Raw genomic sequence first — 144,179 nt, 5'->3', positions numbered from 1 at the left:
CCTCCATAGCTCAGTTTCTCCAGGTATAGTGATTGGTTGGCCTCTATGCACCCAGAGCAAGCGGCATCTTCAGGGTATGGATTCATCCATCCCTTCAACAAACACCTCTTGAGCACCTCCTCTCCGAGAGCCATGCTAGGTGCAGGTTGCTGTGATTTCTGGGGACATCCCCACCCGCTGATGTCTGAGACTGCGCCAGTCAGAACCACCTGCCTTCCTAGAAAGCTCAGATCTGAACGTTCAAGCTTCCCCAAGAAAGACAATACTTTAACGTTGTTCATTGCTTCTCAATCCTAGTTACACAATAAAGTCTCCTAGGGGACTTTTTAAAAACCACCAATGTCTGGGTCCCACTCCAAGCCAATTAAATTAGACTGTGTGGGAGAGGGGACCCCAGACACTGTTTTTTGTTTTATTTTTTTTTTATTTTGTTTTTAAGTCTCCAGATGATCTAATACGTTGCTAGGTAAGAACTACTGACTTCTCAGTGTTTCTAAAGGACCTAAAGGAGAAGAAGAGCAACAAGAATTACGTAAGGAAATGCCTCCCAATGTGAACACGCACTGGACTCTGGAGCAGTAGAGCAGGGTGGACCAGGAAGAAATCCTGAAGGCAAATATCTTCATCCTTGCAACTGCCCTCAACTTGTCCCGACCCTTCCCTTATACCAAACATGGTGCTTAGGACGTTTTCATCCCACACACTTTTCCTTTGGCTGAGCCCCATTTCCTCATTGTGTCAACACACCCTAAGGTTTACTGAGCACTTACTGAATATCAGGCACTAGGCAAAGTTCTGCTCTCATAGAATTTACATTCTAACTGGGGGAAATGACAGTAAAACAATTAATTTAGCATCCATTCCGTACCTCTGGTTCTCATCTCTTTTCTTCTTTGCTGGCATCTTCCAGGTCTTAGTACTACTCTGATCAGATGTCAACAGCTCTCATATTGCATTCTTTTCTCTGCCATTATGCACATGTATCCTGTGAGATTTTTTAAAGGAATATTTATAATCATACTCCACAAATCTATGTCTGAGATAACTAACTGCCATTCCACTCTTAGAAAATTAAAATACTTTGGTTTCAAAATGTTTCTGTCTCCGGTTAAACGTGGAATGAGAGCAGGATCTTAAGTCGGGAGACCCAAATTCAAATTCTGACTCAGCTTTACTAGCTGTGTGACCTTAGACCAGTTACTTAACCTCCTTTGGTCTCAATGTTTTCATTTGTGCGGTGAGGATAATAATACAAAAATCAAAGTTTTAAATGAGAAATATACAATCAATAAGGATCTGCACAGAGCACTCCTGTCAGGCCAGCGGCCAAGAGTGAACTAGCCCTTGGACTAAGACTGCCCTCCCCTAGCCCTTCCACCTCTGTCATCAAAGGTGAAGGCAGATCTCCAGAAACCCCCTCCTCCACCATCAAACACACACTCTCACCACCACTGTCTTGATATTGATATCTATCTAATCTTTTTCATTTACCCCCACTTATATCAGCCACCACAAAACCTTCCAGATCCCCTCTCATTTCTCACACTCTACTCCCCTCCGAGCTCTCTACACATCCTATTCTGCCAACTCCTCCCTCTCTTCTACCAGTTCTGAAACCCACCCACTGTGCCTTCTGAAATTCATGACGATTATTTGCAAAACCCCTTGTATTAGTTATCAATAGATTTGCTTCATAGCAAATAACTCAAAACTTAGTGGCCTATTAAAAAAAACAATCATTTATTACATATTGTAGTTTTGGCAGAGAGAACATTAGGTCATGGCTTGGCTAGACAGTTTTAGCTTGGAGTCTCTCATGAGGCTGCAGTCAGATGTTGGCCGGGGCTCCAGTCATCTGAAGGTTTGATTGGGGAGGAAAGATCTTCCTCGGTAGTTCACTCACATGCTGGCAAGTTGGTGCTAGTTTTAGCGGCGAGGCCTCTTTTCCTCTCCACGAGGATCTCTCCACAGAGCTGCTTGAGTGTCCTCATGGCCTGGACCTGAGAGAGGAAGGCAGAAGCTCAGTGCCTTTTCTGACTCTGCCTCAGAAATTACATGTCATCACTTCTGCAGTATTTTCTTGGTCACAAAGGTCAACCTGATTCAGTAAGGGAGAGGACTAAGAAAAGGCTTAAAAACCAGGAGATGAGGATCACTGGGTGCCATCTTGCTAGCTGACTGTCACATCCCTATTTTCACAGACCATTCTCTGAATATTCCTTCTTTTTGCTCTCATCAAAACCTGACGTTCGGGGCCAGCCTGGTGGTGCAGCAGTTAAGTGCACATGTTCCACTTTGGTGGCCTGGGGTTCACCAGTTCAGATCCCAGGTGCAGACATGGCACCACGTGGCAGGCCATGCTGTGGTAGGCATGCCACATATAAAGTAGTGAAAGATGGGCATGGATGTTAGCTCAGGGCCATTCTTCCTCAGAAAAAAGAGGAGGATTGGCAGATGTTAGCTCATGGCTAATCTTCCTTGGGAAAAAAAAAAAACCTGACTTTCCCCTCAGAACACTCCATCAGCCTCCCAACAGGAAATTGCTATAGCCCTCAGATCTTTGAGTGTGGAGATGTCATCCTTGCTCCTCAATGCTTTCAGACACTTCTCCTTCCCTCTTCCCTAGAAATGCCAGCTTGAATCTCACATCATCATATATCACACAGTAGTGATGCCTCTGCCATCCACCCCACCCCACCCTCATGTCTCTAGATTCTAGTTCCTGGCTCATAATTGTACTCTCAAAATGCTACTACTGTCTTAATTCCTGGAGCTATGGACACAAGTAGATCATCATGCCCATACTCTAGCCTCACAAATCCTTGAACTTCTCTTTGCTTCTCCATTGATCATGCCAACCATGCGATCACAGCCTCTAATTCCATAGTCACGGCCCTAGACTGTGCCATTTGCAATAAATGCATCCCTTCTTAATGTTAGTTTCGTGCATTCCACCCTCTGACCATCATCTCCAATCTTTCCAGCTCTCTTCATCTACTATCCTATCCCCAATCATTTTTCAAACTCACTAGGACCTCCAATCCATTCCACTGTCCATCTCCCCTTACTGTTATCATCCCCCTCCTTATGGAGCTTCAATCCCATGACCAATCTTTATAATTGCTTTGACCCTTTTGCCTCTGTTCAGATTTACGATACTTACTTGGAAGACTAAATCTTGGTTAAAATCCAACTCTCAGCCTATGCCAAACCTCCACCGCATAACTGAATGTGACTGGAGGAAAACATAGTCATGCTGAACGGTCTCACTTTAAATGTACAAACAGATCCTCAAACATGCTCTTAATGCTACCAGGATGTCACAACTTAATTTCCAAAGACCATTAGTTTTCTGTCCTCCTGGACAACCATTCACACTTTCACTCTTCTCACATGTCTCAAACTTCCTTCCTATCTTCACTATCCTACATCATTGAGAAAATTAAAGCAATAAGAAGAGAACTCCTACCACCATATTTACCACCTACCAGGTCTGTGTCCACAGACTCTGTCTCCACACCTGTTACTATCTATGATCCTACCCAAAGCCAAACCTTCCTCTTAGGCACTAAATCCCATCCCCTATAGCCTAGTCAAAGACACCATTCCAGCAAGCTCTACCGGACCACTTCCATTCAAATATAAATAACACACTGCTGTTACTCCCATCTTTAAAAAACACTTAGAAAAAAGAATAATTTCTCTGGATTCCACTTACATCATGGGCTATTATCTCATTTTTTCCCTCCCTTTTGAACAAAAACTCCTCCAGAAAGTTATCCACAGCTGCTATCTGTATTTCCTTTCCTACCATTCTCCATTAAAACCAATTTAGTCAGATTTTTGCCTCAATGTTCCATGCAGACCACCCTTAACAATGTGAACAACATCCACCATGTTGCCCAAACCAGCAGCCCAGGCCTTCCTTTGCTTGCCCTACCAACAGCATTTGGCATAGGTGATCACTCCCTCCTTCTTGATACACTTTCTTCACTGGGCTTCCAGGACACCACGTTCTCCTGTTTCCCTCCTAATGCACTGGCTGCTCCTTCTTAACCTCCTTTATGGTCCTTCCTCTTCTCCTAGATTCTTTAATGTTGCAGTGTCCCAGGGCTCAGTCCTTGGTCCTGTTCTCTTCTCTAACTACACTGATTCCTTTGGTGATCGCAGCAGCAATATCCTGCTGACCTCCAAATATGTATCTCCAACTCAGACCACACTCACAAGCTCCAGATTTGTACGTCCTTGGATATAAAGTAAACATCTTAAATAAAACATGCCCAAATCTGAATTCCTGATCTTACTGCCAAAACCTGCTTCACCCTCAGTTGTCTTATCTCAGTTGATGGCAACTCCACCTTCCCATTCAGCAGTTGAAAACTCTGAAGTCCTAATTGACTCATCTCTTTCTTTCACAGCCCACATCCAATCCAACCACAAATCCTGCTGGCTGTGCTTTCAAAATACATTCAGAATCTGAATGCTTTGCACCACATTCTCTGCTGCCACCTGATTGAAGCCATCATCTCCCACCTGGCTACTGCAATAGCCTCTTAGCAATTCTCCACTTCCAACCTTGTCCCTTTACAAGTTACTCGCAACATGGCAGCCACAGTGAACTCTTTTAAAACACTCTTAATCACTCTTCTACTCAAAGTCCCTGGTTGTCTCCCCAGTGGCTGAGAGCAAAAGACAATGGCTCACAAGACCTTAGAGGACTGACAACACCATCTGCTCACCTCTCCGACCTCATCTCCAACTACTCTCCTCCTTGATCACTCCACTCCAGGCACACTGGTCCCTTCTTCTTTTTAGAACATGGGCCAGACAAGCTCCCACCTGCGCACCTACACTTTTGCTGTTCCTTCTATGTGGATGTTATTTCCAGCTTGGTTAACTCCTTCACCTTTTTCATGTCTTTACTCAAATGCCACCATATCATGGAGGCCTACCTTCGCCACCTTATTTATTACTGCAACAACACACTACAACACAACTGCATGCACACACACAAACACACACACACGTCCTGCCAATCCCTATTTACCCTATTCTAGTTCTTTCTATTTTCTATGTCATTTGTCATATTAAAGTTTTGACCATTTATTTATTCCTTTATTGTCTATTCACTCTCTTTCCCTTCTCCCTACCTTTCCCTCCTACCATTCAAAACGAAAGCTCTTTGAGAGCAGAGATCTTTGTAATGTTCACTGATCTAACCAAAACCTAGAACTTCATGTGACCTATTCAATAAACAATGTCCTCCGGGATTCACAACACAGAGATTTTAGGTATAGGTTCTATAGCTAATTGGTAGAGGAGCGGAAACTTGAACTCAGACATTATGAATACAAGCTCAGCAACCCTCCACTGTGTTGCTATTCTTTCCAGTGAGAACAACCCTTTCTCATACTGTTGAAATACCAACATTATTTGTTAAATTTTGACAACTTAATAAGAATAAAATATATTATTTTAATTCAGTGGTTGATTATTAAGACAGATAAACATTTTCATGCTTCTTTGCTGAATTAACTGAATTGACAGTATATTTTGCACCTCCAAAACTTCTGCTTATGGCTAAGAATGATTGCTTTCTTAGATTTCTTTACTCTCTCTTTACTAGCATTACCAACACTAGCAGATGATTTTCTTTTATAGCTCATTTTACACTAAGAAACTAAGTTTTTATCATTTTAGGAGAGTCCGTGTGCATGCTAATGAGTATAGAACAACAGAGCCAAGTTGAAATTCAGAGGCTGTGCTGGACACCTCTCTCCTTCTGTGAGTCATTCCAGCACATCAGTATTGCAAAGCCTGCAACCCAAATTCACTCCTCAGCAAAACTGCAAATTGTTCCATGTTAAGTTACTTGAAAATAGTCAAAAGCACAAATGTTTAAGCCTCAAAACCCAATAATGTACTGTAATTGGACTCAATCATTACAACAGACACCCTGAAGTAGGGAGGTAGGACACAGATGAAGAAGAAAAAAGAATGGAAATCCAAAAAGCTAGGAGCTCAGTATTTAGAGTTAGAAATGTTTCTGCTTTAGGAAATCCTCTTCTCTTCCAGGTGTGGCAGTAGGAAGGAAACTGTCAAAGTAAAAATTTCTTAATGTTACAACTATGACCCTTATAAAGTGTGTCAAAATTTACATAACTCATTAATGAGGGAACCAGCAGGATGATGAAGCTGGTTCAAAGAGCATTTAGAGAACTGAGTAGATATAGAAACTGAAGGAAGAATGTTGGAGTACTGGTTGATATTCTACAAAGCAATAAAGCCCTACCCTTAGGGGTCATATTTTCTACTAGACAGAAGCCACTTGCATCTCTACCAGGCAAAACTCTGCACATTAACATGAAACTTCACTGAACATGGGCCCTGATAAATAGCAAACAATATACGAAACAAAAGGATATTCCCCCAAAAGAATTAAGCAATTCTTGGGTGGACCTGTTAGACAATGTTGCAATATGACACTGAAAGACGCATAGCCATCCCTTTGCCTTATTTACAATTTTTTGATAATTTTTCTTAAAGAACTGAAGTAGGAGGACCTTATCTTAGAGGGCTGCCTTTGGACGAGCACTCTATTCCACTACATTAGAAACATGTCTGGACTGTTTCGAGAGAGAAACCACTCCCTGTTCCAAACTCTAAAAAGATCCCTTCAGACCATAGTCTATTTTGGGTAATAGAGTATTTTGTTTGAATAATGCATTTCTTTAATAAACAAAAACCTAATTAATTAATTAATGATTGAATGAATCCCATAATTCAGTTGGACCTGTCAATTTTCTGTATTCAAAGAATTCATCAACTCCATTTTAGAAATGGAAAGCACCTTAGTGAGGAGTCTTGGAGTAAAATGATGTCCAGAAAGATTAAGCTATTTGCCCAAGGTCACACTGTGACTCTGAGCTCACAGGGACTTAAAGCAAAAAAACATATGGAGCTCTAACAGCTGTAGAAATTCCAGCTTCCGGTGCCAGCCCAGTGGCGCAGCAGGTAAGTTCGTACATTCCACTTTGGCAGCCCAGAGTTTGTCGGTTCGGATCCTGGGTGAGGACATGGCACCGCTTGGCATGCCATGCGGTGGTAGGCGTCCCACGTATAAAGTGGAGGAAGATGGGCATGGATGTTAGCTCAGGGCCAGTCTTCCTCAGCAAAAAGAGGAGGTTTGGCAGCAGATGTTAGCTCAGGGCTAATCTTCCTTAAAAAACAAAAAGAAAGAAAGAAATTCTAACTTCCTGTGGTTGGTCTGTTGATAACAATGATCTCTAACCCTCAAGTCACGCTGCTGTACCTGAAAACAGGCTTTACAGCAAGGAGCTCATGGTTAAGGACCATGAGGTCTTTTTTTTTTTAGGAAGATAAGCCCTGAGCTAACATCTGCTGCCCATCCTCCTTTTTTTGCTGAGGAAGACTGGCCCTGAGCTATGATCCATGCCCATCTTCCTCTACTTTATATGTAGGACGCCTACCACAACATGGCTTGCCAAGCTGTGCCACGACCACACCCAGGATCCGAACCCACAAACCCCAGGCCGGTGAAGTGGAACGTGGGCACTTAACCGCTGTGCCACTGGGCCCACCCCAGGACTTTTTGACTGTTAGTAATTTTCTTTTTTTCTTTTTTTCTTTAAGATTTTATTTTTTTTCTTTTTCTCCCCAAAGTCCCCCAGTACATAGTTGTATATTCTTGGTTGTGGGTCCTTCTAGTTGTGGCACGTGGGATGCTGCCTCAGCGTGGTTTAGTGAGCAGTGCCATGTCCGTGCCCAGGATTCAAACCAACGAAACACTGGGCCGCCTGCAGTGGAGCACACAAACTTAACCACTGGGCCACGGGGCCGGCCCCAGTAATTTTCTCCAATAAGATGTGCAGCAAAAGAAATAGGTTAATTTAACTGCAAAAAAAAAGAAAAAGAAAAAGATTAAGCTCAGACTCCAAAACATTTAAATTGGATAATCAAATTATTTCATCTTTTATAACTTGATTTTCTTCTTTTCGAATATTTTCTTCCAAGTTTTTTTTCCAAAGAGAAATCCTCCTCCTTGATAAACACTTTCATTTTAGAAAATAAAGTTATATTGCTGGAATAATCCAGTTTTAGAAAAGATAGAGTATATTATGAAACCAAAAAACAAGGGGATTTGACTACTGCATAACCTTGATGGCAGATTAGAATGCATGCCATTTCTCATCTTCGTTTTAATTTTCCTTATCTACAAATTGAATTTCAAATACAAGATGGGCTGATAGTGTTGAGAGAAAGTTTTGTTACTTAAAGTATTTATGTCAGTCCTGATAATTACACTTGAGCAATAGTAGTCTTTCCTCATGTATTTGTGGAATACTGATTCTTCCTCTGTCAAAATTACTCATTTAAACCCAGGGATTTGGCATGAGAAGATGAAGCTCAATGAGGGTTCAAAATTGGTTGCTAATTGCCACCCTGATTCTGCAATCCCTGAAGTTTCTCTGAACAATAGGCTTCACACAATTTTAAATTAACTCAAATCTACATTAATTTAAAATAAATGTGCATGCCACATGGCACTTTCACCTTGGTGGAGACAAAGAAATCTGTCAGAAAAACAGGATAGCCAAAATGGAATGTCAAAGTTCTGAAAAGTTTAGGGATAGCTGTAATATCAAAAATGTATCTTTTCAGTTACATTTCGAGTTTTAACTATTACCCCAAAATTATCTGAAATCTTAAGGGGAGTTTTAATACTTACTAGTCAACCTGAACTCTATATATATATTTTTTTTTTTCTTTTTTCCTTAGGAAGATTCACCCTAAGCTAACATCTGTTGCCAATCCTCCTCTTTTTGCTTAAGGAAGATTGGCCCTGAGCTAACATCCGTGACAATCTTCCTCTATTTTGTTTGTGGGTTGCTGCCACAGCATGGCCACCAATGAGTGGTATAGGTCCACACCAGGGAACCAAACCCAGGCCTCGAAAGCAGAGTTCACCAAACTTAACCACGAGGGCAAAGGGTTGTCCCCTCAAAATATGTTTTTTATTAAAATCCTCTAAATACAGGACTCAAAGTGACTGAATGGAAATCTTTTTAAATGGAAGCCAATGATTCTTATTCAGCTCTCTCAAGGTTGTTAATAAACATTCACCTTTTAAAATAAATGAGTATATCCAAACACAGAACAGATGTTTCGATAAAATTTGGACGACTTAAGCTACCCAAAACAGCATTTCCTAATAGTTTTCTTGGCACAGTCAAATGATGTCATATTCTCCTACTCTGGCTAAAAGTAAACCAAAAAGGAGAAGTATTACTGGTTCTACACAAGTGAGTGACCAGAGTGGGAGTCTTCGTGGCGCCAAACCCCTGCTAGGACATGATAAATGGGAACCTTCAAAGGGCAGAGATCCTTTATGAATGAGAAACCGGCCCCTGAAGGCCGGGGAAACTTCAGCTTCTTCATTCCCTGAGAAAAAACACAGTTTCTAATTGTTCTTAAAAATATGACGAAAGGACAATGATTCTGTCCATTTTTTTTTCAGCATCTGAATTAAATGGATGTATAGGAGTATGCCTAGAGGGAAAGAGGGAGCTGAAATTCTGCAGGATCCTAAAATCCAGAAACTTTTTGTTAAGTGAAAGTCACAGGTTCAAAAATGTCCTTTGGCCATTGAATCAAGTCTGTATTCCAGCTGACCTTTTTCTTTTTCCTTTAGACCTCCTTAAAGTCACTAGAAATTTATATTTTGAGAGATATGTATCATTTTTAAAATAATATCCCTTACTGGAACTCAGATACAAAGTCCCTGAGGTCACGCTTTGACCTACTCCCGTGAATTGATCGATGGGGATGACTCCAGTGTGCTGCTCCTCTCTTGAACTCATGAATCTCCTGTATCAGGTGGGTATTCGCACAGATTGAGATGTGAAAGGGGTAGAAATTAGCAATGATTTTTCTGCCCAGGATGTGAAAAATGCTAGCTAAATGCTACCTTAGAAGGTTCAGTTTATCCACCAGCTTCACAGGTGATGGGCTAGAAAGGGCAAAAAAAAAAAGTTTTTGTTAAAGAAAAAAAGCCACAAACTAGAAATGTCAAGGATAATCTAAGCCAAGGGAGTCATCCTAAAGCCAGTGGTGACATCACTGCCTTTCACCCTACTGTCAACAGACACTGTATAATTTAAAATAGAAGTTTATAAAAATATGTTTTTGTAATCCTAAAAGAATGAAATGGCACTCTCTCAAGAGATAATACAATTTCCAGGGTGGACATGCCCTTAGGGATTTTAAATTAGAACATGATACGTGTCTTATACAGCTAAGCATGGTAAAAAATGTTGTGCTTAATGATAAAATTGAGCAAACACATGGGAACATGACATGCCCTGAAGTTATCATTTATAACAAGAACAAAAATAATCTGAGAATAAAGACTTTGAAGAAATAGGAAAAACAAATTCACAATCATGTGGAGGGTCAGTGGTGAAACTAGAAATTGAATTTACTAACATATTCTATGCCCTATTAGTACTAAGTTTCAGAAGTCCCTAGGTTTTCATACCATGTTCAATCTTTTTGTTGTTGTTTTTAATTGTTGTTTTAATGAAAGGAAATATTTTATGTGTAAAAGAAAGGATAAATTAATCAGTATAAATTACTAGAACAATATTGGTGACATATGCTCAAGATATAAAATAAATCACTTAAAACATGTTTAAATTACTCAAATTCTAGCTTTGAAAAAGTGGGCCCACATCAAGGGAAATACACAATTGAGTGGGAGCATGAGGAATGTGGTAAGTAGCGTTAGCCAGCCATATGGAGCTCCTTTTTCTCTTCCCAGCTCCTCAGGCTCAGTAGGTCTATGCGTATTATTCCCTGGGATGGGCTGGTGTTTTCCTTTTTATAGTTCACATGTAGCAAGGTCAAGCTCGAGTCTACCTGACTTATTCTCTTCGTAAGCAACAAGTCTCCTGTAAACCAAGGCAACTCACATTGGCTCTGGTTATCTAGTCCATATTGGTGTGCTGTCCAAGGTTATTTTCAGAGCCATAACAAACATCTTTGGAAACTTCAGAGCTCCAGCCAATATAGACAAGCTTGGGAGAGCTTTTTCTAAATGAGAAGAGATACTCGCTTTCTCCCAGTTTTTAAAAAAATTAAATAAACTTTTTATTTTGGAATAATTGTAAATTTATAGTAAAGTCGAGAAGAATATACGGAGAGTTTCAGCATGCCCCTCTTCCATCATTAATGTCTTACACTACCATAGCACATTAGTCAAAGCTAAAAAAAACCAACCTTGGTACATTACTATTAACTAATCTCCAGATTTATTTGGATTTCACAAGTCTTTCTAATAATATCCTCTTTCTGTTCCAGGATTCAATTCAGGGTACCATATTTTATTTGTTTGTCATGTCTCCCCAGTCTCCTCTGATCTGTCAGTTTCCCAGTGTTTCCTGGGACAATTTTACAGCATTTGCCAGATTTCTCTACTGTAAAGTTATTATTTCTCTCTTCCTATAGAATATGATTTAAAATTAAGTCACTAAGTCTGGCCCATGCTCAAAACAGGGAGGCTTCCACCTCCTGAAGGGGAGAGTATCTATCTATCTATCTATCTATCTATATATAATGGAATTCTCTTGTAAAGAAAATTCGTCTCTTCTCCATTTATTTACTTATTTATTCACTCATTCAATCATTTATTTCTATCAGTATGGACTCATGTATGCTTATTTTATGCCTTGGGTTATAATCCAATACTATGTTATTTATTTTGTTGTTCAAATATTCCAGCTCTTTCAAGTTGTCTCCTGTGTTACTTTGGTATGATGCTAATGTCTTGTTTTTCTCTCCCACATCTTTGGAGCTCTTTTCTTTACACTATATAATTTATTCCCTTGGGTACCTTATCTAGTCCCTTGACTTTAAATAACATCAGTATGTTGATGATGCCTAAATTTATAGCTCAGATTTCTCCGCTGAACTCTAGACTTTCATGCACTTCTGCCTTCTCCTCATCTCCACTGGGTGTCTAATAGGCATCCCATCTCAGCAAGTCCAGATTAGAATTTCTGATCTTCCTCTCCTGCCCCACTCAGTCTTCTCATCTCAACCTGCGATAATTCCATACATTTTTGTTGCTCAGGTCATACCTTACATTCACCCATCTATCCATCCATCTACCTAGAATCTCACCACCTCTTGTCACCTCCCCTGCTATCATCCTGGTCCAATTCACCATCATCTCTCTCCTGGGTTATTGCAAAAACCTCTGCACTGGTCTCACTTCTTCCACTCAAGCCATTCTGCAGCCCTTTCTCACACTGCTGCCAGAGTGATCTTGTTAAACATAAGTTGGATCATGCTGCTCTTCCCCTCCAAACTCTTTGTTGGTGTCCCATCTCATGTGCAGTAATGGGTAAATTTCTTAGCCTAAGTTCTTATAGTGGCCAACAGTTCTCTATATATCTACTGCACTCCCCCCTCCCTGCCATCTACATCGCCCATGTACACATACACAAACACACACACACACACACTCCCAGTGTTACTCTCTGAGTCTTTCTTCTAACAGTCTCCCCCTCAGTCACTCTGTACCAGCTGCACTGGCTTCCATGCTATTTCTCAGCCCACCAGCCATGCCCCTGCCTTACGGCATTTGCGCTTACTGTTCCTTCTGCCCGAAATGCCTTTTCCCCACTCACCCACTTGCCTCATTCCTTCACCTTCTTCAGGTCTTTACCCAGATGTTATACTGTGAGTGAGAACTTCCCCAAAAACCCTATTTAAGATTTCAATCTCCCCTCCCCATCATTGTCCGCCACCTTCCTACTCAACACTATTTATTCTTTTTAAAGATTGCCACCTGAGCTAACAACTGTTGCCAATCTTCTTTTTTTTTTTCTGTTTTTCCCCAAATCCCCCCAATACATGGTTGTATATTTTAGTTGTGGGTCCTTCTAGTGGTGGCATGTGGGACGCTGCCTCAGTGTGGCCTGACGAGTGGTGCCATGTCCGCAGCCAGGATCCAAACCAGGAAAACCCTGGGCAGCAGAAGCGGAGCATGCAAATTTAACCACTCAGCCACGGGGCCATATTTTGCTGCAATTTTTATGAAAACTCAAAAATGCAGGCCATCTAACTTGCTTCTGAACAAAACAGCCAGACAAGGTTTCTTGTCAGGTGAGTGTCAGGAAATGGTCAAACCTGGCCACAGCTGCCAGCAAATAAATGGCTTCAGCGGTTTAGCTCAGGGAGAAATGTAGCAACAAAAATGTCACCCTGCAGTAACTAAGTGCTCTAGAATAGTGGTCTCAAAAGAGAGGGAATACAGTCCAGAAGTTCTAGAAAAGTTAGAACTACTGGGGCCGGCCCCACGGCGTAGTAACAGTTAGGTTCCTGTGCTCCACTTCAGCAGCCCATGGTTCACAAGTTTGGATCCCAGGCGTGGACCTACACATGGCTCATCAAGCCACACTGTGGTAGTGTCCCACATACAAAATAGAGGAAGATTGGCACCGATGTTAGCTCAGGGCCAATCTTCCTCACCAAAAACAGATTAGAAATATTATTTCTATTTTATCTAAAGAAAAATAGTAAAGTAGTTAAGCCTTGCTATTATGTCATATACCAGTTGACCCTGGCACCTGCCTTGTTCTGTACGTTGAGTGGTCATGTGCACATCAAATTCCTAGAATGTCTTGAGGAAAGAGTGGGAGTTTCATGAAATCAACAGTGGCGCCCGCACTTGTTCATCTGCCTTCGGTATATTGTAATATACTGTTGTTAATTTGTGCCTGGTAGAGCAGCCAGATGCATCTGAAATTAAATTTGCTGATGTGGCTCTTCAAGAAGGAAATCAGCCCCTGGAGTAATGCAGCACCACATACTAATTGTTAGAGAAAGCAACTTAAAGTCCCAACAAATGAATAAACTCTAATGTTTCATTGGGCTCGCACTGGGACTGCTTTCAACTGTATCATATTATCTCATTTTAGCTAAATTAACCCTCAAATGTTGGGCAGGTGACTTAGAAGAGTTGCTACAAAGCAAACACAGACGAAAGATGCTACTAATAAGACAAGTAGAAATAAATTTTAAAATGGTAGTGCTGGCACTTCTTGTAAGAGAACTCTTAGCCACATACAGATAAACACCAAAAGAGTTTACTCCAGAAGCTCCCAAACTTCCTTAGTTCACAGTGTCTTGATGTCTCAGTAGCTTTTTCTCGGTACCTTAGATAAAAAATTGTTAAATATGCAATCTTTCGTTTATTAAGTAGTTAGGTCCAAAGAATTTAAGTATTTAGTTCCTAACAACTTAGCAGCCATTTGAAAAAAAAATAGTACACATAAATTGAAAAAAATTCCAGTCCCTAGCAGTGACAACTACTTACTAATAGGGTATCTGCCCCTGTCGGGGTCTGTACAGCCTCTCAACCTTGGAATCAGATTGGACACACCACCTTCATTTCCTGTTCCACATTGGTTTCCAGAGGCACTTACTTCTTATCCCAGCAACCACCAAAAACCTAGCACTGCAAATATATGCCATTATTGAAAACATTATAGCATTATCCAATGTTGAAAATAGAAACTACCTGGTACTGGTAGTTCATGTCCTGACCAGTAGATGCTGAGTTTTGCTGTGTTTCACTCAAAAATTTGAAACATCCTGCTGCATCTCTGTGCAACACTCTTGGGAAAATGCCCGAGTCCAAGTCTGGGGCACAAGATACACAAGACAAGCTTAGAACATTTTCTCATATTCATGGAGGGGAAAAAAAATATTTTTTTGTAGGAATATTAGCCCTGAGCTAACATCTACCGTCTTTTTTGCTGAGGAAGACTGGCCCTGAGCTAACACCCATGCCCATCTTCCTCTACATTATATGTGAGAGGCCTGCCACAGCATGGCTTGACAAGCGGTGTATGTAGGTCGGCGCCTGGGATCTGAACCGGCGAACCCCAGACCACCAACGTGGAACATGCAAACTTAACCACTGCACCACTGGGCCGGTCCCCCCAAAATTCTTAAAAACAACTAGAGTCATATCATAAGGATTCTGGAACCAATTTAAAGAGGTTTTCATTGGCCGAAGATGGGATAATTTGAGCACAGTAAGATTAATAGCTTTAACGGATTGAAACATCAATATGTTTCAATCCGTGTGTTAAAAATGATGCTTAAAAAATCTAATGAGTCATCCTGTAGATATGTTAAGTCATTATTTTGAAAACTGATAACTAAAAAATTATCTAGCATGTGTCTTCCCTTTCTTATATGAACTGGACCACTGGGTAACAAAATAGTAGACAAAGGATGTTTCTCTTTCCGCACGTATCTCAGCTAGCTAGTAAATAAAGAAGGAATGACACAGTACTAGAATATTATCATTTGGCAACATGCAATGAATTATAAAATCTAAACATCAATTATCAATGACAGCTGCATCACAAGAGAAAGATCCAGATGCTATCTTCCTGCTGCCAGAAGACTACACCACCACCTATGAAGTAGTCTTGCTGAAAAAAATCAAAACCAAATAATAAATCCAATCAACTTTCAAGACCCAATCATCAATTTGCAGGAAAGACAGAGGACAGCAGAACATGCTAAAGGACACTCTAGATATGCAATCAACAAATCTATATTTTTGGCAACTCTAAAACCTAGCTTCTTTAACAAATAAATTGCAAGTAAAAAAGAGGGGAAAAAGAAATATCATGGTGATCTAGAGTGTGTCAAAGGCAGCATATCAAGTCTTTAGGGAAAAGATGGATCATTTAACATATGGCATTAGAATTACTGGCAGGCATTTGAAAAAAGTAAAGCTAGATCACTTATACTGAAATAAACTCAAGAAAATGAAAGATTTAAATATTTTTAAAATGAATGTACTAGAAATATACATATGTGATTTGTTTTTCATGATATTGGCATAGAAAGGGCTTTTCTAGGCAAGATGCCAAACAAAATATACAATGGAAAATATTGATAAATTTGACCACACATAAATTTTAAACTTTCTAGAGAAGAACACCACAAAAGATGTCAAACTATAACCAACAAACTGGGGAAAAAAAATATTTATAACATATATATCAGAAAACAATGTAATTTCTTTAATATGTACAGCACTGTTAAAATCAGTTTGAAAAAAATAAACTTCAATAAAAAATAGATGAAGACATGAAGCATCAGGTCCCAGAAAAATAAACACAAGGAAACTATTTCAGCTTTGCTTATAATAGTCAAGTCTTGGAAATACATGGTCATTGATCACAAAAATAAAAAATAAAAAGAGAGGAATATGTAGGTTAAAATAAAATTAAAAGAGATATCAACCAATCACGTGTGGACATTGTTTGAATCATGATTCAAAATGAAAACTTTTTAAAAAAAGGAATGATACTTGGAAATTTGAACAGTGACCGAATTTGATGATAATAAGGACTTAGTGATCATTAATTTTTGTCTAGTAATGTTTAAGTTTTTAAAAGTCCTTATCTTTTAGAAAGCCATACTGAAATACTTATGGATGAAATTATATGATGTCTGAGATTTCCTTCAAAATAAACAAGGGAGAGAGAGGTGTAGATGAGATAGAAAAGACCATTAGTTGACGGTGGAGTTGGGTGTTGAGTACATGTAGGCTCATAGAATTATTCTGTTTATTATACATTCAAAATTCTCATAATAAAATGGAGTTTTTAATTTTGTAAATAAATACTACCCAAAGAGGAAACAATATAGCTTGATTTTTAAGACCACGGTCTTCAGAGTCAACCACCTACGTTCAAATTTTAGCTTCATGGGGCAATTCCCTGAGCAGGCATGCTCTCAGTTTTCTGATCTGTAAATTGGAGACAATAATCATACCCACCTCCTAGGTGGTTATCTCCAGATGATATTGAGATAACACCCAAAAATTGTTAGACAGAACGCCATTGATTTTCATTTCAGAAAATCATGACATAGATGTAATGTTTCCTATTACATACAGTATTAGTTCTAAATTTTTCCCATACTATCTTTTTCAGAACAAGTAAGTAGATTCTCAGAATCCTAGCGCAAGAGGTGATGTTTTGAAAATTCCACATGGGGACTGTGGTATGCTGCCACAGGGGATTATGCTCCTACAGACCTCTCTAGGAGTTTCTCAGAGATGCCAAGAAGCACGGCAAGAAGTAAACAGCCAGCACCAACTGGCCCATTACATAAGTGAGCCACCTTGAAATTATCCCAGTTAGGTCTTCACATGGCTGCTACCTAGATGACAATTGAGTCAACCTCCTTAGAAACCCTGAGCTAGAACCATCCAGCCAATATACTCCTTAATTCCTGACCCATAAAAATAATAAATGTCTTGAGTGATAATAAATGTTACTTAAAGCCCCTAAAGTTTGGAGTAATTTGTTACACAGTAAAGGATAACTAATAGACATATAAAGACATGCAAACATTAAAATTCCCTGGTAAATATAAGTTCAGCTGTAAAATGCCATTCTGGTTTACATAATTCTCAGAAAAACGTCCTGGAATGAACTTCAGAGAGGTTTCTCTACAAAACCAGTGCTGGTCATGGTTAATACGTGGACCAATTAACACAGCAGATTAAGTGTTGGCTCAAAAAAATAAATTTTTCTTTCTTAGAATATATTATCCACTTGTTTGAAAGCAGAGTATGTTTTTGAAAAACAAATATTTGACTAAAACTACCTAATATAAAGCATAAGATGTAATACAGATTATCAGCAACAAACTGCTCCTCCTGGCGTGTGTAATTTTGGTTTGTGGTCAATTATTTTTTTCTCAAGTGATCTTAGTGTTTCTGTTGGAACCATCTGGCAATACTATTTCCAAACATGCATTGAAAGTTCTAGTACAGAGCTTTGCAGGGAGATATGCAAATAAGGTCAGGGATAGTTAGAGCTATAGACTATAATTGACGAAGACTTCAGTTGAACAGAAGGGCTCCTATTTGCCAAGCACTGTGTTAGATGCTAGAAACAGAAAACTCAGTCAAGTGTGAATTTTATAGAACTCAAAGAGTCTGAGAACTCTTTTAAGTATTAAAGGCATTGATTCAGGGACTAATCAATTCAAAAAGAATGGGAGGAAGACCAGAATGAAAATCATGGGCCACAAAGAACTAAGGTGATTGAAGAAGGAGACAAGGGTCAGCCAAGAGTTGTATGACTTCCCTGCTAAAGAGAAATCGGAAGTTCAGTTACCACCATCACAACACCCATTTGCGTCAGATTTTCTCTAATATAATTACTATGTTAATTGTTGAGTAAACACAACTCTCAACTCTCGTTCTGTGGGGTGGGTTCTATTATTCTCAGTATTTTTGATAACCATATAAATTGTACTTGGAAACCATTTATACAAAAATATCTTTGTCACACTGCGCTTAAGTTTTTAAACTTTTAGAACTAAGAAGTTTTAATTATTTAACATACCCTAAACCCCCTAATTCCCCTCCTAAAGAGATACCTTAAAGAAAAGTCTTGCATATATACACAAGAATACACATAGAGAATCCCCTTTGCTGTATTGTTTATAATAGGTAATATTGAAATCTCTAATGGGAGAATAAGGTATGGTTTCTTTCATTTCTTTTCATTTTAGGGTTTGTCTAGTTGGTCTTGCTCATTTATTTTTCAAATTATCTTTAGGTTCAATTTGTCTAACTCTAGGGAAAAAGTTTATTAGTATTTTTATTGGGCTTGCCTTAAATTCATATAGTAACTTGAGAGAATTGACATTTCTATGAGGTTAAGCTATTCTATCCAAGAAAAGAAATGTCTTTCCACTTGTTTAAGTTTTCCGGGTTTTTTGCTCTTTATATAACTAACAGTGCCATCCCTCTCATACTATTAGATCATTGGTGTAGTTGGGGTTGAGCCTAATTTGATTGAAGGAAAAGAGTGGGCACATGACCTAGGTTCTGCCAATCAGAGTAAATGTTGGGTTCAGGAATGGGTGGGTATATGACCCTATCTGGACCAATGAGCATCGACTTGAGAATTGTTGCTGAATCTATCGGGAAAAAGAGACAGGCTGCCAGTGTTGCTAAGGTGGTAGAACATAAGCCTTTGGCTGTTTGGGAAGAGCCTAAGAACAAAGCCAACACCAAGAAAAAGACAAGTCCAGTGATGGAGTATGCCAGGTGCTTGATGACAGTCCTTGCATACTAGGACCTGGCCTTGCTTGATCATGTACCCTGGCATCAATACATTTATTGTTTTAAGCCAGTTCAAGTTGAATTTTTATTACTTGCAACTAAAAGAGGAAACATAACTAATACTCTTTTCTTTTTTTGGAATTACATGTAGAGCATGATTCCACTGTTATAAAATTATTTCTGTCTTCTACCTTGGTCATCTCATTTCCTCTGGATCAAAGTCTTGAGATGGGGGAAGGACATAGCGGGAGATGTCCAAGCCCCTTTCTCCCTAGAGAGAGCTCAGATGAGCAGTCCTCACACATCACTTTCTCTGAAAATTCTTTTGCCTCTATAGCTGGACAGGAGGGTCTTTGCTTAGCGCCATGTAATTAAACTTACAGTGAGGATTTCAGCTTAGGGAGAAACAGTCTTTCTGGAACTGATCTTTTCCAGCCACTAGACACTGTTTCATATGCATAAGACTCGAGATAACAGTGAGTCTGATATGTCCCTTTTTCTCAACGTAAAGATCAGCCTCATAGTTATAGCTTTACAAAGCGGAGATATGCTTTGTAACTGATTAAACACATAAAAGGACAGAAGGCATGAACCTGGAGCTACTGTTTCTAAGCAGTTTAAATATGCGCAACCAAAAGCTACAAGATATCTTTACTATACCTGTCCTCATTTCACATATTCTGCTGCTTCAGGCTTGTACCACAAAACACAAAGAGCCCAGCAATACAAGAAACCCAGCAAATGTGCAGACAGCATTTCCCAGCGGGGGCCTCCGCCTCTCCCAGCATGGGGCTCTGCCTCTCGGTGATGTGAAAAGCCTGTCACAGACGGACTTTTCAGCTGATGCTGCAATCTTCTTACATTCTGGATAAGCAATTTCGCTACTGTTTCTTTTCACATGGATTTCAGAAATGGTTCGTATGAGTTTGGCACAACGCGGTCATCTGAAATTTTCAAAGAAATGACATTTCTATCCCTGGAAATATAAAGTAAATTTGTAAATGTATTTGAGGATTTTTGTTTTAAACCTTGCGTTACATATTCTAGTTACATTGTATCTATTGGCAATCACCACCTTGTTTCTCTTTATCCAGTCTAGGTGAGATAACATATACCCTCCGAAAAATGTTTCAGAATCTCTAGAAAACTGTAAATCACTACTTGCTTCCATCCATTCCTCCTATCTTAAACTATTAAGGATTTATTATGTGCTCAATTTCTTGAATTCTGCACTAGAATCATTCTTTATTCCATTTCACCCTTCATTTTCCTCCTTTTTTCATTCTCTCCCTCTTGTCCTTCCTTCTTATTGTGGAAGGTCCTTTGCTAGGCCCTGGATTAATGTTCTGTATGTGTGTATATACGTATGTTGGTGATAGAGTTAAATTAAACTGTTACAGGTACATCAACTTGACCTTAAGTTTTGCTTACTGAGAGATTTAGAATGTCTCCATATAGCTGGAGGAATGATGGAGCAGGAAAGCCAGGACTCTATTTACAGCAGGGGAAAAAAAAATCATGAGAAAGAACTCATTCTAAGGGAAGAGAGAGTCAAGATGTCCATTTTAGTTGTAGGGATGAGGGTGGTAAGTCCTAGACAAAAGAGCTACAATAAAAGAGTGAGAAAGCCAGGTGATTTCACCATCACAGTTGAGTAGAAGACCCCAGCCTGCATCCTCGAACAAAGATCAACAATTATCTATCCACAAAAAACGCTCTGGGACAGCTTAGGAGTCCACTTAAGAAACTTTAGCTACACAGTGGAACAAAAAGTCTTCTGAAACTAACCACACAAAAAAGGGAAGAAGAGCTTCATTTTCCCTGCATATCCCGTCCTCCAGGCTGACATTGCACAGTACCAAGAGCGAGCTCCTTGGCTCAGAAAAGTCCCCCTCACCAGGAAAGAGAGAGTGAGTGACCGGCTTCCTCAGCCTTTCAGGGCAGTTCACCAAGGACTCACTTTGATCTCACCCTATCCAGAGACCATCAAAACTAAGACATCTAAAGATGGCTAGGAACAAGGAAGCAGGGCAGAGGCTACCAGCATCAGCCATGCAGTGGGAGCGACAGTGGTTCCCAGTGACCTACTCTGCAGAGGGCCCCAGCGGTGTTCACTGCTGAAGAAACCAATGGCCAGCACAGCTGCCATGGGCCCCCTGCAAATCTCACCAGCGAGGTTTTCCCCCGACAAGTTTCCCATCTGCAGACACCAGCTCTCCCCTTGCTGCCTCCCCAACCCTGCCTTCCCCCAACACCCAGCAGAGCTGGAATCTGGCAGCCAGCCCTGGCCTGTGCTACTGAGTGCAAGAAACCAGCCCAGACCTTAGCGGCTGACCCTCACCACTGTATGTGCTTTCAGGGTTAGCTCCTCCAGCTGTGCATCTGCAAGACCCTTGCCCAACTCCCACCACAAGCCTTCAGTGCCATACACATGCCCAAGGAGAGACCCTGCAGCCATAGGAGTACACACTGTCTGCCAGGGCCCCCACAGCTGCTAGAATGCCCCAGCACTTGCCACTGGGCTCCCCGCTCCCCATAACATGTGTGTTTGCATCCAGCCCCTGCCACTATGCAGGCACCTGTAGCCAGCCCCCACAGCCAATGTATGCACACCACCAATGCTGGGCACCACTGATGCTCTGCTCTGGTACCTGGAGGCACTGCTAAGCACCCCATCATTCTTTCAGCCACTGTGAAACCTCTGAAGTGTTTGCCAAGGACCACACAGTTGTTGATGTCATAGACCCCAGCAGCCACCACAAGCCCCTACACTTGGCATCCTGTACCACTAGACCCTGGGTTGCAGTACATTACAGCGTGCAACCACCATAAACTCTGGAAGTCAGTCCATAAACTCTGGAAGAGGTGACTGCTTCTTCAAATGTTCAGACATCTACACAAGGCTACAAGAATGATGAATAGTTAAGGAAACACAACACCACAAAAGGAACACAGCAAACTTCCAGCAACTGATCTCAAGAAACAGAGATATATGAATTGTCTGACAAAGAATTCAAAGTAATTGTTCTAAAGATACTCAGAGAGCTACAAGAGAACAGAGATAAACAATTTAACACTATCAGGAAAACAATACAAGAACAAAATGAGAAGTTCAACGATAAGATAGAACACAAAAAAGAACCAAACAGAAATTTTGGAGCTGAAGAATACAATGACCGAACCGAAGAATTCAATATACACATTAAACAACTAACCAGACCAAGCAGAAGAATCATTGAACTCAAAGACAGATCATTTGAAATTATCCAATCAGAGAAGCAAAAAGAATAAAAAGGAATGAGGAATGTCTCTGAGACCTATAGGTCACAATAAAGAGAAAAATCTGTACATTATTGGAATCCCTAAAGGAGAAGAAAGGGGGAAAGGGGCAGAAAGCTTATTTATTAAAAGAAATAATGGCTGAGAACTTCCCAAAACTGGGGAGAGATTTGGACAATCAAGTTCATGAAGCTCATAGGTTCTCCCCAAATTTAAACCCAAATGATCTTCTCCAAGATGCATTGAATTAAACCGAAATCAAAGACAAAGAGAGAACCTTTAAAGCGACAAGAGAAAAGAAGCTTGCCACTTACAAGGGAACCCCCATCAAGCTATTTCTCAGCAGAAAACTTACAGGTCAGGAGAGAATGGGATGATGAGCAGAGTGGTTGGCACTGAAGCCACCAGCCTCCACAGCATCAGAATATGGCACCTCAGGACATATTATGCAGGCTCTTACAGCCCTGGCTGCCCTGAGCCCAGACTTAGGGACAGACCCAGCTGTCTCACTACCACCTCTGGCAGTCTCTAGTTTTAGGCAGTGCTAGGTACTAAGGCAGTGGGGCCATCAGCAAGGAAATCTGACCGTCCTTGATGGACATCACTGGACTCCTGGAGGCACTGACATTTTGGGCTCCAGCAGCAACAGAAACTATCACCATACTCAGGGTCTGGAGGGAGTTATCTCCCAGCACTCATCATCAGAAGCTAAGAAGGGCCAAACTGTGCCTGTATTACTAGTGATTATTATCCCAGCACTTAACACAATACTTGACACAGAGTAGGCACACGGTGAATATTTAGGGAATGAATTGGTGAACAAATGGATGGATTGATGGGTGGATGAATAAATGAATGAACTAGAAAATATCTAATTCCCAGGATATACATTTTCAACTGTGGGAATAAACTCCAAAGGTTGTCTTTAAAAATGTATGAAGGGTATGTTTGTGAACACTTACAAGCCCAATCAAGCTGACTGAGAGCCGTCTCAAGGAGGCAGAGCTGGCATTTGATTGTAAGTAGAATCCTAATCAAGTATATCAGACTCATGTTTGGAAGAAAAACCACATGAATAGAAGATGATCAGCCACGTAAGCAGGGGAAAAAACAGGATCCCAGAGCAAGAAAATGTTTACAAATAATTATGCAAGTGTTATCTAGAGGAAAAGGAATTGTGACTGAATATGACCATTTTGAATTTCTTGGCAGCATCATTCTTACAGTAACTCAGTCTGTCCCAGCTGGGGGACACTTTTTGAATCGAATCACTCCTAATATTTAGATTCCTTGCTCACCAATCTTCTGCCAATCTTGACTGTTACAATGCTCTCTAAAATTTGACAAATCCATCCATAGGAGACAAGCCTCTGAGAGCCTGGGAAATGCCAGGCCACCTGAAGGGATGGCACTGCATCAGTGTCCTGGCAAAATGAGATTTCAGAGCCCCAGGGCTGAGGACTAGTTATGCCCTGATGGTAGTAGAACTCCCAGGGTGAATGTCACAAGCTGTGGAAAGTGGTTGGTGGCTGGCTAGTCTTCCAGAAGTGACTTCTCTGCCTTGCCCTGTGACTTCGCCAACATCATCTGTCTCCCCAAAGAGCCAGAGGGGGAGAGGAGGAAAATGGCGGACACCACTTGGCAGCCAGTGGCTTGTAATAAATACAAGAAACACCCTGGAATCCCCCAGAAATGTGCAAAGACTTTTAAAATCTCTGGATTTTTCTAAGAGAAAATAGAAACAGAACCCAAGAAAATCCATTTTGTGTCTGTCACTACAACTCTATGCTTTATTGGCCCAATGTCTCTGGGAAACTTTGTTTACACCGTATTCACCCCAAATCTAATAAAATTCAAAGTCACTTACCATTTGTTCCTGTGCATCTCACCAAGTCACCAATTACCTCCAAATTACCAAGTTCATCTTGTTCACTGATTATCTTGGAGCCTCTGAAACATTTGACATCATAGATCACCAGCTCTTCACGGAAACTCTTTTCTCATTAGGGACAATGGTGCAAAGACATGCTGTGTCTCTCCAGCGGCTCCTTCACTAATTCTGACTCCTCCTCCTCATGCTACCTGGAGTTCAGGCTTCAGACCCTACTCTGTGTCTTCTCTCCTGGCAAGCTCTGACACATTCTGACTACTCCAATCACACTTGACCAATATTCATTTATGGAGCAGCTCCTGTGTGATATGCTACCTCCTCCCTACTTGTGACTCAAGTATCTGGAACTTTAGACCCATGCTCATAACAAAACTTCTGGACATTTACGTGTTAATGGCCTACCTTCACCTCCAACAAAGCACAGTAAAACAATTGTACTTTCTATCGCAAGTAATAGGATAAGCAAATCAAAATAGCCTAACCATAAGTGAAAATTATTGGCTCAAGCCCAGGTATGGAGTAAACTTCAGGATTCTGGCTTCTTTTCTCCTTCTCTCACCTCTGCCCTTTTCCTAGGGTTGCATTAATAGTCAGGTTGGCTCTTGGCCTTAGCACTGTCTTCTTAGAAACCTCCATGCCGTGAGAGCCAAGTGGAGGAAGAAGAAAATGCGAAGGCTGAGGTGCAAAAGAAGAAAGATGAGGCAGAGGTCGAAGTAAATCGCTAGCTTGTGCACCCAGAGAGGCCATGGGGGCAAAAACATGGAAGGCCAGAGGACAGGGATGCTGGTACAAGTTGGTGGACTGCGTGCTACTGTCTAGAACTTGTTCCAATGGATCTAAAATATCCATCACCCTCTGACCACCACAACCACCTCTGAGAGATCACCTTGCTCATACCAAAACAGTCTCTTTTGGTCCTTTACCCTGGACCTGTGACATTCTGAACTAGTTGTGTTCTCAGCTGCTTCTGAGCATGAAACACATACTATAAATCTTCTCTTCTGCTGCCTTAAAAAAATCTTCAGGTGGGCTTTCTCATGGTAACAAAATGGTTGCTGCAGTTCCAGGACTCAAATGTACATCTCAGATTACAGAAGAGAGCCTTTCTTTCACAGCCATTGCACAGAAATTAAGGGCTTTATTCTGACAGATGAATTGGGATCAGCATCTACCTCCGAATGGTCACTGTGGCCAAAGCAATGCTTTGAGCTATTGGTTTAGGCCATAGCTCCAGGCTCATTCTTGAATCAGTTACTGGGGCAAGGGGATGTGATTATCATGATGAGCTTAGGCCAAGCAGAGAATTTCTCTGGAGCAAGAGGTGTGGTCAGTCCCACCAAAAGCATGGCTGCTACATTGTGAGAGAAGGATGGAATGGATGCCAGGGACGCAACCAATAATTTTAGCTACATCTTGTCTACTTGGGACTTGGAGAAAAGGAGGAATTCTATAGAGTCAAGTTTCCAGACAGCTAAGCATTCACTTCACTCCTTATGTATATTAACCAGTTTGAATGATATAGTTCAAAAGTATATTCTTCAGGGATTGGTCTCATGGCTGAGTGGTTAAGTTCGCACGCTCCACTTCAGCGGCCCAGCGTTTCACCAGCTCTGATTCTGGGCGCAGACATGGCACTGCTCATCAGGCTATGCTGAGGTGGCGTCCCACACAGCACAACCAGAAGCACCTGCAACTAGAATATACAACTATGTACTGGGGAGAAAGAAGAAGAAGAAGAAAAGAAAGAAAAAAGTATATTCTTCATATCTCCAAATTTTAACAGAAGGATACCGAACATGATTTAACCTTTTAATGATGATTTGAGGTCATCGTGATGTAAATTCATTATTGTATCAATTACAGTACAAATGACTGACCCCAGGAGTTACCGAACTGTGCATGGCTGTGGCCCATTAAATGACTTTCAGAGTGCTTTGCACTTTAACAAATTCTATCTACTTTTTATGACTTTTCTCCCTCTTCTTTTTCTCTAAATTGCTACTTTGAATCTACAGTGGAATATGGAACTAGATAATGAAGGTTTTTAAATTGTGTATAATTTAAATTTTGTAAAAACAAAATTGCCTAGGAGGAAATATGCCAAAATGTAAACTGTGGTTGCCTTTGGGTAGGGACATTAACTTGTTTTTGTTTACTTACTTTTTGTTTCCTCACTATTGTTTTCTATAATGATTAAGAGTAACTTTTATGATCACGCAACACACACACACATCATACACATAAACACAAAATTAAACAAAGTCAATAGGATTTGAGCGGTGCCTTAGAGTTTCACAAGTGGAAAAATGTCCCAGCTATTAATTCTTGCAGTCTGTGACAGCACTTCCAGCAGATCGGAGGCCTTGTTGTTGATTTACTGTTGCCTGGTATGTTCTGAGTCAGGCAGTGTACACACTTGAGAAGAGATCATGGAAAAGTCAGAATGTACCAGGGGGAAGGTCAGCTGCCTACCTACCACGAGACTTGACCCGGTAGGTCACCTCCCAGTGGAGACTGGCCCTCAGCCTTACAGATGGGGAAACCCAGTTTTGCCTGTGCCCCCGAGTTGGTCAGCTCATGAGGATGATGACTCAGCACCATGGAAACTCAGAACTCACACATGTGCTCCTTACCCAGAATACCAGTTTAATGACAGACAATGAAAAGGGACCTGTTACTCACAAGGAATTTTTCTTCCAGCATGGAAACCATTTGGGGAGCCAAATTATAATTAGAAGGTTGGTTTGGTGAACCTAAAATTAGAACAAACTATGAAGTGGCATAAGGTTAAAATAGCCTGGTACATCCACCCATCAACACACTGGCTCATATCTGCCAATCACACCAGACTGCCTAAGGCCTCAGGTCCCTCCAAACAGTGCTTCTGGGACACTGCCAAACTTTATCTCCATGACTCACCATTTTATTTACTTCATTACCAAACACCCCTCTTTCTAATAAGCCATTCTTTCTTTAGATAAGTTCACACAACCACAGCCTGTGGATAACCATCATTGCTCTCAAAGTTACGTATCTTACTTCTCTTTGTAAGTATAGCTCTCTAGGGGAGAAGTTTCAAGTTTCAGGGCCCACTCACAGTTACCCCCCACTCTACATACTGCATCTGATTTCTAGGAGAGCTGAAATCCAAAAAGAAAAGGGTGCAAATAAGTATATAAACAAACTCATTACCTTCCACACAGCTCCTCCACCAAGCCAAATCAGTTCTCCAAACCAACTTACCTTTTTAAAAAATTAATGGTATGCTCATCTTTGACCCATCTCTTCTGTTGCCCCTTATTCTTAGGGAGGCCAAGTCTTGTTTACTCCTTATCCATCCCTCCTCCTTCCATTGTTTCTTGCCACTCCCACTGCCCTAGTCTTTCTTATCTCAACCTGAATACCGCAATAGTCCAAGAACTTCTTCCCTTGTCTGCATATTACTGCCCTGTTAATCTTCTAAGAACTTTCTCATTCAAAATATTTAAGGGCTCTTTACAAAGAATTAAATGCAAATGCTTGGACCTGTGCTCAAAGTTCTCCCAAATCTGACCTTTATGTTCTGTCTTCACTTCCTGTGACCCCTCAACAAGAACCCTCCATTTCAGCCTTTGTATACTCACTGTGGACAGATGAAAAGTCAAATACAAACGATGCTTTATGTTTTGTAACGCAAACTATAGGGAAGAAGTCTTAGAAATTAACACCAACAAATGCAGATTTTCATTTTAACAGCTCATTCACCTTTTTAAAAAAAAGTCCCTGTATTTACCTTCACAGTCTCATACATACATTCATAGAACCATGGCTGGCTACCAGGGAATCAGCAGTTATCCGTGGTTGCAGTCATGCTTTCGAAGGAAACCTAAACCTGTTCAATGTAGGTCTTAATCCAAGGACAACATCAAAGAGGCATCACATAACTTGTACTGACTTGCGACCTACCATCATTCAGAAATATCCTGGAACATAAATGTCTCTGACATTTAATGTGATAGAAACTCTGCTTATTCCTCATGCAGGACATGACCCTGAGGAATGTAATATGATCTCTCAAGTTTGGTCACCTTTCAATAAGAACCCAACACAAAGTGATTTGAGCAACAAAGGGAATATATTGACTCAAAAGTTCAGACATGGCTGCATCCAAGTGTCATCGGGACATGTCCCCACCTCTCAGCTCTGTATTTCCCTGTGCTTCATCCCCTAGTAGATTCTTTCCATACAGGAGCAAAGACGGCACCAGGAGCTCCAGAGTTATAATTTCAGCAAAAGGATAATGTCTCTTTTCTAGTAACATCGATAAACATCCTGGGGTGGGTTCTCATTGGCCGAGCTCAAGTCATACACCCATTACTGACCAATCACTGTGGCCAGGGCATACATGACTTGATCACCCAGGACTCTCTCCTATACTCCTGCTCCCTGCTGAGGCCAGAGGATGGGTCAGTCCCAGGGAATAACATGAACTGAAAATAGAGGAAATGTGGTTCTCCAAAGGAGAATCAAGGTGCTCTTACCAGAAAGGAGAACAGACATGAAACAGACAGGAGACTCCTAGGGCAGATTCTCACATTCCTGGACAAGCTTAGTACCTCTTACATAATATGCTCATCAATGAGTCCATGACTTTATAATCAACAGTGCAGATGAACTTTGGCAATATATATCAATATTTTTATATACATACCCTTAACCCAGCAATACCATTTCCAAGAATAAATAGCTCTGCTAGTAAGTGCTGTCCTATGTGCCCAACATTGGCCTAAGCACATTGCATATGCTTTTCATTTAATACAGAACTCTAGTATGAAGTGCCACTCTCTCCAGTTTTGAGCTCAAGAAATTGAGCTCAGAGAGGTTAAGTGATTTAAGGCTGCACAGCTAATAGGAGGCAAAGCCAGAATTCAGCCTTCAAAGTCTTCACCACTATTAGTTACTTCCCTCAGAAGTCTCTGTGGCATACAGTCTTACGAATTTTTCTAAGAAAAAATATGACAGGTGAGAAAAGATGTACATCCAGGAGGTTATTTATAAGTATTTGTCCACAGAACTCAAGTGTGAAATAAAGTATCAATAAATTATGTCAACCTACATATGTCCTCTCATTATCAGTAAATATACACTAAGTTCCTACTTTATAAAATGATAAAAGATTAATGACGTTTTTTGTGAGGCTGTGAAATTACAAGTTTGTTCAAACCAGCTGCCTAAGCTGCAAAAGCAGCCACAGTCAAGGTTAATCAAACACAATAAGGCCCAGTGCATTGTTTCCTATCTATCACCATGTCAGTTTATCATCTCAGAAAAAAATAAATGCTTAATCTGTACAATCACTCAAAATATATCTTTATATGTTAGAGCCATCAACTATCAGGCCAAAGGGAGCTTCAGGCTAAATTATTTAACTGTGATGTTGCTCAACACTGGAACATTCCACCAGATGGGAAAGTGAGTGGCCTGGGAGCCCACAGAGCTGCTGGTTTTAACCGCTGCTCTCAAGACGGAGAAGCTTCCCTTAGCAGTCAGCAAACTTCGCTCGGCCCCAGTTCCTAAATGAGGATGAAAGAGGGGTAGGACAGCAAAAGCCCTGATGCTAATAAAGAGCTTAGACCACCAGTAAGGACAGCTGGACAAGCAGCCACACTGGTCCAGGCTTCTGACATCTGCCTGGACTTGGGGGGAGGAGGGAGAAAGCTGAAGCTGTGTATGTCACTAACTCATTATTGTTACTTTTTTTAAAAGATGAATATTAATGTAAACAAGGTCAAGTTTTTACTGGACCTCAGCTTTTCTTTTTTTCTTTTTTTTTAACCTCTTGTGATACACATAAAGATCAATTAGTTTATAATCAGTCTCTTTTTAATCATGCCTCCATTTCTCATTATCCTCAGCAAATATCACCCGAAAACACTCCTGAAAAGCCCAAGCAGGAGAAGCTCATTTGCACAAGAGTAATGATTTAGTCCTGTGAACTTTTAATTTGCATAATCTCCCTTCCATTCCCCGCTTTGTGAAGGTCTTTGATATTTTTTTCTCCAAATGACATGGGTTGGGAGAAAGAATTAAGCAAGCATCAAAGTTCTAGCTCCCGAGTTCTCAGCTATTACATTAATCTTTAAGATTTTTCTCTCCCATTTATTAAAAATCAGTGACTCATCCAAATTTACACATAAATCCATATCAAAGTTAATTAGAATTTTGGTAGTCTAATTTTTGTCTCTTCCCTTATTAATTCCTGGAAGCTTGCAGCAAGGTTCTGTGTGTTATTGTGGAAGAAAGAAACAGAGAAGTCAGTGATTTACAAGCAGTGTTTGCATAGCAGGATTCAGAACTGGGCCCAGGCCCACTCAGTGCCAAGAAGGGCCAGACCTCTAAGCAGCCCACCTGATGGTCAGCTCAACCTCCTCTGGAACTGACATGAGCCCTGCCCCCAGTCTGAAAGAGGGAGGAGGGAGCTAAGGATTAAACAAAGGGCAAGAGAGCCCCGCTTGCTGACTTCTTTTTCTTGTCCTTCTCTATAATCGGTAAAAGCAGCCAATTATTCCTGGAAATTGACTTTCTCTCCTTCTTTCCTGTAAAGTTAAAAAAATACCATGCAGTTTTGCAAAACTTCTACTGGAAACAGAGGGAAAAAAGTGCAGGAGGTAAGATGGGTGCAAGATGGAGATTATCACGCAACAAAACATTTTTGGATTTAGTTTTCTCAAAGTGTACCTGGACACAAAATGTAAGGAAAGTACATGAGTAGGACAGGGAATTCGATCTAGTATACTTATTAGTGAGAAACTGACAGCAAGAACTCCAGCACCCAGAATTTTATTGCACTTTGATTTTGCTTTAGGAAGTTCATGTGGAAATAACATAAAACAAACTGAGAAGACTAATTTTCTTCCTAAACTGTTCTTGAATAGTGTTGGAGAATCTTCCAATGTATTTTATTATTTTAAAAAATCAGTTGCATTATTAACATTCTTAAGTCTAAAGAAAATATTGCAGGAAAGCTAAGAAACTCAGGCTTACACCAAAGAAGCAGCTTAATCAACCATAGATAGGACAACTTAGAGTTTTAGAGCATAATCAATTTACTTCACATTAATACATTTGAAACTACTTTTTATAAAGTTGCAAATTCCATGCTAAATGTAATTTGAAAGGAGATAATTTGAAATCCTGGAAAAACTTAAAACCAAAAGAGTTAATATTGAGTGTAACCCACACTGGAGGGCTGATGCGGGCACTGTGGCCCCCTGGAAAGTGCTCCTCCATCGGAGTTCTGGAGCCCCCACAACCCAGGGGCCTCCACTTCTCTGCATCTGCACCTGCTCCCCCACTAACCCCTGAGCCTGGCAGTTAACTCTCTGCCAGTTGGCAGCCCCGTGACTCCTCAGGGGAGTCCTGAGATGCAGATGGGTAAAGTGCAGCTCCCTGTCCTTTGGCCCAGCGCCATTTGACCCTACCTAGAGGAATCTCAGAGCAACATGCTGGTGTTCTAGCATGGTACGCAGTCTAGTGCATCAGGGCTTTCCCTTTATCTCTGCAGCTCCCTCTTTCGACAGGATCCAGCCAGCACTGCAGGACCAAGGACACATTCTGAGAATAGTCACTGCATTGTATTCAGAGCTTCCTCCCACGCTGACGACTAAGACTTTGTTCTGGGTTAAGTTCCACGTGCTCAGATCCTTCCTCCCAGGATGCTTCCCCTCTTTCCCACCATCTTCCTCTCTTCCTCAAACACAAGCATCAGGCAGTCTGACCAGCGTGCCCACAAGGCCGAACCCCAGCAATGGGCCAGCTCGAGTTCACTTCCCAGGAGGCTCTGCTGCCTCCAATCGACAAGAAATCTAGGCAAGCTGAAACTCCAGAAGTACTGATAATGCCAACAAAGAGTCCAGAAAAAGAACAGAGAAGGTAATGGGCAGAATCGAGAGCACTTTCAGTCCCACTGAGCAGCGGCCACAGATTGCTTTGTATCAATGGGTGCTCCAAGCTACCCCATAGCACGGCTAAAACGTGGGCGTGGGGGTGGGCACCTAACGCGATAAGCAATTTGTAATACTCACATTGTCACAAAAGACCAGGCAAGACCAGACTTACACTTCGCAATTTACATAGCCAAGTTCACGTTCTTGTGGCAGCTTTATCACATTTCCACCCGTGGACTGTCCAGTCCCTTTGAGATAAGAAAAGTTGTTTTCCAGCATCCCTTGACCCTTCCTTCTTCAGATGCTACATTTAAACATCATCTTCACTTTTCAATGCTCAATCTTCCCTGCTCTTAAGGAGCTATTATTGTTTTGCCTGAAACAAAATGATAAACTTTGGATTTTGACACACTGTCTGTGCAACACTGATTCAACACATTCAAATGAGACATTTGTGTTGATTCAATATGTGTAATAGAAACCATACAAAGGAGTCATGCTTTATGCAGGCAGAGGGTCTAAATTCAGCATATAAAATAAAACCATGTAGCACCTAAATTTATTGAAAATTCTCTTAAACTAATTTGGAATGCATAATTTTGTGTATACAGCCCTACACAGTATACCATTTTCAAATTATTCCACTTCATATAAAAGAGACATGAAAATATAATTTTTGAAATTTTTTAATTCCATAAGAGTGTGAGAAGTTGGTATTCCTCATTGAATTCTGGATGAGGTAACTGGTTTGCATTTAGAGTGCATGTTCTATTTAAAAAAACAAAAAATAATAAACAAAAGCATGTCTTTAAGGGCTAGAATCCCACAGAGCAGCAAGATGCTCCACTATGAGCATCACATGAGAACTGAGACAACCCAGAGGAGCGCCAGTTGTTGGTGTCATGGTGGATGCACTGTTAAAAGGAATATTCTTGTCTTTCTCTCACTTCTATCTTGTTTTTATTGTTTTGTAGGCTGTTTCTTTGCTAAGCCAAGCACTTTTAGCTGAATTCCCATAAATTAAATGTGTCTGAAATGCAACTCCACCGTAGAGGGAAAAAAATATAGCAGGTTGATTACCCAGCAATGTTCACTTATTCATCTTTTTAATCTAAATATGAAGTTTGACTCCTCTTGTCTGGGAGAGTGAATCCTCCTGTTGCCATTGCTGCATGCAAATAGATGTCCACACACATGCACATATGTATGCTTGTGTCAAATACATGTGCACACACACAAACACACCGCCACCACCGAAGGGGCAGTAAATGAAACACTTTCCTCTGAAATCTCCAGTCGAGATTCAGTCCACTTCCTCCCACTAGTTGTTAAAGTCCTTGGCACCTACAACCCCCACTTCACCCTCACCATGTGCCAAGACATCTCACCTACTTCCCTGTGCCCCTGTAGATCCCTGCATGGTGACCACAATGCCCCTGTTGGCACTGAGCTGCTCTAGGGCCCGTCAGCACGCTGCCCCTATTCAGGGCCCCGCTGTGCACTACACACTCTGCCACCCAGGCTGTCACCAGCACTTTCCCAGTCGCCACCTTTCTGCCCCAGCACTGCCGGCAGAACCTCTACTGTTGCTGCATTTGCTGATGTGGCAACTGCTACTGCTGCCTCTCCCCTAGGAAGACAAGAAACAGCAAAACAGGCCACTCTTAGGTACTAGTCAGCTAGTACTCCCTCAGGAGTCCAAGGTCTGAATTCCTGAACTCTTGATAATGGTACCTTGGGAGAGCAGCAGGGGGCCTCATCAGCAGTAGGGCATGCTTCAGGTTGACTGATGATAGGAAATCAGTAACACAAAATGAAACAACAACAAACACTTACACAGCACTTAGAATATTCTAGGCACTGTTCTAAGTGCTTGACAAAATTATTTTGGCCGCTTTCAATTTGGCCATTTGTACCTATACTGGCCTCGTAGCCCTAGCCCCAAAATTTCCAATAGGAGGAAAATCACTTAATCATAATCAGCCAGGATGACAGTCCTGTCTTCTCAGTCAGTGTGTAAGGTTGATACCCGGCTTCTCCCAAATTTTGAGCAATCTTAGATTGCTAGATTATAATATAAAGCTTAGGCTTCTTAGGGACAGATAATGTGTCAATTCACCTTTACAAATTTTTTTTATAATGAAAATGAGTAGGGAACGTTTATATATACATACACACGTATGCCTTTATGTGTTTATCTCATATATATATGATACATGACAGATATATATGAGAAAACGTCTCATATATTTGAGATAAACATACCTCTCTCATGTATATCTCATCCATATAAACATATATAAAAAGTAGAAGAGTATAATGTATGGGTATATACCAGTCCCATCTTCAACAATTATCAACATGTGAATAATCTTGTTTCACCCATATCCCCACCCACAGGATTATTTTGAAGCAAATCACAGACATCCTAACACTTCATCTATCAATACTTTACTATGGGGGCTGGTCCACTGGCGCAGCGGTTGAGTTTGCACGGTCCACTTCGGCGGCCCGGGGTTCACCAGTTCGGATCCCTGGTGCGGACATGGCACTGTTTGGCAAGCCATGCTGTGATAGCCATCCTACATATAAAGTACAGGAAGATGGGCACAGATGTGAGCTCAGGGCCAGTCTTCCTCAGCAAAAAGGGGAAGATTGGCAGCAGATGTTAGCTCAGGGCTAATCTTCCTCAAAAAAATAAATAACAACAAAAATAATCAGCTTTTTAAAAAAAAATTTAAAAAAATACTTTACTACAGGTACCAGTTATCAATTTAATACTCCTCAGCTCCAAACCCACCCCTTTTTGTTCCAATGTGTGGAACTGGAGCTGGACCCTATAAACTTTTCTCTTTTGTGAGCTGGCAAGATGTTAAACTTTGTCAGTAGAGAACACCAGAGGGACACTGGAAGAGGAAGGGGTAACTCTTGCAGGTTTCATTGCGCTCTCCCCTGCTTGTACTTCTAGTTGAGAGCAGCTGCAGCTCATGAGCCACACAGCGGTGCTCACCTCCCAGGGAGTTTCAGCAGCACCCAAATAGGGGGCTTCCCGGCGAGTGCTGCTGGCATCTCAGCCAGCTTCCCAGTGAGCCTCATAGATGCCCCGCTGGTGCCTTCCCATAGAGCTGGGTGCCCACTCCTGGTATGCACCATCCCAGTGAACTTCTCTGCCATCCAGTGGGCCAAGAACTCAACCTCTCCAAGGAGATGTGGATCTTACCACTGGAGTGGGGATGTGAGAGGGGAGTTTGCTCCTTCCTTGGGTGTTCAGTCTCAGCCCTGGTAGTAGTGGCCGCTCCTTATACCTCCTCTTGCTCTATTCTTTAATGTTTGCTTTACTCCTTTGTAGTTAATTTCCTGATACTAATTAATAATTCTTAAAACTTCCTCTGTTCGGAGCACTGTGTGGTTTCTGTCCTGACTGCACCAACTGATACAGAATGTAACTCCAAAAAATAAAGACTCCTTTAACATAGCCACAAAACCATATCACAACTACAAAAATTCTAATTCCTTAATATCAATATCTAGTCACTGTTCAGATTTCCCCAAATGTCTAATAAACACATTTATCCAGTTGAAACTTTCCCAACCAAAATTCAAATAGTCCATACACTGCATTTGATTGATGTTTCTCTTATCTTTTCCACAGCCTCTTGCCTTCCCTCCTTGTTTTCCTTATAATTGATTTGTTGAAGAATCAGAGCTGTTGGTCTTGTAATTTTCCATGGTATTGCTAAACTTGCTCCTCTGTACTGTCCATCCTGTAAACTAGTCGTTAGATATAGAAGCTTGAAAAGATTCAGGTTCAACTTTTTGAAAGAATGCTGGTGTTAGTACTTCCTATTGCTTCTTATCAGGAGGTACATAACATCTGGTTGTCTATTTTTTTTGTGATTGATCGGGGGGGAGGGGGTCCTGAATTGTCAGTTAGATCTATCAAGAAGTTTCTCATAGAGGCCAGCCTGGTGGTGCAGCGGTTAAGTTCACATGTTCCGCTTCGGTGACCCAGGGTTTGCCTGTTCGGATCTGAGGTGCGGATGTGGCACTACTGTCAAGCCATGCTGTGGTAGGCATCCCACATATAAAGTAGAGGAAGATGGGCACAGATGTTAGCTCAGGGCCAGTCTTCCTCAGGAAAAAGAGGAGGACTGGCAGCAGATGTCAGCGGAGGGCAAATCTTCTTCTTCTTCAAAAAAGTTTTTCATCGATTCTTCCAAAAGATTTTAGAAGACTTTGCCTTTTTTAAGGAAATAGATTATGACTTAGTGATATTTCCAACTCAAATTTGTAATTATATTTAAAATTTATAATTTTATTTAGCATTTTTAATTTTATATTTGTATATCTTTTCTTGATTCTTAATACTATTAAAAATTATTTATCCTAGAATATATATAATAGATTCAGATTAATAATATTATCATTAACGATATTAACATTTCTTCCTAATTCACTTTTATCTTGGGAAATATCACTAAGAATGCATAGACAAATGACTATATTTTTAAAATAGTTGAAATAATTCTTCTCTGTGTGGTTAAGCCACCAACAGAATTTTCATTTATTTCATTTTGCTTTAGCTTTAGATATGTATTTTTATCTTGATTTTATCCATGTATATGTGCATGTGTGTGTACATCCATATGTGAAATATTTCCATGACTCTAAAGTTATATCTACAAAACAAGGAATATTTACTGAAGTCTAGCTTCCATCTGTATCCCCTCCCTTTTCCTATAGGAAATCATTTTTTATTGATGTCATTTCTTCTATATTTAAAAATAAAAGCAAAAATAGTCCCCCCTCCTTAAGTAAAAGGTAGCACATTATATGTACATTCTATACCTTGCTGTTTTCCACTATATAACAATATATCCTTAAAATATCTTCATAAAAGTATGTGGAGAGATTTCCATAGCAGTTGCTTAGTTTCCACTGAGCGAACGCCCTACAGTGTATTTAATCATTCTTGAATTGGTGGACATCGGAGTTTTTCCAATCTTTTGCTATTATCAGCAATGCTTCACTGAACATGTCTTTTCATATTTTTGCCAGTGTACCTTTAGTACTGTATCAGTTAGCTTTTGCTATATATAGCATGCTACTTCAAAACTTAGTGGCATAAAGCAACATAAAGATTCTGTAGGTCGGCAATTTTGGCAGGGCTCAGCCCTGTCCTTCCTTCTGCTGTTCTCATTCATGTGACCCAAGTCAGCTGTCAGCTCAGTAGGAGCTGGACAGTCCAAGACAGACTCAGTCACACGTCAAGGGGTTGGCAGGCTATCAGCTAAGGGGCCTCAAGTGGCCTCTCATCCTCCAGTAGACTAGCTAGCACTCTTTTATATTCTCTCATGGCCTCTCAGGGCTCCAAGCGCATGGAGAGAGAGAACGAGGCCCAAGTACAAGTACTTTTCAATGTCCCGCTTGAGTTAAATTTGCTACTGTCCTAGGGCACTCACAAGCCCACTGTCACTGGGAAGAGGGGCTTACCCAAAGACATGCCTATAGGAAGGGGTATTCCAGCAGCCATTTGAGAACAATCTGCCCCAAGGACAGAGCCCCAGAGGCAGGATTGTTGAGTCACATGGCATATTCAGAAGTAAAAGTGGCCAATGCCCCCTCAGCCCTAGGATTAGGAAGTTCCCATTCCCTCCAACTATAAACGAAAATGCCTATTTCTCATAATGTCACTCGAGTGCGTTTTCAAACTTTAAAATTTTTGCCAATCTAAAAGCAAGTGTATCTCAACGGCATTTTAATTTGCATCTCTCATTATGAGGTTGAGCATTCTTTTCATAGGTTCAGGAGCCATGTGAAGTTTTTTTCTGTGATCTGCCTCTATTTCTCCACCGTTTTCCCACAGTGATTGGTCTTCTCTACTTTTACAAGCTTTCTATGTGTTAGGTACTGAGCCCTGTGTCGGTGATATAAATTACAAATCTTGTTCCCAGTTTATCATCTCTTTCTTTTAAACATGCAAATGTAGTCAAATTTTTCAATCTTTCCTTAATGTTTCTGGAGTTTGAGGTATTGTTAGAAAAGTTTTCTCCATTCACAAATAATGGCGGAATTCACTCATGTTTTTCTAGTGTTTATATGGGAGGGGTATCCAGTTATCTCATTTCCCCTATTGAGACACTACCTTTATTGTAGACTTCGAGTCTGTACTCAGTTGATGCAGAGTATAACTAATCCTAAGCAAAAATATGAGTCAAATTGTGTACCTCTGTCCTCCATCTTCCCCTCTGCCTGTAACTGAATCTACACTCCCTTCTAAAGCCAACTCAAACCCCGGCTCCTGTCCAGCACTGTCCGGTGAGTCAGCAGAGGACAGTGAGTCAGGAGTACGGGACTCTAATTCCTGGATGCGTGATCTCAGGCCAAGTACTCAGTCCTTCTAAATCTCTGTCTCTTTATCTGTAACTAAGGGTAACAAAACCTCTCTCACAAGGTCATTCGATAGAATAAGTGAGATGATGCCAGTAACTCACTAGCATAGAACTGGCACACAGTAAGTGCTGGATAAATTAGGAGGAGCCCACTGAAGACAGAGAGAGGAGCCTTAAGCACCCAGTGATGGAAAAAAGGAAGTATCTAAGAGTGGGAAGGCAGAGCTTAATGCAGAGACAACTTCACTGGCAGCAACTGTGTGTCGTGTGCTTGTACGTGTGTGCACAAACTGGGAACAAAAACACAATTGTGTTTTCTGTAATGTGTCTTTCAGGGATGCTTCCCTGTAAACCGAGAGTGGGAGGGTCTTTCCTTGACAAGGAACTTACACACTCTTAAGTATGCCAACTCTGAATCCCTACATATGAGAAGAAAAGGCAAAACCCCCAAAGAGTAGAAGGCCCTTCTGCTCAGCTCACACCTTAAGAAAATCAGTTTTAGAATCAAAATCTGAATAGCTGAGCACTTGACCTGAGAACACTGAAGTTCCGGTGAACCCCTTGTACTCCGGGCGCTCAGGGTAGCCAGTGCACTCCTTCTACTCCGGGCACTCAGGGTAGCCAGTGCACCCCTTCTACTCCCGGCACTCCATCCCAGAGGACTTCACAACACATCCTGCCGAGGCTCCCCCTCAACCAGAGCTGCTCCTCGGGTGGAGCAGAAGGCCCCAAGCAGCCAACTCCTTCCAGCCAGTCCTTGGACTGCACGTCCTGCTCACCTGGTCTTCATCCCAGCAGTTTCTGCCCCAAGAGTCTTGCAGGTCAGGTGTAAATCTTGAGGGGAAAAAATAGATTTTAAGGACAGAGCTGAGGCTAAATTGAAACAAGGAGACAGAAAAAAAATACCACGGTCTTGGGGTTGTGTTTCTGAGACGTGTGGGGGGACTGGGTTTGGCGGTACTCGGGCACGGTTGGAGTTGGAGTCACGTAACTCCGTGAGGCAATCTAGAGCTGCCCTTGGCACATATGAAACTTTTCCCTTTAGTTAAGCTAAGAATGCTTTTAACATATCTGAAGAGTCACTGCCACTGAGTCCAGGGGACAGGGACTGACTTGGGAAGGCATATGAGGAAGTTTCTGGACTGATGGCAACCTTGACAGAGGTTTTTTTTTTTTGAGTTACATAGGCATAGGCATTCATTAAAACTCGCAAATGTACACCTAAGATTTGGGCATTTCTTTGTAAATTTTACACTAAAAACTGTAAAATATTGAATAAGCATGCTGAAATAGAGACATATTTCCTGCACTGTTTCCAGTTTACATTACATGTATTAAAAAGATGACTGAATGGAACAGATAGATGGATGTGACAGAGAGTCAGACGTTAATGGTAAAATCTAGCACACAGGTGTTTACACTAAAATTTGGTCGACATGGCCATATGTTCGAAATTTTTCATAATAAAATGTTGGGGAGTTGCCCAATGCTTTATCAGAAGCAAACAAACTCCTCTGCACTCTGGGTGCACAGCGATCATGACGGCTGTCCCCGGGACTACAGGACGCCTTCCCCTCGGCCGTGGACCTCCTCCTGGCACAAATCCTGGCCCACGAGTCCTCCCTCCTCTGCACTTTCAGAACCACGCCCTGGCCCTCTGGGCAAAGGTGAACGGAAAAACAGCACAGCGTACTCAGCTGCTGACAGGTCTTGATGAGGACTCAACCCTACAAGCTGTCATGGTCAGTCATCAGCATACTTACTCTTCTGTGCCCAGAGAAGACTGTAAAAGCCTGCCTGTTTTAAGAAAAAAAAACTTAATTGCAATAATTTATATAAACTGCTGAATATTTCCGATTTAAAATTACAGAAAAGATTGTCTCCTAATAATGGCATGGAGAAATGACCAGTATTTGCCTATTTCCAATACTCAAGGGGGAAGAGCTTAACATCTGTTGAGCCCTCGATCTGGAACAGCCGTTTTGCCTACACTGGCTCATATAGTTCTCAGAGCCCTGGGAGTCTGCAGCCCCATTATCATTTTATCAGGAGGCTCATGGTCATGGAGCCAGTAAACAGTACATCCAGGACTCAGAACAAGATCTTCTCAGCTTAAAACCAAGTTTTCACCAAAGCACACTGTCACTGACATTTAAAGTAGGTTATGGTCTGCAAAGCTAACACAACTACAAGTCATTTGGCCAGGATTTTACAAAATACCACTGGTTAAGGAGTAAAATTTGGAAGGGCAGTTTCATGTTCTACTCCAACTGTTTTTGCCAAACCACCACCCAACCAAAGGTATTTTTAACAGTTTACATGTCCCACCAGTATTATTGACAAATGTAGCAACAATACAAAATATGGCAATCTTTCCTATATTATCTGTAACCGTAGGGCAGTTCAGGGCTTTATACACTTGCTTAACTGAGGGGTTTTCATGTCACAATGTTGCTTGTTCATAAATTAAACAGATGGCCCAACTACCCCTTAATCATCTTCCCTATCATGCTTAAACCACCAGACAAAAATTCTCATCCACTGGAAAAAATGGAACCTTCTCACTTGTTAACCCAGATTCCTAAATGACAGAGACTATAGTCATCACCCAGTAGGTGGCACTAGCAGTGCTGACCAATCTGTTTTTATCTTTTCTATCTTTAGTCCAGCAACGTTAGGTCAGAGGTCTTACTCAGTCACTAGGGTTATAAATATTTGCAACAAAAGACTAGCCCCACATGGCCGTCAGATCATGCCTTGCATATTACTTGTCGCTGGAAAATATTGTACCTGCCCCTCTGTGCAGAATGAGACTGAGATCTGTAAGTGGCAGGTTCCTCAGGCATTCTTAGGAATGTTTACCAGGCTTCCAACCGCACTACTTTTCAATTTGGCCAGCTTATCTCCACATAATAGAGAATGGAGGAACACCTGGGGAATAGGAGGAAGACAGAAGATGCTGCAAACATACATTTGCTCAGATAAACAATAAAATCTATTTTAAAAAGTTTTAACAGAAACCTAGGGTGAAAAAGCTTATCTTTTCTTTGATCTACCTAGGCCCAGATGGAGCTCGGTGACTCCACTATACACAATCTGATCTTAACATCGATATAATTTGAGTAATTCTATTTAAAACTAATTCAGAACTCAGTGCTCACATCCAGAGGCCATAAGCAACCTCTTCTGCTTGAACTACCCTGCTTTACCCATCAGTTCTGCCATTTGGAGCCATATGCTTCTAAGTACAATTTCTCCATGTGTTACAGTCCAGAACTTTGGTCTATTCGAGCCTCACAAAGATAAAAGGAACTGAAGATACATGAAGATATATATATCTTGAAACTTGGTTTCAAAGGAAAGTTATTCCTGTGTCAGGGGGAGATGTCAAGCACAGGAGACAAAAAATCTTCAGTCTTTGTTTCAAGAGCAGCTCTCCCAGACCTACACTTATAAATTCTCCATTTGGTAGAGCAGATGCAACCTGTACTTGTTCTAACAAGTTCCTGTGGAGAATCTCATATAGGTGGTTTATAAAGTATTCTTTGAGAGTTTTATTCAATACATGGACTAGGAAACTGGACTGTCTATTCTATACCTAGAATCATAAATTTTGAGTAAAATAGAAAAATTTACTTGAGTTTCTGGTTGGAAATGGTTACATACAGAACTGGTTTTTAAAGACACGTCAATAGTTCTTGAGTTGAGGTTAAGTTAGACGTAAGCACGATGTGACGGTGAGGACTGTGGGGTGTCAACAGAGTCTTCAGAGATCTGGGCTCTACTGTTGTTCAACAGCTGAGTCACCATGCCTTGGGTCGACAAGTTCCTAAAACTTGAGGAGCCACAATAAAATTGTGGGTTACCTATCAAGGCTTTTCAAAAGGCTTAAATAAAAAGTCCATGTCAAACGCGTTAAAACGTTCACTTTCTTTACAGCACACTGGTTATCTTATAGTGGTAAACAGTCCTAAGTAACATCTTTGGGTCTCATGTTTTTAATGAGGAAAAATGCTAAACAAATGGCTTATCATATAGTCCAGACTTGTCTCTAGTCTGTTCCTTCGTCTGTGATCTGTGCTTTGAGAAACCTCATTAGACCCTTTTAGCTTAGAAACCTGGAGCAATTTGGTTACAGTATTTGAACACAAACTCTGGTGCATCCCTAACAAAGCAAACTTCAAGAAATTTGGAGAAAAGTTGAATATACCTAGGAAGTAAAATGTTTTTCTAGCCCCTCCCTCAGGGCCTAACAACATACCATTCACAATAGTGCTATTTTCCAAAGGTCACAATTAGATTTCCTCAGAAGCATACCTTAGCTGTTAATCATTACAGCTACTTTATGAAATGTGAGACTGTTTAATTACCCCAATATTTAATCATTGGCTGGAACCTCAATACACAGGTTTTCCCCATGGCCAAGTATATCTGCCTTTACCCTTGTCATATAACCCATACTAAACAATTGACTGTGACCCTCTTTTTTTACTAGAAACATTCAGGGTTTCATCAGATAGGGGAAGAAACAAGTGAAGGAAACAGAGATTAATAAAAATAAAAGCCACCATAGGGTAAATAATTCCAAGACTAGAGATAAGAGACTTAAGTTTGGGAAAGTGTTCCATGTTGACTCTGCTTTCTCATGGTTTTCCAGCTTGCTGTCTCTAGAATCTTTCCAAATACATCAGAGAAAAGGATCTTAAGGCAGCAAACAGTCATTACCTTAAGAGTAACAGAGAAGGGAAGTCATTTCAGTGAGCAAACTGGAATGTCAGATCTACATAAAGTAACAACTGCCCCAGTGTCTTCAAACTGACGTAAAACTTTTTCAATTTGTACCTTCTGAGAAAACTGTTTTAGGGCCAGTTAACCAGCCTCCTATACTTTAAATGTTCTCCTATTATAAATTATAACTTTTTAGTAGCCTCATGTCTATTTGTTTCTGGCATCACTCCCTTGGCATTATTACTCAACCCAGCAAGTTAAACATTCTTTTAAAATGTTGAGTGATAAAAATACAAGTGACAAATACCCAGAACTACAAATATTCAGGGTCTCCTCATGTTAACTTGTCCTCAAATTTAAAAGAGAATTACTAAAACTACAGTAACAAAGCAAAAAAGTCGGACTACTACAGGAAAAGCCGTCTCAACGGGGCCGCACACTGCAGCCTTCACTGGGACACGTCGTCGCCCGGCCTTACAGGTTTCATCACCCCCTTTCTGTACCGCGGCAGGTCCCCAAGACCCCGCGCAGACAGGAGGGGCCAGCCGGCTGAGGAGACTTCAATCCACTTCAGGACTGTTGTGCAGAAATGAAATGGGACCCAATCTTAGTAGTGTGTGTTTCTACACTAAATGGTTTTGGTTTTCGGGAGGTGGTTAAACTTATTTACAAGTTGACAGCTGAAAGCCAGGAAGGAGGAAGGTAGGAAGCTTTCTTCCTCTCAGCTTCTTGATGAGAACGGTTCCAGGAGACTGCGAAGGCAAATACTCATTATGGACTGTAACCCACTTTGCTTTGGTTTTGGAGGCTTCCCTTAAGAAAAAAGACATCTGTTAACAAATGATAAAGAATACAGAACAACGAAGTTAAATTACTGAGGCAAGTGTCCATTACAAAAGTAAACGCTTAGGTCTTTCCTTATTTATCACAAGATGTTAAAGGTAACAATACCTCCACACCTGACCTGCATTTTCTTCTACTACTGAGCTATGATTAGACAACAAACATCTGACTGCTTATGTGCCAGAAATCACTTACATGGAAAATCTTCAATAATTCCACAAATGGGTACTGTTACTTACTTGTTTTTCATAGTTCTGAGACCTAAGGCTTACGGAGATTTCAATGTAATGACTTGCCCAGCACCACAGGTGAGATAATGAGGCCAGGATTGGAAGTTCAGCAACCCATGCCCCACATTTTGGTTTTCAAAAACTCCAAAATTCTTTCTTTCAAAATCACTTTTAACGTTATATTCTCACAAATAACTTAGTGTTACTGCTCCAATCTCTACTTAAATTTAAAATAAAAAATTATAAACTAATTTGTAGCATTTCTTTTTACTCCAAATATCTGTAATTTTGTGAACATCTTAAGAAACTATTAGTCACAAGGTCAAATTAATCATAATCATCAGTGTATGAATAAAGAGAAAACTTCTTTCTAGAATACATAAACTCCATTACCAAAGTACTATAAGGCATAAACAAGCTCCTAAAGATTATTCATTATCACTCCTTAAGATTATTCATTATCTCGTCTGCCCCTTAACACTCTGCACACAGTGCCTAATACGCAGCATATACTGAAATCTTGTTAGATACACTGAATTAAAGCAGATAAATAATCTGGCACAAATTTTTATATTCAAATGCTATGCAGTTTTCAGAAAACAGAGTCTACTTAAATTATTTTGTGATTTAAGGTGAGGAAAAAAGACAAAGCGACAAATACAGCTAAGTAGTCGCCAGGCTGAAGTCGTCATGACAACTACAGGCAAATGTCCTGGCTCTCCACTGTGAATCACTGAAAGAGCAAAAATAAGGTAGGTCGGTTAACACGAATGCAATTTTATTCAAGAGAGAATATGAAGAAGAGTTGAATTCTAACAGAGGAAAACTTCACCAGTTATCCACCCTACAGTAAAAAGTGGAACTGGGGACCATTTACAACACATAAGTAAATTCTACGTTTACATTTCTGAATAAAGCTGTATTCGCTTCTTTGAGAGAGCCATTTCTTAACTTTTGCAGATAAGGCTTTGTGAATTGTGTTCAGAAATTTGACAATCTACATGCACTCACACGCACCTCAAATAAAGTTTAAGTGCCTAGGATTTTCACTCCAGGCTGAGTTTCTGCAAGTATCTAGGACCCTATAACTTAAGACTGCATATTTCTACATGAATTCAATTTGAATTGCCTTCACTATAATGTTTATCTACAATTTTTAAAAATAATTAAATCAATGTTTATTATGACTTTAAAATTCCCTCTAATTATACTTTAATATTTGACACGGTACTTCCAAAAATAAATATTCAAGGCCTCCTTTTTAAACTTTCCCTCAGGGTAATGCACAAAGTGACAACAAATATTAATAGGACTACCCTAAAATAAATATAGGTTTTAAAAAATTACTCATTATAATACAGAGCACTTTCTTTTCATAATTCTGATAAAGAACACGTTTTTTGGTAATAAAACAAGAATTGAGGATGATTCAGTCCTTGGAAAATATTAATGGCAGTCACTCAATGAAAAAGTCAATCTTTCCTGGAGTCACAAACACTCAAAAATTGCTATTAACCTTGACTGAGTTTTCATTTTTTTGGTGGTTATTGCTTTAGTTGGCAATATCTGAATTTAACACAACAGAACAACTCCCACTAAGCCTTATTTTAAATATTACAAAATGTATACAGAAGATAGACTCATAGAGGCTATAATGCTGATGTCTTAAAGTAACTCACCCATGAAATGGGTGCAGATATTTTAGAGGATATCCAAAGATCTTTTTGCTCTAAAAACAAATGCCCCTACTTTTCAGTGTGCTCCCATTCTTCAATAGGAGACTTGAGCAGCCTAAGAGTTCTGCTATTAAAAAAACCCACTCTGATTAACAAACCAAAAACGTAAAGGAAAACCGATAAGGACATAGTTTTCACAGTTAACAATAAATAAAAGTGCAATATGTGTTCAAGTAGGGCACGTAGTTTAAAAACTACATGTGACTATTTGGCATAGGTCATCTTTTAAAGGCTCTCCGAGGGTCCCTGCCATTACTTATTGTGGTCATGACTGTTTGATTATTAGCTGTTCCTGGTAGCTGTGGATTTACAGGTCCTCGGCCATTGCTTCTACCAGCATATGAGAACTGGCATCCCCTTGATTCTGGGCCAGTGTGAACCCCGTTTCCTAAAAAAGAACACAAAAATTCAGTATCATGTTCAGATACTGATCTATAGAGGTACATATATTGGAAGTTCTAACACATGCTCTTAATGCTTACAACTAATAGTAGGGAAAACAAACACCTTTATTTTCAAACAACTGGAAAAACTCAACGTGAGTTCTAGGTTTTTCCAAACATATAATTACCGTAAATATATTAACTTGATGTTATATTAACAGAGAGGAGAAAAAAGAGCAATTTGGGCAGCAAAATGAGAAATCAGTAGAATAGGGGAAAAAAGCATAGGTAACGCACTGCCTATGTTATAAGGGAAAAAGAGAAGGGGCAGAATGGTGGATGAGTACTGGCATTTGGTGCAAATACGGTTAATAATGTCTCAAAAGAGACAATGTAATTCCAACTCTTTAAAAAAAAAAAGACAGCAAAGTTCCCCACAACATGATGATCACCAGCTGTACCAAAACATGCAGCCATTAGGTCAAATAAAACTTCGGCCACCCTAATGAACTCCAATCCCAAAGGACTTTTCCTGAGACTTTTTTATTTCCTCAGTCTTATTTATTCTTAAATAAAGACTTCAAAAGACCTTTAGCATGGCTGTGAGAACCATTAACATGACACTTGGGTATTGGAGGAGTAAAGGCTAATCTATTAAAGAGGCAGCTATCAGCACATGAAAAATTAAGGTGAGCTATTAATCTGAAGATAAAGGGCTTTCAGTGTATGGAAAATAACCAATAATTCTGCATCTACTATAAATAATCAATAGATGACAGAAATTTTATAAAAAATCAGTGGAAAAATACCACGATGTACCACTAAAATGTAAACTTCTTAATTATTAGCCAATGTTCACCACTGTATCCTGGCCCAAATGTTTAAATATAGAATGTGCTCAATAAATTAGCTTAAGAGGGTATCTGCTTTCTAGAGAATCAGTTACTTGGGAATTCCCTGTTTACTAGTTAGTTCCCTTTTAGTACTAATTTACGCCTAAAGACAATTTCTTCCTCTAAATCTTTTATATTTTCTCTTAATTCTTACACCTGATCACAAACACGCAAAAAAAAAAATACATATCTTACCTACTGGTCCAAAGGTACCTGTACCCACATTATTATTCATGGAATTATTCTTCTGTTCACTGTGTGCCTAAAAAAAATTTTTTTAATGTAACCAAATGAAGATTCAAAAATACCACACATTTATATTATTATAATAACGTTGTTGTACTCATTCATTTTTTCTAAATTTTTAAGGGTTTTTTCCAACAAATTTTTTAAAGATTTATCCAGCTCCATTCAATGTTAAAATATTCAGGAATACTTTCCAAAGCTTTCACAGCTTCTGTTACTTCTTGTTGCATTTCCTGATTATCACTCCCCACTCCTCAAAGTGTTAAACGGCACATATATTTATGATAATACAGACACATATACAGACTCACAAAACTATAGAATAGAAATGACTTTAAAAGTTTTTTTTAAGATTGTCTTCATTATACTCTGGGTATAAGAGGGTCAGTAAGCTAGCCATAGACTTACAATACACAACCAAAATAAGCCTCATCATAGAAACAGACTATACATTTGGATTAATTACCCCTTTGCTCTGTTGTCCTCGATAATCTGGGTTGGGTTCACTGAAATTTGGCACTTCTGAATAAACCATACAAAATCTAAAGGAAAATAAAGGACAACTTAAATGACTTCTGAAATAAAGTAATCAGCTCTCTTTATATAACATGCATAACATATAGGAATGAAGAATTTAGGTGTCAAATGAATTAACTAAAAAGGAACACACTAAATCACTCTTCATTTACAACAAAAACTTCCTAAATGCTTATGTTCCATAAAAACAACAAATATTTGATTGCCCACAATGTATGAGCATTCTATTTTGTATTTTAATTCTTCTGTACTGCAAAAAACTAAACCATGTCAAAGACTGAGGACACAGAAACACATCTTTGTCCTGTTTTTCCACACAGGCTGACGCCACTGAACCATGTTTAGGATTCCAGAGGGTTTTTCCCCCGCAGTGGTGATGGATTTGCACTGATCCATTCACACACTCTCATCCAGTCCCTCTCTTTTGACCAATCACTGTGAATCTGCAAAGATAATCATTCAAGGTTAAGAGGAGGTTCTGCAGGACTGAATAAAAACAACTGGCTATCAAGACAACAGTTTATCCCAGTGCTTCTTTACGTTAACTATGGAGTATACTAACACTACATGCAAGCATTTTCTTAGCTCCTCACCCCACAAATAAGAAATTAGAACAAGTTCAGGTAAATACCAGACTAATTCTGACAAAGTCAAGTCACCAAGAATTGAGTGACCTCCAGTGGTTCTTCACATAACTGATCTCCATTATTATAAATACTTCTCTGCACATGAAGGTGGAAACAACATCCTACATCTTTCTGTAATATTGACACTAAAACCTTTCATGACACATTGCTCTAATGCCATTCTAAATACAAACATAAGTGAATCCTAATTTTCCTCCCAGCAAAGGCAAAGTGTTACCAGTTTCTGATCTTTATCTTTAAAAGCTAGCAAGATTGCTTATTTTTTCCAAACAAAGTATCTTATCTCTGCAGTGTGGAAAAGAGAAAAAAGTTTTCTTGTCTTTCTTTTTTTTTTTTTTTTTTGGTGCTGTTTGTAGCTTCTCTCTTTAAATATCCTCCAATTTCACGGGTATTAAGCAGATGTCTGAGCATTAACCAAATAGAACAGTCTAATGATTTGGCGCACCACTATACCACACTTTATGAGTACATCCCACACGTCTAGGCCGGCATGGAGGCTGAATTACCTTTACACCCCTAGAGAGGATGGCTCCTCCAAGTCAGGGTGGAGATTACCAGGATAGTAGTATATGGAAGCTCGCATTGCGGCTGCCTGTACGGTACCTAGACTGTGGATAAATACAGGACTTCAATTTTCACTGCTGCAAGTCCTTTTACCACGAGTAGTACATATTCATCCATAAACAGAGAAAAAGAAAATTTAAACTTATGGCCTGAAACCCATACTTAGCTTCTAAATTTGGCCATTCACTAGAAGACAGAAACTACTTCAAATGGCACTCGTCACACCTGAAAGATGCATGTTTTCAAAGCTGACAGAAATGATCCCACTGGAGTTTGTCTCAAGTGCATCTTCTTAATGCCCTTTGCCAGGAAAAACTGACATTCTCAACTACAGGAAACAGTACTGATAGCTATTAAACTAGTACATACATGCAAAGTTATTTTTACAGTTAAGCTGCTGAGGTCATTCAGTTTACCAGTCAAACAAAGCCAAGGAATAGGCTGACATTTTATACCTACCAGTCATTCTATAGATATTATATTGCAATTTACTCAACTACATGAAATGCATTTTAATACTTACTCCCCAATTTTTTGAAGCTCACCACCCCTCCCAGTATAAAGTGTCAGACATCCTTTCCACATGGATGCATACCTAGAAAGCAAAGAAATATCAGTTTTGTAGAAATCTGCACATTTCCTTCTACTTAAATCAAGTAAATCTTTCTACTATATTTTTTGTAATGGAGTGCGAGTGGACATCAGACCCTCTGTCCACCAGAGCAAATCAAATACAATGAATCTAATTTTGATTAACTTGTTACTTAGTAAGGAATAACACAAAATTCTACTGACAAATTTTGACATAATTATCTAAACTATAACTAACCTAGAAGTCTTTTTGCAAAGCAAGCATTGTTATACCCCAAAGATCACATCTTTAGTCAATTAACAAGGGAACTTTCAATTGCAGATTCAAGCAGAAATTATTTTTCAATCACAGAATATACGAAATCAACAACCTAGTGTTTACTTTTATACTCATTTACTCAGTCTAGTCAGATATTGATATAATAGTGTATCCTTTGCCTCCATAAAAGACATAGGGTTCCCAAGCTACTGAAAATGTGTTAAAAGTTAATCAAGGTGCTAAAAAAACTAAGGTCGAAAATCTATCACCTATCTGCCTTTCCAATTTCCAATTTTTAGCACCACCCCAGCTGAACAATTGTTTACCCCAAAAAATTCTGAATGCAGACAGCATCATAAAATAATCCTACACACAAATCTAAGAAAAATGTAAATTAATCAATATGATAAAATCAGTCCAAGGTTTGGTTTTCATTCATTCTTTATACAACTACTGTGGTAACTTAGAATGATAAATTATAACTAAATATTGTTTATGTTGACAGCTCATCTTTTTAATATAGATTAATAAAAACGTGCTAGTTCCACATTATATATTTCTCTTCACTTACTAACGTTTATTTACTAAAGACTCCATTCACCACTCTGTTATGTTATATAGAAAGTGACTCAGGAGACAGTGCATTAATGTTTCACTTTATTAAAGTAAGAATTAATGCCTATTGAGAAAAAATTTGAAGTTACAATTAAAAAATTTAACTTTCACTTGTTTCAGGAATGAGATCAATATTCGCAGGGTTTTCTGATAAATATACCAATATTCAAATTACCATTATTTAGATGTATGCCTTTCTTCAAAAGCGACTTTTCTTAGATTCAACTAGAATTTAAGGGCCTTAAATGCACCAGACTCCAAGCTGGATGTGTTATTTTAGTAAGTAAGGTATAATCATTCCCATTTTACAGAAGTTGAAGAAGTATAATAACTTCAAGGTCATACTTAAGTTAGGAAATAGTAGAGTTTCTCTAGTTTTGAATTTTCCTTTAAATTGTACTTCTTGGTATTTGTACTCTTAAAGTTCTACAGATACTATAAAGCAAATAAACTCAGTTTTTCCACAGTTTTTTTGATGGACATATCTAGGTATTTTCTGTGACTACAGAATATAAAACATTTGAAAGGAGATGACTTTTACAGTGTATAGAGTATTTTTTTTTCTGCTTTTTCTCCCCCAACCCCCCCAGTATATAGTTGTATAGTTTTTTAGTTGTGGGTCCTTCTAGTTGTTAGAATACTTTTAATTATTGGATGAGAGACCCAAAAAACTTTAATCATGCTAATCCTCACCACACCCTCTCAGGTAAGAATTCTCTTTTGTGGAAGTTTAAGACGCAATTAGTGTCCTAATGAGTCAGTGTTCGAGAATAAAATGTCTAAGTCCTGACTCTCACTTCCTTCTTTGATGAAACTCTGCCTCACTTCCTGAAGATGTTGTAAGATCTGTCAGATGATATCGAAGGGCTCCAAACTCCTACAGAGTGATCCAACACTTCTCTGAGATTCTATTTACTATGCCAACATCAATCTCCACCTGCTCTTCCTATATTTATGACCAATAAATTATTACAATTCTATTGATCACCAATGTTCCCCAAATCTATTTTCAAGACCCTTTTTCTGGCTTTTTATCTTCCTAAGATAAAAGATTTGGTAAATTTTTAAAGGCAATCTGATTACCAACCCAAAAAGAGATTGTGCTAAATAATTTTTTAAAGCCAATGTGCCAAGTGACTCTCTTGGATGGAGGGATCATAGATGTCTTTCTGCCAAACATTTTCTGCACATCATTCTGATTTTTGTACAACAATGACCTTACAGCAGTAGGCACAAGAAATGATTTTTGAGAATGTGCCTTCCAGATATTGTAAACTTTCCTCTTAACTTTTACCTCCACGTACAAATTCGACATGCCACAAAGTCTGCTAAATTCTCCAACTACGATCTTAATTTATGTCCACACCATCTAAATTTAAAAAGTACAGGTAAAATATTGGCAAGATTTCAAAAGCCATTAAAAAGGGGAGAAGGTTGGAAAAAAACTAAGTGACAACTACATTAAATAACTTATGAGAAAGATAAAGTATTGACTTTGTTAATCGTATCAATCTACCAAAAAGACTCAATAATCTCAGGACAGTATTTAAAAAAATCCTTAACCTGTGAACTGGTGGGCGTGGGGATGGTTAGATTTCGGGCTGAAACTGATTGCTTTGAAGGCGACGGTGTTACATCCGAACCCTGTGGACCATCCACAGCTAACATCTAAGGGGTTCAAAACTCCTCGGAGTGGTCCACAGAAAAAATACGAAATTTCCGAGCTTGCCAAGATCACGGCATCAACCAACTCCGATTCCGCAGCCCTGCTACCGATGCAGGCAGCACTCTCCTCCCTCCGCCCCCCACCTTTTAGGCACACCTACCCTCTGGTCAACCGAATAATATCCCCTGGCTGTATAAGACCTCCGATTTCATCCCACACGGAAATAGTGATGCTGCCCGTTTTATCTGCTACTTTGCATGATCTCACTTCATGGCCGTCTTTGGTTTTGGTCACGCGTCCTGTGAGGATTTAAAAATCAAAAGGGGGGAGGGGTGTATTAGATAACGAGGACTTCCAGAAAGGCTCTCTAACTGCTCCTCCGGGACCACTGCATCTTTAAGCTGGGAAGAGGTCGAGCCCCGGCTTCTCGCCGCAGGTAGGATCCGAGCCCCAGCGGGGGCCCCGGGCCACGTGGATGGGGGAAGGGAGGGCGGGTGAGGGGAGCCCCCGGCTCGCGGCGGCCGCGCCCCTCCCTCCCGCCCCGGGACGCACGGGGCTTGCGGGCTGGGCTGCGGACCCCACTTACCTATCTCCAGGACAATAAAGACGACATTTAAGTTTTTCAATCCGGGCTTAATATCTTTTATAAAAAGAAGTGGGTCGTTGACCCCATTCATATTGAGGCAGGTGCGGCTGCGGAGACGCGGATGGGCAGGGAGCGGGACAAAGCTTCCCACCCTCCCGGGTCAGGGGCGAGGGCGGAGGGGCGACCTTGGGCGGGGGGAGCAGGAGAAGGGACAGAAAGCAGTAGTCAGGGACGGAGGAAACTAGCTCAGACGGCACTGAGCCTGAAAAAAAAAAAAAGAAAAAGAAAAAAGCGCTCGCAAGTTTAAAAGAAAAAAGACGAACCGCTCCGCACACCAACCCCACTCGCCACAGGGCGACAGGAAGACAAGCGTGCGAGCTGCCCCCTTCTTTGCAGAAAGGAAGAAAAAAAAAGGCAGCGAGGAGACGCCTCTGCCCTGAGTCCCGTTCACACACACGAGCGCGCGCCCACTGTGACCGGGGCTCCGGGAAGGGACGGGCTGTGACAGCAAATGGAGAGCGCGGACTGAGCACTCGCGCGCCCAGTCCCAAACAGCGACTGCCGAACGCGCCCGCGCGTCGGCTGCACCCCCGAGACGCCCCGCCCCTTGTGACGTCACGCGGCGTCGGCACGCCCGCCGCCCCGCCCTCCAGGCCCGGGGCAGGGGAAGCGAAGGGGCGGGAATGGGCGGGAATGGGCGGGCGACGTGCCCGCAGCCTCCCTCGCTCCTCCCCGGGGCTGTCAGAGCGGACCCCGCCCCCTCAGCCTTCCAATGGGCGCTCGGCCCCGCCCCGCCGCCTCCCGCTTCCGCCGCCGCGGCGCAGCGTCCTCTTTGCCGTGCAGCTTCCTTTGCCGGCATTTCCTCCCGGCTGTCTAGCTTCGGGGTTTCCTTGCGTTCTTTCCCTCAGGGTTCAGTCTTCCACCCTTGTCCTTTGTCCCACGGTCGCAGGGAACAGGTGCTGTGTTTAGGACCCAGTGGGTATGTTAAAAAATGTGCAGCCGGCTAAGAACAAGACTCAGGCAAGGGTGGCTGGGGGCGGGGGGAGGGGGACGGAGGCGAAAACCAGGCATGGGTTGGTCCGTGGTGCAAGGCTGGAATTTTAGGCCCCGCAGGGAACTTAGAGATCGGTTCAACCGCCGGATTTTAATCATATTTAAATTGAGGTCCAGAAAGGTGAGGTAGTTTGTCGAAGGTCACCCAGAAACTTGTGAGCAAGCAGGCCTTCAACACTGGTCGTCCGACCTGGTCTTGCACTTTTCATCCTATAATACTACGCAGATACACAAGTAGTGAAGGTCCTTGGCAGACTTCTTATTTTTCCTTACCCCTTACCCATTTTGCTTTGCTTCTCTACACTTGTTTTTTTTATATAGACTTTAAAGATTGGCACCTGAGCTAACAACTGTTGGCTGTCTTTTTTTTTTTGCTGCTTCTCACGAAAGCCCCCCAGTACCTAGTTGTATATTCTAGTTGTGAGTGCCTCTGGTTGTGCTGTGTGGGATGCTGCCTCAGCATGGCCTGATGAGTGGTGCCTTGTGGGCGCCCAGGGTCCAAACCGGGGAAACTTTGAGCAGCCAATGTGAAGCCCGTGAACTATAGACTATATTTTAGAGTAGTTTTAGGTTGACAGCAAGATTTAGAGGAGGGTCCAGAGATTTCCCGTATACTCTCTACCCCCATGCAAGCATAGCCTCCCCCATTACCAATATCCCCCACCAGAGTGGTACATTGTTACAGTTGGTGAACCTTCATTAACACATCATTATGACCCAAAGTCCATAGTTTACCTTAGGGTTCACTCTTGGTGTTATACATTTTATGGATTTAGACAAATATATAATGATATGTATCCACCATTATAGTATACAGAATAGTTTCACTGCCCTAAAAATCTGCTGTGTTCCACCTATTCATCCTTCTCCTCTAACCCCTGGCAACCACTCATCTTTTTACTGTCGCCATAGTTTTGACTTTTCCAGAATGTCATTTAGTTGGAGTTAGTATGTAACCTTTTCAGATTGACTTCTTTCACTTAGTATCATGCATTTGTTTCCTCTATGTCTCTTCAAGAGCTGTCAGATCATGCACTTATTTTTATACATCCAAAGAAATCATATCACAGCAGTGAGAAACCCTGTAACATAACCTGGGGGGAAAAAAGATGAATAAAGTTTTCTTTATGTCGTGTAGTGAAAAGGGCATGTGGTTAGAAGCATAGCTGAGCTCAAACTATTTACTAGTTGGGTGACCTTTAGGACAATTGATTAAGCTTCCTACTCATAATTTAATCATCTGGGAAATAAAAGGAGGCCTACGTCACAGAGGATTACAGGGGCTCATAAATAAGTTGTCCAACCAGTACCTAGCGAATAGTAGATGCTCAATAAATATTCTCTCCTATTTTCTACTATTAAAGAAAAGAAAAACAATAGCTTAAGCTATGATGGCTTAGTCCTTTCATCAGTCCTATGTGGTGACTAGTATTTTTATCTCCATTTTGCAGATGACGAAACTCACCAGAGACCTCATAGCTAAAGAATGGCCAGCCTGTGTTTTAAATCTAGGCAATCTGGACCCCAGAGCCGTCCAGCCTAAAGGTAATTTTTAGACTTAAATTGCAGTGGTAGAATTATAAGGGTCAAAAACAGACTAAAGAAGTATTATCAGCAAGATATATCTGTAGGGCTTTAAAGAATCATCCAATTAACTATTAGTGATGGTAACAGAAATGTTGAGAACAGTGTCAGAGAATTTGCATGGCAGAAGCCTTCATTTTTCCTGGATTCTTTATGAATATTTTGAGATCAACCACCGCTTCCCAAACATCTGCAAACAAGCAGCATAGATATATTACAGCCAGAGAAAAGAGTTTCAAAGGCAATCATACCATTAGCAGGAGAGTCAAGACATTCTTAAGAAGGCAGAAGCTTCCATTTCATGGATAAATAAGGCCCAGAATGCCAAAGACAGTGATGTAATGCTGGAAAATGGTGTAAAATAATATTATAAGCATTATTTCAACATCAAATAAAACAAATGATGAAACATGTCAGTTAAGGGCAGAACCACATCCAACCTCAGGGCTCCCAAAGACTCCTAAATGCAGATCAGAAGCTCTGATTCACTATCTAACAGACCTTGATGCTTCAGTTGGATTTTCCTCAGAGCTATATTCTTCAACATAGGCAAACGACATTCTCACAGAAGCAGTATTAAATCAGACCTTTTTTTTTTCTTAGAAGATTTAACCAGATCTTTAAAAGATTAGCAATAGACAGGAAACCAGTTAAGAATATTTAGGAAAGTTGTGGCCAAGAGTTTGGGTAAAGAAAGTTAGCCACTCCCTGCCCCCTCCGTCATTTGTTCCCAGAAAGGGGATTAGGTAGGGCTGCTCAGACCAATTTCATTGACATTTATAAAGAGGAACCAGACACGTAGGAACCAAGCCCCACGAAAGCAGAAGCTGGTGCTCAGAGGAGCAGCCCAGCCCTGCCCTTCCCCCAGAGGATAGAACTCAGGCAAACATTTACTTCCTCCCCTGCCAACTCAACAGTTCTCAGAAAGGAAATGGCAACCAAGTGCTTTCTCATTCACCAAAAGTAAAGACAGCCTTGAGAAACAAGATGGCATGGGCAATGCAGAAATCTTCAAACAAGGCCAGTCGATTTCCACTACCCCCAAATCACTCCTCAAGGCTGGTGGTTAATGCAAAGAGAAAAGGGATGCCTAGGATGACTGTTGCCACCCAGATAATCTTTTCTGATATGACCATTCAGTGAAATAAGCAGAGATCCATCACTCTGCCCAGCCAGTTAGGTCCTAATGATTATATATCTGATTCTTTACTATATTCACAAGATTGCTTCATGGTTTTCTTCCTTCTAAGACTGTTGCTCTTCAGGCCTTCCTCATTTTCATAGCCCAAACATAAACCTTTTTTGAGATGATGAGAGGTTCATGCTCAGAACCTCAACACCACTACTTCCATGTAAAGAAGATCTTGCTGGGGCTGGCCCCATGGCCAAGTGATTGGGTTCGCTGCTCTGCTTCGGTGGCCCAGGGTTTCGCCGGTTTGGATCCTGGGTGCAGACGTGGCGCCACTCGTTAGGCCACACTGCGGAGGCATCTCACATGCCACAACTAGAAGGACCCACAACTAAAATATACAACTATGTACTGGAGGGATTTGGGGAGAAAAAGCAGGAAAAAAAATTTAAAAACCAAAGAGAAGATCTTGCTTAGTAAGATCCAGTACAATACAGAGGGCATTCATAAGGTTCCAGTTATCTGGGTCCTCACTGATAAAGGTTTTCCTGTCAATTTTGCCTGCCTCCCTCTACCCATCCATGCTCACTCCAGGTCCTGGTTTCTGGCATCACAAAGGTCATTTTCACTTTCTTTGCACTATCCATCTATTTAAAATTTTTGCAACATCCATAAAACTGCTGGTCAAGTACTGTTTGATACTAGATGTTTTGTGTGGTGACACAATAAAAAAAATTAACAAGAACTACAGTGTTCTCACATTACAGAGGTAATCTACTTTGTAGCATAATTGGCAAGGTCAGAAAAAAAAACTTTTCTTAATCTTCTTAAAAAGATTTAACCAAAAGACTCATAAGTAATATTTAGTAATATTTGCAACAATAGCTGATGCAGGCTCGGTGAGTTGAGAGTTGAAAGAAAGATTTCTTGGACTCTCAAGATCTGGCAGTAGTGCTTTTTTATTCCAAGAATAGCCTGGAGTAGCATGGGGACAGGACCCATAGGCAGTGAAGAGCTTCTGGCATGGGCATAGGGACAGGACCCATGGGCAGTAAGAGCTGCAATGTGTTGAGGGTTAGAGCTAAATTTATAAGGCATAGGTATCTGAGTTATTTTTTTACGAGACAAAGGAAAGATCAGGAAAAAAATCGTTAAAATGGTATCAGTGCAGTTGGGGTCTGGTTATTGGGTGGTCCTATAACTTTAGATAACAATCAGACTGGATTAAGTCAGGACATCCTATGCTTCCAGAGGGTGATACAGATCAGCATGTAGGGCAGGATACCTTGGGCTTCTCTCCCTGGGGCAGCCGTGATCCTCATCAATAGCCCACAAATCATCCCTATAATGATGAATGCTAACGCACATTGAACATTTGCTCTGTGCCAGGCATTTTACACTTATAAACAGTTTGTACTTATTAATATATTACTCAATAATTAATATGTGCAAAGTGAATTTTCTCATTTTATAGTAAGTTATGAAGCTGGGGTTTAAAACCAACTGTCTGTTTCGTGCAGTAACTCTTTCTCCAAAACAGGTTATTTGTCCTAAAAAGTGCATTTCTTTGGTTATCTAAGTGAGTAACTGGACTTTTTGAAGGTTTGTAGTTCACGCTGGTAAGTGCAGTAACATCTGATCTGATGTCCCGTGTCTAATTGTGTGGGGACAGCTCAGTCTGCTTGTGAGGAACAACTGTGTGGTTTCCCTTGGGAAGATAGGTACCCCTAAATGAGTTGATTCAACTCAGCTACATTATCTTGTTAAGATCCTCGGCTCCTGTGTTCTTAAGTTTTTTTTCAAATGCACCATATGTGTAAATAGCTGCCTGAATTTGTTTATTCAACTGAAAAAACAAAATATTATTGGCAACTGAACTAACTCAAAACTAATAAAATTGTTTCTTTATTAGTAGAAGATTTATCTAATAGGAGTATATGTCATAGTCCTCATACTTAAAGGGATATTGTAGAGAATGCTACAAATCACGTGTACAGAGAGCATGAGAAGGCTTCTGTAGGATCAGAAGTCTTTTTCATACTGTAGGTCTGGATGCTTCAACAAGAGTTACTTGCTACTGTTTGCTGATGTTTCCCAGTGTCCGATGTTGCTATAGACAAATGTTTCTGACCGCCCAAAATTCATACGTTAAAATCTAATCCCCAATGTGTTGGTATTTGGAGGTGGGACCTCTGAGAGGTGATTAGCTGTGAAGGCAGAGCCGTCCTGAATGGGATTAATGCCCTTGTGAAAGAGACCCCAGGGAGTTCCCTCACCCCTTCCACCGTGGAGGACAGCACAAAGATGGACATCTGTGAACCAGGAAGTGGGCTCTCACCAGACACTGAATCTGCCAGTGCCTTAATCTTGGACTTCTCAGCCTCCAGAACTGTGAAGGATATATATTTCTCAATTTTTGCTGTTTATGAGCCACCCAGTTTATGGTGTTCTGTTATAGCAGCCCAAATTGACTAATACATATGTAAAAGTAAACAAACAAATAGTTTAAAAATCAGCTGTCCTGTTCCTTAACTTGCTCTAATTGGCCCTACAAGAAGTATGTGACAGTTCGCCCTAACATCACATCTGACACATGTTGGAGTGGAGGGCTCGATGACTCTTTATGGAATTTTGATTTATCTTAGTTTCTCTATAATAAAAGTAAATATCTTTTCTTATTTTAGAGCATTATAAAGCTCACAAATGTGTTCTCCTTTTGATGAGGATTTTTAGGCTGCCTAATCTTAAAACGATTTATGATGAGGATTTTTAGGCTGGTTACTTTTAAAACTGCAGATGAGAAGCAGGCTCCGAGGACTGGAATTTTGCTTGCCCTTTTGAGAGACATTTGCGTTTGTGAAGGAAGGGGGTATGAGCTTGTAGGGACCTGAAATTGGCCATCCCAAGATATGTCTCTTTGGCATCGGGATTGTTTTGGGCTGATTGCTTTTGATAAACTGGGACAGGGAGGGAAGCTCTGGGGAATGGAACTTGCCCTTGTTGGGACACATTTACATTTGTAACGTAAATCTCTATCTGTAAAAGGTGCCTCCCTCTCTGTACCAGGAAGAAGAAGAGAGATGACCTTATCACTAGAAACTCTTAATGGGGAAGGCAAGAACTTAAGTTGGTTGCTGTCTGGCAATCTCATGTAACTGATTTAGGGTGGTGGCTTCTGACCTTTACTTAATCCGATTTGATTCTTGTCCAAAAGTCATGGGATCACCCAACGACCAGACCCCACCTGCACTGATACCATTTTAACTTTTTTTCATGTTCTTTCCTTTGTCTTGTAAAGAAATGACTCACATACCCATGCCTTATAAAATTAGCCCTAACCCTCAACTCGGGGCAGCAGCAGGAGCTCTGACTGCCTGTGGGTCCTGTCCCCACGTACCAGCTCTGCCTGCCCATGGGTCCTGTCCCCATGCCAGCGGGGGCAGCAGCAGCGGCTCTGCCTGCCCATGGGCCCTGTCCCCATGCCAGCGGGGGTAGCAGAAGCGGCGGCAGCAGAAGCTCTGACTGCCCATGGGTCCTGTCCCCATGCTATTCTATTCTCTAAATAAAAGAGCACTACTGCCAGATCTTAAGAGTCTAAGAAATCTTTCTTTCGACTTCTCGGCTCACCAACCCCGCGTCACTTTCACACACATACATACACTAATAAATCACCAGGAAGAAACAGCAAATTCTTCCTACAAACCCCTAAATGAGAGCATTTCCCATGTGAACATAGGGGGTCCCAATTGGAAGCATGCTTCCACTTAAAGTGCTCTCACCCCTAGGGGCCGGCCCTGTGGCGCAGCAGTTAAGTGTGCATGTTCTGCTTTGGCGGCCCAGGGTTCCCCGGTTCGGATCCCATGCAGACATGGCACCACCTGGCACGCTATGCTGTGGTAGGCATCCCACATATAAAGTAGAGGAAGATGGGCATGGATGTTACCTCAGGGCCAGTCTTCCTCAGCAAAAAGAGCAGGATTGGCAGCAGTTAGCTCAGGGTAATCTTCCTCCAAAAAAAAAAAAAAAGTGCCCTCACCCCTTCATCTTGTATATGGAAAAAAACAGGCCCACAGATGTGAATAAGATTACCACCTACAGCCCCTAACGAATTAATGGATCTCAGTAATAATCATCATAGGCTACTAATAGCATGACAAGAAGAACAACCAGTCCAAACCAATTAAATCAGAATCTTTTAAGGTGGGACTCAGGCATCAATATATTAAAAAAACCCTCCAGTAATTACAACATGCAGTCAAGTCTGAGAACCACAGCAGGTTAGGAGAGGTTTTTTTTTTCAGACTATTTTCTTTGTTTTCCACATGCCTATTAATACTCTGGAACAGTATTTCCTTTGTAATAACTTGGGAAATCCTGCATTGAGATAAATTTCTGGATGTGAAATTACTGAGTATATAGTTAAGACTTCTGATATGTATTGTCAAATTACATTTTAGGAATTTTGAAGAGATTTACATTCCCACTTGCCCTTTGTATAGTTCTTAAACATAATCCATTAATTTAGTCAACAAATCTTTATGGAACAACTGCTATGTACCAGCACCAGGATGCATCAGTGAAAAGTAATACAGACAAAAATCTCTGAGTTCATAGAGCTTACATTCTAATGTGAGTAGACAGACAACGGACAAAATAAGTAAGTAAAAGTATATAGTATATTAGAGGGTGATGAGTTCTAAGGTGAAAAATGAATCAAGGGAGGGGATAGGGATTTAGCAGGAATGGTGGCAGAAAGTCAGGGAAGGTGATATCTGAGTGAAGAGACACAGGAGAGGAGGGAGCCATTGAAAAGGCCCAAGCTGACTGGCTCTTTCCAGGCACAGTAAGAAGGCTGCTGTAACTCAAGCAGAGTGAGCAAGGAGAGAACAAAGATGAGGATGGGGAGGAAGCATATCATCTATGAGGACTTTGGCTTTTACTTTGAGACAGGAATCTGTTGGAATGTTTTCAGCCAAGACGCCACATGCTAATCTGCCTTAACAGGATCACTGACTGCTGAGTGGAGAACAAAAGGAGCCAGGGAGGAAGCAGGACAATCAGTGAGGAGGTTACTGCATTAATCCACTTGAGATTGTGGTGGCTTGCACCAGGGTGGTAGCCGTGGTGAGGGTAAGATGTGATCGGCATCTGGATCTGTTTTGAAGATAGAGCCAACAGGTTCACCGTCTGGTTGGAAGTGGAGTATGAGAAAATGAGTCAAACAGGACTTTCAGACTTTTGGTTTGAGCAACTGGAAAGATGGAGTTGTCGTTCACTGAAATGGGGATGACCGCAAGTGGAACAGTTTTGGGGATGTGGAAAGATCCGGAGGGAGATTTTAGACATGAAAAACAGTGAGGCAGGAAGAACACAGTAAGGAGAGTGGTGGGCTGGATGTCAGGTGAATCGAATGTTTCTGGGAAGAAGGGGTGATTGTTGTGTCAAATGCTGCTGGTAGATCACGTGCTGATAGATCAGGTGAGATAAAATGGAGGGTTGATGGTTGGGTTTAGCATAAATGAAGGTCACTGGTGACCTTGACAAGTGTAGCTGCAGTGCAGTTGGGGAGGGTAAAAGCCTGAATGGACTGAGTTCAAGAGAGAATGGACATCAAACTATTGGAAATGACAAAGAAAATATATATAGCTCCTTCTAGGGGGATTGTTGCAAAGGGGAGCAGAGAAATGTGGCAATAACTTGAGGGGAAAGTGGGACAAAAAGATTTCTTTCTTTTTTTTGCTGAGGAAGACTGGCCCTGAGCTAACATCTGTGCCCATCTTCCTCTATTGTATATGTGGGATGCCTACCACAATATGGCTTGCCAAGTGGTGCCATGTCTGCATCCAGGATCTGAACCAGCAAACTCTGGGCTGTTGAAGCAGAACATGCACACTTAACCACTGCGCCACTGGGCCGGCCCCAAGAAGATTTCTTTTTAAGATGTGAAAATTAATATCATGACTGTAGGCTGAAGGGAATGGTTCAGTAGAGAGAGGGGGGAATGGCAATTTCTAGAGATATCCTTGTCCTTGAACAGGTGAGAGGGAGTGGGAGTTAGTCCCCTGTGAAGGGGTTCTTAGGAGCCTAGAAGGTTCTTCTGGAACAGGAGGGGAGATGCTAGTGAGTGGGATGATATGGCGGTGTAAGTATATGGAAATTCTCTTCTGATCGCTACTATTTCCTGAATGAAATAAGCAAGATTATCCATTTACAGTGAGGATGGGGAGGAGATGGAAGTTTGAAGTGTGAAGAGGAGCCTGGTGGCACAGCGGTTAAGGTCACACGTTCTGCTTCTCAGCCACCCGGGGTATACCGGTTCGGATCCTGGGTGTGGACATGGCACCACTTGGCAAAAGCCATGCTGTGGTAGGCGTCCCATGTATAAAGTACAGGAAGATGGGCACGGATGTTAGCTCAGGGCCAGTCTTCCTCAGCCAAAAGAGGAGGGTTGGCAGTAGTTAGCTCAGGGCTAATCTTCCTCAAAAAAAAAAAAAGAAGTGTGAAGAGGGTACAAAATAGTTGTCAGGGAACCAGGGAACGTGGGAGAGTGAATGAACTAGGGAAATGTATTACAATTTTAGAATAAGACTAAAGTCTCACTTGAAGGCCCTTTACAGTAAATAAGGTTAGACCAGCACACGTGGTTTTGTGTTTATCTTCAGACACACTCATCTGTGAAGGTTTCCGGCACAGACAAGGCTGAGAATCGGATTTAACCAGTATTGGAGTTTTGACAAGTGATAGTAACCCTATTTTTGCAACGTATGTTGTACAAATCTTTCCCAGTTTATAGTTTGCCTTTTCCTTTTATCTGTATTTTTTTTTAACTATACAAACTTTGTATTTTTACTTGGTCAAATCTATTATCTTTTCCCATGGTTTCTTGCATTGCTTTTTTGCTTGAGGGAGTCCTTCCTCAATAAGGGATGATAAAACTTTCTTCTATACCTTCTCCAATTTTTTATGGTTGAATTTTTAACTCTTTAATCTATTTGCATGTATGCTGTTATGCAAAGTTCTAATAAAATATTCATCAAAAAATTCTTTTTCCCCCACGTTAATTGTTAAAGAAACAATTCCTTACCCTTAGATTTACAATTTCTTTAAAATATATTATTATCTTTTCATATTTTATAAGCTCTAATTCCAAGTTATCATTCCTGGGTCACTGATTTATCTGTCTATTCTCAGTACTTAACATGCTTTAACTACTATATATTTATAATTCTTCAGCTTCTGAGGCACATACCAACCTCCAGCCCCCTTTTTATAAACTTTCTTTAATCATTCTTGCTTACTTATTTTTCTAGAAAATTTTGTCATGATTCAAAAAAAGACCCCTCTCAAAGTTTGTTTGGAATTGAAAGAAGCTTAAACATTAATTTGGGAAAAATCAATTTCTTTGTAATATTCAAGTTCCCCATTCAGTAACCATGCTATGATCTTCTATTCTGGTCTTTTAAATTTTATGGGATTGATTACTCATTCATGTTTTTATACCCTTTAAATTCCCCTTAGACATAGAGTTTTGCTTTTATTTTGGTTTTGCTAGAGTTATTCCTCAAGTGAATTCCCCAGAAAGAAAATCAGAAGGTAAATTTCTGATACTTTACATATCCAAAAATGTCTAATCTTTTTTCTCATGTACACATGATATTTTGAGCAGGTATAGGATCTTAAGATTGTAATCTTTTTCTCTTAATATTTATTGCTAAGTCCAATGGATAGAATTTTCCTGGAAACACTACTGTTAGAAGAAATAAATGGAAAACAACCTAAATGTCAAAAAAGAAGAGATTTATTAAATAAGTTAGCATACCATTAGTAGGGAAGTCTATAAACTATTTTTTTAATAAGGTAAATATACATGCATGATAAGGAAACAAATCTATGTGAAAACAGGAGGCTGCATAACAGTATGTATACTATGATTAGATTTTTGAAAAATAAAACCTACATGGATATATATTGGTCTATCTATTTTTGTATCTATATATCAGGAAGAACATGTATCAAATATTAACAAATCACTACAGGTATTAAGATTAATGTGTATGGAAGAACTTTCACAGTTTTAAAATTATGCCATATTACTAATTAACAGGTGTACAATTTTATGCAGCTAAGGTACACATTTACTTCCCCTTTATCGGCGCCTTTATTTCACTTTTCATACTTCTTCATGTACAAATACTGGGTTAGGTGCCTCTTCTAAGTATTCCCATGACGCACTGTACTTATTCCACTTATAGAACTTTTTACTTTAATATATAATTGCCCATTTGTCTTTTTTTTTCCAAGTAGACTGAAAAGTCAGGTCCTTTCTGTATTTCATCATTTTATGTTATGCCTTACAAAGTATCAGTTCAATAGCTATTAGTTGAAAGTGTCTGTTTCATTTGAAAGGGAATGTGTGTTATCTAGTTGTCTGGAAAGTAAAAGAGATAATGTTCAGAAGGTAGAAAAGAGAAGTCATACAGGTGGAGTGGAAAGTCCTGAGGATGAGCTGTGTCCACTGGTTGAGCAGCCAAACCACCATCGGAATGGTTCTCTTACCTGCGGTCAAGTAAGGCCCAAGGGAACAAGGCAGAGACTTGTGGGAGAAACTATACAAGAGCAGTAAGAAGGTAACTGGCCGTCTCTATGGGGGAATTCCACTTTAGGTAGGAGCCTATGATGTAAATGTCTTCCTCTGGTGACCTAGTAATTCACATATCCCACGTGGGTGGGATAACAGGAGTAGCATGGAACTTCTGAAGGGGAGGCTGGAAGGCAGATGTGACTGTAAAAGCAAGAGAAAGTGGGACTTGCTTACCAGGGTAAAGACTAAGCTGCCCCAAAAAAGAAACACCAAAAAGTATACATCTATGTGCAGAGGCTTAAATAACGTGGAAGTTCATTTCTTTCTCATGTTACCATCCCAAGGTGAGTGGTCCAGCTTGGCAGGGAGTCTCTACCTCACAAAGTCGCTCAAGGATCCAGAGTCCTTCCAGTTGTTGCTTCATTATTCCCCAAAATGATATCTTCATGCTCGTGGTCAAAGTTAGGTTGTGGGCACAGTGTTGCAATCTGTGGAAAGCGAAAAGGGAGGAACTCCAAGGCAAGTGGCTTATCTTTTAAGGTAGAGGTGACCCAGAAATTACATATAACTTCAACTTACACATTACTTCAGTTTACCTCCCATCAGCTAAAACTTAGCCACATAATCGCATCTAGCTGTGAAAAGAGGTTGAAGATCTAGTCTCTGGCTGAGTAGCCATCTGCTTAGTATAATCTCTGTTTCTGTGGAAGAAGGAAAGTATGGAGAAAAACTAGAGGGTTTTGCCATATAAAGAAATCAAATATTGGTTCATAACCTGACTGATAAAAGTTGCCTTGAAACTCTTAGGCTGTCACTGCTGGTCTAAGACTGCTAATGCTTGGGGCTGGCCCCGTGGCCGAGTGGTTGGGTTCACGCGCTCCGCTGCAGGCGGCCCAGTGTTTCGTTGGTTTGAATCCTGGGTGCGGACATGGCATCGCTCATCGGGCCACGCTGGGGCAGCGTCCCACATGCCACAACTAGAAGGACCCACAACAAAGAATGTACAACTATGTACTGTGGGGCTTTGGGGAGAAAAAGGAAAAAAAAAAATCTTAAAAAAAAAAAGACCACTAATGCTTGTACAGTGCAAAAACCAAGGACAATGGAGGGAATTTAAAGCTCAATGTATTCAATTTAAGGAATCATCCTTTATTATGAGATAATATGCTTCCTACTTTTTACGTTAAGATATCTTTGATGTTGTGATGATGATAGATAGCATTTTAAATGTCCTTTTTTTCTTTTTTAAATTAAAATAGGATATTGGCAACACTGCATCAGTATACCCACTCCCCAGTTTGTGTGTATGTTTTTTGAGATTTTACTCATTCTTGAAATCCTTATCTGGGACCAATGCTCCATATGACAGTCAAGCACAGAAGGTCAGCAGAGAGGCCAGTAATCCCTACTCCTCCCTCCACACTGAAGGTGGCATCTCTCCCCCAGGATGGGTTTCCTAAACTCTCCCCATGGACCCACCATCTTCTCTCTCTCCGTAGCCAGTTAGGTCCCTCTCCTCTGGACTCCCATAGTATTCTTCACATGGTTCCACCATAGCATTTAACATATTGCATTGTATTAAAAGTTAATGTCTCCCATTCACAACAACATGGATGGACCTTGAGGGTATTATCTTAAGTGAAATATCCAGATAGAGAAAGACAAACTCTGTATGACTCCACTCGTAGGTGGAAGTTAACATATAGACAAAGAGAACTGATTGGTGGTTACCAGGGGAAAGGGGGATGGGGGGAGGGCACAAAGGGTGAAGTGGTGCACCTACAACATGACTGACAATAATGTACAACTGAAATTTCACAAGGTTGTAAACTATCATAATCTTAATAAAAAGTTTAAAAACAAAAGTTAATGTCTCCCTCCTCCTACTTGAACATGAGCACCTCAAGAATAAGGACCATGTGCTCACTGAAGATATTGTTCTTTTCAATATGAAAACATCTGTATCACGTTGCTAGGACTGCTCCAACAAAGTACTGCACACTGGGTGGCTTAAACAACAGAAATTTATTTTCTCACAGTTGTAGAGTCTAGAAATCTAAGATCATATGTCTGACAGTTGGTGCTGGCTCTGCACTGGGGTGCTTCTGTTGCCTTCCACATGTGTTCCCATCTTCTGGTAAGCGATGCTGGGCTTCAGAGCTTGGTGATCTCAGGGTTCCAAGAGAGCAAGAGTGGAAGCTGCAAGGTCTCTTGTGGCTTAGACTCTGGGACTAGCACAACGTTACTTTTGTCACATTCTACTGGGCAAAGCCAGTCACAAGGCCAAACCAGACTCAAGGAGTGGAGAGAGAGCCTCTGCCTCTTGATGGGAGGTGTGGCAACATCACATACAAAGAAGCATGTGAATACAAGAAGATGTGATTCATTGAGGGCATTAGTATAGTGCATTTCCACAGCTGAAATTTCCTACAGGATAACATTCTGCTTGCCAACCTTCCAGCCATGCCCACAGCTTCCTTTCAACAAAGTGAATAGTTCATATGGTATCATGCTTTGTACTTTGTAACTCTGCCACCTGGCTTCGAGAAGTCGGACTGGAGATTAATGTGTGTATTAGTTAGGATTAGGGCCACCTTCAGATAAGAGAAAACCCCACTTGGCTGGGCTTAAACAAGATGGAAGTTTATAAAAGGATTCACTGTAGGTTTCTTTTAATATCCAAGTTCTCTAGTGCATTTCAAATGTAATTCACTTTCCAATAACAACAACAACAAAATAAAAAGATGGAAGTTTATTTCTGGCTCTTGTGAAAGTCCAGAGGTAGGTTCTTCAGGATTGGTATTGGCCTCCACATTATCTGGCCTCTTCTGTCTTACTGCTCCATTGACTGTACCTGCCATTCCCAAGGTTGCCTCATGATCCAAGATGGCTGCCAAAGCTCCAAGTATTACAGCCAATTTCACACAGCAGGAAGGAAAAAAAAGGAGTGGAAAATAGAACCCACTTTAATTAAAAATACTTCCTAGATGTTGCATGCTCAACTTCCACTTATATCCCATTGGCCTGCATTTAGTCACATAGCCACGCCTATCAGCACAAGGGATTGGAAAATGTACTCTTTCTTTCTGGTTGCCACATGCCCAGCCAAAAATCAGGAGTTCTATTACTACAGAAGAAGGAGAGAGCCGATATTGATGGACAATCAGCATTCTGCCACAGGGCTTGACCTAAAGGTAGACATGTGTGCACTGTCCATGGACATATAATGTGGCCTGGTATGGGAAGTATGCCCAACAGAGGCGTATTATTATTAATTTCCTCCTTCTGCAAACACAGTATTTACTGAGTCCTTTCTATGTGCTGAGCACTGTTCCAGCTACTAAAAATAGAGCAGTAAACAAAACAGACAAATTTCCTGCCTTCATTCAGTTATACTCTAATTGGGAAAGATAGGCAATAAACAAATAAACAATATAATGCAGAATAGTGATAAGTTTCATGAATAATTCATCTAGATAAAGGGATAGACAGCTAAGGCATGTGGGTGGGAGGGGATAGTTATTTCAGATAAGTGTCATATGAGCAGGGACAGGAATGAGGTGAGGAACAGCCACCCAGATATCTGGGAGAAAAGGCACAGGCAGAGGGAACAGTAAGTACAAAAGCCTTGAAGCAGGAGCATACTTAGAATGTTTGAGGAACAGCAAGGAATCTGGCATAACTAGAGCGGGGGCTGGGGAGAGATAGGAGATGAGGATGAAAAGATAGCCAGAGTTCAGGTCCTGATAAGGACCAGAAAGTGGACTGTGAGTAAGATGTTCTTTCTTCAGGAATCTGAAAGCAAAGTTGTGTCAGGGGTCCTTAAGATCATCCCCAGGTTCCGTGATTTGCTGGGGGACTCACAGAACTCAGCATTTAGTCATACTTAGGGCTATGACAGTGACAGGATACAGAGCAAAATCAGCAAAGGGAAAAGGTGCATAGGGCAAAGTCTAGAGGAACCCAGGTACAAGCCTTCCAAGAGTGCCCTCCCAGTGGAGTCACTCAGGAGGTGCTTAATTCCTTTAGCCACAGGATGTGACAACCAACCACTATGAAATGCTGTCTACCAGGAAAGCTCATTACAGACTCAGTGCCCAAGGTTTTTATTGAGTATTGATCACATGGGTACCCTCTTCCTGGCGCGCACCAAATTCCTAACCCCCCAAAGGAAAGCTAGTGTTTACTATAAGCCGTATTGTTTGTCCAAATCATATCGTTAGGCAGCATGAGGCATGCTTGTTTAGCAAATGGTCAGAACCCTTCTGAAACCTAAGTTCTCAGATACCAGTTAAGGGCCAACCTTCCAAGCAGGAGTTTCTAAGAATAGCAGTCTTGGGCCTGTTGTTAACTCTTTTCTGCACAAAAACAGAGAGAGATGCATGAAGTAAAGTGGAATATGAGCCAGGAAACTGAACAGAAACTAAGCAACTCCATGAGTTAGTAGAAGCAATGAGTAAATAGAATCCATGAAATAAATAAATTGAGGAGGAGCCAGAGGGCAGTAATAACGGCAGGAGGAAGAAACAGAGAAGAGAGAAGCCAAATCAAGTGAATGGAAGGGCATCTTGTGCAGGAAGAACGAATACCCTTCTATGTGACAACAAGCCCAGTATCCCTTTTGGGACATTAGAATTGCTGTATGATCCTGGAGACCAATGAACAATGATCTGGTTCTTCCTGAGGCCTGATTTTTCCATTAAAATGGTTTCCCATACTTGCCTCCTAATTTCCTCTTGTAGCCTTATACTAAATTCCAAGGGGCTGGCCCAGTGGTCGGCTCCACTTCAGTGGCCCAGGGTTTGTAGGTTCGGATCCTGGGCACGGACCTAGCACTGCTATTCAAGCTATGCTGTGGGGGCGTCTCACATAAAATAGAAGAAGACTGGCATGGATGTTAGCTCAGTGACAATCTTCCCCAAGCAAAAAAGAGGAAGATTGGCACAGATGTTAGCTCAGGGCCAATCTTCTCAAAAAAGAAAAAAAAATTCTGATCACGCAAGATCAGAGGCATGTCTGTGCTCCATGAAAGCTGAAAGCACCTCACCAATACACCCGGGTTTTCAGCCATTCAAAACATAGACTTTATAGAGAAAATTAGTGTGGTCGCCAAGGGATCACTGACCAGCTGGATCAAGGACCAAGATTCCTAGTTTGGCCTGAAACCTGCCCCCACCCACCACCAGGAAGCATGATCGAGCCACATCAAACTACTCACAACTGTACTCAGATGCAAAGTGCACTTTTATGCTTTTTAAATTTTGACCATGTAGTTCACTCCACCTCGAATTCCTCATCTTTTCATCCTCAGAAGATACCTCAAATGTTGTTTGCATAAACAAATATGAAATAAATTATGTTCCTAGTACTTAGCATAGTGCTTCACAAATGGTAATTCTTTAATAAATGTGTACTTGATAAGTGAATGAATGAGTGAATGAATGAACCAAGAAACAAAGGAAATGAGTCACCTATTGAAGAGTTCTGATCCCAGGAGTCAAGGCCAAAGCTCTTCGACCAAGACACCCAATTCTCAATTCTCATGCCTGAAACAATAGTATCTCTCACCTATTGGGGTACTTATTATTTTACGAATTATATTGCTTATGCATTATATTATTTCTTTGAATCTTCAAAGAAAATTTTTTTAGCAGATGTTAGATAGCCATGTTAGTTGATTCTAATAATTTCCCTAGTGAGGAATCAGATTCTTTTTTATTTTTGACTTATGAGAGGACTTAAATATTCCCCAACCAAAAAAATATGTGCTAAATACACTCCATATTGTAGTATCCAAGTATGTATACAAGTGAGTAAACGCAGAATCGCTCTCCTGCCGTGAAAGTCCTTCCTGTCACTAGTGCCTCATATATGTATGCATATTTGTAATTAAACTTTTCAAAAGGGAATACTTTCAAGTAGTATTGTTTTCATAATCTACCACTTATGGCACTGAAAGTGAATTCCCTAAGAAATTTCACAATAAAACCAATTCTAAAAAGCCTAGTCATGGTCATAGCAAACATCAAATAGAATCTAAATATGTTCCCTTTCCACAAGATCTCTTTTAAGTAGTGGCCCTTTAAAATCTGATAGTATATTTTATAGCTTTCCTTTATTTCCTTGAAAGTTATTAGAATCAAGGCCTTTGGTTAAATGCTTTGATGACATGCTGTAGTTGGCTGTTGTTAACATACAAGAGGTTGCAAGAACTAAACACAATAGATTCCCAGAAACTGAGGACAGATTTTTAAAAAATAGCATCATCTGAAATGGAAGCTAATTAGAATTAATTTTGAATTTCCAAGATTAGCCATCTAATCATCTAATCATGTGTGGAGGAGATTGGGGTGTTGCCCAATTCTTGTGTGTGCAGAGAGGAGGATATGGTTGAGGGGTTGCAGAAGGAAACTAATATTTTTTGAGCATTGTCTTTGTGTTAGGCACTTAACATACACTTTCACTTAATCTTACAACACCCCTGTGCATAAACACACCCTACAAATTACTGCCTTTCTTTATTTCCCTGTTTTAAATAAAAAATTAATCTAATCTATTTTTGGGAAGATAACACATTTGCATGATTAATAATTCAAAAGGTAACAAAGTGTTTCTAGTTTGACGTCTCTTTCCCATGTCTGTTCCCCAGTCACCCAGTTCCCCATTCCCTTCGACCACCGAAGTTACCAATTGTGCATCATTCCGTAGATAGTCTGTGCCTTTATAAGCAAATATGTATATATATTCTTTCCCCTGCCTCTTTTTACAATATCCTGCACCTTGCTTTTTTCCTTTTTAATACGTCCTAGTGATCTTTCCATAGTGATACATAGCCTGCTCATTCTTTTATAGATCTTCACAATATTCCATTGATGGGTGTACTGTAATTTATTTGGTTAATCCCCTATTGATGGACATTTGAGCTATTTCCAATTGTTTGATATTACAAACAATACTGTATATAAGCCAAGACATATGTCATTTCACACATGTGGGAGGGTATCCATAAAATAAATTACTGCCTTTTCACCTTTCACCAAAATTTCATTTTCACTCGATGACCAATTTTTGCACTGGGTAGGAATACTTGCTAAAACACTTTAGTCTTTTCTTTGTTCGATACAAAAGACTCATTCATGTCATAGACTGAGACTACATCCAAATTATGTGTTCCACACACTAATTTACACCAAGACGGTTGCCTCACTAAGAACAATCATTTCTTAGACCTTCACCTGTATTGCCAGAACTAACAATTGGGAGACCCACAAAAAAAGTAATAATACCGTTGACTGCCTGCGAAACAAGTTGAGAACAATACCAGGCAGTGTTTTGGCCTGGCTCATGAGCATAGCAACTACTCACTGGCCTCAGAAGCCTTTCAATTCAAGTTGACATCTCAGCAAAGTCCCTAGGTCTGTGGCCCTTCTGGAGAAGCTTGTCTATGTCCAAAACTCTCTAAACATTTCCTGTCAGAGTTCTTAAAATTGTAATCCCTAGGATATTTCACAGGCTCCCATTAGCAAGGGTCAGGAAAGTTACATGCATTGTTTTCCACTTACCAGTCCAGAGCAGAAGCCAGTATGCTCTGAGCTAGTTCCAAACAGTTAATTTAATGTGGGTTAGACCACCCCATGGGCCTTATCAATGACTATTCAGTCACTGCCCTCATGAGCCCAGTGATGGGATCCATACCACTGAGCTTCCATGCTACTGCCTCCTCCAAAGTAAACTCTGATCCCAGACTCTCCCCTTTGTCCTAAGAGCTACTCAAATGAAAATAGCCCTCCAAGAGGGAACACTGTAGACTGAACCAGTCTTTACACACCGTTTTGGCTGATTTTATCATATTCTGTACAGGATAACACTTTAATGGGGAGGAGGAGAAAGAACTCTGTAGATGTGTCATAGGGTGGGAACAGAGTGCCACTGAGAGGGGGGCTCTAAAAGATAAGATTGATACACAGAAAAGGTTAGTTTGCCTCAGAGTTGTCCCTGGAATATCATCCCCACCATCGCCCCTCCCATTTTAAATCCCCTTCTGAACATGTGGAAGAACAAAGGTCAGGATGGAGTTTTTGACTCTGCAGTATTATAATAATTAACTTTACTTAATGACTCTTTAAGTATCGGCATGTTCTAGGATCAGTAACTCTAATCAATGCATTAGATAGTCTTCCAAAATTACTTATGGGTACCTATGAAGGGTGTTTGGGATTATACCATTTTTTTAATACAGTCAGCTCTAAGAACAGTTTCATAGCAGTTTGTTTTTCAAAAGAATTTTCTCAAGAGGTGATCCTGGGTCTTTAAGCATAAACTAAAGGTTATCTCTCACGGAGACATAGTTTATCAAGGTCTAAAATCACTCAGACTGAAGAAGACCTCTGCCTAACTGCTGGGGGGTGGGGGGGCGCAGTGGGCAAGTGGAGTGAAATGCCTAAAAAAGTGGGTCACACAGTTAATTACACACAGTTTAGCCAAGAGTTAAGCAAAAGGCAATCTCACTCTATCTCTTTGATCTGTATCCAATTTGAAACTGGTTTTGTTATCTTCTGAGCTCTGGAAGGGCCTGGGCTGGGCTGTATCATTTATGACCTCTCCTGGCTGGCTGGGAGCAGCTTGCTCAGTGAATGTCTGGGGCAGTGGGAGAAGAAAGTCCTGTGGCTATCCCACTGGATATAAACCCTAACTGGAAGCATACAATTAGGCTGCAACTACCATGCTCTCTCCTTCATTCCCAGAGAATTACCCGGGAACATTACTGGAAATGAGCTGTCTTGTCCAGTCAGCTCCCATTCTCTCAGGAAGGTTAGAGCCGTGTGAATTTCACAACCTTTGCAGCTTCTTGGGAAATGCATTATGAGTTTCCAGATCTCTTGCTTAGCCTTAAGAGGATTTCCAAGTGATTGCAAAAGTGAAAATAAAACCCAAAGCCATTTGTACTTTGGTATTTATGAATAAGACAGGAAGTGAAAATTGCATGCAAGTAACCTGGACTTCACAATCATAAGGACTTTTGGGAACTTAGTGAAATCCACGGTCCCTGTATGGAAGAAATAAATATTGTTAACGATACAAGCTTACTCTTGTCACATACCTCAATAATTTATGGAATGTTAGGGCTGGTAGAAATTTAAAAATCATGTACTTCATACCTTCATATCGTGAATTTGAGACCAGAGAGATGAAGTTACTTGTTGATGTGCAGTCAGTTCATATGGTAGAAAGAACACTAGGGTTAAAATGAGAAAACTTGAACCTGAGTCTTAACCCTGCCCCTTTCTGATAGTGGTTTTCAGATGAGCCAGTGAGCATCAATTTCTATATTGGCAAATTGGAGTAATTTATACCCCAAACAGGCTATGAATGTTGCTCTGTTGTGTGGGAACAATGAGATGCCGTTAGGAGCTTAGAAATACTTTGGCTCTTACAGAGTCATACTAGTAAAATTCACACATAATAGATAAGAAAGTCACATGAAATTGTAAATTGATGACAGAAAAGTCTATTTTTTCCCTGATTTTGTAGAGTACTACATGTCCATTGTATTAAAAAAAATCCAGGGGCTGGCCCCATAGCATAGTGGTTAAGTTCAGTGTGCTCTGCTTCAGTGGCCTGGGTTTGCAGGTTTGGGTCCTGGGCATGGACCTACACCACTCATCAACCATGCTGTGGTTGTGACCCACAGGCAAAACAGAGGAAGATTGGCACAGATGTTAGCTCAGGGACAGTCTTCCTCAGCAAGAAAAAAAAAATCCACACAATAAAGAAGAAAATGAGGATTATTCTTAATTCCTGGTGAAAGTATTTCCAAATATATTCTGGAAGAATTCCTCATATCCATGTATATAGGATCTTGCCACATCTGCTTTTGACACTTAAGATATTGGTGTACTTTTTCACTGTATTTGAGAGCACTCAGAATTCCAAGCAAAATGAATTGGGTACAAAATCTGGGAAGCCAATCCGATGTGAAACATGATGGTAATTTGATAATACAGGAAGAGGCTGAGTGAATAAAGTAAGAATGATTGGCAAGAAGCAAAGCAAAAGGAAGCCCCCAAACCCCAGAATGGAGACCAGGTATGGTGCTAAGGCGTTACAGTCTTTGCGTAATTTACTCCTCTCAACTCCCCTACACCATAGGTTCCACTACTGTTCTCATTTTTCACATGAAGAAACTGATGGTCAAAGAAATTAAATAAGTTACTCAACATCATGCAATTAGTAAGTGTTAGGAATTGGATCTACACCCAAGCAGTACATTTCCAGAGGCTGATTTTTTTAATTTATATTTTATTTTTACTAAAATTACACATATACATAATTTAAAGGATCAAATAGTTGTTCAAGGTTTATTTGAAAACAGCAGTCCCTAGCCTCTACCTGCCTACCCCATTCTCACAACCTAGAGGCAACTATTTTCCTTCCCTCCGCCCACCAACGGCTGATTGGTAAGGTGTTTACCTCTGTGTTGTTAAATAATGTGTTTGAATTATTACTTTGCGGGTTTTCTGTTTTAAGCATTCTCTATTGTCATCTCATTCTAGAAGGGGAGGATTTAGCCCTCTGTCTCCCTCATTCCTCACCGTCTTCATGAGCTTGCGTCCCCTCTGCCCATTCTCTCAGTATAGTCTGCTGTGGTCTGAATGATTTTGTCCCCTGAAATTCCTATGTTGAAACCTAATCCCCAATGTGGTGGTATTTGGAGGTGGGGCCTTTAGGAGGTGATTAGGTCATGAGAGTGGAGCCCTCATGAATCGGATTAGTGCCCTTATGAAAGAGACTCCAGAGAGATCCATTGCCCCTTCCACGGTGTGAGATTACAACCAGAAGGCATCGTCTATGAACCGGGCAGCGGACTCTCATCAGACTCTAATCTGCCAGCGCCTTGCTTCATCTTGGACTTCCCAGCCTCCAGAACTGTGAGAAATAAATTTCTCTTGTTTATAAGCTATCCATTCTGTGGTATTTTGTTATAGCAGTCTGAATGGACTACGATAGTCATACTGTGATTTTCATTATATCTAATAATCAGTGCTGACAGTATTATAAGCAGGCAAATGCTATTCACAGCCAATACCTGTAGACCACCGTGACCACTTCTCCTTTCCTACACAATCTCCTATTTTCCCTGGAATTATTGTCATGATTATTTTACTGTTGTTTACTCAGTTTTCTTTGTACTTATTACAAACTCACTCTCCCTCAGTTGTATAAATCTCCTTTCAGTGTATTTGAATGCACTGGGGACTCTAACCATTTCATCTTCTGGAGGAAATCACACTAGCTCTAGCCCAGGTCAGATGCCCTCTAGCATTAGCTCCACTTGGGAGATTGAGACCCCTTTATCCTTATTCTGGGGATTCTCTTCACCTCTCTCCGGTCTTGGATCCTTTTTCTTGATTCCTATGTCTGCCTCTTTCTTGGTTTGTTCCCTCATTTTAATGAAAGACACAACTCAGGAGTTTCCTGAGAAAGAGTACAAAGGAGGTAAATTTTTTGAGACCTTGCACATGTGAAAATATCTTCATTCTACACTTAATGGTTTTCACAGCATAGAAATCTGTTTTTCCTCTGAATTTTGAAAGCCTTTTTTCCTTGTCTTCTAGATTCAGGTGTTGCTATTGAGAAGACAGATGACATTCTGGTGGTTGATTTCTTATATTAAACTTTTTTTTTTCCTGGAAGTTGGTAGTTTTACCTCTTTGTCCCTCTTGTTCTGCATTTTTTGTTTATTCTTCAGTATAAATTTATTGAGTGCCTACTATGTGCCAGGCACTATTATAGGTGCTGGGATTATGTCAGTGAAAGTTTTATGATGATATACTCAGGTGGGTATCTGGTTTTACCCATTTTTCTGGGCAGTTGGTGGGCCCTTCACTCTGGAAAGTGGAGGATTTTCTCATTAATTGTTTCTGTGATAATTTCCTATCCTCTGTTCTCTGCTTTCAGTAACCCTATTATTAAATGTGGGGCCTCCTGGACTGCTCCTCTAATTTTTATATCTTTTCTCTCCTACTGTCTGTTTGCTGATCTTTTTACTGTACTTCATGGAAGATTGCCTTAGCTTTATCATTTAGCCCTTATATTGAATTTCTTATTTCTAATGTCATATTTTCAATATCCAAGTTTCTTTTGAGCTTGCTGAATATTCCTTTTATAGATAATCCTGTTATTTTTTCATGTGTTCTCTCTCTGAGGACAAGACAGTTTGTTTTTGAAGTTTTCTATTGGCAGAGTTTGTTTTCTTCGAGTTGCTTTCTTCTGTTAGTTTTGGTCTCTAGCTTTCATTAATAGGCATTCCTCAAACATCTGGTAATTGCTGGCTGTTCAGTTTTATTTTAAGAAAGGGGCACTGAAAAGAGGATGCTCTGTGTGCATAAGGGGACTCTTCATTGAGCTTGCTACAGGATGGTGTGACACAGGCCAACGTTCTAGACCCGTGTCAGTATCTTTTGTCTTCACTGATTAGATTACCCAGAGAATTCTTCCAGCCTTCTGCCAAGAAAACATAAGCCTGGCTAACACTGTTCTAGGAGCCAAGTGGAGGAAGAAGATTGAGGAAGTCTCGGCACACAATTTATGAACTTAATCCTCAGCCTTCAGTATTGTAGCCCTCATCCTTTCCCCATAATCTCAATCCAGATTATCTCTGTTTTTGGCATGAGAATAAACCATCAGTTTCATACTGAATGAGGGAGAGGCCATCTCCCACCTACAAGGGATAGGAGTGGGGGATTAGGGAACTACCAGCTTCTTACAAACACCCCTTCTTCCACCAAATCTCCTGTGCAATCGCCACCCTCATTCCCTCTTCCTAAAGTACCTGTTGCTCCAGTTTTTTAGGGCTCTATATTGTAAATTGTCTTGGCTATCATCAAGTTTACCATTCAGCTTTCTTGAGTGACCTAATTCAGTTACTACTTGTCTGTCTGCTTTCTAGTTTCTAAAAGATTACTCTTTTGTCTCCCATCCCACTCCCTTTGTCCTTGTGCATTTATGTTTTGTTAAAAATCATTTTAGGGGCCGGCCTGGTGGTATAGTGGTTCAGTTCGCACGTTCCACTTCAGTGGCCTGGAGTTCGCCAGTTCAGATCCTGGGTGCGGACCTACACACCGCTTGTCAAGCCATGCTGTGGCAGCCATCCCACATACAAAGTAGAGGAAGATGGGCATGGACATTAGCTCAGGGCCAGTCTTCCTCAGCAAAAAGAGGAGGATTGGCAGCAGATGTTAGCTCAGGGCTAATCTTCCTCAAAAAAAAAAAAAACCACAAAAATCATTTCATTTTCTCTTACCTGGGTGAAGGAAGGAAGGGATTTGAACACTTATGTTCAATCTGGCATCTTTAACTGGATTGCCAGATCTTAAACTAGTATCAATATGTTATAGAGAAGTCTGCAAGGTTTCTTCTTCGTTTTTTTTTTAAAGATTGGCACCTGAGCTAACGACTGTTGCCTATCTTCTTTTTTTTTCCGTTGATTTTTTCTCCCCAAATCCTCCCAGTACATAGTTGTATATTGTTTTTAGTTGTGGGTCATTCTAGTTGTGGCATGTGGGACGCTGCCTCAGCATGGGCTAATGAGCAGTGCCATGTCCGCCCCCAGGATCTGAACCCTGGGCCGTCAAAGTGGAGTGCACGAACTTAACCACTCCACCACGGGGCTGCCCACCCCCCGCCCCCACAAAGTTTATTCTAACTATTCTAGAAAGATGGACACTAAATCTAGCAAACACAAACACAGTCACTCAAGAAACGTGATAACCATAGTTGGACAAAATGTCCATCGTGACTCCATCTTTTTTTGTTGTGATTCCATGCTCACCAGAAATCTTCTAATTATGTGAAACTCAACATGTCCCAGGGAAAATTCGTAATCTAATCCCTAAACTAGGTTCTTTTACAGTGTTCACCGTCTTAGTAAGTGGTACCTCATCCTTTCATTTCCTCATGTCAGAAACTTAGGAGTAATTCTAACGCGTTCTTCCTCTTCAGCCTCCACATCTCCCCGTCACCAAGTCCTGCCTATAAATATTTGTGACGTGAGTCTTTCTTTCCATCTCTGCTGTGAAGACCTCAGTTCAAGTTAGCAACGCATCTCGCTTAGCCTTCTGCAGTTGTTTCATAACTGGTCTGCCTGCAACCGTTCCAGCCCCTTGCTTGTCCATTTCCCTTTGCAAAATGCAAGTCAGATCTGGTCCTACACAATCTGCTTAAAATCTTCAATGACTTCCCATTACTCTTTAGATAAAGAAGACGATCCTTAGCAAGACCTGTAAGCATCTGCAGAGCCTGGCCTGTTTCCTTCTCTGGCCTTATCTAGTGGTACTCCTCCCCTTGCTGTCAGCTCCCCACCCATGCTGCCTTTCTTTCTGATCCTCTTTGTTCTGAGGCTCCTTCCCCCAGCACAGACCCCTTCAGGCAGAACAGCTGCCTCCCACAGCTGCTCTCAACAGCCCAACTTCCACCTTCACTTGGCCAGGGTTATCACTCACTCATTGCTTAAGTCTAGGTTCTAGAGTCACTTCTTCAGGGAAATCTGGTGACGTCAGCCTCCTTTTTAATATACTCACACTGAAGCCTGCTTCATTTCTTTATAACTCTTATCTCACTTGTTAATTAGGCCCTCGGTTTTTATGACTATTTTATTAACATCTGCCTCCCCCACCAGATTGTAAGCACCATGAAAGCAAACAGCATGTCTATTACTTTTCAACACTATATTCTCAGGACCTGGCTAATTGCTGATTATCCCTTTAAGGGTTGATTTAAAAAGAAAAGGTAATATGTATCTTGGCTGACATCTTCCTCAAATTCAGAAGAATTTCAGTATACTGAGTATCATGCAATCTTTCCTTTAAAGATTCAAAGTCATTATAATAAAAGACATGATGTGCTATAGTAGATTTCTTAGTCTTTTGAGTGTATAAGGATATTAACCATGATATTAAATAGGCTCGGACTGATTTTTCAGAAAAAAGGTGAGACAATTTTGGCGTGTTTAAAAGGGAATTTGAGGGGCCAGCCTGCTGGCGCAGCAGTTAAGTTTGCACATTCCGGGTCATCGGCCCTGGGTTTGCCAGTTCAGATCCCAGGTGTGGACCTACACACCACTTGTCAAGCCATGCTGTGGCAGCATCCCACATATAAAGTAGAGGAAAATGGGCACGGATGTTAGCTCAGGACCAATCTTCCTCAGCAAAAAGAGAAGGGTTGGCGGCAGATGTTAGCTCAGGGCTCTAATCTTCCTCAAAAGAAAAAGGGGGAATTTGAATTTTGTAATGCTCAACAGAAGACTAAGAGATTGGTTCAATTACCACATTCAAATATAGGAAGCATTAAATAATGACAATTATTATTATCATTATTGAATACTTATCATGTACCAGTAGTAGGCAAGACCTTTAAATACATTATCCCGTTTAATTCTCACAGCAACCCTCTGAGGTAGCTAACTGGCAGTATTTCCATTTTATCAATGAGAAAACCCAGGCAAGTTAAGGAAGAGGTTAAGAAGCTATGGGTCCAAGCGGTTGAGTCAGTGTTCACCCCAGGCAATCTGGCTCTAGAGCCTGTGAGTTTAATTCCTTTAATGAGAAAGGTGATGAGCAATTCTTTTCAAGAGGCCAGGAATTTGACCAAGGAAAACTGATCTTAAATTTGGGAGAACCTTCATTTGGACACAAGGAAGAACCATCTAGAAGCACTCAACGTTGGAATTAGCTGCTTTTAAAAAGTAAGTTGCATGTCTATTCTGATTGACTCTGAAAACCAGAATGGACTGGCATGTAGCCCAGAAGGGTCAATTAATCACGTGTTTGAGGTCAGGGCTTAGACCCGATGATCTTTTGAGGTCCCCTCCGGTTCTCCAACTCTGAAAGGTCGCTTAGTGCTGAGTTATCTTGTGTCCTCAGCCTTCTCCTTGGTTGAAAGTTTGCCTAATGTAGTCAACTTTGTATTATCCCAGGGTAGCTTACCCAGGACAAATCTTGCTTTACTGAGTTTAGTAGTCACTCTGCTTAATGACTTGCTGTGTTAACAGCTTGGCATACACTTCATCCACAGTCAGCACCAACTCAGTTTAATTACTTGCTTTGTTGACATTATACTGTCTTCAGGGAAACACTTTGAAACCCAAAACTTAACCAACTCCTGTAGTACCACGGTCTCCCCCACCCCCCCAAAAAAAGTATGAGATCATAAATTATACTAAAGAGGAAGAAAAAGGAGAAGAATTTAAAGAAATTGACATGACTGACAGGACGATTTTGATGAACTCAAAGAACATGAAAAAAAGATGAAAGAAGACAGTGTGACAATAAATCAGAATGGCAGGGTTTATAAGAATAGTGTTAGGAGGCCAGCCTGGTGGCACAGTGGTTAGGTTCACACGTTCCAGTTCGGTGGCCTGGAGTTCACCACTTTGGATCCCGGGCGTGGACCTATGCACCACTTGTCAAGCCATGCTGTGGCAGGCATCCCACATATAAAATAGAGGAAGATGCACATGGACGTTAGCTCTGGGCCAGTCTTCCTCAGCAAAAAGAGGAGGATTGGCAGCAGATGTTAGCTCAGGGCTAATCTTCCTCAAAAAAACAAAAAAGTAGTGTTAGGAAGACTAAATCCTTCTTTAGAATTATCTTGAGGCTTGCTAAAAATATGCTGAGGATACTCTGGAAAAAGAGATATATTTTTAAACACAGAGAGAACCCAGCTTTCTGGGGCAAATGTTGTACGTGGTGGCAGCTGCTGTGTAGAGGAAAGCACAGTCGAATTGCGGTCTCCACATCTCTTCCTGGAACTCTTCATGGATCTGCCCTGTTCCAGGGAAGCTGCTACTGTCCAATCCCCATGCAAGGGAAGTCCCATTGCCCTCACTGTGTATTGGGCTGCAAGACTCAGACAAATGGTTCACGCCTGCTTTTGGGGAATACTTGTCTAAAGGCCTTAAAACCTTAAAATCTATATGCTCAACTTCACCAAATGCCATATGTCTGCCTGTCATATCTAAAAAAACACTTCCCCCACTGCTCTGTTGAATCATTAGAAGAAAATGGGAAATAAAGGATGAATTGTATATCTGTTTGGACTCTAGGCAAGTTCTCTGCACTGTTCTATTTGACTTAGATAACTATTTTTTTTAAAAAAAAATCCCACAGTAGGGAGTTTAATCTGGTTTGTGGAATTAGAGATCAAAAAGTCAGGGGCACGTCTGTGCATCAGCCTACCCGTGGGCTTCTGTAATGCTGTAATGTTTTAATGAAAGAGCACTAAAACCTCTTAGCAGTTTTGATTGTCTTCATAGGACAGTGCCAGTGGCCCACAATGACCAGCAACTCTTATGTATGTGAAGATGATTGACATTATCATTCCCCAAATGCTCTAAATCTCTAGTTTTATAAGGTTTATCACATTTGGAACTATTAGTTCAATGTCTGTCTCATCTTCAAGTTCACTGCAGGCTTTGTCTGCCCAGTAGTGCTGGATGGTGCCCTAAGAAACTGTGTGATGCAATACCTTGCTGCTCCTACTTTATACCCTAATCCCTTCCCACACCGTCATCTTTTATGACTGTCTTTTCTCTGTTGCATTTCTAGTATTTAGCAGAATCCTTGTCACAAAGTAAATGCTCAATAAGTAAGTGGGTGGATGAATGAAAAAGTAAATTAATGGCTTGGGTGTATTTTCTTACTGTCCTCAGGACCCTGGGAAGATCACTTAATCCCGTGTTCCCAAACCTGGCTGTACTTCAGGATTACCCTGGGAGCTTTTTAAAAGCAGGGATTGTTCCTCATCTCTAGGCTCCAAATAGTAGTTTGCAAAACTCCCACAAGTGGCTATGATGAGCTCATAGGTTTGAGAAGCTAGGATTTAATCTATCTGGCCTCACTTTCCTCATCTGGGTTTGAGAAGCTAGGATTTAATCTATCTGGCCTCACTTTCCTCATCTGGGTTTGAGAAGCTAGGATTTAATCTATCTGGCCTCACTTTCCTCATCTGGAAAACAACTGGTCCTGCTGCGTCACAGAATGTCATTAAAATCAAAAGCGATAAACTGCAAAGTACTCTAGCACAGAAGGGACTGTGCATGCCTGTGTACGGTAGGACAAGAATGGAGGGCAACCCAATAGACCTGCCAGGGAGAACAAACACACAATTTCACAACCCAGGTGCTTCTCTGTGGCACATACGTGACTCATCAAATTCTAAGATTTGAACAGGATCTGCATGTTTTCTAAACAAATCAACTCCTCACCTCTTTGTCTATAGATCTCCTACATTTCCCTTCTGCTAAACTTAGAGACAAAGCACCTGTTTTATATAAAAAATAATGAAGGTTATTAGACAGAGTAGATTAGGGGGAGACCATTCATTCATTCATTCATTCCTGGCTTTAATTCTCCACTTGTTCAACTGGTCATAATTCGTCATTTGAATCTCATGCAAGGTGATGTCTTCAGGCTACTAATCCCCCACCCTAGTGTCAACACCACTGTTGCAGACGCCATCAGTGCTCCCCTAGAGTCCCTGGATCCCAGTTATTGTTTCTGTGTGCACATCCCCCAGCTTCTGCACACTTAGTTCTAACATAACTCACTGGCAGCCTTCTTCAGAACTACCCTTGGGCTACAGGAGCCCTTTAGGCAGGGTGCACTGACAGGCAGAAAGTGTGGGGGGGGGGGGGGGCGTTGGAGGTGGGAATGTCAGACTCCCTCCCTCAGTAGCCAGCTCCTGACCAGCAGAGGTGTAGGAAAGCCCAAGTGACTTGCCTTGGGGCAGAATAAACTATGCAGTGTCATTTACACTCCAGAGCTCCCGTGGGTCTAGGCTGAGAATGAGACCTCACCAGAAATGACACGTTTGCATGGCTTCTTCCTCTCCACTACTCCATTTCACCCACTCCCTTACTGGTTTTTTATTTAAGAGTCCTTAATAGTCATTTGCGCACAAGGCTTCATCTCAAGATCTTCCTCATAACTTCCTCATGTTGCTCAGCTTAGATATTATAACCTAAAAATAGCTTTCCATTTGCGTTTGTCTGATTACAAAGATGGAGCGTGCATCCATGTGTCCATAATAGTTAAGTCAGTTGGTTTCTTCTTTTGTGATCTCGTCTTTGCCCGTCTTATTAATTCAGATTAGGTCTTTTTTTTTTTTTTGAGGCATAATTTACATACAGGAAAGTAAACAAATCTTAAGTGTACAGCTCAACAAATTTTTGCACATGTACACACCCGTGTAACCACCACCCGAGTCAAGATATAGAACATTTCCAGCATCCAGCGGCTCCCCCATATCTCTTCCCATCTGCAGTTACCACTCCCAAATCACCACTCTTCTAATTTCTATCATCATGGATAAGTTTAATTGGTTTTGTACTTCTTATAAATGGAAACATCCTGTATGTACTCTTTTGTGTCAGGCTTCTTTCATTCAACATTACACTTGGGAAATTTATCCATGTTGCATGTATCATTCATTCTTTTTCATTGCTGTGTTGTTTTCCATTGTGTAGCTATACCACAATTTATTTATTTATTCTATTGTTGATGGAAATTTGGGTTGTTTGCAGTTTGGAGCTATTGTGAATAAGGCTGCTATGAACATTCTTCACATGTCTTTTGGCAGATATGAGCAATCATTTCTGGGTGTATACCCAGGACTGGAATTGCTGGGTCATATGTTATGTGACTGACTAGCTTTGGTTGGTGCTATAGCAAAAATTTTAACTCTTTGTCCTGTTTGGGTAAATTTCCCCCTAGTTGATTGCTTGCCTTTTAAATTTTACTTGTCTTCTTTTTTCCCAAGTTTTATTGCAGTATAATTTTCACACATAAAACTCACCTTTTTTAAGTGTAAAGTTTTAAGAATTTGGCTAGGATTACAGTAGTATAACCACTACCACAATCAAGACAGAGAACATTTCCATCACCCTAATTATCTTCTATTTGAACATAGAAATATTTAAATTTTTGATGCCATCTTGTATGATTTATTGCCTATTATTTCTCTATTTTAAAAATCCTTTACCTGTTAATTCCTCCAGTTGAAGTCTAGAATTACTCTACAAAGTGTCAAAACAAATTTCATTGCCTTCTTATCTGGAAACACAAACATGTAATAAATACAGAGTCCTGGCTCTTGAGCTGGACAGGTCAGCATAGGAATCCCAGTCACTTACTTGCTGGATGACATTAGGCAAGCTCCTAGCCTCTCTGATATCAGTTTCTTCTTCTGTAATGTGATTATAGTAACAGTGCCTTTGCCATGAGTTTGTTGTAAGAAGTGGTGAAAATAATGAACATATAGCAAGAGCATGCTATTTACCAGGCACTGTTCTAAGCACTTTATAGGTAGTAACTTATTTAAATTTTTTTTTTTGAGGAAGATTAGCCCTGAGCTAACATCTGCCACCAATCCTCCTCTTTTTGCTGAGGAAGACTGGCCCTGAGCTAACATCCGTGCCCATCTTCCTCTACTTTATATGTGGGATGCCTACCACAGCATGGCGTGCCAAGTGGTGCCATGTCCGCACCTGGGATCCAAACCGGCGAACCCTGGGCTGCCACGGCAGAACTCATGCACTTAACTGCTGCGTCACCGGGCTGGCCCCCAGTAGTAACTTATTTAAACATTACAACAGTCCTGTGAGGTACGTATTGTCCCTCTCCCAGTTTTATAGATGGATAAACTGAAGCACAGAGAATTTAAGTCAACTGAGTCAGGCTCAAGAGCTGTGTGCTGGCCACTGCAGCACTTCTCCACTTCATAGATAAGGAGATGACAAAGGGAAAGCCTGGAGTACAGTGCCTAGCACGAAGGACACAGAAATGCTAATTTTTTTTTTTTTTTTTGGCTGAGGAAGATTGGCCCTGAGCTAACATGTGTGCCAGTCTTCCTCCATTTTATATGAAAGACACTGCCACAGCATGGCCTGACGAGTGTTGTATAGGTCCGTGCCCAGCATCCAAAGCTGTGAACCCCACGCTGCCAAAGCAGAGTGCACAAACTTAACCACTACGCCACTGTACCAGCCCCAGAAAAACTAACTTTCATCGTTATCATTTGTCTTCTTTATATACTGAATAAAGTTACATAATTGTCCTTATATAGGTCATGTACATTTCTTGTTAAGGCTCCTCATAAATATTGTGCACAAGATGTCTTTTTTTCCCACTGTTTTCTCATTGTTTATTTTGGAGCATAGTGAAAGCTATTGACTCATTGTTTATACCATGGAGCTAAAAGACCCTCAGCAGCACATCAGTACCATTTAAAACACCCCTCCAAAAAGCAACTTTAATTATGTCTAGTGCTCTTTTAATATCAGATGAAGTTAGTAGATAGTAATGAGGAAAAAATGGAAATAAGAAATAGCATTTTAGATTCTTTCTCCCTTGGTTAAAGGGAAAAAAGAGGGGAAAGAGTAGGAAGAAACAGTACACTCATCTGAGACTAGTGCATGAAAAACCAGAGCATGTTACCTCTCCCCCAAAATAACACTTTATTCTCAAGCTCCTTTTTAATGTTATACTTTAAAGCAATGTTTACAGTTTCAATTGACTAAGTAAATTTTCTAATGTCTTCCCACCGCTTGGAGGATTCTGAGATGAGCAAACACTTCTTCCTACTGCATGTTTGTATATTTTATTGTTCTTGTTCATCTGATCGGGGGAAAAAAAAGGAGGGGTAACGTTTTTTTGGAAAAATTGATTTCTCTTAAATAGATAGCCAAACATACTTGTTGGGGACAGGGGGAGAAGAACGTTCCTCTTGGGCAAAAGATTAAGAGGTTTTGACCTTTGTATAGTAGATACATTTAAAAGTGACTGTGTCAGCTGTCCTGAGAACATTTTAGCGCCTGTGAAGCTATGCCTGTGTCAATGTAACAATGACAGATCTGCTGCCAGTCAAGAGGCCAATGGGAAAAGATGCTAGTCAAAGAACAAGGAGAATAACTCAAGGAGGATTAATGAAAGGACTGTTTACAAAAGGTGTGGGCGGACAGAGGAACAACAAGGAATGGTTCAGTATGCGAGGGCCAGTAATAGTGAAACTGTTACCACCTCGGACCAAAAGGGAGAGAGTGAAGGAGCGGTGACGGGAACTCGGAGAGCCTGAAGGTAAGGCCACATTCTGAAGATCCCAAAAGGACGATCATATCCAGATGCAATAATAAGCATAATGTGCACTCAAAGGAGGCCCAGTTATAGCACTAGAAAAGGTGGTATTTCCCTAACGCCACTCAACACGTGTTTCTTGAAATTAATTTTATTAAGCATAAGAAAATCAGCTAATGTGATAATCAAAACTTTGGGTTTGTAAATGACAAAAACCTAAGTCAACTGGCCAAAACAAAGAAAGAGAATTTATTTGGTCACAATTGGGAAATTCAGGAGTGCAAGTGGCTTCATATGTAGCTAGACCCAGGGGCTCAGCTAATTGTAAATCTCTCGGGGTGAACAAGCATGAGAAGAACTCTAGCACCGTCCCTGCCTCATTCATTCCTCCCAAGGGTAGGAGGCGTGATCTGGGTCTGTAGGTACATGGGTGCAGAGGAGGACAGTGGGGGCTAAACTCTAGCAGAAACTCAGGTCACCAAACCATGAGCCATGGCCTGGGAGACAGTTATCCAGCTGGTGAACTGGGAAAACGCTTGGGCATGTGGGCATGGTTCAGCTCCTCCAGGGCCCTTCGTTTTGTCTGATCAGATCATCTGTCTTCCAGTCCGCCCTCCTACCTTGTGCTAAGCACTCTGCAAAGGAGGGCAAAGTCTAAAGATTCCAGCCATGCCAGTGGCTGGTTGTAAATCAAATTAACTAAGGAGTAGAAGGTTAGAAAGTTCTTTCGGGCAGCAATCCAAAGCCATGAGCTCAGTCAGCTTATCAGTAATAAAACTATTTCATCTCCATTTACCCAACCTCTGCATCTACCTCTCAATTTATTCTGAATTTAGACAAAGAGGGTATTATATTTCAGACCCCGAAAAACTGCATCAATAGTGTTATCAGGATACTTTCTACCCTTTCCATCTCTCAACAATGCTTTTCTTTCTGTGCTTCATTCTCAGGCAGATTTTTCTCATTTTGGAGTAAAGACGGCAAAAGAAAGTTCAAAGTTTACCTTGATCTTGCAGCTTACAATTTCTGTGAGAAGAGAGTGACTTTCATGATAACTCTAGCAAATATCATGGGGAAATTTGTCATTGGTTTGGCCTGGGTCTTGTCTTTATCCCTGGACAGGAATGGAGCACCTTGATTGGCCACACCTGTGTCACTTGACCACTCCAGTCTCTGGGACTGGGTCAGCCTCACCTGAGCCGTACAAGATAATGAATGAGGAGGGGACTACACTCATGAGGAAACTGAGCAGAGAGTAACTAGTTTAGTCTCAGCAGATTGCTAAGGACTTCAGAATGCTTTATCATTTTTTTTCTTCTTGTTACTGGTTGTCACCTTGGCTATACATTGGAACCACCTAGGGAGCACACCAGCCCAGACTAATTAACTCAGAGTCTCCTGGGGATGGGACTCTGGCATCAGCATTTTTACAGCTCCTGAGGTGCTGCTGATGTGAAGCCAGGATTGAAAAACAGTGTATGTAGAACATTATTTCTTTTCTTTTCTTTTTTTTTTTTGAGGAAGATTAGCCCTGAGCTAACATCTGCCGCCAAGCCTCCTCTTCTTTTTGCTGAGGAAGACTGGCCCTGAGCTAACAGCTGTGCCCATCTTCCTCTACTTTATATGTGGGACGCCTACCACAGCAGGGCTTGCCAAGCGGTGGCATGTCCGCACCAGGGATCTGGACCAGCTAACCCCCAGGGCCACCAAACCCCCAGGGCTGCCAAAGTGGAATGTGCGAACTTAACCGCTGTGCCACTGGGCCAGCCCCCCAAAAACATTATTTCTTATCTGGGGCCAATTAAGGTTGACATTGATCTTGTTCTCTAGCTAGCTTTAACTCATTCAAAATAGGAAGCCTGAACGTAGAGGGAGATTCTGGGAAGACAGAAGTAATAGTCACATGGCTTTTGAATCTCTCTATATTTCTATGTAAAAACAGACAGAAAAACTAAATAGAAAAACCAAAACCCGTGAACAACGTATGCAGCCAAACTGGGTACAGGATATGCCCACAGACCGTGAAGTGACAGCAGGTGATGGCAAACTACAGTTTCTGTTAATGGATGCAGAGGAGAGGCAGCTGGGTGTCTTAAGGGTGCGAGACCAGGAGATCCACAGAACAGGGGACAGCAGCTGCCTTCCAAGACAAGGCCCCACCCAGAGGAGAAACTCCTAGAAGTGGAATCAAATTGAGCACAACAGGGCCAATAAAAAGTGAAGGAAAGAGGGGACCCCTCCAAAGTCAGGGAGTGGAACAGAGTCGGGAACTTTCACAAAAGAGAGTCAACTCCAAAATGTGAAAGGTAACACACTAAATTTTAAAAAATAATTATCTTAGGCAGTAAAATTTCTTAAAATTTTCATATATTTCTTGTCATTTAATACTTTTTTTCCAGTGAGCTTGTATAGCTGAAATAGTGAGCATGTATTTTGTAACATGCATATTTTACAAAAGCCATATATATTTAAATTATAATACATATTTAAATTAATATTGAAAGATAGTACTCTAAAATATAGGTGCCTGAACTAGCTGATATATCCGAAAGGCAGTACCCACAAAGATAGGACCCACCCTGAGATCAGCTAAATTAATCCAAACCGAGTAATCAAGAAGGAAAGTGGGGCCTTCCAAGACAGACTGTGCTAACAAGCTACTGGTGCCACCGCCTTCTGCTGTAGACTTGCTATTGTTTAGACATTATGAGGGCAATGAATGGTAACTAGCCGAATGCATGAGTCTAAAATATGAATGAATGTAGAGTATGAGAAAACTTTACATCAGTTTTGTTTTTTTTTTTAATGAACCTTAAAAATCAAGTAAGCATTTCAGGAGAATGAAAAAACTAGAGTAAAGATTATTTAGAACTTTGAATTGGAGAATACTGCAGTGTTGGGCTAAACTCAGTTTCAATAAATAGAGTCAGCTGAAGAAGTAAGTCTAAAATCAGGTCTCAATCTCTTCTCTACTGTAACACACACATGATAGACTTCCTGCGTACATAATGCTCACCATTTCCCACATGTTAGCTGATCCTCTCTCCCTAGAAACATGTTAGAATGCAAGTGAGAGATTCTTGAGTCCCCTTTATTTAAAGAACTAGAGGAAACCTTGGAAAACTTCAGGACAACTCTTGTCAGTAACGATGAGGTGGTGAGGGCTTTGGCGTTGGCATGAACCCACGTTTGGCTGGTAATCTGACCATTTCCCCAATCTACGTTCTCAGGCAAAGTACTTTACATCTCAAAGTTTCATTTTCTCCATCTGTAAAATGGGCTTAATAATTCTACACAGGCTGTTGTGATAATAAAATGAAATAATGAATGTAGAATATTTAGCACAATGCCAAAATGTTGGCTATTAATAATAATTATAAACTTAACCAGTAACAATCTCTGTATGGATGACAATACACTAGTGTGAAGGGGAAAAAGTGCCGTTGAAAACCAGTAATCTAAATAGTCTTAAGTTTCATTCTTAATAAAATTCTTTTATTCTTTATATATTTCCTTCATATAGTATTCAGGTTAATAAATTACTTATTATTATTTAAAATATTACAAGTACCTACTATGTATAAGGCACATTCACATTTGATGGTAATTAGACAGTAAAGGTATTTGGTTTTCTCTCATTTTATTTAGCTATTTATTTATTTATTTTTCAGGGTACTCTTCAAATGAAGAGTTATTTTAAAACCAAAGTAACAGCCTGATGGATGGATGCCTGTACAGACAGCTCATCTTCACTTCTGAGCCTCAGCAGGACTTAGCTGGGCTTCTGGAGTACTGAGCTGAGCCTGCAGCTGTGCAGCCTGGAGCAGCGCTCCCAATCCAAGAGTGGGAGGTCTGTGGGACCACAGATTTCACCAGCTGACTGCAGAAAAACCCTGAGTTCATCTCAACACCTGTCTTCATCTCAACACCTGTGTTCTGAGTTGTCCAAGCCCCGGGAACCTGGTAAACAAACCACCCTCAGTGTTAGTCCCTGTCGTCAGCAGAGTATTGTAACCAGCTGATTTCCTGTGCATGGTTGCAAATAACTTCTTTTGAGTGATTTCTCACCCAGGTGACTAAATCAACTGGTGGGTTTAGCATTTGTGTGGACAAAGACTTAGAACCTGTTTTCCGTGGTGCAATTTTAGTGTCTGCGATCTTTCCAGTCATTTTTGTCTACAAGCTGTTGGCCCTGAGAATTATTTACATTTTAATTACAAGTGCTCAACCCCCTTTAGGAAGCGAGGCAAGCAGCTTATTTACTTCCTACAGGCAGGCTTCTGAGGAAACAGCTTAGCCAGGCTTGCTGAGCCATTGAACCAAACTAAAGTAACTTGCACCAAGTCCTTATCCGCCAGCTCTGCTTCTCCTCTGCTGGGGCTTCTCAGGGGAACCAAAACTGAAATAAGCTGCTCTATGTTTCAATCAAAATACTGCCTCATTTTTTCCGGCTTCCTTTTCTCTGGATGAAGCAACCTTCTACCAGATTCTATTTGCATATATGTACAGCTCTCATTTATTGAGCATTGCAAGGGAGTGAGTTTGTTCTCTATGTGCCTTTTGAAATAGCTTATCCCTTTAATCATTTAACCTTTTCCTTATTTACCAAGAAATATTTTTAAATATCAGTCTGACTCATTCCCCTTCTAAAACAGAATACACTAAACAGAAAGCAAACTTCCCTTGATGCCACGTGGCCGTCACTGTGGATTAGTCATTGAGATGTACTCTGATACCCACAAGGGCGACGGAAGTGGGAGGACTTGTTTGTCTCAACGTTAAATAATCCCACACTGATATGTCCGAATTCTTGTTTCTGCCTTGAGGTCTCTTCCTTCCCTGTCTGGCTGTCTATCTCTAACAGTCCCTTTCTCCACTTCTAATGTGCTGTTTCTAATCTGCCATGGACTGGGAAATCAGCTGAGCCTGTTCCTAGAACTGGGGAAATCAGATAACCCTGTTTCCTAGAACTAAATTCCTGACGTCATGTTCTATGAATGGAGTGCATAAACTTCAGTGTGTACTTGGCTGTTAGTTAGGATGCTTTTGGCTGCAAATAATTGAAAATCCTGACTCATCATGGCTTAAACAACAAGGCAATTTATTGTCTCATGGAACAAAGAGGCTCCAAGGAGGATGGAGTCCAGGTACCATACTTCAGGCCCCATTTTAATCCTGGTAATTCTACCACCTCTGCCTTTCATGCTTGGCTTCATCCTCCAACTGGTGACAATATGGCTGCAGTGGTTCCAGAAGCACATGCTGACACAGCAATGTTCCAAGGAAGGAGGGAGAACATCTCCTTCTGTGTCTCTTTTAGGAGACAGAAACCTTTTATTTTATTTTATTTTTTTATTGTAGTAACATTATACAAATTTCAGGTGTACATTGTTATATTCCGATTTCTGTGTAAATTACAGCACATTCACCACCCAAAGACTAATTACAACCCATCACCATACACAAGTGCCTAATCACCCCTTTTACTGTCCTCCCTTCTCCCTTTCCCTCTGGTAACCACCAATCCAATTTCTGTCTCCGTGTGTGTGTTTGTTGCTGTTTTTATCTTCTATTTATGAGTGAGATGATTTGGTATTTGACTTTCTCCCTTTGGCTTATTTCACTTAGCATAATGCCCTCAAGGTCCATCCATGTTGTCACAAATGGCCAAATTTCATCCTTTTTTATAGCTGAGTAGTATTCCGTTGTGTATATATACCACATCTTCTTTATCCATTTGTCCCTTGATGGGCACGTAGGTAGCTTCCAAGTCTTGGCTATTGTGAATAATGCAGTGAACATAGGGGTGCATATATCTTTATGCATTTGTGTTTTCATGTTCTTTGGATAAATACCCAGCGGTGGAATAGCTGGATCATATGGTAGATCTATTCTTAATTTTTTGAAGAATCTCCATACTGTTTTCCATAGCGCTGTACCAGTTTGCACTCCCACCAGCAGTGTATGAGGGTTCCCTTTTCTCCACATCTGCTCCAACATTTATTGTTTCCTGTCTTGTTAATTATAGCCATTCTGACGGGAGTGAGGTGATATCTCATTGTAGTTTGATTGCATTTCCCTAATAATTAGTGATGTTGAACATCTTTTCATGTGCCTGTTAGCCATCTGTATATCTTCTTTGGAGAAAGTCTTTTCAGATCTTTTGCCCATTTTTTAGTTGGGTTGTTAGTTTTGTTGTTGTTGAGATGTATGAGTTCTTTACATATTTTGGATATTAACCCCTTATCAGATAAGGAGAAAGAAACCTTTCCCAGGGGTTCCCCAGCTGACTTGTCCTCAGGGCCCAGAATTGCCATTTCCTAAACCAACCACTGACTGGGGATAGAATTCTCATGATTGACTTGGACTAATTAGCATCCTGGACCAAACTGGAATCCTCTTAAGAATAAGAAGAGTAAAAAGTAGACATTTGGAAGGGAACCAACAATATATGCTAGAAATTGAAATTGTCTGCTTATGATTTTTTAAACAATTTTTATAGATTTGCAACTGTGTCTATAGTTATTTCAGATTTGGAGCAAGTCGCTTTTAGAAAAATGAGATATTGTTTTAAAATACAATCAAATGGTAACTAGAGATATTTAATGAAAAACTAACTTTGGGTTACATGTACCATAAATGGAGACAAAGTTTGGTGGTTGCTTCTCTGTGAATATTATAACACTTGAATGATTCAACCTAAAGTAAAAAGACTACACAGTTTATTACAAGGAAATGTTCAGAGGAAGGAGCTGTTGAGAGGGAAGAGCTGTAGAGGGGTGAGCCTTTTCATGAAGGCCAGATACCCTTCAAATGACTAGCGGTAAATGCATTAAGTGACAGGAAGATCCCAGCAACCAAGATTCAGTTCTTGGAGCACATTAGGTAGGAGGTCTTAAGACCTAGACTACTCTTTAGGGTATAAGCAATCATGGATAAATTGGGCAGATTTGCCCATATCTTTTGCTTCTTTCTTGCAGCTCTGGAAATCTCCCTATATGGGGAGCTCAAGTGAGCATTTCTTCAATTAACACAAGAATATAGATATAGGACTGTTCTTTTAGATCAATTAATGCACCCCTCTTATTTCGTAGAGTTCAAGCTTCCAAGAAGACATCAGCTCTTCTTTGAAGTGGTCCCTGACTCTCCTCCCCATCTCAAATTGTGATTTCATGTTTCTTCTCTTTGCTCCCTTAGCATCTCTGCATACTTCCAACATAATATTTACCACACTGGATTATAGTCTTTGATTTTTGTTTGTCTTTTCCCCTAAATTCCAAGTATCTTGACAAAGAAACCAGGTTCTACTTATTTTTGTGTCCACAGGGTCCTAGTGCTTAATGATTATCTGTCAGAAGGATGGATGAATAGATCGATGGAGAAACTAAGGAGCAAAGCAATCAGTGATTTGTTCCAGCCCACTCCGGAAGAGGGCTGCTCAGTCAGGGTAGAAACCTAGTTTCCAGGGCTGTTTTCCAATTCACAAATCTGCTACGTCTATGCAGGTGAGTTTTTGTTGGGGATTTTGTTTTTAAGTAAATTCTCTTAAGACTATGCTAGGGCAAGTAGAATGTGATGACACCAGAAGTGAAAGGATCCTGAAATCCTGGCATCAGGATGTGCGGGGTTTTAGGAATGGCAGTGTGGCTCAAAAAGACTTCTTATGAGAAACAAAAAGACTCCCAATTCTCTTCTTCAAGGCACCTTTGGTTACCAACCATTTAGGAGACTGAGCCCTAAGCCTTTCCCCCCACCCCGCCCACCCCACTGTGTACAAAAGACAAGATGCTGTGAACATGAGGATAATATCCACTAGAAGCCTCTATCATTCATTTTGGCTTTGTGACAACTTCCCTGGAAACTCAACATCTTGAGGGGTGAAGTTGGTTTTTGTTTGTTTTTTTTTAAAGATTGGCACCTGAGCTAACAACTGTTGCCAATCTTTTTTGTTTCCTGCTTTTTTCTCCCCGAATCCCCTCAGTATATAGTTGTATATTTTAGTTGTGGGTCCTTCTAGTTGTGGCATGTGGGACATCACCTCAACATGGCCTGATGAGCAGTGCCATGTCCGCGCCCAGGATCCGAACCGGCGAAACCCTGGGCCACCGAAGAGGAGCGTACAAACTTAACCACTCGGCCCCTTAGGATGAAATTTTTTTACTGCAAAGTTTCAGTGTCACTTTAGTGAGATCATAGAACACTCTTTTCTTGCACTAGAACCAGGCAGAAAGTCTCACTCACTTACAGCCAGCACAGTCCCCAGGCTCATTATGGCCTAACTGGTCACCTAAAGTAATGAAAGGGGGAACAGCTTATTCTTGTTCCAGTTGCCATTTGACCAAAATCCTACCAGAGTCACCTATCTGCGAGCGTTTATTCCTCACTATGGAATGTAACTCTTGCTCATCCCTGAAAAACTTGAGTGACCCGTTATATTGAATGGTGAACCCATTCCAGAAGGTGGACTGAACTGGCTCCAGAACTGGTGAAAGCATCCTTTTTGCTTCACATTTTGGGACTCTTGTGAATTATCAGCACATCAAGCCCTAACTAGAAATGCAAGATCTTTCAAATTTCACGAACTACAGCAGGTAATTTGACTGAAAACAATTTGGCAAAATGAAATTTTTGACCAAATATGAAGTGTTTATAGGTATTTAGTTTAAAAGTAATTTGGTCAATAGGAAAATTGGTAAAATAATACCTACATGAAAATGAGTAACCACAATCACTGCTTCTTTTAGTGTTGGTAATTTTGGTATATATACCATGAGGTGGCTTTGTAGCTATGTATCTTAAGCATTTTTGTCTGCTTGTTAAAATTGGTTCCTTTTTTTTTTTTTTCCTGATTACTTATACTCTTTGCTTCAAATGGAACAACCTAAAAGACCAAGAAAAGTAGATTGGTTAAAACAGCATAAATATCCATTAATAAAGGGATTCATTAAAACAGAATTTTCATATATTTTCTTTTATGCTTTATTTTATTATTTAACTTCTTTTGTTAATTTTCTCTTAGTGTAAAAGCAATGTTACTCAATAGAAAAAAATTAGAAAATATAGCCATGCAAAAATGGAATATTATGAACACTCATAAATTTACCTATCCAGTTGACACCTTGAAACCTTGAGTTATTTCCTTCCAGGATACACACACACACATCTAACCCCTGAAAATAGGATCGTGCTATAACAATGTTTTATAACCTCTGATGTAACCTCTGTATAAGAAGGCCACAAACTGTTGGACCTCGACGCTGTTTTAACTAGTATTCTATTGGCCAAAAACAAATTAAGAATTATTTTACATCCAGATAGTGGGAAAAAAGTGATATGTGGACACAAATGCTTAAAGCCACATAAAGGGTTATGAAACTACCCTGTGATTAATACTAATTATTAATATTTTAACAGCAGTTTCTACAAATTCAGAATTTTAACCAGATTGTTCTATCGGCCAGTTTTCTTTGGATCATCTTTTTCAGTTCCTAGTTGCTTGTGGCCAGATCAGTTTTGAGCAAGTTATTAGGAGGTGCAGTTCATTTTTAAGCTCGGCATCCTTCCATGTCAAAGCTGCCAGAGATGTCTGCATCAGTCATTTCCAACCCATCTGCTCTGTGGCACACAACCTCTGGGTGGCCAAATTAGTGACACACCTGTGGGCCTTGTGCCAACAAGAATTTCGGGTGACCTTCACAAATATATTCAAGAGAATAGAAGTAAAAGTTAAGGGAGATTGGATGAAGGGTGCACAGAAACTCTCTGTTCTATGTTGGCAACTTTTCTGCAAACCTAAAATTCATTCAAAATAAAGAGTTAAAAAAATAGCCTGAAATATAAACAAATTGGAGAAAAATCTTTCCTGAAAATTAGGAGAAATCGACCTCCCACCCCCGTACACACGCACACACACACAGAGTGATCAGATGAGACCAGTATGAAAATTGGTACCCAGGAGGCATGCTGTGGGGGGTTTACACAATATCTGTAGTTGAGCTGGGCCAAACATTGTCATTACAAGAATCACATTCTCATCTGTGAAAACGCACTGCTTAAAGAGGAGAAGCAAAAGATTTCCTGCACTTAGGTCTGAGACATTTTTCTGCAGGTTTTTGCAAAGTGAGGATAAAGTGATATAGGGGTTAACATCCTCAACAACACCCCAGCTCTAAATAAAATAATGTCCTGTAGAAGCAGGAGTAGGATCTGCATTGATAGGCAGAGAGGGCAAAGCAGTTAGATTTCTTTAATAGTCATTTGAGATACTAGAAATATACTTTAAACAATTTTCTCTTTAAAAGAAAAAAAAGCCTAATTATGGGCAGCAGTGGGGTAAGAATATTTCAGGAAATATTAGCATACCTGCCTTGTCAGGAAGGTTTAAAAATAAATACTAGACAAGACAAGCAGACGTGATATACAGGTCCAGATCACATAGCTATTGGCCAAAGCTGAAAAGCAAGACTTGAGGCAGCTGAGTTTTAAGAAGAAATGGAGCAGCACAGTGTTCCCTTAAAATACGTGACAAATTCCATGCCGCCAAGTGCCACCTGCACTGTTTATTTGTTGGCTTCTTTATTTCAGTCTGTTAAAAAAAGTCTGTCTGTTGGGAGGCACAGCCTGTCCCAAGCAAAATCAGAAAGAAGCATAAGCTGTATCTACTATTGGCTTCCTCCCTATAACTCTCTCCTCCTTCAACTTAAAAGAATGTTGCAACAAGGCTGAAAGAAAGGAGTGGAAGCATTTAGCTCTGCATTCCTGAGGTCCAGTCTTGATTAGAGAAAGGATTCTTAGGATGCAATCTTGAAGAAGAGAGAGGGTACTGGGAAGCGTGGAGCCCAGAAGCAGAGGTAAACCCTCAAGGGACAGAATCCAATGGAATACAGGTGGGCTTACATGAATTCCAACTGGGAAAGAGAAGGAAGATCCCAAGGGTTTCCTTTATTCACAGGACCTTCCCCTGGTGGGCAAAGGGTGGAGAGGGGGCCTGTTCCCACTTTAGACTCACAAGGTGTCATGCTTTTTCATCGCCGGAGATCTAATCCTCTCATGAAATTGACTAACCCTATAGTGTGAAGGAGGCCCTTAATGAGGCTGCTAGAAGTCTATCCTGGAGTTTGTGGGGATTGCAAGGGAGGGAGCATTGTCTACAGACCCAAACTTCCTAGTGACAACCCCAGGACTTGGAACCCTGCCAACCTGAGCACTGGTCTCCTAGGCCAGGGAGTTCCTTCTGTCCTTACTCCCTTGTCTTCTCTTCCCCTCTGCCCCAGGATGCTGGGCAGGCAGGATCCATTCTTCCTGCAACTTCTTCTCCAGCCTTTGCCTCTGCCCATGCTTAAGTCCCTTCACCTCACACCCTCTCCCCACATGCTCACCCCAAGCATGGCAACACAGGCTTCCTGTCCTGGATGGATCATCACTCAGCCTCCAGACACCTGGGCCTGGTTCTTTTGAGAGTGGTTGGGTGCAGCTGCACAGGGGGAGAAAGGAAGTGAACCAAGGAGCCTCAGCCATGGGCCTTGGCAAGTGAGGAGGGGACAGGAAATCCTGAACTGCTGATGGCAAATCCTGATGCCTAATTCCCCCATAATGCAGATTCAGATAAGGAAGTTGAGACCGAATGTGACTTGTTCCAGATCACTCATTTATTTATTGCCAAAGTCAAAATTAGAATCCAGCTCACACAGATACCATACAATTGACATGGCTGCTTCTGCCATGCCACGTAGAAACAGAAGGAAAACCATGATCTTTCCTGAAATACCCATACTAATAGGAGATTGAGAAAAATACTGGAAAGCTTTACACTGGAACTATTGAAACAGGTACTATGAAACTAACAAAGAAAAGTCTAAATTGATTTTTTTAAAAAAAGCTTGCGTTGTCCATATAAAATAATATTAATTTGGGGCATATCCACACAGGGCAAAATATCTTTTATAAATATTCACTAGTGTGAAATATCGATTACATATATTTTCATAGCAATAATCAAAGAGATGGAATTTCAAAATTAGTTCTGCCTTCCTTCCTGAAATTAGGAATGGTTTTGATAAACTTGGTCAACTAAAAATAATCTCTCTGTATCTGTCGAGTTGGTAAAAGTTTTTTAGGAAACAAATATTGTTTTTCTATTTTAGAATTGAATCACAACTTCTATGTAGAGACGACGGTTTCTGGAAGAGGAGCTATTTTAAAATGGCCACGAGGGTCTATAAACCGTTTATTCAGCATTGCCTCCCTTGCCTAAGAAAGTAATCTGATGCTAATCAAATGATTGGAGTATTCAGTCCAATTAAACAGATATTTAGTACCTAAGTGATGGTTTTCGGTATGGGACACAAAGAGATGCTGCTGTCACAGAGCTTGCCATCAGAGGGGAGGATTAGATAAGGACAGACAGCTGTCATATGAGGTGAACTTCAGGTGGGGTGAGTGAGCAAGAAGGGTGCAAAGAGCTATGGGGATTCAAAGGAAGGAGGGAACACAAATATTTGTTGAAAAGAACTTTGTACTGGAATAAATGAGAGATTCAGGAGAAGCAGCTGTGGAGGTAGATGCTTGAGACGTGCCTTGAAGGATGGGAGGGATTGAAAAAAACATCCCTGGGCTTTGCTCCAGAGCACAAACATGCAGAAAATGCAAATATTTAAGATGATTTTTAAAAGATTGTGTGAAATATTTTAATTTGCTCCTTCTAAAAACACTTACCTCTTTCCACTGTGGTGAACTTATCCAGGTCCCCCGATCCCAGCCATTTTGGGCAGCCTTCTTGTGTGAGACCAGAGGCGTCCTACCAGCCTGGGGACCTTTTGCTTTTGTGTTATAGATGCTACTTCCTCCCTCCTCCCCATTCCCATAGCTCATATTGAGTCTTCATTTGTGCTTGCACTGAGGATGGCATTGCTTATAACTTAATTCACTCATTCGACAAATATTTATTGAACATCTTCTGTGTTCCAGGCATTGCCAGGCGCTAGTAATAGAAGGGTAAATGCAAATTATAGGGAAATGCAAATCAAAACCACAGTGAGAGATCACCTCACACCTGTTAGGATGGTCAAGAAAACAAAAGATAACAACTGTTGGTGAGGATGTGGAGAAAAGGGAACCCTTGTGCGCTTTTGGTGGTAACGTAAGATGATGCAGCTACTATAGAAAACAATAGGGAGGTTTCTCAAAAAATTAAAAATAGAATTACCACATGATCCAGCAATCCCACTTCTGGGTATTTGTCCAAACTAATTCAAATCAGGATCTCAAAGAGATATCCATCCTCCCATGTTCATTGCAGCATTATTCACAATAACCAAAGTGGAATTGGCTTCACAATGGAAGCTAATTGTTTCACAATGGAAACAAATTAAGTGTCCATGACAGATGAATGGATAAAGAAAATGTGGTATATACATACCCTGGAATATTATTCTGCCTTAAAAAAGAAGGAAATCCTGCTACATGTGACAACATGGATGAACTTGGAGGACATTATGCTAAGTGAAATAAGCCAGACACAGATGGACAGAGACTGCATGATTGCATTTGTATGAGGTCTCTAAAATAATCAAATTCGTAGAAACAGAGACTAGAATGGTGGTTGCCAGGGTCTTGGGGGAGGGGGGAAATGGGAAGTTGCTGTTCAACAGGTGTAGAATTTCAGTTATGCAAGATGAAAAAGTTCTAGAGATCTGCCCTACAACATCATGCCTATAGTTCACAATACTGTATTGTGTACTTAAAAACTTGTCAAGAGGGTTAATCTCATGTTAAGTGTCCTTACCATAATAAAAAAAAAAATTTTTTTTAAAGGTGAATACACCTTTAAAAAATCAGGTGCACGCTAGAGAATCAGAGGACACAAAAACCAAAAGGTAGATGAGACCACAGGGCAGAGGAACCAGACCAGCAGGGTGAAGCATTCCTTAGAGATATTTCTGCAAGCAGATTAAGCCACCCAGGCTATACTTTTAGGCCCACTATTTTCTAAGTACTCCAAATTAGAACAGTATGTACTTTTTAATTTTCCGGTTTGCCAGTTTGATAGGCAAAAAATAGCGTATTGTTTTCCCCCTGGGGCTGGAACAATATCACAGACTCCTTAGCAAAGTTCCTGCTCTCCCAACTCCTGGCTGGTCCGTTTATGGGAAGTGCCATCTTATATTTGGCTGTTGTGGAGAAACAACAGCAAAAAGAAGGCAACGTCAAAAGACCAAGTTAATACTAGAAGATTCCCTATGGGCTTCCTATTCTGCTGTGGCCCGAAGAGAGGACATTTGGTAAGAAAGAGATGATCTCATGCATTAAGGTATGACTTCTTGTTAGTGCCTTGGAGTTGATTCTATGTCCTACTGACACTGCGTTCAGCAGAGTGGAACCCTGCCCCGTCTTTTTGCACCATCCTCTCACCTTCCGACGCTGTCTCAGACAGTGCTCCGCTGCTCTTCTTAGGGTTTCCATGGCCAGTTTTTTTGAAAGTGGGTGGCCACGTCCTCCTCCTTAGTCTGTCTAATCTGGAAGCTCCACTGAACCCTGTCCACCATGGGTGACTCTGCTGGTATTTGAAATACGAGTGGCGTAACTTTCAGCATCACGGCAACACGCAGCCACCACAGTGTGACAACCTGCACACACAGGCGGTGTGGTTCCCTGAGCAGAAATGAACCCAGGCCCAGCAGGGAGAGCGTAAAATCTTAACCACTAGACCACCAGGGCTGGCTAAGTTAAGACTAGCTCCAGTTTAACAAGGAGAGTCTTTGTTCCCTGGGATCAAGATGGTGCAATACCTTGTATCCAATACAGTTCCCGCAGCATGCAGGTGACCACAGAGCACACACTCCTCCATAGGAAGATTATTCCCTCCCAGGGCCAACCAGGTGAAAGGAAGGGTGCTAACCCAATGAATAGGCCATGTCCTTCGCACACTATGTGACTAGTATGCCCAGAGCTGAAGAAAAATCTGTCAATGCAACTACGGATTTGCTGGGCCTGATCTAGCCCCTGCCTCCTCCAGCAACATATTTAGCCACTCTCCTCATCTACTAATAAAAGAAAAGATGGTCTGGGTGACACGTAGCCACATTGGATTTGTAAACAGACAAGGAAAACCAACAGCTAAATAGAATTAACAAAGGCCTTAATTTGTTGTGTTGTTTTTAAAAATCTTTAATGAGGTGTAACTTACATACCACAAAATTCACCCATTGTTAAGCATAGAATTTAATGATTTTTAGTAAATTTACAGTAGTGCAAAATGTGCAAACTTTCTATCACCCCAAAAAGACCTCTTGTGTCCATTTGTAGTCAGTCCTTGTTCTTATTCCCTGTCCCCAACCAACCACTATTCTGCTTTCTCTCTCTTACGGATTGGCCTTTCCTGGAAATTTCACGTAAATGGAATCAGGCAACGTGTAGTTTGTTATGTCTGGCTTTCTTCACTTAGCATAGTGTTATTGAGCTTCTTCATGTTGCAGCATGTATTAGTACTTCTTTACTCTTTATTGCTGCAGAATATTTTGTTATACAGATGTGCCACATTTTGTTTTTTCATTCATCAGTTGATAGACCTTTGGATTTTTTTCTGTTGGGGCTATTATGAATAAACGTGCTATGAGCATTCCCATACATGTCTTCGTATGGATATAGTTTCCATTTCTCTTGGGTAGATATCTAGGAGTAGGATTGCTGAGTCACATAGCATGTGTATGTTTAACTTTTTAGAAACTGCCAAACTATTTTCCAAAATGGCTGTACCATTTCACATCCCCAGCAGCAATTTATCAGGCATCCAGCTTCCTCAGTAACAATTGTTACTGTCTTTTTGACTATAGTCTTCTTAGTGGGTTTATTTGTTTTTAAGACTCAGATTTTTCTCACCCCTCAAGTCCCAGAAACCAGCATGGGGTAAGCATAAGCTGGGTCATAACTCGCTAAGACTTTTGAGACTGTGGCAATTCAGGGGAGAGTTTTTTTATGGGAGACAGACAACTACATGCTTGTTATTATAACAAAGAAGGAGGAGAGCAAGCCAGACACCTCCGTTGTCCAACCTTTATTGTCTAAAGCAGGAAAACTAGTTCTTCTAAGGACAAAAAGTTTCCTTTAGATTGAAAATGATCTCAACTTATTCATGCAAGAATTAGTGAACATTTACGAGCACCTGTAGTGAGAGAAAAAAAAGTAATTCTCATATGTTACATGAAATGAGAGTTAATTTAACTTAAATATTTTTGGCTATCTGTGGAGAAAAACACATCACATTGGGAGACAGAAGAGTAAACCAAAGTCCCTGATGAAAGAATTTTAAAATCTGCTCACTCTGATATATGGAGGTGGGGGAGAGGAGGTAGGGTGGGGAGGGGGTGGTCCCATTGCCCCTCACTGATAAAAATTGCAGTCACAGACACCTTAGCATGTGTCTAAGAAAGTGAGTATGTGTGTATGCATAGGGGTAGGGAGTTGAGCAAATGCTTGAAAAAAAATAATTTGGAGTGTTAAGAACTATAGCCCCAAAGTCAGCCTGTATGTATACATTACTAATTCTGAGAGTTTCGAATTGCCTTCATATTAGTGACCCGTAAGAAACTTCTGATCCATCTTATGACTCATTGCTCATGACTTTAAAGCTATTTCAGGGTTTGTCAAGATCTTGTGCAGTTAGTTGGGGAGGGCTGAGAGGAGCACACCAGGAAAGTGAGACAGTCCTATGAATATGTCCTACAGTCTTGCCTGCGCAGGTGGAGAAGGGATTCAATGGGCTTCCCCATTCCTTACAGAATAGCACTTCTGATCTTCCTGGAGCCCTGAGCCAAGATCTACCGGAAACTTCTTAAGTCTGATTGGCCAGCAAGAGCCATTGTGTATATCCCAGCTCCACATTCAGTGAGCTCTAGAACCAGCAAACATGATGAATCAGGCCTTGCCTCTCACCACCCACCCCAGGACTGGTCGTTAAACATTTACCAGCACCCTACTGCAGCGAGCTATACAAACTCTGTAGCAAAGCATTCAGGGTGATCTTCCTTTGAGCATAAGGAAGGGTTCTGAGGGTTACCTTGGAAGGCATCTGCAACAAATAGTACGAAAGACTCAAATGGTTTCACACGTAGAAAACAGACTAGGTACTTTACGATGGCGATGGCGGGGATGACCATTGGGAATTAAGCTCACAGTCCTGTGAGACAGATAAGACAGCTGCATAAAGAACGATGCTAGGAGACAGAAGGTGGCCAGAGGCGTAAAGTGCCAACTGGAGGCGATGATTCAGAGGAGGGTGAGGCTGAGCACACAGCACATTCCAGTGCAGGGCATCTCCGAGTGAGAAATGCCTGGGTCGCTCCCTTTTTGAAGTTCCTGGTGTACTAAAACATGAAGAAACGCCAGAACAAGGTTATAAAAATTATGGTCTATTTTAAATGTTTCCACTAAACATATTACTATGCTTAACACATGAACACACAAAATACAAGGCCATACAAGTGCACTATTAACAAAAGCATTATAGAAGTTATTAAAATAGTAATTCACTGCGCACTACAGGGGGTATGGCTTAAATTAAAAGTTGTCTGATAAACATCTTTGCGAACTGTTGTCAAATCTCAGTGACTGCTTGGTAAGCCTCACTGGGACGTTAAGTCTAAACCTGAGGACTGTGGGGACAGAAAAGCCTGGCTCCCAGAGCCCTTTTTCATATGCTCATGTTCAAGATTATGGCAAATCTTCATGAATTCCAAGCAGGACCTTGTCTGTCATCTACAGAATGAAGCATTTATCCAGCAGAACTGGGAAATTTTAATTTTGCAGAGGTGAATTACTCTAATAACTGAAGTTTATCTCCTTCAAATGCCCAAGCAACTTTCACTATATTTAATGGGAAAATGTCCACAGCCTTCTACTATGGGTTGTTGAAAGTAACATCCCCTACTCTTGAGTCAGGAGTATTGTTATCGTCTGCTCTGGTGACACCACATGGCAAGTGACAATACGGCTTTGCCCTTTTAAGGTTCTGCTGCTGCCGTCTCGGCGCTGGACTCCCTTCCTGCTGTGGTCTGCACAGCTGTCCTGGCAGTGTGGCTGTTTTCTGGTTGGCACTTACTCCACACGTGGGCTGCTGCAGTTGGGCAATAGGATAAGCAGCTTGTTTACATTTGTTGTACAGTGAGAGGGGGTCTGCGACATCTGACCCTAATGGGGCTCCGTCATCCGGCTTTTGCACAGACTTCCAGGGTTTGGGCTGTGTCCTGAAGCTAACTGTGGTTGCTGGCAATCTGGCATCCTATGAGGAGTTGTTGATTTACTATTATGGGCCGAATTGTGTTCCCCTCTCCCCAATTTACATATTGAAATCCTAATCCCAAGTACCTCAGAACGTGATTGTATTTGGAGATAGGGTCGTTAAAGAGATAGTTAATTTAAAATGAGTCATTAGAGGGGGCCCTAATGCAGTGACTGATGTCTTTACAAAAAGAAATTAGGACACAGACACACAGAGAGGAGACTGTGAAGAGACAGGGAGAGATGGGCCATCTACAAGCTAAGGAAAGAGGCCTCAAAGGAAACCAGCCCTGCTGACACCTTGATCTCAGACTTCTAGCCTCCAGAATTGTTGGAAAACAAATTTCTGTTGTGTAAGCCACCCAGTCAGTGGTCCTTTGTTTGGCAGCCTTAGCAGACTAAGACACTAACCCAGCAGCTTTTGCCCCTGTGGTGCCATGTCCTAATATGACACCTGCAACAGAGAACAGCACACGCTCTCCTGAAGGCTTCCCTCACACAGCCCACGTCTCAGGCTGACTCTTTTATTTAAGCTGTTGGTAAATTATTGCTAGTATTAAGATTTTCCAGGTAGTGCAGTGTCAACTCATTGAGGAGAACGGAAGAGATGACGGGACCCTGCAGGCAGAAAGAGAAATGACCTTCCATGTGTGCAAGAATGATGAAGAATTTAAGGGAGAAAAATGTTTCACCTGCAGGAAGATGGATTCTGAGCTGTCAGTTAAAATCTAAGAAAATTGCCAGGAGTCATTGTCAACTCTTTCCTAAATAAATACATTAGTCCAATTAGTACTGAGACCAAAAAAAGTCATAAGCTGGCAATTTTTATACACAAAACATTAAGAAAAAAACATAAAAGCAAATCATTAGGGTATCCTTGGACAAAAACCACAGTGAAAGATGATGAGTGTGTGAAATTCTGATTTCAGTGACTTAAGGAAGACATCAAAGAAACAGAAAAGGCCCAGAGAAAGACATTGACAATTCAAAGGGAAAGCAGGGTCTTAAAAATAAGGACAGATGGGACCAGGAAAAAGGGAGCAAGAAGGAATAGAATCCGGGATTTTGAAATTATGACCATGAAGTCTGGGTGCACAAGGGCTGCCTCTTCAAACCCCAGAGAGCCAGACCTAATGAAAGGTGCTAAAGTTTGAAAAGTATGGTTTTAGGATAAATAAAAGGCAATCACTCTTAGCCTAATAAATAAAAGACGATATTCTCCCTTCTCCCAGTTGTTGGTACATACACAAGGAAAAAGGACACAGATTTGAAGCAGATTTGTATCAACGTGGGGTGATTGGATAATATTAATGGAAACTGTGGATGTTTGAGAAATTCCTTATCAGCCGAGACTGAATCCAGGGTGAGCAAACCCACTCCCCCACCATTGGTCCCAGAGCCCCTGCTGAGATAGAACTGCTCTATCCTCATAGGGCACAAAACAAAGACACCCCAGAAGTCTTGTGGGGTATCGGACATACAGAACAGAAACTTCCAAGTCTTGGAATATCTTCAAGGGGACTGTATTTTTTATTTCCCTACTAACCCTAAAATGTTCCTGTCTTCTTAGAAGCGGTGGCAGTTTCTAAGAATACATAAACAACAAAAATATGTTTTATAACTGTTCCTAGTCATTAAAGTAGAAAAACTTAAACCAACATATATCCATTCCCAGTCAATTATCTTCTATTGAAAAACACTGTCCTTGTTTCCACTTCATGCCTGGCAGGTGCTCAGACAGATTCTACCTGGCTCCAGGACTCTTATTCCTGGGCTCAGAGATGTCCTTTGCAGACTTACTCCAAAAAAAGCAACAGGTCCAGACTTTGCTGGCCAAGCCCTGGGGCAACAAGCTGACATTATTAACATATTAGCTCCAAACCTGAGCACGTGCAAGCAAGGACACAGGGCCTGGCAGAGCTGCTAGCAAGTCAGATTCCAGAAAACCTGACAGACTGGATGAGCAATTGTAGATGAGCATGACCAGGTGTCCATAAATTGACCACTTAACCCCACATGATTTTATTTCTCTGGCGACCAGAATGGCAGGAACTTTAGCCATGTAACTCACCCGCCTCTGAGCTCTAATTAAAGTTTGCTAGGAGCTTTATGATCTGCCCAGACAACTACCTGGGGATGCAAAAGCACTCAGTCACAGCGCTGCTGTTATTATTTTGTTGTTGTTAGTTTTATTCCTGTTCTACAATAATGATTCAGAGCATAATTGACTCTGAGGGTTCTGTTCTTGCCTCTGTTTGTAGGAGAGTGGGTGGCAGTCTTTGTTTGTAATGTGCCCTCCTTCCCTTCTGACAATGGTGCAGGAAGTGCGTGCAGCAGGGATGACGGACATGCACCGAAGCATCCCTCCCCTCTCCTCAAGACTCCTCTGGCCGGCAGAATCGGGTATGAGGTGAACAGTGGGGGTGGAGGGTGGAGATCTGGCTCGGAGCCGTTCCTGACATATTGTCCATGGACAAGCATTGGTTAGCACATGAATCAAACCCAGGCTTTGATTCAGAAGACTTTTTAGTTCAGATTCTATGGCTTGAGATTGGAGGGCTAGAACAAAACAACTGGCTAGGGGTTGAAGCTAGACATTTAACTTTCAGAATCATTTAATTCAGAACCTGAAAGATACACACCCAGAGCTGGCCTGGTGGCACATGCAGCAGGTTGGGTTCACACGTTCCGCTTTGGCAGCCTAGGGTCTCTCAGTTCAGATCCCAGGTACAGACCTACTCACTGCTTGTCAAGCCATACTGTGGCAGGCGTCCCACATATAAAGTGGAGGAAGATGTGCACAGATGTTAGCTCAGGGCTAATCTTCCTCAAAAAAAAAAGAAAAAGATACACACCCACACCCACCCCCACCCACTGAGTCCCAAACACCACACCATTGTTAAACCATCAGACAACTCATTCTATATACCAGCTTGGGAGTGAAGATTAAAGAGTCAAACTTTGACCTATTCAATTCTCAAACTTAAGCCTGGTAAACAGAACATCTTTGCATTTGGAGGAAACTTCGATGTCTATCAAGTCCAGATTTCTACACCACATCTGAACTCCTGTGATAACATTACCAATAAATGGTCATGCACTCTTTGTCTGAATACCCCAAAGGAGGACTGAGATTGACCCTGAAACTAACAAAGCATCAGAGTGAGGGCCTCTCACTTGCAAGGGCCTCTCCCAAGCCCTCTGCTTAACTTTGTATCCATCATTTGTATTTCTTGTCTTAAAGAGGGCCTCCAAAATATATAAGCTTCAGGCCCCAAAAAGCCACACATGGGGACAATAATACTCCAAGGGCCATCCACAGTACTACCCTACACTGAAATAAAATCTGCCTCCCTACAAGTATGCCCAAAATGTCAGAAATGTATTTTTGGTAATATAGTGATATTTCTGAGATTGGGTGTATTTAATGAGTGAGTAGAGTATACGAGAGGATTTTCTAGGGGTTGGTCCCATGGCTGAGTGGTTAAGTTCATGCGTTCTGCTTTAACAGCCCAGGGTTTGCCTGTTCAGATTCTGGGCACAGACCTACACACTGCTCATCAAGCCATGCTGTGGCAGCATCCCACATAGAAGACTCTTAGAATGACCTACAACTAGGATATACAACTATGTACTGGGGCTTTGGAGAGCAAAAAAAAAAAAGAGGCAGACTGGCAACAGATGTTAGCTCAGGGCCAATCTTCCTCACCAAAAAAAAAAGAGAGAGAGAGAGAGGGTTTTCTGAAAGTCCTACATTTCAATTTAAAATCAATTGCTCTTTTCTTGCCCCAGTAACTTTACCTGGGCTGTTCCCTCTTTCTGGAAGCTCTTGTCTTTCTTGTCTGATTATCTCCTGCTTTGCGGATCTCAACTCATACGTCCCCAAGAATGTCCTCCCTAATTTCCTTGATCAGGTCAAATCCTGCCTTATATAGTGGCATCATACCATGCTTCTTCATGGCACATGTCACACATAATTTTACTCACATTTGCATGTTAATTTCTTTGATTACTCTCTAACTCCCCCACCCAACTGGAAGACTCATGAGGCCTGGACACTGCCTTCTTTTTATCATGTCCAAAACCCCAAGCTCAGCACAGAGCCTAGCACGATATGTATTTGTAGACTGAATCAATAATGCACGACCAGGTTAAAAGGTTTGGGTAAGAAAGGTTCTCTGGATTTAGGTTAAACATAAATTCAATAAGAACTAAAAAGTCAACGTTATAAGGCATTACATTTTAGCTCATTATAATGTATATTTTCTGACAATTATTTGCTGTCCAACAATGAAACAAGCTATCTTAAAAAGTAGAGTATGTTCCTCAAAATTACATGTTTACTACTAAAGACGTTGAAGAGGAAAATTCCATAAAGGGAATTCTGTAAAGGTAGAGTTGGACTGAGATCAACTAGATCATGTAAGGTTTATCTCAACTAGAAATCTTATAAGTCTATGGTCACTGACATACAGCTTTTATTAGTGGTATTTATGATGATCTGCATGAGTGTGGAAATGGTGCGATGTTTCACAAGGAAAACATTAAATAGAACTAAATAGTTTCTATTAGAAATGTATGTTCAATATAAATAGAAACCAACACATAGGAGTAAGTATATATAAGCAAATAAAAGCATGACCACTGATAATAACTAAATTCAGGAATGAATAGAGGGGCCGGCCCCGTGGGCGAGTGGTTAAGATCACGTGCTCCGCTCTGGCGGCCCAGGGTTTCACTGGGTTCGGACCCTGGGCACGGACATGGCGCCGCTCGTCAGGCCACATTGAGGTGGCGTCCCACATGCCACAACTAGAAGGACCTGCAACTAAGATATACAACTATGTACTGGGGGGGATTTGGGAAGATAAAGCAGGGGAAAAAAAAAGAAAAGAATGAACAGAGATTCTTTCCAAGATGGAGTAAAAGGGACTGAATTTAACCTCCTGCCTGAAACAAGTAGAAAACAAAACAAAGCGTATGAAACAATGGTTTTCCAAAAATTGAAAAACAAGCAGCATAGGACTGTGACCCCTGAGAGGAGATGACTCATGGGCTTGAACCAGTTTATTTCCTAGAGGCCATTTCCAGGCTGCAACACAGGAATGGGGAAACCACACAGAACCTACAGTCTTGCTGAGTGGAAAAGAGAGAGATCAGAGTTCAGAGAGGGTACAGTGGCCAGGATTTGTAGAACCGAGTGCCAGAGAGGAGGGAGCTGCACAGAGAGAGATGGGGTCCTGGAAATTTAAAGAGAATTTCACGTCTTTGATTGAGTGCTAATATGACACGCCTAAGAGGAAACCAGCCAGGGCTGGGACAGAAGCATGAGAATGAATAGGCAGAAAAGTGTTTGGAATTCATGCAGGGGTGGGAATAGTTCATGTTCATGTCAGCCAGAGTGGAAACACCTCTTCATGCAAAAGATACCGGATAGGGCAGGGGTTGGCCAACTACAGCCCACAGGCCAAATTCAGCCCACAGATTTGGGTTTGAATTTGGGTTTGCAAACTGAGAATGATTTTTATATTTTTAAAGAATTGTAAAAATAAAGAAAAATATGCAACAGAGACTATATGTGGCCTGCAAAGCCTAAACTATTTACTATACGGACTCTTACCAAAAATGTTTGCCAATCCCTGAAATAGCGTTGAGATAGTTATCAGCTTAATAGTGGAGATAAATTAGCCCTAAGCTAAAGGTTGCTCTGGACTTACCCTAACAAACTTAAAAGCAATCCTGAAAAGAATCCTACAAAGGATCCTAATTCCTGGTGATTTAGCTCGCAGTGAACAAAATCTAACACTATTTAATGAAATACAACAAAATCTAGTGCCCCTAAACATAAAACTCGTGTCAGGCATCCAATAAAAAACTGCCAGACTTGCAAAGAAACAAGGAAATATTACCCTATATTATTCTTCTATTGCTGTATAACAAACTACGCCAAAAACTTGGTGACTTAAAAAAATAATCATTTCTTATTTCTTATGGTTTCTGTGAGTCAGGAGTTCTGACAGAGTAATGCTTATTTGCAGAGTAATGACAGGGAAATGCTTATTTCTGCCTCATAATGTTTGGGGCCCAAGCTGGAAGACTTGAAGTTTGGAGGCTGGAATTTTCTGACGGCTTGTCCACATATTTGGCAACTGATGCTAACTGTTGGCCACCTTTTATGAGGAAAGAGTTAACAGAGCAGGTCTGGTTGCTTATTCCTTGAATATCTCTAAGAGAACCTGGAACCGTGACTGGCCTTTGGCTAACCACTGAGAATATGCCCTCCGATGTCAGGGACTGATGATTTTGACGTGGAGATGTGGAGCAGTGGGCTGTGCTATACCAGCTTATCAGGTTGATTTGCACAAAAATCAAGATTAATGATGTGCACCTGGTTCCATTGTTGGAGTCCTGAGTTTTAATTGCCATGGCTGGTTGCATAGCAAGATATGCTTATGTGACCAGCACACCAAAAAAGCCTTGAACATGAGACTCCAACAGGTTTCCCTGGGTAGAGACATTTCAGACACGTTCCTGTAGTTTGCTATCAGAGAAAAAGCACATCCCGTGTGGCCTCTGATGAAGGAGGACTCTGAAGCCTGTACTGGACCTCTCTGGACTCTGCCCAATGAAAATATCTTTCCTGTTGCTTTACTCTGTATCTTTCATGATAATAAACTTTAGCTGTGAATATAATCTTCTCTTGACTCTTGTGAGTCCTTCTGGCCAATCACTGAGCTTGGAGTGGTTTTGGGACCCTCAAAACACCATGAAAATACTAATCAAAAGAGAGCTAGATGTATAAATTATTCACTGTTGTATAACAAATTACTCTGAATTTAGCAGTTAAAAACAGCAAACATTTATCGTTCATAGTTTCTGTGAGCCAGGAATCTGGGGTGGCTTAGCTGGGAGTTCTTGTTCAGAGTCTCTCACAGTCTAAGTAAGCGGCTTGGATAGGTCTGAAGGGTCTGCATCCAGGCCCACTTATGTGGTGGGTGGCAAGGGGCTTCAGAAGATCCTCAACATGTGGATTTTGTTTTTAGGATTTGCCCTGAGCTAATATGTGCTGCCAATCTTCCTCTTTGTTTTTCCCCTCCCCAAAGCCCCAGTACGTAGTTGTATATTCTAGTTGTAAATTCTTCTTGTTCTTCTCTGTGAGCCACCGCCACAGCATGGCTACTGACAGACGAGTGGTGTGGTTCTGCACCCAGGACCTGAACCTGGGCTGCCGAAGTGAGTACACCAAACTTAACTACTAGGCCATCAGGGATGGCTCACCATATGAATTCTTTATAGGCTGCTCATGACATGGTTTCCCGCAGAGGAAGTGATCGGAGAAAGAGAGAAAGAGAAAGAAGGCCTATGACAGAAGCCACAGTCTTTTATAACCTAATCTGAGATGTGAAATAACTTCACTTTTGCCGTATTTCATTGGTTACACAGACCAATTTTGGTACAATGTGAGAGAGGACTACACAAGAGTGTACACCAGATGGGGATCATTGGGGACCATCTTGGAGGCTACTAGAATAGCTATATTAATGTCAGACAAGGTAGCTTCCAGAAGGAATATTATCAGGGATGAAGAAGGACATTTCATAACAGTAAAGGGGTTAACTCCTCAAGAAAACGAAAAATCCTAAATGTGTATACTGAGCTTCATGCCTAAGGCTAAGACCCAAATAGAAGTTTTCTCCATTTGTGTTTATAATAGGACCTTTTCTGTAGGAGATATTTAGCATATTTCTAAGTCCACCCATGCTTCATCATCATCTTCATTGTAGTTGTCCTCATCAACATAAAGGAAATCCAAAAACCAATTTTTTTTTATTTTAGCAAATAATTACGGAGATGCTGTAACAACTAAAATTTCCCTTGTAAATAGTTCTGCTTTACATAAAAGCACAGTGGGGAAAAGTCACCTAGGTGTTAAGAAAGGGCACGGGGTTTTCAAGAAATCAGAATTCAGCAGGGCAAGCAGGAAATCATAACCACAGACGAAAAACAAGGGCAAAGCAGCAGAAGGTGACGTCAAGGTGATGTGTATTTTTAATGGGTGACAGGCCAGCAGAATTTGACACTGATGGTGTCTGGGAAGTGGGGCGAAGGCACTAGAAATTCTATCAATCAGGCCATGAGCATGGGAGGCTGAGACTGTCTTGTTCACCACTGACATCTTGGTGTCTGGCACAGTGCTGGGCACCTGAGTAAATTAATATGAAATGTTTATCTCTTTATGGAAAAAAACAGTCTGTAATGGGAGGGCCTGACAAAATGGACCAATAGCTTTAAAGACATCACTTTAATAAGGACTCCAGAATATAAACTTTTATATTTCAAGACTAGCTTATCAGGTCTCTTCCTAAATTCTAACAGCTTGTGATAAGAAGAAAAGAAAGATCTGGAAGAGAATTATATGCAAGAATCAAAACAGACAAATTTCAGATTTCCCCTGCCATTCGAGATTCTCCATGATTTGGTTTCTACTTACTTCTCCAGATTTCTCTATCAGTTCTACGTTCTGGAAATCTGCCATTCCAGTCAAATTGACCAAATACTGTATTTTCTTGATTTAATTTGTACATTTCCCCCCAGCTTTTAATATTTCTGAAATCAAGAAGTGTTTTACCACCAAAGCATTTGGATTGCGGCGCTCCTTTAAACATGCCTCATTATTTCTTCTTTCAGAGATTTGGCTAAAAGTATTTTTTCTTCCTTTTTTACATCAGTTGAAATACAGCCAATCTTTCCAGACCCAATTTATATCCAAAATCCCCTAAAAAAAACCTTCCTGGTCAGCCCTTCCAAAAGTCAGTTTACTTTTCTCTGACCTACAGTGGTACTAAAATCTAAGTTGACATATTCTGTACTACTTAATATGGGACTTATATGCGTCCCTGTATTATTTCTCTTTCCAGATTATAATAAGAATCCAGAGGGCAAAACTCTCTCTCTTACATCCTTGCATTTTCCACAGCAACTAGCATATTTTCCTCATTTTGATGATCAATAAATATTAACTCAGTGAATGAAGGGATAAGTTAATAACTATACACAGTTATGCTTACAGAACACAACTCATTACAAAAGAATGGGAACAATAACACTATGAGAAGATGTCCATGGTACGTGGTTAAACAGGAAAAAAAGCAAGCTGCAGAACAGTGTGTATACAATGATTTTATTTTTGTCAAATCAACAACAAATTTCTCCCTAACATATAGGATAGGAATGCTTGTAGATACATGGAAAGCTGTTTGGAAGAACACAGGCCTATGGTTAACATCAATTATCTCTGTAAAGTGGCATGGAGGTGAGGAAATTATGGAAGTTAATGGCGGATTTCCCCTTTTTAGTTGGGGAACTATATACACACACATATACACACACACACACCTGTGTTATTTGCCTTTGGATGAAAAAAAAATCAACAAAGTATGCGAATTAGTTTTGCAGTGAAAAATTAAGGGGAAAAAAAAAAGAAAGAAAGGGCTGCCTGTCTTTCAAGGATGTAGCTTTATGGTGAAGGGGAAAGAGAAAGGCCAAAATTCAATACATAGCAGTTGTGAGTTATGAGATATGACAACCAAGAAATAAGATTAGTTCAGAAAACTATAGAAGAAAGTAAATAGTTTTCTGAACCCAGATGTAACAGAATTCTGGGGCCTTGTACACTGGCTGATTTAAAACCCACTGTCACACAAAACAAAGTGGAAGGTTCGGGGCAGTGGGCCAGAGCAGCGAAGTAAGTTATTTTAACAAAAAAGCCTCTTGCTTATGTTAAGATATAACTAAAGCAAATTCCTATTCAAGAGACATCTCTCAAAGGTGTTTTTCCTCATAAGAGTAGCCCTGTCAGAGATGTATGGCAGGTAGAGGAAATTGGGCATTTATACACAATCCCATGACACCACTGACGCAAACTAAACACGCTAGATGAATGGGATATTTGTATCTCTGCCATCAGTTACAACTGTTAACTTTTTTATTTTTAATTTTACTTTAACTCCTAACCATGCACCAAGGACTGTGCTGTCTTACAGGTTTTATTTTATTGGTGCCTCCAAAAAGACCCTATGATATTACTCTCTTCATTTCACAGATGGGGAAACTGACGCTTAGATAAGTTAAGCAAGTAAGGGAGTCAGGTTTGAACTCAGGAAGTCTGTTAATTGATGCCAAATTCCTTCCTCTTTGCTTCTCCATAAATGTGGCTGTCACATAATCAACCCTATTATCGCTAGATATCCCTCTATTCCTTATTTCACTTTCTTGCCCCACTGTTGTGTGAAGGTGTGTCCTAATTGCCCATATTTGTGCCAACATAACACAAGGATCGGCATCACACATCTCAAATCAATTCTTCCATCCACTTGGCTTCCTGGTTTTATTAGAAACACAAAGAATATTCTGCTGGAAGGCAGATGTTCCCGAATATTACTGTTTTCCTTTACTAACTTGTTGTAGCTCCCCTACTTCTCAAATCACCTATTTTCTTTTTTGAACAGTTCACAGTTTCCGCTTTATTCACTATAGAGGGAGAGAAGTATGTTAGTCGTTGCATCAAGCAGTATAGGCTCACAATCCCTTATCCACTAATTTTGAAATCCAAAGAGGTCTGATAAATGAAAGACTTTTCATAACTCATTTGGCATCAAAGCCTGACCAGACCTGAAGTCATCTGGCAACAACACCTGCCCTGAACTGACTTGAGGCTATTTTTAATCTTCATTGGTCAGAATCAGTGTGAACGTTCACACATTGCACTGCTGAAAAATCAGTTTGTTTGATTACGGGGTGCTGCCCAGACCTCACTCAGAGTTTTGTGTATGATATGGTGTATTTACCTTGTTATCCATCCAAGATGGAAAAAGTCCCAACTTACAGATCACATCTGGACCTCAAGGGTTTCAGATAAGTGATATCAGATGTGTTATTTTCTTTCTTTTACCCCCTCCCCACGTTTTTTTAAGGAGTTAAAGTGAAGTGTTGAATATTTTCCCAAGTCTAGTGCTTTGATTTGGTGAACATCTACGGCCAAGTTATACAAATACTTTGTGACTTTAGAAAATTCAAGTGTTGAAGTGGAGCCCTTTTTAAACTTTTCTTAATCAAAAGTCATTACACAGTCTCCACCTGGCAGATTATTTCATTGTTCATTGATGGTAAGCCACTGAAAGAATTAACTTTCCCCCAAAGAATTAACTTTTGTTTCCCCCTCCGACGGTGTCTAAATGTGGGACACTGCTCTCTCAGGCCACTGGTTGGTTGTCTGCTGGACTGTTTTGGAATATGTAAAGCTGTTATAATCCCATGTGGAACAGATTAACTATAATGATGAAAATTAAGGTGATCTAGATGAGCCTTAAATTTCTGATTGAACTGGGTTCTTTCAATCTGAATTTTCTGGGTACATTTACACAAACTCACAGGGTTCATTGTTCCCATTCATCTGTCATGGTTTTCTAGTGTTCTGCACGTTCTCCCAAACTAAGGAGCTAAACCGTAGCATGTGAGCATCCATTAAATCTAGCACTTCAGAAATTTAAAGCTGCCACAGAATTATCGTTCATTAAGTGAAATTTTCCATGATCGGTCTCTGAGTCATGAAATTCCATTCTAAGAGCCGAGGAAAGATTCCCAAACGAAAGGGAAGGAAAAGCACTTCTGACTTAAGGCACTTCCTGCTTCTCTGTGGTAGATCAGTTGCTATGACAGTCGACTGGCGCAGAGAACATGTACCTAGGTGCTTAAAATAGCCCAAGAGTACTTTTCCCTAATGAATCAGATTCTGCAAGGAATTACTAAGTCTTACAGTATTTACATGATATGCTGTTTCAGCAATAAATAACTACAGTTACACAGTAGGGTTGAAAACCTACTGCTTAGTGTTTTTAACTTTTAGCAGAGAAAAACAGGAAATTCCTTAGTATTTAACATATACAGGAATATGTGCCTGTTATTTTAAAAAGCCTCCATTCGGTTCAAGTTGGAATAATTTTGATTTGAAGGCCACACTTTAAAAGCATTAACTAATCCTTATAACATCTGTGTGGCATAAATGAATGCAAGTATGCCCATTTTACACGGGATCGATTAAAGATGTCAAGTATATTTCTACCTTAAAGTAAATTTTTCATCCAGAAATGAAACCAAAGACCTCAGACTCTGTGCTCCCTGAGTAATTGCAGTGTAATGTGACTGCTTTTCTCTGTGTACCAAGTTATTCTTGATGATTCTCAAGGTCTGCCCTTCGTCTTTACAGAGTATTTCTTGGGTAAGCAATGGGTGGGGTTGAGGACCTAAAGAATGCATGAGGAGAGTAATGGCTCCCTCAGAAAGTGGGGGAGGAGGACGTGCCATTGGGGCCCCTCGTGGGTTAGCAGTAGCTCTCTGAGTTGCTATCCCTGTTAGCAGGCATCCAGGGCACCAGCTCCCTGAGCTGCCCTTTCCCAACCAGTCCAGGCTGCTCTCACTCCTGAATCCTTCTGCAGAGCTTCCCTCATCAGCCATTCTTGTGCACAGACCTCACTCTGCTGCCAAAAGCAATAAATGGCCTGTCAGACTTGATGTGCGTGGGGCTATGACCAAATGGGAACTTAAAGCCAGAGAATTTCATCTCCATGAGGTGAGGTACCAGGGCTACTTCAGAAAGCAGAAGTGCCAGATCCACCCTTTAGTGATGGTCCTCAAAGGGGAATTGGAGAGTCCAGAGAAAAACCCTTAAGAAAATCTGAAATAATTATACTGTAGTTGGGGAATTCTGAAAAGAGAAAACTTGCTGCAGACTTTTCTACTTCTTCTCTCTCTTTTTAAACAGCTACACACCTTGTTTCTGTGCTAAGCACCTATTTCACTAAATGGGAACTTCATTCGAGGTCTTTCATCCTATAATGTTTATTTATTATTCTGCTTCCACTTAACCTTTTTCTCTCTTTTTTTTCAGTAAATATTGCTCTAAGGATACAGGAAATCCATTAGCCCTTATTATCCATTGAGCCAGCAGGATACTTACTAAGCTTGTGGAGAAGCCAGTGAACACTACAGGCTTGGCCTGCCCCAGAGAGCTGACCTTCTGGGGACCTGAGCATCTGAGGAACAAAGCCTTTATAACCCAGGAACTGTGTGGTGCTGCTTCGAAGGTTTAGCATTTGCTGGAAAAGAATAAGGATATGTGGGTCTACATTCGTTATTTAGGATCAAGTATCAAAACAAAATCCCATATTAGGCTTTGGCATAACCCGAATTTGAATTATGGGAGATAAATGATCTTGGCATTATACTGGAGTTTTTGGGCGGAAAAAGTACTATAAAAGGAGACTCTAAGGCATTGTGTAATACTAAAACCACTAGTTGAAAATTAAAACATTTTAAAATTCATAATAAAAGATAGTTGCTATTTCTCTGTATTCTTTGAATGGAGTTTAGCCAAAGATATATGTTATTAGTCATTTCAGTCAAAGAAATTGCACCAGTTGCTCATTTGTGCAGTGATTATGTACAGGTTGCAAGTAGGGATGGCATTTGTCTGACAGTCTCCCAGCCTGATTGTTGTTGGTAGTCCTCATCCTTTCCCCCAGTTCCTGGGAGCTACAGATCCTCTCACTTCTGGGTCAACCACATTCACATCGTCTCTGAGAAGATGCCGCAGCCTCTCCGTGTGAGCCCCTGCTTGACCAACTTTGCTATTAGCAGATACTTTCTTACTAGGTTTCCTTTGAAGATCTAGGCCCATTTTTTGCTCTCTGTTCAGAAGTTATAATATGCACTTCTTTGGCTCCACTACATAAAACCGCTTTGTCCCAAGCCAGCCCACACTCTGCCAAAGAAGGATTTCCTAATTTAGGAAATCAGATCCACTCAGCAAATTACCTGGCTCTGCTTTTAGTGCTCCTATGGGCACAGGTTAAATGCTTTTGCTAATATAGTTGTCAAGAAATTGTGTTGGGGACCTGGACTGAGAAACAGGTGTCAAGATCTATAGCTGTAGCCCTGTACCTCCAGACCAAGATTAGCAGGGCGAAAAAGTTCAACATCCAGTCGAGGGTCTGCAGGTCTTCCAGGTTCTAAATGAGTCTGAGAAAGATAAATAGATTTGGAGAACTGCCTGGACACTACTCTTGAGTAACCACAGCAGCCCTTTTAATTATTTATAGCAAAAAGATATAAATCTAAATGAATCTCAAGCTAGCAAGGGAAATATTATCTCAAGTTCACTGGAAAGTGCTCAAGCTGTGGAGCTCCTGGGAGATGCTGGACCAGCGATAGACAGCCATCAGAGGCCAGTGAGCAGGTCAGGCCAGCAGAGCCATCTGACTCATGCAGGGCAGTAAACAGACTCTCAGGGGACAGTAAAGAGCTGCCTCCCTTTGGCATAACCTCCTCAGAGGACAGTGGCCAGAGTTGCATGAGCAGTTCATGCCAGTGGAGGACCTCAGTACGAAAAGATGATTTTTCCCTATTATCTTTATTGATACATCTCAGCAGCATTTCCTTCTGACTTGTTATTCCCAATGTGTTGGCAAGTCTCCCTAGCCTACTAGCTTCCACCTAGAAGTTATTGTCTTCGGAATTTTAACCAATTATTCCAAATATCATTCCACATCAGAATTCTTTATTCCAACAAAAATTTCAAGGGGTTTGTGCCATTTTTTTAAACTAGCACAATAAATACTGCCAGATTTGCATACATGGGTATCTCGAACAATGACTTACAGTAGGTAGAGCCCAACCCCTGCCTAATTCTGTGAGTTTCATCACCTTATGGTCCACAGGGCAGAGAGGCCTGAACAAAAGCATCCACTGGTATCACGTTTTGTGTATGCCCTTCCAGTTTTCTCCATGCACATCTATTTATACATAGATGGCACTGTTACCTATAAAGTAAAAAACTGGAAGCAAACTAATTGTCCAAAATTAGGGAAAATTTTCACCTACACTGTATTATAGCTGATTGCTAGAATATTTTGCTGCTATGCCAGTGATCCTTAGAATATTATGTAGCAATGTGGGGAAAGAATTCAAATGTACATGTAAGTGAAAAGGTCAGGACACAAAATTATTTGTGTGCTTTGATACAACCTATGTAAAAATAAATGCACACGGCAGGGGGACTAGAAGGACATATGCAGACCTGATTAATAGTTGCTATTTCAGGATAGTATGATTATGGATCATTTCCTTATTTTTCAAAATTTTCATAATGTTGCTACATTATTTTTACAGAAAATTAAGCATATTATACATACATACATACGTGCCTCTTCTAAGGCAGTTTAGGACTTTGCTGGGCCTTGAATTTTAAGATTATCAGTTCGAATTAGAAGTAATAAAAGCTCTTACTTAAACTAGTTTAACCTAAGCGAATTGATTGAGATCTATCATTGGAAAGTTCAGAGGCTGGACCACCTTCAGGGCGAGCTATTCCAGAGATTCATGGGGTCCTGAGTGCTGGGGCTCCATCTCTCTCGACTTTGCCTTGCTGCACGTATCAACCTTCTGGTCACACTTCTTACCTTGTGGCAGAAAAATGGCTGCAGCAGCTCCCTAGGAGAGAAAGAGCAAGGTCAACTCCTCCCCCAACCATCAAACAACCGTCTTTGCTTCACTCTGATTGGACCAACATGGACCAATCACTGAGCCCAGCAGATTGCTGCCCTGGCTAAGGGTTAAATCACGCCGTGCGAACACCAGTCTGTGGTAGGCTGGTTACTGTTCACAAGTGTTTGTTGCCCCTCCTCGGGCGAGGATTTTTCTTCCCCACCTCACTGACTTCAGGTTTGGCCATAACTTGCTTTGGCTTTTGAAATGCAAAATACCAAACAATGTTCAGTACCAAAATGGGACATAGTTGTTTAACACTATGGTTAGCTGCACTGAAGCCATTTTGTTCCTCCTGTCAGGTAGAAGTGTTCAAAGCCAGTATGTGGTTCGCCATGCTCTCTTTTCCCATACAACTGCAAGCAAGGTTCCAAACAGGCGTCACTGTCAGCCTGGGTTCAAGGTTGAAGATGAAACTGAGTAGAGCCACAGCCAACCAACCGTGCACCTCTAGCACGAGCTGTGCCTTTGTTATTATAAACTGCTGAGATTTGACGGTTGTTTGTTACCGAGCATATGCTCGCCCATCCTGACTAGGCTTGAGTCCTGGCTTGGCCTCTTCCTAGCTATGTGACCTTGGACAAATTATTTCATTGCTCTGCACTTATTTTCTTTATTTGTAAAACAGAAATGATACGTAAAATTCCTGGTACGTACTTAAAAATGACAACTACTATTATTTGTTAATAATAAGAATTACAATTCTTACTCCCATGGGGCATTTTCTTCTAATTTATCTCAGTGATTATCAGGGGGGAAAAAAGTGCTGCTATCTGAAAGAGGAGCTATACTGTATTCCTTTTTACTAAGGGGAAGTTACAGACCCAAAGTTTCGGTATACATCCTGATCATCTGTAGACAGAACGAGAAATTCGTCCTCAAGATATAAATGTTAGTTCCCTGGAATGCTCTTATTTTTTTAAGAAATAAAAAAAGATTAACCCAAATTTCATATGGGGAAAAAATGCTTTTTCACATTCAATACCAAAATGTAATATAGCTATTCAACAGCACAGTTGGCTTCACTGAAGTAATTTTGTTCCTCCTCTGAGTTATCTATTATTGAAGATAGTCAAGCAACGGATATTGAAATAGATGACTTTTCTATTCCGTTGTGAAAACTCTTGTGTTCCCTGCACCCCTTCCTAAAAAGTGATGTATTCTTTTGTGTGTGCGTATGAGAGAGAGAGAGATTATAGTCAGAGGAATGCAATTTAGAAGTAAAATTTCTACTTTCTTTTTCGATTGAGATTATAATTGTATCTAGACTTGAATCTAAGTTGATTTTGTAATCAATAATTATTTTACATTCTGGAAGACATTTTCTACCTTAGATATTCATCACTGACATCTGATATCTAGTACGTTTTTTCAGATAGTGTAGGTTTTATCTTGCTTAGTTTTCTGGTATCTAGTAATTAAGATATGAGGCAATTATTTGTCCCTTTAGATAAAAAATGTGCTCTGAAAAATGTAAACTAAATCCTGGTTTAAATGCAATGGAGCAATAGTTCCCACACACTGCTGTGCAACAGAACTACCTGAAATGTTACACACACACACACTTCTGGGCCCCCACCCCAGGACTTGTGAATTACAATTTCTGAAAGTGAGGCTTAAAATTTTTTATTTAAAAAGCTTCTTAGACACCCAGATCTTGGTTTCTAAATATCATTCTCCACTAAAAGAAAGAAAGGATCCTTGCCGAATGGCTCATTCTAGAGTTGGGATGGGGAAAACTTGTAAGATGAACTTAGAACATTTTCTGGTGCCAGAAAGTAGAAAATTGCTCAAAGAATGATCTGAATCATGTCAAAGAACACAGAAGCCTGATTGATGGGGCTCTTGCTGGCCACATCTGGGAAAACTTGAATGTGAAAATAAAATAACAATAGTAAATTATAACCCATTGAATAAAATAAGTCTATATTGATATAAAGAAAGGAGGAAGGAAGGGAGGGAGAGAGGGAGGAAGGAAGGAGAGAAAAGCTCTTACAATAGAATGCCAACTAATAAATGTAGAAGGAATAATGGAATTTAAAAATCACCAGTTGAGCAAGAATCATGAATAGATGTTAAAACCAATGGGTGAGAGTTTGTGAGGAATACAATATTTACATCGTCTCAAGTATCTCCCCATAAATTACTTCTTAATGACAAAGGGAAAATAGTAACTTTACAGTGAAAAAGGCTGGCAGGCCCCACTGTACTAGTTTGAATGGTAGCCCCCAAAAGATACATCCACGTCCTAACCCCAGGATCTGTGAATGTGACCTTATTTGGAACAAGAGTCTTTGAAGATATAATTAGTTTAAAGATCTCAAGATGAAATCATCCTGGATTACTGAGGCCCTAAATCCAATGACAAGTGTCCTTATAAGAGACAGAAGAGGAGAAGGCATGGACAAAAAGCAGGAAGAGAAGGCCATGCATGCGAAGATAGAAGCAGAGACTGGTGTGAGGCAGCCACGAGAAACGCCGACAGCCCCCAGAAGCAGGAAGATGCAAGGAAGGATCATACCCCAGACCCTCCAGAGGGTGTACGGCCCTGACAGCGCCTTGATTTTGGACTCTGGCCTCCACATTGTGAGAGAAGGCTTTTCTGTTGTTTCAAGCCGCCCAGTTTGTGGTAATTTGTTATGGCAGCCCTAGGCAACTAATAACCACCTTAACCAAATGATGAGTGTCGATATCACCAATAAAGGGATTATGTCCTGTGGTTCCTGAGGAGAAGCTCACAGCGTTTTTACTCAATGTTCCTGCCCAAATTGCACACGCTGAATCTAATCACGAGGAGATATCCACACATCCAAACTGAGAGCCATTCTACCGAAAAAGGAGGCTGTACTCTTGAAAAATATTGAGGTTATAAAACCCAATGAAAGGCTGAGGAACTGCTCTATAGACGAAAGGAATATGGGACAAAATACAGTGTGTGTCCTTCACTGGAGCCTGGACTGTGAAAAAACTGTCATTTCTGGGGATAATTGGCAAAACTTGAATAGGGACCCTGGATTGAATAGTAATATTGTATTACTCTGAAAGTCCCTGTTTTTGTTACTCATACTGTGAATATGTAAGAGAATATCCGTGTTCCTAGGAAATGCACACTGAATATTAGGGGGTGAGGGAATATCCTGTCTGCAACATATTCCCAAATGATCCAGAAAAAGTACCTATGCATATATGGAGAAAAAGATGGAAAAAGTACATCTGGCAAGTATTATCAAATGTACATGAAATTATTTCAAAGTAAGATGTTAAAAAAAAAAAAGCTTACTAGATTACTATAATTTGTAACCCAGGATGAAAACCACTGCAATAAAACTCACTTGATAAGGCAGCAATTCTCACTTGGGTGATTTTGCCCCAAGAAAACATATAGAAATGTCTGAAGACATTTTTGATTGTCAATGACTGCGGGGGATGGGGGGTCTGGAGACGTGCTACTGGCATCTAGTGTGTATAGAGGCCAGGGATGCTGCTAAAACGGTAATATGCACGGCAAAGCCACCCACAACAGGTAATTTTCTAGCCCAAAATGTCAATAGTGCCACTGTTAGGAAACCTTGCTTTTTTGGAGGGTGATCCGGTGGCGCAGCGGTTAAGTGCACACGTTCTGCTTTGGTGACCTGGGGTTCGCCATTCAGATCCCGGGTGCGGACATGGCACCACTTGGCAAGCCATGCTGTGGTAGGCATCCCACATATAAAGGAGAGGAAGATGGGCACGGGTGTTAGCTCAGGGCCAGTCTCCCTCAGCAAAAAGGGGAGGATTGGCGGCAGATGAGCTCAGGGCTGACCTTCCTCAAAAAAAAAAAAAAAAGAAAACCTTGCTTTAAGGGAGTTATACACCTTAACTAACATAACCAGATTCTAAATCCTTATGAGAAATAGCACCAAATTTGGATAGGTTTAGAATACTCACTAGAGGAAAATTATCAAAGATTCCCATTTTACAGGTAAAAATATATTTGCATTTAAAGACTTGGAAATCACATACAGAAATGCATACAATCACGTCACTCCATACATCAGACAGGAATAGTGGAGGGATGGAGATGCATGGAAGTTCTTCAGCTCATTCATTTTAAATCAGCCAAGTGGCTTTCATGATATTGGACCATACGTCTGCTGAAAATGTGATTTCAAGGCATTAGGACAGCTTGGTGAAAAGACTTTCTCAAACTTATGACTATACTCATAGAGCAGTATGAATATATTACATTTACTGGTTACCTGGGATCATCCATAGCACTTCTTCTTAAATCTAAATTCCGGTTTCTATATTTTTAGCATAGGAGAGCTACACAAACATGACCATGACTAATGAGTGAAGAATCCCATGGCGTTAGTTGGATTTTTCACGTAACGAGTAATTTGCATGCCTCCGTGACTTTCAGCTGCAAACATTCATTTCTCACTCATGGATCTGTGCCCTGGCTGAGCTGACTCCGCTTCAAGTTCAGGTCCGGTCTGCATGTCTCTCACTCTGCATCCGGTGGTTACTCAGACAGATGGCTGCTACCTCATGGCACATCACAGACACTCAAGAACCCGGGTCAAACTCTGCAAGAACATTTAAAGCCTCACTCATGTCACACCTGCTAATATTCCATTGGCCAAAACATATGACCGAGCCTGAAGACACTGGGGCAGGGGTGCATACTGTGTCTGCTTTCCTGGGAAACACTGCAATGTCACACCCACATTATTATAAGCTTATTGGGTGTATAATCATATTACACAAGCAGCAGAGAAGAATTGAGAACAATAATGCAATCTACCATACTACTAAATGCAATCTACAATAGCAGATGTTTTGGAAGAAACTTTCTGATGCTACTTACACACATTATATTAACTCAGGGCAAACTGGCAAGCTTTTTCTGTAAAGAACAAGCTAGTAAATGTTTTGGGTTTTGTGGGCCATACAGTCTTTGTGACAACTCTGATGTCGCATGAAAGCAGCTACAGACAGTAGGTAAACAAATGAGGGTATCTGTATTCCAATAAAACTTTGTCTATGGACACTGAAATTCTAATTTCACATAATTTTCACGTGTCACAAAATCTTACTCTTCTTTTGATTCTTTTCAATCATTTAAAAATTTAGTATCTATTCTTAGCTCAAGGGCTGCACAAAAACAGGGAGTAGGTCAAATTTGACCCCCAGGCTACAGTTTGATGACCTCTGTATTATTCATTCATTGATCTTAGAAGACTATACAGCACAAAGAAGAGGCAGTAACCAGGGAGTTCAGAAGATAGCTCAAGATGTAGAACACATACATGTAAAAACTATTCAGGAAGCTCTGAAAAATAATATACGTAATATATATACATAGCACAAGACCAAAACCACGAATGATAGGAGGCATGGTGCCAAGGAGAAGTTATTCAGGTATAGTAAGTAGGACAGAATTCCTTGAAAAGGTAAGTTTTATAGATGAGAACATGGATTCACTGTCCATCCTTTCTTCATACAGAGAGAAAAAGAAAACTTTTAGTAAGGGCTTCCAGTCTACAGTCTATTTTATTTTGTCAATTTTTCCTTTCATATAACATTTAAATAAAACTTACTATTCTTAAAATTCTGTAATTCATATAATACAAAAATGTTAAAAACAGAAATTGAAAGTTAGGCTATGGTCCCACCACCCAGAGATGTCCTCTGTTAACAGCATGGTATCTAAGTCTAGAGTTTTTTTCTATACATACACTTATGTGTTTTACTGTTGTTTCTTAAAGTGTTTCATTATACCTAGTGTTTAGCAGCTTGCTTTTTTTCCACTTAGTTGTATACCTTGAACATCTTTCCATGCCAATAAGAATAGTTTTATCTCTTTTTAACAGTTGCATAGTATTCTATAGCATGGGAATACCATCATTGATTAAATCTCTTTTTGATCTGCATTTAGGTTGTTTCCAGTTTCCCCCTATTAAATGTAATGCTGTGATAAATGTGTTTGTAACTAAATCTTTATCTAAATTAACCATTTATTTTTAAGGGAAAAATATCTAAAAGTGGAAGTTCTGGGTCAAAGCTTAAGAAACAATTTTTTTCGAAAGGTTTTTCTTCTGTTTTCTGGTATTGAAATCAAGGTGGTCTTGATTTCTAAATAGCCAGGTGTACTCATTGATTCGCAAATGAAATAAAAAGCCAAAATACTCAAATCAGAACATATCTAAATGTTGTAAAAACTTAGGTAGTAATTTTTATAAGATATACAAATATGCAGCTAGTAAATTGTTGGAGCTAAGAATTTTAACTGCAATCCAATAACTTTATTTCCTTTACTCCATAAATCATTAAGAGCAGTGGTTCTCAACAGGGGTAAGTGGGTGTTATGGTTATCTACTGCTGTGTAACAAATCACCCCAAAACTCAGGGGCTGAAAACCACAGTTTGTTGTTATCACTCATGGCTCTGTGGGCCAGCTGGGCTCAGGTGTGCACTTGCCTCAGTCAGCTCTTGGCTGGGGTGAATCATCTAATGGCTCCCTCACAGGGCCGGCAATTGGTGCTAGTTGTTGGCTATGAGCTCAGCTGAACGTGCCAACCTGAGAGGCCACATGTGACGATGCTCAGAGATAGAGTGTCATGAGAGCTCGTGTCCCAAGAGTGAGTCTTCCAAAAGTCCCAATGCTTCTTGTGATCTAAGCTTGGAAGTCCCAGAATATTTCTTCTACTGCATTTTCTTTTGTTTCAGCAAATCATTTCCCAGAAGCAAGGGGAGAATTAGACTCCACCTCTTGATGGGAAAGCAGCAAGTCACACTGCAGAAGAATCTGTGGGACGGAAGCTATTATTGTGGCTGTCTTTGGAGGATGCAATCTGCCACAGTGGGGAGTTGGCAGGTACCCTCTGAAACTGTGACTAATTTTTCACATATTTACATCTTTCTCTGAAGAGAAACCTGAATATTCATAAGATCCTCAAAGGAATCTGTGACCAAAAAAAAAAAGTAGAAATGATCATTGATCTAGGTAGATTATGGCCTATTACATAATTAAATTTATTTTATACTCTGATATTCCTTTTAGGGATACTTAATCTCTGCTACTAACTTGGAATTTTTCAGCTTCTAACTATGATTCAATAAGAAACTCATCCAGTTAAAATTTTTAAAAAGAAATCAGAATAATTCTGACAGTGTGAGTATAAGTCAAATGAAACTGGATACACACATATACACACACATATGTACATGTATATAAAAATGTTCTGAATTTTAAACAAGAGGCTTGACTAAATGGGGTTTGTGTTTTGGACCACTGTTCCCATTAGAGCCACCTCTATCTGATACTTCGAGAGAGAGCGCTAATCGACTATTAATATTCTACACACAGTTCGGGGGAAATTTCTTTTTAGACCCCTGCAGCACAGTCCTGCACAGTGCGCAATGATCACCATCACAGACAGAGCAGGAGATTTGATTACTTTCATCTCAGGAAATGTGACTATAACTGTTATTATTGGTCGCAAAATTATCTGGTTTTTATTACAGCACTTGACTCTGTGACCCGCCAGAATCTGTGACTGCCTCACACAAGCTCCATTTTGAGTAAGAACTGTTTCTCAGTTTATGCCCCTCTGCTTGTTATCAGTTTCATCAGTTTGTCCCCTCTGGACCTCAGTGGAGGCGGGAAGGGGAGGGCAGAGAACTTGGGAAGGGGTGCAGGAATCGACAGCCAGCTCCTTCCTTCACAAGAGGTTGGTAGAAGCAACTACATTAGTCAACAAGCCAACCACAATCCTTTGCTAAAATACATATGCAAATTCAAGATACAGATTTAACGAACACGATTCTGTTGCTGCCGTTTTGAGGTTGAGATGTCTCAAGTCTCTTTTTTGTCTGGCATGTTCATCTCCCCAGTCACCTGTTTCTCAGACAGTAACTTCTCAAAGAGCCTGCATCAGTTGTCCCACGACATTCTAGATTTTGCTGATTTTTTTGACCTGTTTCCATCTCCTATGTCTCTGTAACCCAGAATTAGATATAAAGTGTTGATTAGATTCAGGACTAACACTTTTGGCACAGACGCTTCCCAGGTGGCCCTATGTACCTCATATTACCTCACACCAGGAAATGCAAAATATCAATTTGCCCTGCTTTTAACAACGCTGATTGATGAGTAGATCTAGGCCATGACTGGTTGATTCCTAGTTGTGGAGTTGTAGTGTGACCTTTTGGCTCCCTCGGAATATCTAGTTTCCTCAATAATATTTTGTTTCTTAGTTTTAGCATTCATAGATGTTTATTGCTTGAATGAATTATTTTATTAGGTGTTGTAAAAAGGTGATTTTTCTAATTCCATTATTCTTTCTACATTTACTATCTAGAATACTTCTGTAAGAAGAGTCTTCCTTCATCAGCTAGAGCTATTCTGTGACTTGCAAATAGAGTTTTGGCAGGAAAGGCAGATCAAGACTTAATTCTTTACCTGTAGTTGCTAATTTTCAGAGTACAGAGTCGCTAGACTACCTCCAGTAGCGGCACATGAGTTGTGTTAGTTGCTTTGGCTTTCTCTTTTGAGTATCATTATAAATTCAGGGATATTTATTTAATTAGTGTGTTTCAATCAATTGTCATTTTTCTTTTTTTTAAAGATTGGCAACATCTGTTGCCAGTCTTCTTTTTTTTGTTCTTCCTTCTTCTCCCAAAGCCCTCCGGTACGTAGTTGTATATTCTAGTTGTAGGTCCTTCTGGATGTGCCATGTCCACGCCCCGGATCCGAACTGGAGAAACCACAGGCCACCAAAAAGGAGCGCGCGAACTTAACCACTCGGCCAGGGGGCCAGCCCCCATTTTTCTTTTTGATGATAAAGTTGTCCACCTTCGGCCTGTGGACAGCCTCCTTGCTTTCTAGCATAACAAGATGATCTAGTCTCAGTGTGTCATTTGCCACTCCGCATCTGGAACCAGTGACCTCTCCGAGAATCGCCAGTTCCTTTTAGCAGGGAATCATGTTTAGAGACCACAGTTTGGGAGCTAACATGCTCATTGTTACTGGGTTGTCATTGCTATGGGGTCTTTTCAGTGGACAGAGCTAGGGTATTTTAACATTTTGAATTTTTTAAACGTTTAAAATTTTTAAACGTTTAAAAACATGAATTTATATTCACATCTCAAATTCAAATATATTTGAATCTTTGAGATACCAAGTTCAAATTTCAAATATCCAAATAGTTCAAATTCAAGTTTAATCAAAAGTGATCTAAGTTTATTTTTAACTTTACGCTTAATCTCCTCTATCTTCCAATGAAAATTATGGTTCTTAACAACGTTATCACTAACATAAGAGTAACATAATTACTTATTTAAAGTATAATGTATGTAATAATTTCAAAATAACATAGAATAATGGAATATATGAATATTACTTCTAACGATGAGACCACTGCAGGTGAAGATTTCTTCGTAGTTTTGTTAGACTATATTCCACTAACGATGTGTGATACATCCTGTGTTCTAAAGTACCCAATGGACCTAAGTATGGGTAAAAGCTTTTCCCTTGAAAAGGGGAAAGGGCTGGCTGGGATAATGGTCAGAATGGCTTCAATTCCCTTGTCCCCACTGAGCCCTTAGAAGAGAGGAGGGCAGGGCCCCAGGTGCCTGGAGGGTGGAGATGCATCAGCCTGGTGATACAGAGTGGCCTGAGCTGCTCTGAGCCACGCCTCCAGGGCTGTTGGGCGAAGGTGACAGCCCCTCGAGGAGCTATGCCTCCAGCAGCCCCAAACAAAGAGATGAAATACGAGCCATGTGTGTATCTGTGCACGGGGTCCGTGCACCACTGCAGGGATGGCGTGGCCAGACACTTCACCGCTGCAGTGGGGGAAGTGTTTCATAGCAGTTTGATGCTTTAAAAGAATAAATTGTGTAAATGAAAAGCACATACTCTTCTTCCAGCCCCTAGATCATCCCAAACATTGCATTGGACAGCATGTGGTGCCAGCCTGACATTTTTGGGTGCATCACAGGGCTTTTGGCTCTTATTTATCTTGTTCTTATCATGTTGGCATTTAAGCACCTTATCACCATATATGTGAGAAAAGATCCCGTTTCTTTGAGCTGCTTTTTTCAACCAGTGATTCAGCAGCACTGATAGGCTTTGCTCTTTTAATTTCGAGCTGTACTCACATTTCTGCTGGGAGGCAACGACAAAGAAAAACAGGTGAGGTTGGCAGCCCCCAGGGAGGCAGCAGGGGCCGGAGAGGGAAGGGGGAAAACAAAACGAGGAACGGCTTTGGTTCTTTAGGTAAACCGAAATCTGTTTCTCTCCCTGTGAGACACCACACACTCACAGTCTGACTTTCTTCCCTTCTCACCTGTTCCTCCGCTGTTTTGCCCAGACCCCTCTTTTCCAGCGCAGACAGGTGCGGTGACTTGCTCATCCCAGTCTCTCTCTCTCTCCTCTACTTAGGCAGCCCCCAGGACTCCTGCTCCTGTCACGTCACACAGTCAGCTGCCTGTTGTGATCCTGGAAACCCGCTTAGTTCAGTCCATTGACGTGAATTTCTGGGAGCAATTTGGCCACTTTGTTTCTTATTTTTCCAGCCCTTTCCTTAACACTTTCTATTCGCAAAATATTTGCTTAAAGCAATAGTGTCAATCATTAATGTTCCTAAGTATTCCACAGTGAGCTTGCTAGAAATACCAGGCCCTCTTCTCTGTCTTTAGATTCTGATCTAATAAGATCAGATCGAATAGTAGAGTGCTAGTGATACTGATGAAGGAAGTCCAGGGGTTGCACTTCAGGGAAAAATGGCTTACATGTATGAGGGGTGGAGGTGATAAAGGATAGCCCTCAATCCTGCCTGCTCTCTTGCTCTGTTGGGGAAGCCTCAGTGGAATGTAGGAAGTTTGCCCATGCCTTGTACAATGGATGGAATACTACTCAGCAATAAAAAGGGACTGACTGCTGATACCCAGAACAGGGATGAATCTCAGAAGAACTCGACCGAGTGAAAGAAGTCACACATAAGAGTGCAGACGATAGAAACGGGATCAGCGGTTATTTGTGGGAGCGAGGGGGATTGACTGGGAGGGGATTTGAGGCAACTCTGGTGATACAAATGTCTGTGTCTTGATTGACAAGGGTGTGCATTACAGGAGTATATGCCTTTGTCAAAATCTATCCAACTGTACGTTTACGATCTGTGCTTTTCATTGTATACAAACTATCTTAAATGTTTTAACTTGACTATACCCATTTTGGGTAATGATAAAATTATTTTTACCAATTTTTTTTATCAATTTGTATCCTTTAAAAGCATGCAAAAGGCAAAACAAAACCTGTTGAGATAGAAAGTGATCTAACAAAGTATTGCAAACATGGTGCGCACTCAATAAAAATGTATTCACGACTGACGGTCACGCAAGAGTAGTTCATTGCAACAGTCTGTTTATAAGATGCCTCCTGGCAGCCCAGCAACATAGTCAAATTCAGCACTGTGTAGGAGATTAAAATTTCCAAACCCTATAAAAATATTTTTAGCAATCCTCCATCCCATCAATCCAGTTATTCAGCCTTTTCATGGGAGTACAATAAATAAAATCAATACCTTTTATTACTTCACCACCAGAAACTGTTAATATAGCCAAATTCAAAGATGTAAGGCTGTCTGCAAGCTGATCCCTCCTTCAGGGAGTATTTTATGAGGAAAGTGCACTGTTATAATTTGGTGTGAAGAAGGAAGGCTATCCTTAAATCCTAAGAAGGACTTTGCAGGTTGAAAAAGCACAAATCAGGGGTATCAGTCCCCTCTGTATGAGCTCTAGCTGGATAAATACAGGGAAAAAAGTCAACTATTTTTTTCAAAGAAATAGTTTCCTGAAAATATATACAGGATGATTTTTATATTTATTTCAGTAATAAAAAGGATATACTACCGCATCCCAGGCAAACGGGACAAATCCCTCCTTAGTACTTATCTTTCTTAATTGTGCTCTGTTTCTAGCGGTAACTGGCCTCGTGATATGTGTGTGACTCTCTTCCTTTACATTTCCACCCACTTTGAGGAGTATGACCAAAAAACCCCAACTAAGCAAACAAGCAAAAATGCAAATCAAATCTTCAGATTAAAAGATAATTTCCTGTGAGATTATGCATCCACAATGTTGAAGATATGCACTTGAAAGCATCCGTTATCGACAGGAGCTCCCCAAATATTTTCCATTGTTTTGTCTCTACAGAATTCACCAATAGAGAAGAAATAAAGAATAAAACATTTTAGGACAGCTATCACTGGAGAAATACGATTTTCTTTTTCAATTTCTAGAGGATAAGATTTTTAAAGGGAAAAAATAAAAATGATGAAAAAGTAAGGACAATTCAAAAACTGGGAAAAGTTTAAATCCTTCAACCACATATAAAAATTTTCATTTCGTAATAAAAGAATTAGAGCTTTAACAATTCAAACTGTGTTTGTTCTGGTGATCTCAAAATCTGGTCCCCAGATCAGCAGCACCAGCAGCACCTGGGAACGTGTTCGAAATGCACATCCTTGGGCCCCGCCAGGCCTGCTGAGCTGGAAACTCTGGGGGCGGGGCCCGGTCATCTGTTTGAACAAGTCCTCCAGGTGCTTCTGTCGGAGAGTAAAGTCTGAGAACCACTGATTTATTCCAGAAACATTTATTGGGTGCTTGCTGTGTGCCAGGCTCTGAGAAATGAGCAATGGGGACACAAAAATAAAAAATTATCATGATCCATAGCTTAATCACGAAGAAAAAAATATTAGCTGGTAGAATCGTTTTTTAAAGACAGGAAATAGGAGACTCCCCTGGCCACAGCGAGGTCAGGTAGGACCGCCAGGACACTGAGAAGTTCTATGGAGGTTGAAGCAATGGTCCTCTGTCAGAATCACCTGGAAGGATTTTCAAAACCACAGGCCTTGGCCCTCCACAGACCTCTGGAATCCCAATCTCCTCGAGTGGGGCTCAGGAAAACTGTATTTTTAAAAGTTCCTCCAGTAATTCCGCTGTTTACCTGCAGTTAACAATGATGCTGCTGCACGGTGCTCTCAGGTTCTGTGCTGTTCACCACCTCCCCCTCGCCAGCTTCTCCAGGTGTGGTCCGTGGGTGACCTGCACTGAATCATCTCCAGGAACACTGCCGGTCAGGGGAGAATGTGTGCTGGCATGTAAAATGCAGATCCCAGGCTGAACTACAGTCCCACTGAATCAGAATCTTTGGGGACAGAGCTCAGCAATATGCATTTTTTACAAAACCCTGGGTAATATTTAAGCTCACAATGATTTGAAATGTACTGCCTTATCGATTTCCTCAAGCAGCTACTTTTCAGCTTTCTACTATAGTCTAGTCTCCAAGGGTCTCCCATAGAAAATGTTCCCTGTCTCCTTTCCTGTCTTGATATGTGTGGTTGGATAAGTGACAGCCCCCCAAAGATGTTCACATCCTAATCCCCAGAATCTGCAAATCTTACCTGGCAAAAAGGACTTTACAAATACGATTAAGTTAAGGATCCTTTTTTCTTTTTTTTCTTTTCTTTTCTTTTCTTTTCTTTTTTTTTTTTTGGTGAGGAAGATCGGCCCTGAGCTAACATCTGTTGCCAATCTGCCTCTTTTTTTATTTTTTATTTTCCCCAAAGCCCCAGTACATAGTTGTATATCCTAGTTGTAAGTCATTCTAGCTCTTCTCTGTGGGATGCCACCACAGCATGGCTCGGTAAGTGGTGTATAGGTGCCTGACCAGGACCCCAACCAGTGAACCCCGGGCCACCAAAGCAGAGTGTGCAAACTTAACCACTCAGCCTCAGGGCCAGCCCCTAAGTCAAGGATCTTGAGATGAGTGATTATCCTGGGTTATCTGGGTGAGCTCAGTATAATCATAAAGATCCTTAGAAGAGGGAGGCTCATGGATCAGAAAAAAAGATGTGACAATGGAAAGACAGGATCAGTCAGAGAGAGCTTTAAAAGATACTACACTACTGGCTTTGAAGATGAAGGAAGGGACCACGAGCCAAGGCATGCAGGCAGTCTCTAGAAGCTAAAAAAAGGCAAGGAGACAGATTCTCCTCCAGAGGCTAGTGAAGGAATGCAGCCCCACCAACCGACACTTCGATTTCAGCCCAGCTTAAACCCATCTCGAGTCTCTAACCCAGATTTGTGGTCATTTGTTATAACAGCAATAGGAAGCTCATAGAATATGGAAAGGATACAGAAAGGAAAATAATTTAGAGACAAACAGTGCTATTACCAAAGAAACTTACCTCCTTTGGAGATTTTACCACATAGGAGATGGCATATTTAGTGTTCTCTTGGAATTTATACTTATTAAACAACTTCTCTGACTAGAGGCTTTAATTAGACCTATAACTACAGTGATCATAGCAAATGATGCCAGAACCTTAAAAAAAACCTCAGTTGCTTGACAGCAGTATGATTTCCTTTTCAGACTCAGTCTTATCAGAAGATACAGAAGGCCATCCCCTGTGCACAGCTAGGGACATCATTTTCGCTGGAGTCTACTCCCAGGTGGCCAATAAGTCTGAAAATCCTCAATTCAGAGGAAGAATCGGGAAAAGCATTCATAATGGGCGTACTTCACATGATGTCAGCAGTTACATAGTAAAACCTGTGAAGGAACTCAACACTGGGAAAAAGCCTTCAAAATCCTCTTCAATTATCAGCCTGTCACTCACTCTTTACTTGCTTCACTCTTGCCAGTGGGAGGCTCACTTCTTTAAGCAGTGGTTCTCAAACTGCAGCATGCATCTGATCACCTGGAGGGCTTGGCAAAACACAAATGGTTGGGCCCTGCTCCCAGGGTTTCTGACTCAGCAGGTCTAGGGTGGAGCCTAAGAGTTTACATTTCTAACACGTTCCCTGGCGCTGCTCTGCTGCCTGTCGGGGGATGACCCTCTGAAAATTGCTCACTAGAGCGATGGCTCTCAGTATTGCCTGCACTTTAGCATCACCTGGGGACTCGTTCAAATTCTGATGGCCAAGCCACACCCCGGGCCAATTAAATCTGACTTCCAGATGGCCAGGCCAGGCCAGGCATCTCGATTTTTCAAACTCCACAAGTGATTCCAGTGTGCAGCCAAAGCTGCAAACCCGTGCCCAGGAGGCCAAAATAACAGTGGAGAAAGGGAGCCAGTAAATTAGCCAGCTAGGGCAAAGGGGCAGTAACACTGACCGTGAGATGCCCGGCCCTCTGGCTACCCCTGGGCCCGAGGATCCCCTCTCCAGCAAACGCTTCTCCTGTGTCTCATCTAAAGGAATAAGAATAAGATGCCACCACATATCACCCAGTCAAAAGACAGGACATTTCTTTTCGATATTGGAGCTAGGGGAAAATGGGAACCTGTTGAAAAGGATAATACAGTTCTAAATACTGTCTGTCTGTTTAAAAATTTATCGTAGTTTTGTATGAAGTTGCAAGACAAGTCCTTAATCTTCTCATTTACAGAAAGACTCAAAGAAATGATAGTTTCTTATGTTAAATAAAAGTTCAGTGCTTTATTTCTCAAATAGCCCCAGAATTTTCTATTTTTCATGCAGTTAATGTCCTGTGCTTCATATCCAAGTATTTCTCTCTTCCTCACATACACATGGTATTTTTATTGTTATGAATATTTATTGATTCCAAATGATGTCTAATCACACATTTCTCAGTCACCTCTCAATTCAGGTTTTATTGTTTTAAATTCATAGTTTTCTGTCGATACCTACATGACCTGAAACTTTGAATACCTACCACTATATTATTTTTGCTTCCATTTTTTTTTTTTTTTGAGGAAGATTAGCCCTGAGCTAACATCTGCTGCCAATCCTCCTGTTTTTGCTGAGGAAGACTGGCCCTGAGCTGACATCCATGCCCATCTTCCTCTACTTTATATATGGGACGCCTGCCACAGCATGGCTTTTTGCCAAGCGGTGCCATGTCCGCACCCGGGATTTGAACCGTGAACCGGAGGCCACTGAAGCAGAATGTGTGCACTTAACCGCTGCGCCACCAGGCTGGCCCTTTTGCTTCTTTTTGAAATAAACTGCAAGGCACTACTACTTTCTAATACATAAGCTTATCTTCTGTTGCTTATTGTCAGAGGAGTTCTGATAATAGTTGCCCTCTAAGGGGATGATTTTTTTCCGTCATATGCCCCCAGTTGCAGCTCTAATCTATCCAGAAAACTCTGACATGTGATCTGATATATTTACTCATTTTTATCCCAGATTTGATTGATATATGTACAGAAAGATACTTTACTTTGGATTTTCGCGTCTGTCAACAAATATCTTAAATCCCTTGAGCAAATGTGTTCGTAACAGACTGTAAGAAAGAGCGATTAAAGTCATTTATTTCTACCTGGCTATTTGATGTAAAAATTCCTTCAATATTTACTTTCTTATATAAAAGAAATTTACAAATTGTTTCTGCTTTTACTTCCTGGTGGGAATCTAGCCTCTAAACATTCTTTTCAGCTTTCCTTAGATGATTGTAAGGGCTAACGCCAGAAAGAGAGCCACATCTGACTATTTTAGCTCATTTCGTCAAAAGATCCTCTGACCCTGTATGCTGTATCGCAGAGTTGAATCTCCTCCAGAACACAGACCAGGTTTTACTTATGGTACTACTTATTAGTTAAAATCAGCCCACAGGACACATTAAACGAAGGTGAATGATAAGATTTACTTCATCAATGTCAAAGAAATTAAGATAAGGAAATGTATGTCAAATGGGTTATTTAACATCAAATGTGTTACGCACATGCACATAAATTTAACTATTTTCAAACTGGAGGTGAGAATCCCTGAATTTAGTGGAAATTAATATACACGTACAAGCATATTAAACGAAGGCATGGAATTTTAATCTGATTTTTATCTTACTTTAATATAAGCTCGTTTCCAAAGTGTGTTTGTCTTTGTTGCTATTTTCCTGAAAATACATGGTGGCTGAAGAGAATTCACATATTTCAAGGAAAGTAAAAGTTGGTACCCTCTAGCCTTATACCCCCATGTTTTGTAAACATAAATGGCTCCATACTGTAAACACTATACTTTAACTGCATCTCTGTTGGTGTTGGATGGTTTTCTACATAAACACATTAAGATTTCCACAACAAAATCACACTTGTAGGCCATTTCAACATTTGGATATATCCTAATGTAGTCAACCAATCCTCTCTCGATAGACATTTATTTCATTTATTCAATATTATAAAGAACTTTACAAGAAACAACCTTGTACATGTATCCAGTTATTTCTTTAGAATAAATTCCTAGGAGTGGAATTGCTAGGTAAAAGAATACAAACCTTCGAAGTTTTGATATATATTACTAAATGTCTCCAAAAAGCTTTCGCCAAATTTCACTCTTACTGTGTATTGTTTTCCTCCATGTTCATCAGCAGGTTATTTAAACAAACCAAAAAACAAGTTTATTGAAATAAATTTGCAATCATAAAATTTACCTGCTTTAAGTATACAATTCAATTACTTTTTAGTAAATTAACAGAGTCGTGCAACTCTCACCACAATTCAGCTTCAGAATATTTCCAGCAGCCCCAAAAGGCCCTTTGTGCCCATTTGTAATCATCCCTCACCCTACCCCAGTGCCAGGCAACCACTAATCTACTTTCTGCCTCCATCCTTGTGCCTTTTTCCTGTGTGTCATATAAATGGAATCATGCAATGTATGGTCTTTTGTTCTGGCTTGTTTCATTTAGCATAATGTTTTTGAAGTTCATCCATTTGTCACATGTATCAATACTTCATTCCTATTTTATTGCCAAATAGCATTTTTGATAATTATTTAAAAAAAAAAGAATCCTTCCATTCAAAAACTAGAAGATTCTGGACACAGGAGTCACTGGTCTCTAGCACTCACACTGTGCAAGAATTCTGAAGACTCCTACCTCAAGCGAGGAGAAGTGCCTTACCTTGACCATGATTCTGCTTTCGGCAAGAAGCCTCTCTCTCCGTTTTTCCCCATGGTTGTTGCTTTGCCCTCTGGGAGGCCTGTCCTGGTCCCTCTGCTTCTTGGTCATGTTTGCAGTGGGAGTGGAGACTTCCTCCAGGGAGACTGAGCAGCTTTTTCAGCCCATTTCTTGATCTTGCAAGTTTGGGGGTCCAAGGATGCTTTTAAGGCTCAAGCAGTCAAAGGCTTTTTCAGTCCAGGCCTGTGATTTCTTTGGCAATATGTTTTTACTTAGTAGGCTTCTGATCCATTTACTTCCACATGCCAGGAACCCCACCCACAGTTCTTTCCTAAACATAATTATTAATCTTGATTTCTTTGCGTGCTTCCTCACCCTCACGCCTTTCTTACATACACACAGCTTAACGCCAGCATCCTTGAGGTCATGCAGGAGTATGAGAGTCTTGGGAAAGACTATGCCCTTAATCTGGTGTTTGTCACAGGGCCATCACTTAAAGGCATTTTCAATCTTTTTTCCTATTGTTTGAGGTCTAGAAGCAGTTAGTTTTTCCAACTCTTAGATGCCCCAAATTTCTTCTCTCTCTGTATTTGTTTTTATTTCTGCTTGAAAATCATCCGGTTACTTACTGACTCATTTTTTTTCCTTTAAATATCTTCCTAATTGAAATCAGTACAACCAACACACAACTCAAAATTCGGTTTCCAATCTCTTCCCCTAGAGCTACAGGCTCAGTGAGGGCTTGATCTGCCCTCACGCTGTCTCCAGTGGCGGTTTTAACACATATTTTACCGCTGTATTACGTGGGTCTCCGTCTTCCCATCGTCTGATACAGTTTCCTTACCGGTCATGCCAATTCCACATATTTTAGCTTTTCATTAGAGAGCTGTACCTCATTTCCAAAGCCAATATTCCTATTAATTAAAAGTATGCTAGTACTAAAAGAAATAACCACCCCCCAAATCTCAATAGCTTAACATATTAGAATTTTATCTCTCACTCACATAATATCAATTAGAGGCAGTGGAAATTCAGGGTATTCTGCTCCACAGTCTTTCAGAAACAGCCTGACAGATGCTCCGCTGTCTTCAACAAACGCCTTTCCAGTTCATCCTGCATTGACATACAGCCAGCAGATGAGGGAAGAGAGAGGCTTGAGCATTGTGTGAGAGGCAGTGACGGGCCACACCTGGAAGCACTGTACACCATTTCATCACTTCCTCCACATCCTTTGGAAAGCATTCCTTCACGAGTCCACACCTCACTGCAGGAAGGTTGAGAAATGTACTCTATCTCCGTGCCCAGAAGGAAAATCAAACAAGTCTGGCAAACAGCTAGCCAACGTCGGCCATAGCATCACATAAAACTTTTAGCTTTTGACTCAACAATTCCAGTTGTAAAGGTCTTTGCTAAGAAAATATTCTGAAATGCAAAGACATTCATTCTGAGGTCATTTAATGTCTTGAAAATAAACATAAATAAATAGAACATTAAAAGTAGTGCCCATTTACATCATGGAATATGACAGCAATTAAAAATGATTTTTATTAAAAATTTTAATCATATAGGAAAATGTTTCTGATGTAATATTAAGAAAAAATAGAACACAAGTTTGTACGCATAATATGTATACATATATTTTAAAGAGAGCAGTAAAATGACTGGAAGGAAATGTGCCAAAATGATAACACCTGTAACTGTGTGATGGGATTATAGATTTGTGAATTTCTTCTTTTTCTGGTCCTGATTATCCAAATTGCCCACAATGTAATACCATTGTAATCAGAAATAAAATGCACATTTTTCGAACACATAATAAATTCATAGTCACATCTAAGTCCTCTAGCACTCTAATGACCACAAATGTCAGTATCTTTAACAATGAATTTAAAAAGCAAGAAAATAATAAAATAAGGTATCTTAATCCTCTTTAAAGTATAAGAAGTCAATATTATCATTCTTTAATTACACACTCCAGAAAAATACCTTGAAATGGACAGGGTTAAAACAATTTCTTCAGAGAAATTCCTATACTACAGCAGGAATGCAATTTTTACTTAAATTTCCCTACCCAAAATGCCTCTGGTTTTTGTTTTTTTAAATTTTATTTTTGCAAAAGTGTCTGCATCCATTTCTGAAAAGAATATCTTCTAATGCTCTGTCTCTCTCCATTCCTTCAAAATACAACCCATAAAAGTACATTTGACCCAGTATTGGCAGATGGTGTTTATCGCTCACCAAGGTTTTTAATAGAAGCTTATTTTGTATATGTCCACCTGCTTCTGTATTGGAAGTAGACAGACAAAAAGGGCATCAAAATCATCACATTTATTACCACACTGTTGGTTTCTTAGAGCGTAGAATGGATAGTGCCACATTTCACGAACAGTTCTATCAACACTGACCTGGTTGATTTCAGACTCTTCATAATCAGATATTCCCAAATCTCAGACACTTGCCTAAAATGAAGCTATTATTTTCACCTATGTGTAGTACTGCAAATCTGCAGTTAGTGGCTGTTGACTTTTCTGTTCACATTTGTGGGTTATTTTTATTTTAGCATGAATAACTCCCATCTTTCTCATCATTGTGGAGCTGGGGCTGCTCGTCTGAATTTTTGGTCAGTTAACCTCCATGACTCATCCTCTGTCTTCCCAGCTGAATGTGCTCCCAAGGGAATTTGTCAACATATGCAAAAGATATTGTGAAAAGAAATCAAGGGATAGGATAAAGCATGGTGTGTTCATACTTTCTTAATAGAAAAAGTAGTTTGCACTGAATTTTTTTTCTACTCAGAAATGAATTCATAGCATTGTCTCCTCACACCCACTCTGGTATTTATAGGGATTATTTTCCATTATGAGCGGAACTATTATTTTTTCCTTTTTCAGAATGAGGAAGGCAAAACTTTAAAACCCAGATATCTCATTAAATACCTTTTTGATTATTTCCATCTATGAATACATTTTTATCTGTTTTCTGGCGATGCTTAATGTACAGTGAGTAACTGTGAATGGTCAAAGTTGTATGGAGCTCCTAACACAGTTCTGGAATCTAATCTGTAATATTTTTGCCAGGGATTATGCAGAAACTTATAATTATGTTTTACTTTGGATTTACCCCATCTTTACTTTATCTCATATTAAAGTATAATCAAAATCAGCCTGTTTCCATTTGGTTGCAAATCCCCTTCTTAAAGCACCTATTCAAAAGTCTCCCCAATTTCATTTTCTCTGTCTTTTCTTATTATATTAAATCCTGATATCTGAAAATTGAACCATATAGTAGTATTACCATGTTCTTTTAAAAATACAGATCATATCTATTCTTCTTGTATTTTCACATTATAACTGTGTTTCTTCAAATCCTTGGCAGGTTACAATTAGATTTCTAGTATGCCATTGTATTACAGTAAATACCATTATTATGGCAGAAAGAATTCACTTTGTTTAGTGCCTGTTCGGATAGTCTGCTGAGATACCTCTGATACCAAATGTCATTCTCATTCTTTAATTATAATTTTTAATCTTCCCTGGTTTACCGTTCTTTCAGTAGATTAATTATTTTTACTCTAAAATTTAGAAATCGTCTGAGTTTAATAATGTTTATTAACGAGAACTGTAATATGCAAAGGGCTTTTTTTCTCTCCCTATAGAACAGTAGGAACAACTTTGTCTTCTCAAACTCTTAGGCCTATAACATACGAGAGAACTTTGTGGAACAACAACTCAGGTTTATCCTCGGTAGCTGAATGCATTTCTGAGAGTAGTGTTACTTGCCTTCCAACTAGTTAGTGGTCACCACCTTAAAAGTCATGTGGTCAAAGACAGGGAGCTTCCTCTGTCTAGGGCCGTTGTTTACACAGGGTAAATCAGGTCATAATCCTTACACCATACACAAAACTTGAAGCGTGTATTTAACAAACAGGTCTATAATAAGATGAGAGCGTAAGCCCTGTGGTGGCAGGGACAGTGTCTACCATGCCTCTCACTAAATCCCCAGGACATACCACAATGCACCAGCACATAGTAGGTGCTTATGAAACATGTGTTGAATGAACAAATGTGCACGTGAATGACCCTCGCTGGTTCATGGGTCCAGATTTTGTCCCTCTTGCTGTTTGCATGGATACAGCTTTAGTTAAGATGCGGTCCAATCTAAGCAAATCAGTAAGAATGAGCAATGAAGTGTGGTGGGAGAGGATGGACTCTACAGTCCGCCTGGGTGGTAACTCCCGTCCTGTTCTTCCTCTGCGATTTGGGCCAAGTTGTTTTATCTCTCTTAGCCTTGATTGCTTTCTCTATACAATAGGAAAAGTAATACCTACCTCCCAGATTTGTTATGGGAATTAAATGCAGCAGTATTTGTAAAGGGCCCAGTACCTAATCTGATGTGGATGTTCATGTTTATTAGGTGTAGGGGGTAAATACTGATAGCCTCATACACCAGTCAGTGATTGCGGTGTAACAAACCAGCACAGTACCTCAGCAGCATTGAGCAATCAACACTTACATCTCTCTGTGGGTCCACTGCCATGGCTCTGCTGATGACTGGGCGACTCTGTGCCGCAGGTTGGGTCCAGGTCTGCTGCCTGTGTTTCTCAGCTTCCTTGTCCCACAGCACCGCCTAGGGCATGTTCCTCTCATGGTCTTGGCAGGGATGGGAGAGGGCAAGCCTCCTGCACAAGCACATTTCAAGCCCCTGCTTCTGTCATGAAC

The 144,179-nt window shown here is 40.7% G+C and overlaps 1 protein-coding gene and 1 long non-coding RNA gene across 10 annotated transcripts; one reads left to right on the top strand and one right to left on the bottom strand.

Moving 5' to 3' along the window:
• Window positions 1-45,243: 45,243 nt before the first annotated feature.
• NABP1 (nucleic acid binding protein 1) lies at window positions 45,244-53,815 on the bottom strand. The gene is made up of 6 exons (XM_014837536.3): window positions 53,210-53,815; window positions 52,784-52,922; window positions 50,016-50,087; window positions 48,211-48,286; window positions 47,694-47,760; window positions 45,244-46,610 (listed from the first exon to the last, which is right to left on the bottom strand). The coding sequence occupies exons 1-6, from the start codon at window positions 53,298-53,300 to the stop codon at window positions 46,441-46,443; spliced, it is 615 nt and encodes a 204-aa protein (XP_014693022.1). The 5' UTR covers window positions 53,301-53,815; the 3' UTR covers window positions 45,244-46,440.
• A 122-nt stretch (window positions 53,816-53,937) lies between these two features.
• LOC139045137 (uncharacterized) lies at window positions 53,938-139,448 on the top strand. Of its 9 annotated transcripts, XR_011502952.1 has the most exons (7): window positions 53,938-54,188; window positions 55,714-55,807; window positions 91,355-91,646; window positions 95,010-95,188; window positions 128,268-128,415; window positions 129,066-129,122; window positions 131,983-139,448. It is a non-coding gene; the product is annotated as an uncharacterized lncRNA (long non-coding RNA). The 9 variants fall into 9 exon arrangements; XR_011502951.1 differs by having other exon boundaries at window positions 129,066-139,448; XR_011502953.1 differs by lacking the exons at window positions 128,268-128,415; window positions 129,066-129,122; window positions 131,983-139,448 and adding exons at window positions 108,278-108,359; window positions 118,903-128,251.
• The last annotated feature ends 4,731 nt before the right edge of the window (window positions 139,449-144,179 follow it).

Source organism: Equus asinus, chromosome 4, assembly GCF_041296235.1.
Source record: "Equus asinus isolate D_3611 breed Donkey chromosome 4, EquAss-T2T_v2, whole genome shotgun sequence".
NCBI lineage: Eukaryota > Metazoa > Chordata > Mammalia > Perissodactyla > Equidae > Equus > Equus asinus.
The sequence above is the reverse complement of the archived record's forward strand: the minus strand, read 5'-3'. Positions and strand labels throughout refer to the sequence as shown.

Excerpts from the sequence above, each read along its gene's own strand:
- NABP1 (XM_014837536.3), bottom strand. The coding sequence starts at position 53,300 with ATGAATGGGGTCAACGACCCACTTCTTTTTATAAAAGATATTAAGCCC. Across the intron at positions 47,761-48,210 it reads GAGGACAACAGAGCAAAGGG|GCACACAGTGAACAGAAGAA; the intron begins GTAATTAATCCA and ends AATTTTTTTTAG. Across the intron at positions 46,611-47,693 it reads AGGTACCTTTGGACCAGTAG|GAAACGGGGTTCACACTGGC; the intron begins GTAAGATATGTA and ends GTTCTTTTTTAG.